This window comes from Apteryx mantelli, chromosome 1, assembly GCF_036417845.1.
Source record: "Apteryx mantelli isolate bAptMan1 chromosome 1, bAptMan1.hap1, whole genome shotgun sequence".
NCBI lineage: Eukaryota > Metazoa > Chordata > Aves > Apterygiformes > Apterygidae > Apteryx > Apteryx mantelli.
The window spans coordinates 173992291-174136469 of NC_089978.1; the positions used below are offsets into that span (position 1 = coordinate 173992291).

The 144179-nt window shown below is 38.8% G+C and overlaps 1 protein-coding gene and 1 long non-coding RNA gene across 5 annotated transcripts in view; both read left to right on the forward strand.

Moving 5' to 3' along the window:
* Positions 1-30984: 30984 nt before the first annotated feature.
* On the forward strand, positions 30985-85002 carry KITLG (KIT ligand). 4 transcript variants are annotated; one of them, XM_067312802.1, is made up of 10 exons: positions 30985-31083; positions 56211-56324; positions 65521-65583; positions 70364-70543; positions 72519-72681; positions 73547-73642; positions 80451-80560; positions 81074-81150; positions 82489-82572; positions 83844-85002. In XM_067312802.1, exons 1-9 carry the CDS (start codon positions 31069-31071, stop codon positions 82526-82528), a joined length of 858 nt encoding a protein of 285 aa, XP_067168903.1. In that variant the 5' UTR covers positions 30985-31068; the 3' UTR covers positions 82529-82572; positions 83844-85002. The 4 variants fall into 4 exon arrangements, with proteins under 4 accessions (XP_067168903.1, XP_067168911.1, XP_067168919.1 ...); XM_067312810.1 differs by having other exon boundaries at positions 83847-85002; XM_067312818.1 differs by lacking the exon at positions 81074-81150.
* A 28117-nt stretch (positions 85003-113119) lies between these two features.
* Positions 113120-144179, forward strand: part of LOC106488500 (uncharacterized) — a 33976-nt gene continuing 2916 nt past the window's right edge. Inside the window, exon 1 of the long non-coding RNA XR_001293200.1 lies at positions 113120-113265. This is a non-coding gene — a long non-coding RNA (uncharacterized lncRNA). The remainder of the gene's footprint in view (positions 113266-144179) is intronic.

The window sequence follows — 144179 nt, forward strand, 5'->3', positions numbered from 1 at the left end:
GGAGTCCAGGGAGAAAGACTATGCATGGCAGGCAGTTGTAAGGAAGAGATATATAGATGAGAAGAAAAACAGAAAGAAGGAAATGGAATTGTCTGTGTCACAAAAAATGGGACTGGGAAGAGAAATCAAGGGTGGGAAAGAAATAGGAATGGTCTTGGGATACAGTTAAAGAACACAGGAAAAATGAGATCGTGCTTTGGAAGATTTGGCAGAATAATTCATATTCACGAGAGACATCTCTTCTTAATGCCTGAACTGGAGCTGACATGTCCTCAGTCTCACTTGACTTAATCCTGGTAATGTTTAGAATTAGAATGTTTAGAATTAATCCTGAAATTTTCTCATGATCAGAATTTCTAAAAGTCACTAACAAAACAGATGCATAAATTCTCTGTTTGTTTTTAATAAATGAATGTATCGTGAAGGGTCCCTATTAAAAATCTATTTAATATGTTTATACAGAAACCCTAAAAACAGAATGCTGCACAATCTGCTTCACCATACTCTTGGCCAGGGTTTAAAAAAAATCTCATAATGTAGTGGCTTGAATCTCAGTTCAGTTCTAGCAGCACAGCTCTGGTGGCTATTCTATAAATGCTAGTATGTGTCTTAAAGATGCCCTTTAGTATTGCTATAAAATGAATGGCTCTATATAAACAGCATAGTAGCAGAGGTAAACTATACACTGTTTTAATCTTATAGGTGGTCAAAGGAGAGATGCACAGAGTCATAAGTACTTTTACAGTTTTCTATCCCTGAAGTCATTTCCAGGGAGGAAAAGCCAAGGATGATTATATTATTCTTCACACTACTAATACGTGTAACTTCCTCCTTCTCTGATATCTGGAGGTTATATATACTATTTTTGTCATTCTTCTCTTAGGAGGAAGGAACTGAAGTAATTCCCTACACTGACAACATCAGGAATCTTAGTTTCCCTTCCCCAAAAGAAAGTTAAGTACAGCAGCTGTTAAAATTCACCTCAGGTATTGTCATATATCTGAAAGGAAAGAATTATTTTCTTCCTATCTAAGTCTATTTAGAAAGATGGATCTTTAGTCTTTAAATTGTGTTTTTGTCCTTAAAAAATAAATTGTGGAACTGGCATTAGCCTTCTAATTTTTTGTCTTGTATTTGTTCAGTTTACGAATAATAAATGTTCTTGTAATTGTGCCAGTGTTACAAATTCATTCTGAGAGCTAGAAGTCACACTGTGTGCTTTTTCATGTGTATGCCAAAGAACTAGCTCAGAGATCATTTGAAGTTAGTGGAAATATATCTATGGAATATATTCAACAGGCTTAAGACCAGACCTAAAGATTCCAGTGATAAGATTTACACCCAGCTCCCATTGTTGTCAGTGGGGTTCACAAATTTAAGTAATCCCAGAATTTCCCAGTAGAATATGAACTTCAATTTCTTTTCATGATGCACAAGACAAATATTTAATATATGTATATGTATGTGTGTGTGTGTGTGTGTGTGTATGTGTGCATATCTCCTTAGGCTATACTTAGATCTCAGTAAGCTGTCCAAAATAAATACTGAAAAACAGTCTGAAGTACAATGCAGATGGGAATGTATTGCGGTGATACAGGAGCTACCTTTAAACAAGAATCAGAACCTACCTGGCCACAGTCACAGGATTCAGTGAAAGCACTGTACCTTACATGTCAGAGAGTTAACTATCCTGAGTGCCATGCTAGGTTGCTGCTGGTATTCTTTAGAGCTGTCTTGGTTGTCCTCACACAGCACTGCAGTCTGTGGTGTAATCACACCCATAACCTCTGTGTAGACATGCTTACAGCCTCAGGAAAACAATATGTGAAGGACAGAGGGAATGACAATGTTAATATATTACATGATTTTCAAATTTCGTCACTGAACTTACAAATTAGGTGCTTATTTTGCACAGTAATAGTTATAGAAACATGGAAAAAACTGTCTCTGACAATAAAGTGAATATTAATTCCCAATATCCAGAGATCAGATGCACTTTTACAGTCAAATACTACTTATAAATCCCTCCAACACCAGTCTCCAGGCCTCTTTATTTCCTTCTACAGACAGCTGGAAGTAGCCTCACGTTCACAAGCTCTGATCCTCATGGGGGACTTTAACCAGACTGATATCTGCTGGAGGGACAACACAGCAAGGCACAAGCAATCCAAGAAGTTCCTGGAAAGCATCGACGACAACTTCCTGATACAGGTGATAGAGGAGCCAATGAGTAGAGGTGCTCTGTTGGACCTCGTGCTTATGAACAAGGAAGGGCTGGTTGGAGATGTGAAGGCTGGGGCAACCTTAGCTGCAGTGACCATGAGATGGTGGAATTTAGGATCCTGCGTGGAGGGAACAGGGAAAAAAGCAGGATCAATCCCCTGGACTTCAGGAGAGCAGACTTTGGCCTCTTCAGAGACCTGCTTGGAAGAATCCCATGGGATAGGGCCCTAGAAGGAAGAGGGGTCCAAGAAAGTTGGTTAATATTCAAGGATCACCTCCTCCAAGCTCAAGAACAGTGCATTCCGATGAGCAAGAAGTCAAGCAAATGGCGCAGGAGACCTACATGGATGAATAAGGAGCTCCTGGCAAAGCTCAAACAGAAGAAGGAAGTACACAGAAGGTGGAAGCAGTGACAACTAACCTGGGGGGAATATAGGGATGTTGTCGGAGTATGCAGGGATGGGCTAGGAAGGCCAAGACCCATTGGGAGCTAATCTGGCAAGGGATGTCAAGGACAACAAGAAGGGCTTCTTTAAAGCATTACTAACAAAGGAAAGACTAAGAAAAATGTGAACCCGCTGCTGAATGGGGCAGGGGCCCTGGTGACAAAGGATACAGAAAAGGCAGAGATACTGAATGCCTTCTTTGCCTCAGTCTTTACTGGTAAGATTGGCCCTCAGGAATCCCAGGCCCTGGAGACAAGGGAGAAAGTCTGGAGAAAGGAAGACTTTCACTTGGTGGAGAAGGATCAGGTTAGGGATCACTTAAGCAACCTGACATCCACAAGTCCATGGGCTCTGATGGGATACACCCACAAGTGCTGAGGGAGCTGGCCAATGTCATTGCAAGGCCACTCTCCATCATCTTTGAAAGGTCATGGCGATCAGAAGAGGTGCCTGAGGATTGAAAGAAAAAAAAAGTCACTCCAGTGTTCAAAAGGGGCAAGAAGGAGGACCCAGGAAACTACAGGCCAGTCAGCCTCACCTGCATCCCTGGAAAGGTGAGGGAGCAGCTCATCCTGGAGGCCATCTCCAAGCATATGAAGTGTAAGAAGGTGATCGGGAGTAGTCAGCATGAATTCACAAAGGGGAATGCACCATGCTTAACCAATCTGTTAGCCTTCTATGATGGAATGACTGGCTGGGTAGATGAGGGGAGAGCAGTGGATGTTGTCTACCTTGACTTCAGCAAGGCTTTTTACAGTCTCCCATAACATCCTCATAAGCAAGCTCAGGAACTGCAGGATAGATGAGCAGACAGTGAGGTGGATTGAGAACTGGCTGAATGGCAGAGCTCAGAGGGTTGTGATCAGTCTAGTTGGAGGCCTGTAGCTAGCGGTGTTCCCCAGGGGTCAGTCCTGGGTCCAGTCTTGTTCAACTTCTTCATCAATGACCTGGATGAAGGCACAGAGTGCACCCTCAGCAAGTTTGCTGATGATACAAAACTGGGAGGAGTGGCTGATACACCAGAGGGCTGGGCTGCCATTCAGAGAGACCTGGACAGGCTGGAGAGGTGGGCAGAGAGGAACCTCATGAAGTTCACCAAAGGAAAGTACAGGGTCCTGCACCTGGGGAGGAATAACCCCATGCACCAGTACAGGTTGGGGGTTGACCTGCTGGAAAGCAGCTCTGCGGAGAAGGACCTGGGAGTGCTGGTGGACACCAAGTTGACCATGAGCCAGCAATGTGCCCTTGTGGCCAAGAAGGCCAATGGTATCCTGGGGTGCATCAGGAAGAGTGTTGCCAGCAGGTCGAGGGAGGTGATCCTCCCCCTCTACTCAGCCCTGCTGAGGCCACATCTGGAGTACTGCGTCCAGTTCTGGGCTCCCCAGTACAAGAGAGACATGGAAGTACTGGAGCGAGTCCAGCAAAGGGCTACTAAGATGATGAAGGGACTGGAGCATCTCTCATATGAGGAAAGGCTGAGAGAGCAGAGACTGTTCAGCCTGGAGAAGAGAAGACTGAGGGGGGATCTTATCAATGTGTATAAGTATCTGAAGGGAGGGTGTAGAGAGGATGGGGCCAGACTCTTTTCAGTGGTGCCTAGTGATAGGACGAGAGGCAATGGCCACAAACTGAAACACAGGAAGTTCCATCTGAACATGAGGAAAAGCTTCTTTACTGTGAGGGTGACTGAGCCCTGGAAGAGGTTGTCCAGAGATGTTGTGGAGCCTGCATCCATGAAGATATTTAAAAACTGTCTAGATAGGGTCCTGGGCAATGTGCCGTAGGTGATGCTACTTGAGCAGGGGAGTTGGACTAGATGATCTCTGGAGGTCTCTTCCAAACTCAACTGTTCTGTGATTCTGTGAAATCACCAGTCTGCCTCCCAGATTCCTGCTGCCCGCCACACAAATCTCACTCCCCTTAGCTAGGAAGGTCTTCTCTTGTCCTTACCTCCAGGACAGATTTGTCTTATAAGTCTCTGAAACCCAGTGTACAACTCCCAGCAGCAGAAGACAGGCAGGGTCTTCTTAGCAGACCACTGAGGACAGCAGCCATCTCCATCCCTTGATGATAGGCTGGGGAGCTGAGGGACAGCCTATTCCATCCTCCAAATAAAGATTGTTTTTTTTTGTCAGTCTTGCCCCATTTCTAAAATGAAACTGAATCAAATCATGTTAAGGGCTTTGAAATTTTTTAATGTATCTCCCCATTAACTTCCTTCATTTAACTACCCCAGACTCCTTTCACTGCAGCTGTTAAATAAATATCGAACTGCTAGCTGAAAACTAAAAATGTTTCATTTTTTGGCACCACATTGCAAACTAAAGTTGCAGAACATTACAATACATTTGGGGTAAGCAATCAAGCTAATCAAACTAAAATGTTTTAAATGTTTCTCACAGACATCTTGACAACAAATTGGTCTCTTCTGTGAATTTTAAATCCTAAAAATGAGAGGTTAAACCAAGCTGTTCTTATTATACAGAAAGAAGAAGAGAGAGAAGCAAAGGGTCTGTATTCTCTTTTCCCCACATGCAAAGATATAATCCAAATTGTTTGGGATTGGAAGCAGTCAAAACCAAATAGCAGTCATGCAGATACACATGTACAAACCAGTGGTTAATGAGATTGTACATAGGCTTATTATGTAACTGCTACATACTTCGAAAACAGCACCTACAGACTCTGTAGAGCCGACAGTATTTGGAATGTAATCAGGTTGTGTCCTTTTCTTCAGTTACTTGCAATGTTCTTTGGCTGAAGCCACCTTCACAAAGGAATTGTCCATTAAGAATAGGGGGAGCAGGCAACATTACTCCTTATGTGTTGACCCTCATGAGGGAATAGTGGTAAGAAGGAATTTTTGGTAAACTCTTCCCTCAAACACTGTTCCGTTGTGAGTAGCTGCAGCTGCGGTAGGCTCTGATCCAAAGCAGTCCAACCACTAAAAGTGGGAACATGAAGAATTTAATCTTGTTTTTTTTTTTTTTTTAAGAGGAGGGACAGATTCAATAGGCAATAAATTGAAGTAAAACTCAAAGACTTGTCATTTCTAATTATAATGATAGTACATAAAGGGAAATAACAGAGATTTGATATTTATTAGCTAGTAAATATCAGAGCTTCCCATCTCATCTAACAGGTTTTCTAGACCACAGAGTCCTGTTTTGGCTCCATTTTCTGAAGTAAGTTCTGGGATATTCTCTGTGGTAAATAGGGATTTAGCCTACAAAGAGACATTGGCTGCAGACTTGGCATGCTAGATATATCCTGGGCAAAAATGTGAAAATTTTGCAGTCACCAGAATTGCACAACCTCTGGTGGTTTTCTCATAGCTTGCCATTTCATTGAAAGAAAATGTTTTTATTTTTTCTCTCCTAAAAATATAATATGCAATGTAAACCACTGTAGTGCTGATCCCTTCACACAGATTTATCTAAAAATGTCTCCGGCCAACTGCAGCAACAGGGAAAGTAACTCTGATGCCTCAGTGAATATATCAGTTCTAGCAGAGCTGTAGGAAAATGTGGGAATTGGGGAAAACTCCAATTTTATTAAGCAGGTAGGGAAAACCATAACCGAAGGCAAGATACTTTTGAAAAAAATTGTTTATTTCTCTCCTTTTTTTGGAGAACAGCTCTTTCTTTATTCACTCATTAAAATACAATTTTCTACTACAGTCACTGCAGTAAAACATTTTTCCTACTCATCCCAGTTATTTTTTGCTATTTTGGGATCTCTTTCTTTATAGCAATTACCATTAAGAATGGATAAATGGTGCCCTGGAAGATGGCAGTAAGCAGTCTCAAAGTTTGTACTAATGTCCATTGTCACAAAGATCTAGCTAATGGTGGAGTCCTAGTCTATATATATCTGATATAGCTACAGAAACTTCTGCTTTTGTTGTTTCCTTCTCTGCCTTTACCACACCTTCCCATTCTTTTATGACCCCAGGGTGATCTGAGAACCAGTCCAGGAGAAAACTAACTCTATTAAAAAAACAAAAAAGTGAAATGTTGTTTTGTCAGCTTAGGTTTTTAAGATGACTCTTTTTCAGAGTCAGATGAGTGCAAGTGCTGACATAAGGGGTGCAGAGTACATAGCTGGAGAGGACAAATGGTAGGACCCCAGCAATGCCAATATAGGTTAGCTTAAAAGTGATGTTGCAGCCTTATGCTCCTGCTTTAAGTCCTCTGAATGAAATGTCTAAAACACCTTAAATTAGACTAAACATTCTATTCCCTTCTATTTCTGAGACTATATATTGATATCTAAGCAAGGGCTCCAGTTGGGCTGAAGAAGGCATGTTAAAAATGTTCAGTCATCTTTTGATTAGTAGAAGAAGAAAGTTTAGAGCAAGATGGTCCCGAAAGTATTAACATGCCTACATAGATTTATTTTTGTTGTGTTATGCTCTTGGAACATATTTGTGAAAAAGATGGAGCTGGGCAGTTTACCTTTTAAAGAAAAATAACAGAGATTATTAGTTCTATAAGAAACATCAAACAAATCAAGCCCATGTACTCTCTACCCTGAGTTCACCCACCAATGAATCACATCCCATATTAATAAAAATAAGTTAGGGGTAGTCATCACTATTAACACAATTATTCTCTGGTTAATTACAGCCCACAGTGAAAATTGCTATTTTGGTGGGTGTCACAGGGCTTCTTGGAGTGAATTCAGCATGTTACTTCACCAACTCAATTATGGGATATAAGAGAAGAATTAAGAAGAGAGGACAAAGGTAGATCTAATTAATCCATTAGGAAATGTATAACCTGTTTTATTTATTTTGAACATACTTTACTAATTAAATCAAAATAAAATGATTAGTCAGATTGAATGCAGTGAGACAAAAGGGATATAATTCTGTTTTGAAGAGTCATATGAAGAATCCTCTGGATTAGATGAATCCTTAGGGACCAAACAGCCTGCTTTATTCTGCTCTTCTGACATTTATTAGCACAGAATGGTGCCAAGACATAGGCAGTATGCTTCTGCAACAGAGTCTAACCAGATATACTAAAACATTTTTAAAATAATTGCCTGCATGCTTCACTCACACTCTTAAACAGATAGATGCTGTAGATTTCACTACGCAGCAGCACTTAGCTTCTCTCCAGCATGGACTTTAGAGGGAAACTTGATTCCAAAATAAAGAATTCTAGGAAAGCTTTCAGGGTAAATAGTGGTACTTTAGAAACTGGACAGAAATTTTGTGTGTTTTTCTCCTCTGGGAATATATTCTATTTTAATTCAGCTCAGCTGTCTTCTTCATGATTTACTGTTAAAGAACAACTCTGTTAAAATGCCCGCAATATGCTTAAATATCCTGGTAGCAGCAATGACGACAAGAACAAAAAACAGAAAAATAATTACAATTGTGCTCAAATACAAAAAGAAGAATTACCTAAGAATAATGAAGCCTGTTAAAAATATCCTAAAAGAGTGGCTAAAAGATGCTAAAAGGGATGACTAAAAGAGTTAAATCTCTGCCAGCAGCATGAGCACATTTTAAAGACTAAACTAAAGGTACAAAGGATATGCATACTTCCTGTCATGAAAGATTTGAGAAAAGCAAAAGGAAGCCAGCATGGCTAAACAACAGTGTAAGAAAGATTATTAAAGGCAAGAAGGCATGCTTGAAAATGTTGAAGTGGTGTCCAAATATGGAAAACAGAGGGGATCATACTTGGGCAGGTTAAATATAAAAACACATTAAGGCAAGCCAGACGATCACTTGAAGAAAGTTTGAAAAGACATAAAAATAACAATAAATATTTTTTCAAAGGTATCAGGCACAGGAAGCCTGTCAGGGAGTCCAAAGAGCCAAGAGATATTCAGAGTTACAAGGAGCACTCAAAGAAGATACGGCCATAGCAAAGAAACAAAATGAATCCTCTACTTTTGTGTTCACTGTGGGTGCATGTGAGAAGGTGCTCAGGCCAGAAAACTTCTGTATTGGGAACTCATTAGAGGAGCTGTTTCAAATTAAAGTATTGGTAGAAGAGACCGTGGAAGAAGTAGATAAAATGAACAATAACAAATAGCCAGGGCCAGACAGCATTCATCCAAGAGTTCTAAAGAAACTTAAGGATAAAATAGCTCACCTGCTAACTGTGATGTGTAACCTCTGGTTTACAGCTGCCTTGATGCTTGAGGACTGGAAGGGGGCAGGTGTGATGCCAGTTTTTGTCCTCTATTCATTTCTTAATGCTTTTTAACAGGAGAGATCCAGTGAGTTACAGGCTGGCAAGTCTATTGTCTGTACTTGACAAATTGGTGGCAATAATAAAGAACAGAATCACTGGACATACTGACAAATACGATATCCTAGGGAGGAGTTCAACACAGTTATGGGAAGGGGAAGTTCTGCCTCGCAGGCCTCCTGGAAATCTTTCAAGGAGGCAACAAGCTTGTTCATAGGGGAGATAAAGTTGCTGCAGTCTACTTGGATTTTCAAAAAGTATTCAAAGAAGTTCTTCACCAAAAGCTTTTGTAGGGACTTAGAATAAGAGAGAAGATTTTCTCATGAGTTAAAGAATCAGTTAAAAGACAGGAAATATTAGATAGGAGTAAATTTGATCAATTGAAGGTCTATAGGTATCCTTGCTGGGATTGTGCAGTTCAGAATTTTAGAAAATAGAAAGGTAACAGAGTTTTCTGCTATTACTGCATTATTGAAGGATAGTAAAAATGAGCATCAGCTATGATGCATAGAAGGAAATCACAAGACATAGTGATTGGATGCTGAAATGGCAGGTAAGATTCAATGAAGATAAATGTAAAGTGCTAACGGACTCTGACCAGTATCCCACAGGAATGAGTTCTAGGGATTACAATAGATGTTTCTATGCTCAGTACTCAGTAGCTATCAAAAAGCAAACAGAATGTTAAAAAGCATTAAGAAATGAATAGAGGACAAAACAAAGAGCATCATTTGCCACTGAAGAAATCCACAGTGCTTCCACTTCTTGATTATTTTGGGCATTTCTCATCCCTCTATCTCATAAATAGTAAAATAGAACTGGTATAGGTTCAGAGAAGGGCAAGAAGGATGATCAGACATGTGCAATGGCATTCTGTATGGGAATGACTAGGTAGGATGCTAAGGTAGGGTGCTTCAACCTAGGAAAGACCTCTGAGGGAATTAAGTTATAAATCTACCAAATCACAAACATCATGAAAGGATAGGCAGTGATAGACTGTATACTCTTTCTTCCAATAGAAGAAAAAGGAGTCACCAAATAAAACTAGCAGTTGGCTTGCTCAAAGCAAAAGGTGATATAGCTAAGCTATGGAACTACTTGCCACAAAATTTTTGAAGAGTTAATGAAAGATAAATTGATTATGGATTATTAAAAAAACATCATTCCTGGCTCAGAAATTTATTCTCAAAGTCACGAATTATTGAAAGTCAGGAAAGTATTCTGGGGAAGTAATACTGTAGACTCTCTCTACTTCTTTATTTGTTAGCCTGAAGAAGAAAAGGCTTAGGGGGGACCTAATAGCAGCCTTCCAATAACTAAGAAGACGCTACTGAGAAGATGGAGGTTGGACTAGAGATATCCTAAGGTCCCTTTCAATCTGAATTATTTTGTGATTCTATGATTCATTAGGCTCTGGCCACTGATGGAGACAAGACACTAGGCTAGCTGTGCTTTTGTCCAATCCAATATACCCATTCTCATCTTCTTATACACGTTTATGTTAGAACATGCTGTTAGAAATTCAAGGTCAAACTCAAGCTCATTTAACAGTTCACCAGCTCTGCAAACTGAATGAAGCCAAATGTCTCTTGTATTTGAAGTTTCAGGAAATAAAACTGGCTGAGTTTTACTTGCATGCTTTCAGAAAGAAAAATTATTGAAGTCTTGACATAAGGTATCAATTCAAATATAGTATCTGAACCCTTTAAGAGAAATGCAATATCTTCTAACAATGTAGCCTGAACATAGGAATGACATATTCAAAACATTTCGATCCCATTATTATTATTTATTAGAGAACAGATTTTCTAGAAAGCCCAATTGGGGAACAAGGCTCCACTGTTCTGGATGATACACAAATGTGTGAACAGATACAATTGCCTTTAAAGTCTCACCATATAATACACTGATTTTTTGTCTAATAGACTAAAAGATTTTCAAAAAAATATTCTATAATGCTTTGAGCAGTAGGAGAATAAACAGGAAGACTTGAATTATTGATAAGCAATTAAAATTGTAGTTTAATTGGCATTTTAGAAGCCAGTCAGAGAATTGACATACTTCTGAAGAAAATGTGACATGTTCAGGAAGAATAGGCAAGAAAAAACGGGAGAAGGCACTCTACTGTAAATGAAGACTGTATGATATATAGAGAGATGTATAAAATATATTCTCTGATATTCAGGGAGAGCTGAGATGCTGAATGGAAGAATGTCTGTAAATGAAAGTAAAACAGAAAAAGGAACTGGCATAATGTCATGATATGAGACTACTATAAACCACTTAGTTAGACAGAAGGTTTTTCTTTTTCCCACACTGTCCAGTAAGATATTGCAATACGCTAAGGATAACTTTTTATTTTAGAAGGTAGAGGAGACTATTAGGGGGCTATTGCTTTAGAGGAGACTAACAGATAGAGGAACTGGTTGAGTATATGAAAATGGAAGTTCATTTGTATGCAAGTAATCAGAAAATAACAAAGCACCTCTAAAAAGAGGAAGGAAGGAAAGGAGTGAAAGCAACAAAATAATGACAATGAACTTTAATATAAAATTTAACTCAGGGAATATGTAGTTTTGGTCTCTTGGGAAGATATAGGAAGGGGAAAAGTAGAAGAGCAGATAGTTACCGAAAGAAACCTTATCAAACGCACAATTAGCCTGAGACAGAAAAAAAGAGGAGCAACGGATTTAGCATTATAAGGTGCAATTTAAGTAGCAAAGAATCATACAAAAAGTGGAACATGACAAAAGGCACATGATAAATAATCAATATAAAGGAACTGCAGAAGCATACAGGGATAAATCAAATATTACTGTTAAGACATTGAGAAGTAACATGTGAAGGCAGTTGGATGAGAACAGAAAGGAATTACCAGGAGTGCTAAAATACAAAGCAGCAAGAAATTTAAGGACTGGTTCTATGTAAGCTTAGTATTTGCTGAAATCTTGGGTACCTTCTTGATATGTATGAAACTAGATATTAAAATGTTTCAGAGTGCAGAGCATTAACATATTATGTAAAGCCATTAACCTGTCTTACACCTCTCACTTAAATGTAAATTATATAGTATTGTAAACAGCTGCGATACATTTGTTTATGAAATGTAGAAACTTCTGGTCTTGTCAGCATCCCACAAACACAGCACTCTTTTCCTTGTCATTTTAAGCCATTGAAGGACATTTAAAAATGCAGGATTCAGTCTCTTATCAAAAATTTCGGTTAAAATTTAAATCCCATGTTTGTAGTTATTTCTCCTATTTCTCTATGCTAATTAGGATTAATTACCATGCTTAAATGCTTGTTGTTTTTTTTTAAAGAAACCTTCAAGAAATCTGAGCTCCTGTGAAAAAGTTCTGTACAAAAGAACTTTAGATGTAGTATTAAGCTATTCTACTTACAATTTAGAAGTAAAGCTGTAAAATCATTCTTCTAGAATGTGATTTCTCTACAGTCTTTCCATTTGACTAGCAATAATTTCAAAATTAAAAAAAATAATTGTCTCAACTTTCAGCTAGAACTCTGTCAAGAATGATAGTGTGAAACAGGTAGGACTCCAGAAATTTTAATGAAGCTCTAATGACTGTGTATTTAGTTTCAGGAGATTCTGGAACCACTCTTACTACGGTACGCATGTCACAACATCTGCTGAACTCGAAGTGAAGGGAAAGCATTCATCACAACCTAAAATGAACCCTTGCTTGTAAGGAGTTTGTATTTCACTCCTGCACTGGTCAAGGAACGCTACCAGTGAATCCATCAGCTTCTTCATAAACTGAAAAATTATATTACTTTGGATAAATAAACTCATATATTCTCCCTCAAAAATAGAATAATTTCACCTTTCAAACTGAATGAGCAAAAAAAGCAGGTGGTTTGAAGCATAGGGAACATTATTATGTGCAATCACATATAAAACCTGTATATTAAGCATACTTGTGGAAAAAAGAAATAGAATATAAGTTTGTTGAAAAAAATTACAAAAATCACATTTTATAGAAAACTCAAGGTGCTAAATCAAAGATTATGAAGAGCATGGAAGAGCAGTATCTCTTTACCCCAAATGACTGACTTACCCTCCACATTCAACACTCTCCTTCCACTATTACCACTTAATAAAAACAGAGATTGAAATATTTTGGTCCTAAAATTTATTGTAAGCTGACAGTAGAAATGAGCCTAAAACAAAATAAAAGACGTTTGACTTTTAGGATAAGTTCTAATGCAGATAACATGAATCATAGAATGCCACTTGGGAACACTGGCAAATAGGTTTGAACATTCATCCTTAAATTTAACCCAATCTGACTGTAAGGGTACTATCACTATAGTTCAAGGAAAAGATAGGGTAATACAAACTTGAACATGAATAAACTTGTCACAGACTGAGCCTCGCAGAATTAGTTTGTAACTAATAATTGACAATAATAACAACAAGATCCAATGGCTCAAAGAACAAGTTAACAAAATAACACCTGGGAACATAATGCAGTTGTTTTCATTGAAATAGACTACTAAAGACTTCTGATTTTTTTATTTTTAAATCAATACTAGTTGTTATCTAAAAGATCTGTTATAGAAGAAACACAATTTGCTGGACTATATGCATGTCACCAGTTGAAATTTTATGCCACATGGGATAAATGAGATTACAGTATGTGATTCTCTTCTCATCTGTGGGTATATTTTAGTGATGAAAATTATACTAAACACTGAAAAGATAAAACAAACCCAAAGGAGAAAAACTTTCAAATACAGCAAACAGCCTAATTAAATACATAACATAGTATGGGAAATAAGTGGGAAGACTGTGATGACATCTGGAGTTCATTCACTGGATACAACAGAAAATCAAAACAAACAAGAAAAATAAAAAAAAAGTGAAAAGGTTAAGAGTAAGTCCTGTCCGGATTTCTTTTTCCTGTCTATAAAATAGTTACATTAATACCAAAATTACATAAGGAAAAAGAAATTCATTTCTCTGTTCTGCATATGTATAGTGCAGGTCTATAATATTAAATATAATAGAATACCCTATAGAAGGGTAGAAAAATAGCATTATTCCTATATCTATTCAGGTGTGAAGCACCAAAGCTATTCAGGAGCCATACAGCAGAGCCTAACTACCCAGTCAGCAAAAACACCACCTTAGAATTCCCTGTCTTTTATATTTTGAGAAATGGATTTCTTCACTTTCATCACTCTGAGCTCAACCATTAAACAATATTTAAAAGGTACATAATGTCTCTGCCTCTGAGTTTCTTATGCCCACTGGCAAGTTCAAAAACTGATCAAAGTTAAGGTTCTGTTTGTCCAATGAAGGAAGAGTATCTAAAAAACTTCTCTGTTTTGTGGAGTACTTTTTGCTTCCCAGAAAATGATGGCATCAAGGTTGCATTTCCACTAAACACCTGTATAAAACATAAGCCTCTAGGTGTTCCCATAGACATTTTACCACAGACTATTCAGCCTTTCCTCCATCTAGCTCCAGGCTAGTTCCACGGAAAGTCTTAAGAGCCTATAAATATCCCTTCAGGCAGCTAAGGCTACATCTACATTAACAAGTAATTCAGCAAATAAAAGCATATTGGCTGAATGAAGCTGCCAGTGCCCCCACATCCACATTATATATGTTTCAGAGATCTTTCTTCAGACGAGATCTAGTGTTGATGGCTTGAACTAAACAACACCATCATGAATGTGATTCAAAGCTGCCCAAAGGTAGCCGAAGCGGTTAGAGCACATCTGCAAGTACCTGGAACAAAGCTTCTGGTTTAGTTTCCCTCAGGTGGAAACTAATCTGCATGTACAAAACCTGCTCTAGAAACCAAACCGATGTGCCGTAACTGGGGATGACTGAGGGCTTAGCTATTGCACTGAATCAACACACTCATGTTGTACACAAAGTGTACATCCAATACAAAAGTGGTGATGGCCTTTCCATCTGATTGTGAATTAACTAACATTTCTGTTGGTAAAAACCTCACTGATGATTTTGGCTGTGAAAGCAAAACTGAATTCTACCCTCATCTTCAAAGCAGCAAAATCTGACTTCATCTGAGCTGTGGACATAACCCTTTGAGGCGCAGAGGCAAACTCCTAGTGGAAGGGCCGACGTGGCTGCAACACAGCTGCCCAAAGGGGAGGCGAAGGGGATAGGCGGCTTTGGCCAGGAACCATGGGGCCTTCCATGCCTCCCACTGCTGGAGCTTCTGACTATTCGCTGTCCTGTCACACACTGTTATGACTGTCACACATGTATCACTGGCATGGCCGAGGGAGACAGGGGTGGGCATGAAAGGCCAGCTGTGTGAAGAAACGATTGCAACTGAGAGGAAGACTTGATGGAATGAAAACCAGGGGAGGGAAAACCAGCATGGCTGTACAGCAGTCTGCTTCTCAGGTTGAAATGATTAGATAAACTTACAACTTATCTGTGAGTCTTTTTTGCATATCAGCTGCCCTAATATTTCTTACTCATTGATTTATTTAGCCAGTTATAAGACAAACTTCCAAATTTCGTACACAGTATTTTACTTCATCTACTTCCAATTCAAATTAGCATAGCACCTAAAACCTAATCTTAGCTAAAATGAAATTGGAGAAGGGCACTGAAAAACATAGTGAGCATGCCGTTAATCCTGTCAAAGTGCTTAACATTGGTCTAAACTATTTTTAAAGCACTTGTTTAAATTTTAAAGCAGTAAGGGATCAAGAACAAGCGCAGGCATTTCTTGTCTCCTTGGGTGTAAGTAATTTTAAAGGTCAAGCACAGCTTTTTTGGTCCCTGAAAAAGCTCTTTGCATTTTTGAAAGTTAAAAAACATAGGCTAGATAATCAGCTAATGTAAATTAGCAGAGTTCTATCACAGCCAGTTCAGGAGGCCAGTTTACACTGGCTGAGGTACGGCCCCCAGTTTTGTAAAATTCCAGAAGGAGAAATAGATTACAGAGTTTTTAAGGAAATATATCTTGAAAGAGGAGATGCAGATTTCCTTGTTAGTCTCTGCCAGAAGGAATGACCTCATAAGTACCATAAATCAAGACGATGAAAACAGGCAGTTAAAGTCCAGTTCTTTTGCTGCTAGTTGCTCTATTTCTTTAGGTTTGCAATAGAAAGCCAGGCTGTGCATGAATCTGGGTAGAAGCTCTCTACTGAGGCAAAAAAAGCACCACAGGTTTAGGGTGCTATTCTGTTCATTCCAATAAAAGTTCTAATTTAACAATCACTAGAAAAAAATCACTCATGCTTCTGATATGATAGTTCTCTCAAATTATTTTAGAACTCCTATCGGTGTTTTTCGGACAGAAGAAGCAGCAAGTCAGCGGCTCTGAGTTCTCAGGAATTTAATCAGAACAATTTCCTAAAGCTGACTTTTTCAATTTCCTAAAGCTGACCACACTAACTTACACTACTTTCATCATAGACATGTACAGAGTGTTTCTTCTGGGATATCAGAGAGGAGGTTTGTGAGGTTCTTAAAAAGTTATAATTAACCTCTGAAATCTCTTTTTGCTAATTCTTGTGATAGGCAGCCATGATGATAAAAAAGAGCAGAGTAATATTTTGGATCTCTCCATCCAGATCTGCAGCAGTTGCAGATTTGAAAGGTACTTAAGACCTGATCCAAAGGTCAGTCAAATCAATGAAATATATACCTGATTACATGAGGAAACAAAATCAGTGTTATCAGCTTAATCCTGCTTCTAAGGAAGTCAAATTTCAATGGAAAAAGTATCCAACACTTAGGCTATCGGTTAGTCCTTCACTGAATAACTTTTGGGTGATTTCAGTAGGTGCTATTTAACTTAAAATTCCTCATGAATAAAGCATCTTGAAAGAATTAGTATGAACAAAATGAGTAGCACCTTATTAAAACTTTTTGCTATTAAAATCAGTCTCTTCATCATTCTCCCAGTGCTTCACAAGAAGACATTTGCAGATCTAGGAGAAGGATTTCTGAGTCTGCTTCTTCTTCTCTACTTTTGTGCTGTAATTATTGCAGAGCTTGAAAAGCATATTCATGTAAGAAAATCTTCTTTTCTAAATATGGGCTACTGGTATGTCAGGCTGATTATTTTTCAGAGTGAATTTCTGAAAAGACATGATCCTTATCAGAAGGTCAGGTGTTGTAAGGTTAAGTCACATGAAACATTTTTCTTCACCTTTAATTTCCTATTTCGGTGCATACAATTAATAGCTAGGTTGCACTAAAAGTAGATTGATTTTAACTTACTTCTATACCAGAACTGACCTGTAAACACAATTCAAGGATCCAACACAATAAACACTTATGTGACTAACTGAAGCATAGTTATACAAGGATTCCTCCTCCATGAATAAAAGTTGAAAAGTATAGGGATAAAGGCCTGAATTCCGAATCTGGTTGTCTGAGACATTTATAATTCAAAATTTAACTGCAAGCAGGGCCCAAAATTAAGATGGTCTATACCCCATATGTGACTAATCTTTTCTTCTAAGTAAGTATTCTGAAGCGTTAGACACAGTGGCTGTGTTGGAATATAGGCTACCTAAATATAAGCCCTAACAGAATTCTTAAAAACACCACCTTTTATTATTTTGCATTTTCTAAATTCGAGCCATTTCTACACCAGGATCAAAACATAGGCTTCAAACATAAAGGTGTATACAAATATCAGCATACAATCAAGACTTAAAATGCACTTTTATGACCTTTTGCAAAGAATGTATAGAACTCCCTTTGTGTTCAGGAGGTGTTTCAAAAACATGAACCATGCAAGGCTATTAATCCCTTTTGGTGCACTTACATTATGATGTTCTACTCTGTGACATGCAGTGTGATAAAAGCACTGCTTGTTTCAAAACTTATAAAATGGTGGGTGTTAGCTTTGCTTCCTGAGGAGTCTCATTCTGGCTATTCCCCTCTTCTGCTGTTTTTACTCTGTTTAAAAACACTAATAAATCTGTGTGATAACTAACAGGCTTTTACTTTTGTTTGTAGTGAGTGATACATACTTAGATATTGGATTAAATATTATAAATACACACACAGGGAGGGAGACTATGTCCTGGGCAAAGTATCTTTATTATCTCTGCTCCCCCAAGAACCACTTATAAAGTGGCACTATATAAGGAACCTCTAGAATTACCAAGGTTAAGCAATCTTTTCAAACTATTTGCAGAGATTTGAGTTGCTCTGACATGCATTTTCCAGCCTGTGTAATTCTAAAACCAAATACTATCCTGTTTTTATTAAAATATTTTTAGGATGCAAAAGTAAGCACTAAGAATCTGAGGAAATGCCAAATTAATGGTTAGTTGTGCATTGGTTATTCATGTCATTTTATCTCTTTATGCATCTATCCTTCACATTAAATGACAGGGGAAACAGTAGATGGACATGAAATCAGACGGTCTATACAATTAATTCACCAAAGACACATAAATGTGTTTTCACCAGACACAGTATATGTACCATTTTTTTCAGTTCTGGAGCATTCATATAATATGGTCCAGTGGCCTAATAATTCATGATTTTCTGTAGAGAATTTGCTAGCTTTTGTTTAAAAAATGAGAGATATTCTGATTTTTAAATTAAATGGCATGTCCAAGGAAAACCTCTTAACTCAATTCTTCATCATACATGCAGACTTGAGCTCGAGCTACAGGTCTCATTTGAATAACTAGCAGCTAAAGTCAGCTTCTATTCCATAGCAGAAAATGAACCACCACCACCATTCCAGAAAGCCAAGTCCATCCTGTTTCCTTTTCTTTCACATGGTTTAGAAGCTGGTGCTTCACCGAGACTAGAAAGCAGAGAGAATATGCCCATCTGTCTCTCTCATTTTCCATTTCGACTATCAGGGCTTTGGAAGCATTAGGGCATTCACAGTTCTGTACGTGCATCTACAGAGCAGAACAGATTTCCTCCAGGTTGTTCATGTTCAATTAGTATTTTAGCAGAGTGCCGAAGTTTTTCTGAGGAATTCAAGCCACAGAAATGAAGCTGCATTTTTAGCAGTTTCTATTTTAGCCAAATTTGAAGAATTTCATAAGAAAAAGGAAAACACATTTTTCTAGCCTAAACTGTTGATTTGTAACAGCCTTAGAGGACGTATTAGAACATTAATACAGATATAAGTATGAAAAATGCAAAATGAAAATGGAATGTATTAGGCAACCAGGCTGTTTCCAGCCCCCTGTATAATTATTATAAACCTGTTTCCACTCATCCTGTAGATGTTCCGTATGTCTGGAGACAGAGTGGAGCCTCCTTCTAGCATGCAAGTTCCCCTTGTATATAATTCCTTTTCTGTCAAGTAAGAAACCTAAAGACCTAAAGTGGTTACTAGAGGCTGGGCCCAGAATTCCTCAAGTGAATGCTGCCATTTGTCTCTCCTAATTACCATGAATTCTTTCTTTGTGCATTGAATGGAGATTGGATTAACACAGCTATTTTGTTTAAAAATCAGACCTCAGCATTGTCACTTGCAATGCTGTAGTAGCTAAATTTATAGTATCTTATCTAGCTGAAGAATCTTTGCTGTGTTCCAGAACCATCTGTTAATGTCAGCACAGCTATTGAAATAGCACAACTTCATTATATTGTTATTGTACACTCAGCATAACAAAAAACCTAAACAGAAGGTCAAAATCTGATCATGTGATTATGAATATAAATCAAGAATATTTCCATTGAGTAAAATGAAATTGCTGGATATTTGGTTAAAGACAGAATTTATTGCTTAGTGTAGCACCCACAGAAATAGTGATTATAAATAAATACACAGACACATATATGCATGATATAATAATAATATTGTATCTTTGTATAGTTAAATTTCTTTTAAAAAGTAAACTGGAAAAGAGTAAGAATTCAAAGGAATTTTTCCATTACATTACCATACAAGAAAATCCAATATGGAGCCTAAACTACGTGACATAAGAATTCAGTTTGCTAGGGGAATTTTTTATTAGGGAGAATATGTTTTGCTTTCAAGCCTTCTTTTGCAGCCTTTTTTCACCACTCCATTTACCTCAGGAAAACTGAGGACTGTGAAAACAGATTTCCAAAAATCTGAGTGAAGACTGTTTTAATCCCATGCTTTGCAAGTACAGTTAGTGCAGGTTCTGTAAAATGAACAGAGATAAGACCCATTACAAAATCTGTCCCATAACATTTTCCCGTGGATCGGAGATGGGATCAGTCTCCAATAGCATTCTTAGTTCTTCTGTTTCTAGTACCTTCCCACCCACTCAATGCACTGAAATGGGCAGAACTCTTTGGGGATATCTGCACATGTGTCTGAAGTATCCAAAGCCTGAAACACGCCATTTCTTCACAAGACAGAAGGAAAGCACAGAGAGAAAGGATTTTACACTGCTGAGGGTCTGGCTTACTTCCCAGTACCTGCAAAGGACCAGTTTCTGTTATAATAAATGTATGGACACATATTCACACAGATCTTGAAAGATCACTTGTTACAGGCATTATTTGTTCATTAAAGACCACTTTAAGGCATTCCTGACTGTTTGCAATATAATTTATGCAATTCATACTATGCAAGGATCAGGGTTTTTTGTTTTTTTTGTTTTTTTCCAATCCACAGAATGGTAACATGATTTACAATTTACCCACTGATCCTTATGCTAATGAAGAGATGTGCCACCAACTTGCATGGGCTAGGGAAAACTCTCTTTGCCATTATGCCCATTGTATCACCCACTACTCATATAAAAATCATGTCAGCCAGTTCTATTGTTGAAAGGAAAAACAGGAGATTATAACAGAGATTCATAACAATGCTGGAAAGGTGGGTTTTATTGCTATAGAGAGGCATCACGTACCTGTCTACAGGGGCATACTTGGACGTTCATTTGTTAGGAAATAGAGATATTAAAGAATCCTACGAGTTAAAATGCACTTGCATTCATCAGAAAGTTAGGATAATGGGGTTTCTTCCATTATGCTCCTTCTAGTAGGACAGCAAGAGACATCCTTGGCCACCAACTCTTGTCTCCTGCCATTCTCTTCTACAAGCACAAAATATCATCCCATTCGTATATGGATCAAACTCTATTTCGGTATGATTTTTTTCCCATTGGTCTTTTTAGAAGGCTGTTCCAGAATTTCAGTCCTGTGTAGTTTGCTTGTTTCTAACCTAAGCCAATTATTGGCCAATTTATATCTATATATTCTGGTGTAAATATCATTATCTTACTGCTTCTGCTTTTCCTGTTTAATTCCTTAACCTCTATAGAAGAAGAAAATATTTTAGCCTTTGGTTTACCCAGCCAAGCAATCCAAGATCTTCTTATACTTTTCCACAAAATAGACACTCTATTCTCCTAAATAAGCCCTCTTTAAGCATGTTCCAAATTGAATACCATTCTTCAAGCAAGAATTAACAGAAGTCTTCATTCATTATTAAAAGCAAGATCTTATGAAGGCCTCATGCCTCAATTCCCTATTGCTACAGGATGTATGGTGGACCATATCTGCCTTTTCCACAGCTACAACTACAAGTGTCTCTGAAACACAAAAATACAGATGACTTTGCTTTATTTTATTTACAAAGCTGCCTTTCACTGAACAAGTGTTATTTCAAACACTAAAGATAACCATTGTTTTCCAGATATGTGATTTCTGTCTTTTAAAAGTAAATTTAATATTTTAGATTGCAAAGAGAGTGAATGTGTTGAGAAAGTAAATGTTTTATAAAAGATGAAGTAGGCAGCTTGAAGCTGCCTATTTATCACTAGTTTTAGCATACAGTTCCAGTGTTCCAGGATCATGCTGCCAAAGGAATAGCAACCTATTTTAGGGGCAGGGCCAGAAGGCAAGAAGTTGGCAAGGACACACTCCTAAGCCTTCTCCTGCACATACAAATGCACATACAGTGAAGGGGAGACTTCTCTGTCTCTCAGTGAGGAGGAGGAAAGGCCAACCAAGTACAGACAGCAAAAGCTCCTGGAGAAAAAAATACCATTATGGGGAGCAGAACTTGTTGATGGCAATTTTTAGCAGCTGGCTCCTGTCAGATTTAACCAAATTGCTTCCAGTACGGGCCTGAAGTGTTCTGTCCTCCCCTCTGTATAAGCTCAGTTCCTGTCTCTCAGAATGCGTATGCCTTCTTCAGCCTCTTTTTAACAGGGCTTATCATCAAGCTATGATAAAAGATAGAGAATGGAATTTATCAGTCATGATATGATTTTCACATAAGAAGATATAAAAAAGGTTAGACTTAGTTTAGAGAAAAAATAAGCAGAAATGTGTTGTATGACAAATAATGAAGCACCAAAAAAAAATTAAATGCTCTTATTTAAATTCTGAAATAATTCAAGAGCACAAGGTAACTAAATGATATGGTAAGACAATTTGTTTAAAGTAAAAAAGTAATTATATTTCACAGGATATATAGTTAGCTCATGGAATTTGTCCCAATAAAGCATAGCGACTTAAGAACACTTAAAAAGACTAGAATTAAACTGATAGCAAAAATGTCCACATTACATTGTCATCCCCCCACACTCTCTTTTCTAAGGTTTTCTGAAATAACCCATTCACTAATCCTAGGACTGAGGGAGAAAATACGGCAAATCATTCTTCTGAAACAGCTGATAATGATGACTGTTAGGCAGTGTAGCATGATGCAGAGAGAAAGAAAGAAAAGGAAAATCATTAAGCACAGTATGCAACAGCTGGAAGCTCTGGGGAAGTAGTTGCCAAATTAGCCTGTCTTTTTAAAAACAGTACTTTAAGTTCATATTATTTCATAAAGGAAAGCAGATTGAATTATATTTCCTTTTTATAGCTAGTTTTTAAAATTACTGAATGACTTAATAGATGGAATACATTAGATGAAAATTGCTACTGTTTACAAAATCTTAAGGAAAAAAAGAACAGGAAAATACATCATCCTTTCACCATACAGGTGGCAATTTTTTCATGTCTAGTAGAAGAGCAATCTAGTTGTTAACCCCACATGAAACCGGATTGAGGAATGACTCAGACTTACGTATATGTCACTGTTCTCCATTTTGGATTGTTTCCAAAACTGTGTGGGAAAAAAGAAATCTCATCTTCACAGCTCTTGATTATCTATCCTGTCAGAGCTCAGAGCTTGTGAGTAGAACAGTACTACCATCTTAACGAAACTGAAAACCAAAACCAGCCAGTCTAATTCTGTATTTTCTTATGTGAGTAAACACATAGTCAAGTAAACAGTGAATTTGGGGGATTTAAACTATTGCACAAAACTAAATTCAAATATTTCTCATCATTCTAATTGGAATATCCAGTTCTGACATGGCCTCTCTCTCTACAGTTGTACTGAAAACACCCCATTCACACTGAGTCCTCTTAAACAGTGAAAATTCCATTAACCTTCTTCTTTTCCTTTCTCTAAATATGATCTTTAAAAGGATATTTAAAGCAAATTCTTGGTCTCCTGCAAAGGGTCTGGACTCACTGTCTGATCTTCCTGTTGTCTTTTCTACAGCAGTTTAAAAGCTTCAGCTGAGTGCTTCCCTGCAGGAATACATAGACATAAGAGTGCACAATTTGCCAATGTACCATAACCTCTCAGTACAGTAAAATCTCACTCTCTCTGTGAGCTCCAAAAGCAGATGACCTTCTAGTCAAGAAGGAAACACTAACATGAGGTAATTTCTGCATTGTTTTTATTTTATTTTATTTTATTTTTTTCACATTAATAGAATGCTTTGATTATAATTCCAAACCTCAAAAGAGGAAATTCTAGAATTAAGGTTGACTTTTACTGCACAGGTGCTGCAGTTAGGCATTTCCTGAACACCTGTTCTACAAAACACTTTTTTATTAATATAATTTGCAAATACCACTTTTAGTGAGTGCCTTACAAGAGGTAATCCAAACCACAGCTTTAGGCCTGGACCCATTCTCTGGCGTTAGGGTAAGTGGCATGGGATGGCTTGCATCCATGCAGCTAAACTCTCTATCTTCCCCAGAACAGGGTGTCACCCCTATTGCCTGCTGGAAACAGTTCCTGGCTTGTACTATTCCTCAGATGGAGCTCAGGTACTGTCTTGGAGAACACTAGTTGGCTGGACCAAAACTGTGCCAAATGGAGTGCTAAGAATTAAACAGCACAGACAAATGCATGCAAGTACTTGAGCCCATGTTTCGTCTCTGTTTTGTTTATTAGTGTACATATTGCCAGGAGGTTGGGCAGGAGGATCAAAAAGCAGTAAGGAGAGGAAAGATCTATTTCTGGTAAAGGATAAATTTGGCCCAAGAACAAACATGTATAAACTAACCATGAAGATGCTAGGCTTCAAATTAAAAGAAGGTTTCCAACCATGAGATGAGTCAAATTCGAAAACAACATTCCCATAGAATAGTATTTCATACATAGAATAGTAGAATAGTATCTCATTTCACACTGGAAATGGCTAAACCACGAAAAGGATTAAATGATAGCATTTCTCTTGATGGCAGGGGACTAGACTCAATCTAGGAAGTCCTTTTGGTCCTACTTCCTACATTCCTAATGCAATCTGACTTCATCAAACAAAAAGTGATGACATAATATGGCTTTGAAGTCACTGTACCTGATACTTTACATCTCTCTCTCCTCAGACTAAATGCACTATACAAAAAGTTTGATTTCATAATTTGTCATTGAACAGGAATAGTCTTACTCCATTTTCCCTGTAAACAGTGAATATTTATATCCAATCCCACTTACATGGCTTTTTGTTTTCAGATGAATCCATTTTACCATAAAACTCTCTAGAGCTGTAATTACTGTGACTAGAATGACATAGACTAATGCAAATTGAGAAAAGTAGGAAACAAATTTGGGAACAGATATATTTATTTCTCATACCTTATCACCTTTAAATTACTGGAATCAATATATGAATATAACAAGGAACTACTTAAGCACAGTACAAATAATAAACTATATTATTTTGTTTTGTTTGGAAACAGAATTGTACAAGCAAAATAACATGTTTTTTGGAGATTGTATAACTATAATTAATGCATTAGACTACACAAACTGATCTCATGACAGGCAAACAACTGGATTTTAGACATAATAAGGAGTGGTTGTCTTGTCCTGTAACAACCATCTAGTTGCACTGTAGATCTCCAAGATGATGTATCAGCTTGAGTCTGCCTACCTCAAACATTGCCTAGCTTGGTGATTGCAGTGCATAATTGTTTTCTTTTTCTCCCAAAGTGGAAAATGGGGAAAAATGTGAGGGAAGTAAAAAAGAAACAAAACCATATGCATATTGCAGAAAGAATTGTTATTTAATACAGGGACTATAGTGCTTTGTGATGTTGTAGGCAGTATAGACCGTACTGTCTGTGAATATGCTCTTTGGAAGCTCCAGTACTTTTGAATAGCCATGCTAGTGCCTCTTGTATTCCTGCATAAGTTCCTCTGTAAATGGAGGCCCGCAAATACTGAAAATGTCCCCCACTAGAAATGTGGGGATGGAATTTCACCCCTAAGAATCATAATAACTACAACATCTTTAAGAATTAGCATCTGTTGTATAAATAACCACTGTTAGTGGGCATTTCACAGTAGATGGCTGGCAAGCAGCATTCTCTTCAGAAAGACAGTATTTTCAGAATTAGGACTACTAACCGCATCGGTTGAACAGAGACTTGAGCACTACTCTCCAATTCTCCAACCAAACCTCTGCAAATAAAGAGTAAATTGTCCTTGCAGGTTGGGTACTCCATTGTTTTAGAAATGGAACAAAGATGTTGTTTGGACTCTGCTAGACTGAGCCTTGCCAAACTGTATTGAACACATATCCACAATCAACTATGCACAGCAACTATCACTCCAGGCTTGGGGAGCTGCTGGTTTGTCACTCCAGATGCATACTCTGGCCTCTTTCTGATTGAATGCCAAGATCAGAGCTGGATGAGCACCATTTATCCCTGCAATTTCCCTCACCAGAGAAGGAAAACCCAGGCATACAAGAAGAGGAGTCACAGTGTACTCCAGCTGATCTCCCTGATCTGGACAACTGGATAACTTTCAAGATCACACATGTAACTAATTCCTCAAAAGAAGATGTAGTGTTTTTGCTTGCTATCCCAGATGAATCAGACCCCTCTTGGCACAGATGTGAAACTTCTACTAACATCCTGAAGGCCATCAGAAGCCAACTGGGTGATGCCAAAGATAGTGGAACTCTGGCTGCAGCATCTTTCCCCAAGTACGTCCTCCTTGCACCAACTGAGAATTCCCTCATGCCAGTGAGATCTTCAGATGCTCATCTGAGACTGCTTTAAAACCTCTGTTTATTGAATAAATAGTAGAAAGAAGCTTTCACATAAGTCACGAAATAGCCATTTATTTTTCAGCAGCTGCAACCATATTTTTACTGGCTTTGACAGAGTTTTAACAGTCTCAGTGCAACTTCCTATTTTGGCCTTGTCTTCAGTGCCAAAAAACTTTCTTAGCAGCACAGCATATCTGTTATACACTAATTATCCTGCTGTAAAGTCCTAATGGAAATAGTTATGTAATTTTACTGCAAAGTAAATCAGCAAAGGCACCAATGGACAGAAGCAGTTTTAGGCTTGCCGTAAAAATGTGTCATTCCTTGTCTCCATCAGGATTTTAGAATAGGATGCTAGTCAGATGTACAAAACCTACTTTTTTTTCAATGAAAGCAATGTCTACTAGCTTAGTCTACCTGCTTATCTTCATCGCTTCTGCTGGGCAAGATAATCTCACACACAACACAACTCTAGCCTCCTTCACTAGCCTTTTTAGCAGATTTCAGATACTCTAAAGCTACCTGGCTCCATTCTTATGCTGCATGACTCACTGCTTCTTTTTCCTGCATCTAGATTTCAGAGTGCTTTTTTTTCAGAGAAGCGTCATAATGAGGACTGAACTCCTCATGCTGCCATTTCAAGAAATGATTGTGTTAACTTTTTTTTTTAATTTGGAGACATCTCTTTTCATCCAGAACACTGCATTTACCCCCAGTCAGGCTGCCAACCAAACTGGCCAATTAGTGAGTTTACCTTATAATAATGTCATTATCTCTAAAATACCAGTCTGTACTAATATATTATGGAGAATCAACTAGTTACAAGGAAACTGCTTTTCTCCAATTAATTTTTAGAACTAGATTGTGTGAATGAAAAAAAAAAAAAAAAGCAACTGGATTCTGTGTTCTTATGATGCTCATTGAAATAAAAGTGGCTCCTCAGTGGTGTAGATGTCCCCATGGATCTAAGTCTTGACTGAGTCATTCACTTACTTGCTAATTAGTAATACTGAATAACCACAAAACTTCTCCCTGTCATTTGTATAAAACACAAAGGATTTACGGTGCTTCAAAGAAACTGACAGTCACTTTGGTAATTCTTAAGCATAAGAAAGTTCAATTACAAATTCAAAATGAGTACTTTGATCCAAAATTAAAATATTAATATTCAGTTGTGGTTGTGCTCTGACATTAAAACATATGACTTCTCAATCACAGAACTGCACGTAAAGCAACTTCTGGTACCAAAAGATAGGGAAGATTTCTTAAGAAGTTAGTTATCTCAACATATGTCCTCAAGATCAATGTAATTCATGTAGTTTCTGTAAATCTTTCATGTTCTTAAGGGTTTTTTTCTTTAGAAAAGTGATTCCTCTACAATCAAATGCTTCTGTAGATAAAACCTAAGGATGTTTGAGGGCACTTTTTGTTTTTCTTGGCTCTATATACTTCAAATTTTACTCTTATTTTTTATTTCTATCTAGTCTGAAATAGGTTAATAAAGCTTGTATCTATTACTCTGCGTCTCTAAGAAGTGCTGCAGGGAGGAGTTAACTGAATTAACTCAGTACAGACCGAGGCCCTGTGCCAACCAAGGCCTCTGTGCACTCAGTTTGTTTATCAGTGTAACAGAATTGTGAATGGGAATAGTGCAGTACATATCCAATATGTACAAACTGTTTTTTGCCCTCACAATTTAGATGTTTTCATAGGAGGACTATTTCATCTTTTCCAAGCACTTGTAGAGGATCTTTTAGCTCTGCAGTGCCTGTTGCTGAAGCCAGATCTGATTCTGTATATTCCCAAATTCTGGCTGTTCCAGCCATAAACCAAGCCATTGACACACTAAGCAAGCTCGTCTTTCCTGTGGCTGGAGCTTTATACAGCACAGCAGATAATCCATTAAACTCTAGAATAAATAGCATTAGCAGCCATTTCTCAACTGCAGAAGATGGTGAGACTCTTACATTCACAGCAAACTGGAAAGACTTCATTCATGCTTCAGTTGTTGCTATTTCCATATATGCAGATTAATACTCCTGGTGAAGGACAATTCTGCTCAGTGAGTGGAATCAAATCCTATGAGGATGAGCAGCAGTATTTCTGTGGCTTCCCTGTGAAGAAATACATCTTCACAGAGCTGTGTGAGGAGCCTGTGTTCACCCTCAAGCACTTCAAAATGCAAACGAGGCAGACCATAAAAGACTGAATGTGGTTTGCAGTTGTGCTTTGGAAACCAACACGCTAACGGTCCATGGCTAACCAGTTCTCTTACTTGGTAAGTCAACAGTCAGCACTATGTTGGAAATGGCCAAAGCTAATAAAAACATGTTTTCTAATGTGTTACGGACATAAGTAATTAATGGGTTAAACTATTAAACACGGAATTTCAGAGAAAAGACTTCCCAAACTGCACCAAGGCCAGTGACAACAGTAATATACTCGCAAATTGCCAGCAAAAAGGAAGAGATGAAAAGGGCACTACTCCACTATAGGTAGACTTAATTAAACAGAAGGACAGGTTCAAGAACTCAAGTCAGGGACAGACAAAAAAGGTGCATGATGCCAGGATGGTAAAGAGACCTAATGAGGCTTAAGAGTCTCATTTCTCTGCATGACATGGTTATCAGTAAATACAGGGCATCCACTTACACTTTCCTGACATGACTAATGAAGCCCAAAGAACTTATCTTGAAACAGTCATATTCTCCAAGTCCTTTTACAGTAAAGAAAGAAGAAAAATTTGTTGGAGAAAGGAAGCTGATTGCGCAGGGCCTCTGATGAGTGTTTCCCATGGCTCTGTTTCTCACCAAGATGACTTTAATCTAAAACTTGTTGAATCTACTGGATATGCTCAAAAATTGTTTAAAAGGCTCACTTCTACCCTTTCCCTTTCTTTCCTCCCACTGATGATCCAATATGGTGGACTGTGCTGAAGCTCAAAATGCAGTCAGACCAGCAGCGTTTTCCATGAAGTAGGTAACTACTCTGACAGACTGCTCTTTCACACTTTCCACTGCTTCCCCTTAGGAGACTAAACCGGTCATCTGTTCTGAGGAGGAAGTGTGCCATAACATTTTAATTTCCTGGCCCTGTTTGCTAAATGCATATACGGGGGAAGCAGTATGGGCTGATCACCACTAGGTGATACACAAAATACCCTTTCAGTGAGTGCAGTCATTTATTTTTTTGTTACAGACTTCCTCCCTTTCACTGCCTGTCTACTTTATCTGCTTAAATTATAACCTTTTAAGGCAGAGACTACTATTATATATATAGTCTGGTGAAGCTCAGAAGGTAACACAAGAACTCCAAGGCATGGTAATGTTTGAGAAATATTCAGCATGGTAATAATTGAGAAATGCAAAAACTGCAATGAATTCATCAGCTGTCTGATGCTCTAAAAGAAAATTATTAACCCATTTTTCTGGATTGGATACAGAGGCACAAAGCAATTAGACGATCTGTCCTAAATCAAAACCGAGATATATAGTGGAGTTGGGGATGTGTTCAACAATTCATAAAATCTATTTCAGTGTCTGAGCAGCTCATCTTTACTTTGGCCAGAACCCTAATCTTGTGAAAATCTGGAAGTCTTTGAAACCAGCAAGTCTAGGTTAAAACTAGGCAACTTTTCTGATGAAGTATCTTATTGTGTCTCATAGGAAATGACCATTGATTTGGGCAGACTATTCTTTCTTCAGCCAGTGCTAATGTGATCTTTAATCATTGCTAAAGATTGCTGTCTCAGGAAACGCTAGTTCCATAAACCGCTCTCGGTTTATGCCCGATGGTGAGGGCAGAAGCGCCAGCAGGACACTGCACCGTCAGAAGCAATAGCATCGCTTTCCAAGCCCAGCGTAACTCTATTATTTCCACAGTACACAGATTTTAACAGCATGTTAAAACACCTGCAGGAGCACCTTTACATAAGCATTAGGAGGCACTGCTCCACAATTTTTCTGCAGCTGGAGCAGGTAAAAAGAGATTTTAAGCTTTCATTAAGACACTTACTACAGTGCCTACTTTCATTAGCTAGTTACAGAAAGGCACCACTGAAATGAGAATCACGAATTAGCAGCTTTCCACTGGGTGCTTCACGCATATATGTAGAATAGGTGCCCCTCTTAAAGTACTGGCCATTTGTCCCATGCCGGCACCCAAAGTGACTTCGAGTGACCTGACAGGCGAGGCGCCTCCACAAGGCACCACCACCCCGCCACGGGAAAGCCCAGCAGCGCGGCCCCGGCAGCGCCAACGGCCGCGGCGGGCCGTTGGGGTCGCCGGCCCCACGCGCCCAGCGCGGGAAAGAAGCCGCCGCCGCCGAGGCCGTCGCCGAGGCCGTCGCCGAGGCCGTCGCCGAGGCCGCCGCCGCCGAGGCCGCCGCCGCCGCGCCCCGCCGCGCGCGCCCAGGGCGGCAAAGCGCCGCCGCCCCGCCGTCAGGGGGCGGCGCGGGGCGGCCGCGGCGGGCGGGTGGCGCGGCGCGGCGGCGCTGCCCCGCGGCGGGCTTGGCCCCCTGCCGCCTTTCGCGTCCCTGAAGTTTGCTCGGGCCTCCCCCTCCCTGCGGGAGCTGCCTCGGCTCCCGGGCGCTCTAGGAGGAGACGGAGGGAGGCGGGAGGGAGGGAGGGGAAAGGCGTGTCCTGCCGGGGCTGCCGCCGCCGCTGCAGCCGTCGCCGCCGCCGCTGCGGGAGGCAGATCGGAGGTATAAAAGACCTGGCCGGGGGCCGGCGGCGGCTCCAGTCAGTGCGTGCGCTCGGGCCGTGGGGAGAGGGGCGGCGCGGCAGGCAGCGGGGCTCGCCGTGGGCAACGCCAATGCGTGGACTATCGGCTGCTGCATTATGCTGGAGCCACGGTTCCGCTGAAAGGAGTTTGCACGCGGCTGGCTGGGCTGGACTGCAGCGCTGCCGTTCCTTATGAAGAAGGCACAAGTGAGTGGGGGGCATCTCCGCGGGGGGGGGGGGGGGGGCACCTGCGCGGGTGCGGAGCCCCGAGTCCCGGCTCGGTGGCCCCGGCGGGGCTGCGCGGCGGGTGCTGCCCTGCCCCGGGGCCTGGGGCGCTGCGGGGGCAGCGGCTCTGCGGGTGGGCACCGCTGCCGCTGTTCCGACGGCGTGCTAGCGATTTGGAGCGGGAATAAAATAAAAATAAATAAAATTAAAATAAATAAAATAAAAAAATAAAATAAAAATCCGTCAGGTCTTCTCCTTGGCACCACGCCGCCGGTGGAAAAGTTCCAGCAAGCGGGCCGGATCGGCGGCTTGGCCATAGCCGCGCTCCGGAGGCACTTGGAAAAATTGCCGTGATAAATCAGCTGCCGGCGTGACACCGGCGGGCGCGCGCGGCGCGACTTGCGCGCAGACCGCGCGGGGCCGGGGGCAGCGGCGGGGGCGACCCCCCGCAAAAACCATCCCGTAAAAAAGAAAAAAGAAAAAAAAGGCGCACGGCAAGGCTAGAAAGTTGCAGGCTTGGCTTTGCGAGGTGCCGGCGCCCCCCGCCCGGGCCGCCCGCGGTGCCGTAGCCTGAGCTCCCCGGGGAAGAGCAGCGCATCGAGGACGCGCACTGCTCGTCCTGCTCCGGGGGCTTTTGCCTTCCCCTCCCCTTCTTGTTCAGAAGCGAAATAAGGTTATTTGCCTTCCCTCGTCTCTTGGTGATTGCTAGGTGTCTTCCCCCCCAAAAAACAAACAAACAAACAAACAACACTTCAGCATACAGAAAAGACTTAAAATACATTTTTAAAAGGGAAATAACTTACTAAAATCTATTGGACAATTAAATGGTCTTTGGAGAGAAGAGGGGAATTAGAAATACTTGCTTTCTGAGGTATTTAAAATGCGAGTGGCCAGAGCACTGGAGAACATACCCGTGCTTAAGGAGTTATAACTTGCTTGACTTTCATTTTTGTGATGCTGAAATGCAGTGAGGGACAATCTTAAATGAACAGTTCTGAAGTCTAATGGCATAAATTCCTTCCTGTTGTTCCCTTGACATGATAAAGATGCCTTGCACCTCAAAACTGTTGTTTTGGACCTTATATGCAGACTTGGTCACATGTGCTAAATAGATTATTAATTGGGAAGGGTCACTTAAACACTAAGAGCCATATTTGTGTACTCAGTTAAAGTTTATACATTCACTTAAAATTGGAGTGGATAAAAGTAGTATGATGTTATCCTAGCCCATGGCAGCATGCATGTCAGGCTGTTTCCTGGGAAGAAAAAACAGTTCAGCAGGCAGATGAGAGTTTACAAGTGCAAGTGATCAAACATTTCATTTCATGTGAACTGTAAACTTTTAAAACCCACAGAGAACTTTTTCCAAATTCAGAGCAAAGCAGGAATAATCCCTCTCTCCCAATAAACTGGGAAAGACAGGCAGTCCTGGCATTCAGTACCATATGGCTTGACTCAGGGGATCGCAAACCATAGCCTGTGGAACAGCTTCTTGTCATGGTGGTGAAGCATCTGTCAGCCTTCAAGCAGTTATGCTTCCTGCTTTTGGGAGACAGAGACAGATTCCCAGCTTTCCAAAGCATTTTTCCTTCATTTTAAGGATTAGCAAGCAAATGTGATACCAAACCATTAATCATTCCAAGGAGAGCAGAGCAGATGATATGTCAGGGGAGACTTTCCACTAAAACCATGAAGACCTTTGCACGAAGAGAGAGCAAATGACGGGGTTACAAGAAGGGGAACATAAGCACATTGTGGCACTTGGTGCATTAAAGTGAATTTTAATCTTTGTGCCCCCCTGTAGCTACTTTTCACATTGTCTAGACCAAGAACTGGCACAGAGAAAAGAATAGGATTGGAAAGCTAGGAAAGAAGTTAACATTTCTTAATAAGAATCCTGCATTAGACGTAGTATAGGAGGTGAGAACCACTACCTTGATAAGCCTTGAAAGTACTTAATAATACCTTGATCCTTAATACTTTAAACAATCAGGGGTTTTGATGTTTAAGGTAGTGTTACACAAGGATAATATATAACTAGTGCAGCTGAAGGAGTAGCTGAGTCATACTTAAGTGCGACTAAAGTGCTGAAAGAGAAGACAGAGTTGTGCTGAATGGTAGACTAGAAGTGAAAAGGATAGTCAGTTTATTTACATCAGTCTTAACCTGACAAACTGGGGGAGCTGCAGAAACGTGTTCCCCAACTGTGTCAGTCCTAGAAGGATTATTTCTGAAACTATGCAGTTTGATAAACATATAAACCCCTATTTTAAATGTGCCTACACCTTTTTCTTTAAGCAGTAGTGCCTTTAAAATTATGATTAAACATTAGGGTCCGGTCTTACAAATCCTTCTTCAATGGGACTATTTCCATGAATTAATCTTATTGAAGGATTACTTGTATGAGAGGATTTGCAGGCTTATATACCTAGTAATTAAAACTATTACTGGAAGTGAGTATATATTCTTTCGCATGCTATTACAACAAATAAAATATCACTGATGTCTGCACAGCCTTTTACATTTTGAGGAAAATATGATGAGTGATGGTAGTGTGATTTACCTTGCAAAAACATGTAGCAGGTCTCTGATTTCCTTGTTCTTTGTTCGATTTGAAGACAATCTAAATAGGATTAAGTTAGTCACTAGGAAATACGCTGCAAAGAGAAGTCACACATGGAGCTGACTCAGAAGACTGCCGATGGCATAGACTGTCAGATATGTGGTTCAGGCACTTGATCTTTAGCAATGATTAGAAAGGTCTTAGATCTGAGCTCAGCTTTTTACCCTTGAATGTGTATATTCATTGCTAGTAGCTAACTGACCTTTTTAGGTAGTCCTATCCACAGTATATTTGTGTGACTGAAGTCACACAGGAGGGGAGCCTCTGTATAAATTATTATGGATATTGCAGTTGTAAAAAAGAAGAGGACAAAAATAGTTCCCGGCTAAAACAGGAGTGTAAAATACACATCTGATACATTTGTGTTGAGCTTGCAGGGGCATTATTTTAAGGAAAATAGTAAGCTCTGATCTCTAATCTTTCTTGCCCAATTCTGTAAGAAAAAAACCACTAGGCACTAGAAGACATTTGGAGCTCATGGTAGGCATAGATTTGCTGCTCATCAGGAGAAGAGAATCTGTAGGCGCCAGAAAGATATCATGCTACACACATTGAGTAATGGACTAAGGTCTTTTTCCCTTTTTCTCTGGTTTTGATTCTGCTTATGGGAGACCAGTTTGTGAGTACTGCAACTGGAAAGAACATCTTGGAAGAAAGTGTAGCGTGAAAAATAAACAGCAGATAATCTAGAAGACTCTTGGGGGAGCGGGGAGGTTTTTTGTATGGTGCGTTTGGTGATTTTTTTTTCTTTGCCTGCTTGTACCGTGTGTCTGTAGGCTTTTATGTCTGGGATCTATGGCAGCTGACTTTGTAATGTAGACTGAGGCCTCTACCCAGTCTGGTTCTGACCTGGTTTGGCTGTCAAACTGAAACGTAGGTTCCCCTTTTGTGCAAAGCATTTCGGTTGTTAAGGTGCACGCAGCTCTGCAAGCTGACAGTGCCATTCTCCAAGTTTTGTTGTGCGACTTAATGGTATGCTAGCTCATGTAATCGCCATATTGTACAAAAGTTAAGAGTTGGCAAAACACAGCCCTTGGCCTGGGGTGGGCAATGCTCAGTATGCAGTATGTAAACACAACACCCATTTATTTGAAGCAAGGCAGGAAAAATCTCTCTACGCAATTCCATTTGAGTGGAGTGGGAGCTGACAGATGAAAATGAAAGCGTTTGTTCTCTCCCTGGTCTTTGGTATGCCAAACCTGAAGTTAGTCAGCCTTTTAAACACACGGCAAATCCGTTTTTTTTTTCCTGTGCGCTTGTGGAAAAAGGAGATGGTCCAGTATAAGGTGAGTGGTGAGGGGAAGTGCTCCTCTTAATTTTTTTTTGAACAGCAGTTATTTGGACTGTGTATTGAATCATATGTAAACCAGCAAAATTGACATTAACATATTATCGATGCTGAAATAGCTGACTGCTGGGAGTACATAAAATGTAGTTTGTTTCTGCTGAATGATTTTAATTATTGCCAAATATAAATAAAATTGGACATTTATTAGTGTGACAGTGAAAACTGAAAATACGTTACAGTTACAAACTGCCCAGAGAAAACAAAAATAGCGTTAAGTATTTTTTTTGATTAAAACTGGTAGTGTGCATAGTATCTGAGGTTAATGAAAGTAGATACATTAATGAAGACATTATTCCTACTATAAGTCTAAATAAATGCCAGTTTAGGAGTTCAGATTAATGAACACATTAGAGCACAATAATCCAGGAAATAAATTATCTTCTAATTTCCTATTGTTATCGAATAACCACCGGGTGAATGATTGCTTTTTGTTTAAACAATATTTAAATTATACAAGGTAGATAGATGGGATAACCATTTTAAATCTTATTAATAATTTTCTGCTTTATATATATTTTTGGTGCTATCTTTGCTTTGTGGAGCAGACTGCGGGTTAGACAAAAGGCTAAAATAGCAATATTGCCTTTTTCTAAGTGTCTCTGGCATCAGGTCAAAGATATCACTGCAAGTATTCCCTAAAGGAGGCCCTTGCAGTTCTCACTGCTTACACCATGCTTTGGATGCACACTGTTGGAGCACACTGTTTTGCAAAGTGGGTAAGTCTTGACCCTCCAGCTATTCCCTCAGCACTTGAAGCAACAGCAGAAGTGAGACAGGGTGGTGCAGGCTGAGCGGGCTGAGTGCAGGCTCCCTCCCGCAGGGCCAGTACCTCCCATGGAGAATGGTCAGGGGGTTGGGGAGCTCCTGGAAGGATCTCTCAAGCAGGTCCACTGTAGACCCAGCTTTCATCCCTACTAGCTCTTCACTGCTGTTAAAGAGTGCATGTAAGTATGCAGGAACTGCAGGATTCAGTTATTTTTCTTTTGCCCCACTTCTGTTGCAAAACCTATTGGTTGGAGAAGATCAGGTTCAGGAATGATCCTCAAGGTCACGATCATTTAGCCCAAGCCTCCTGAGCTACCACTTCTCCCCTCTGTGATGTGCATTACAGCCATTCACATGGTGTTTCTTAACGTTTCAGTGAAGAGTTTCTAATCAGGCTGGGTATCTTGGTATTCCCCCTGCCTTTCTTGGCTTCTCACTAATTTTGCGCAGCAGAGGCAGAAAGTCAGAGAGGGGTGTGTGCCAGCAGCCTTGGGGCTGGGGCAGGACTGCATTGCAGACCTCATCTCAGACTGGTGTTCTCCAGAGCTTGCGGGTTTAGGATGGGCTGTCACAAGAAGGTGAGTGTATGGTTTACAGTGATTATCTCTGGGTTTGCAAGCCACATTGATTCAATCCATCTAGAAAAGGCTAATCTCTAAGAATTCACCTGAGCCTGGGTGCCTAGTAGTTGAAACACTCCAGTCTGTTTTGCTGAAGCTGTTCTGCTCTGTGTACATAATTATTCATTGTGCCAGAGGAAAAAACATCAGTCCAGACTTTGAGTCTAAAGAGTCAAATCTGCACTGGGTCCACAAAAGTTGAGATTTTAACTGTTTGGGGTTAAGTCATACTTTAAGCTTGAATTAACTGAGCAGCTGGGCTTATTTGTTGAGTCTTGAGGGTGGTTGACACATGAAGTAGGAATGAGGGGGGTTTACTTACCAGCCACAAATCCCAATTCACAGCTTGTGAATTGTGCCAACTTCTGAACCTCCATTCAGAAAGATTTAGGAGTCTGCAACTCAAAGTTTGAACACATCAGTCTGCCAGTCCCATCTGTTTGTGTAACTTGATATTTCAAAGTGTGGCCATTCCATGTGACTAAAGCTAATTTCAGTGCGATAGCTTTAACTGTTCCAAACTTTAATCTAGTGACCTGTTCAGTTGCTGCCTTTCCTTCATTCTGCTGCCATCAGCTCCAGGGACATCAGCTCACTGACTGTTAAGGCCAAGTATAAGCTTAGCCTGGTCCTCTTTACCATCTCTAGAAGTAGCTTAAGAAGGTTTTAGAAGTACCTTCAGTATGGCTTTAGAAGTACCTTAGGTATAAGCAGCCCATGTAATGTGTGGTAGGACCTAAATTCTGCATTTGCTTTGACTGGAATCTGTCTACCTGATTCAGGCAGAGTTGCATGTGCTGATAGTCTTCCAGTGGCTTTCCTCCTAAACGAATAACACTTTTTTCCTTGCAAGTAATGAAAGTTGGGAAGGAATCCAAGTATCCAAGCCCAGTCTCCGGATACGTATGGAGGAACACACTTTGTGCAGAAACAGCTGTACGTATGAAGTGTTTATTTGGATGTCAGCCTATGCTTGTGCCCGGACCTACATGCAGTGAAGGTCCTAAGCATGGTCTGCAAGCCTTCTGCCACAGAGATTTGAAAATCTGTATGTAATGAGGGCACAGCTGAGCTGTGGGACTGTCCCGGTTGAAGCTAGAAGAACATGTGCTGAGAAGTATGTGCCAACTGCATGTATTTCCTTTATAGTAGAGACATAATCTGTGACAGAATTTACCTCATGTTTTATCATGAAGGAAGTAAGGCAAAGGGTAAATGAGTATTTTAGCACAGTAGAACTCCCTCAGTATAAAACTTTGAGTCCAATACAGGATAATCTTAAACTATTTTTGTTGACTTGATCTATAGCTTTTCTTTGGGTATTTTTGTTCTTTATTGTGAAACTGAAAATTCAGTGACAGGTAAAATTAATTCCTCATTTTCTGAGGAAGAGCTTGACAGTACTCGTCTATTTTACCCGAAAGGTAAATACATTTTATTTGACTGCAGAAGTATGAGAAACAGTATAATGGTGTTTGCTTGCTAGCAGCAACCAGGATATGCCTTTCATTCTGATTAGAGTATGATACATCGTCTGTGGGTGGATTCTTAGGTTTATTTAGTAACACGTGATCTCTAATAACTTAAAAGAAATCTTATTCTGGCAGTTATAAGTCAGACTATAAAACTAAACTGTGCATGTCCTGACAGTCTGTTTCCCTTTAAAACAGAAGATGAACCCTGTGTAAATCATGCAACAGTTTACTATGTAACAGTTCCTCCCAACTAAAGAATGAACTTAAGATGTATGTAACACCTACTGAAAACTCATAGTAATGCACTGACATACAAGGTTTGTTGTTCTAAAATGTGATTTTGAGAAGTGCCTGCAAGTGTGGAGGTTTTAGGGTGTGTAAGGAGGTATGGATGTTTGTTCCTCCATTTTATGTTGATTCAAAAAATTCTTCTCTGTTTAGGGAGTTTTCATAATTGTATATAAAATGGGAGTAGGATATCAAGATACTGATTTTTATGGTCTAACTGCCATAATGGACTGAAGTAAGGCAGTGAGGAATCAGACATGGTGCATTTAAATTAATAACATGTTACATAAATTCCAAATAATTCACTAAATGAAGTGCTTAGAAATTTAGGGAGGTTGAAATTTAGACATGCTAATGGTTTATCATAAAGAAGTCCTAAGTTCCAGCCTTATAATCTTCAGCCTCCATTTGCTAGTTGTTAACGGAACTCAGCAAAATTTGTGTGTTTTGCATTAAATGACAACCAGGGAGCATTGTGTATTATGTTTTTAAACTGTTATAGATCTGGATGTCAGTTCTTGCTTGAAATTAATCATGTTGGCTTTCTTGTTTTGTTTGGTTTTTGTTTGTTTTTTTTTTGTTTTTTACAACTTTGAGTCGTAGAGGAATAGGAACATTTGTCAGCCAAATGAATTTAGGAAGCTTGTATAATGCTGCTTGGCACCCTCTTTCGTTTGGATTAAAAAATATGTTCCTGAATAAACAGAACTTTCTGGTGATTATTTTAAAAAGGAAAAATATCTCCAATATTCATAGTTGCTGTCTTTTTCAAATAACTGTGGTTCTGCAATGTGTCGATTGCATTTCTATTCTAATAGCAAAAACTCTCACTACTGTATCTGAGACAAGTTTAAATGCTCCTGATGTGTGGTGTATTCTTATTTTCCAGGAAACACAAACCTTATTTTTAAACAGCAAGTTTAAATACTGTCACAGAAGCTGCTTTGATCTTGTGTATTATAATCCCTGACAAAGAATGTGTCCTAGATTTTACCTTCCAGTCACTAAATCTGTATCCTTTAAAAATTCTGGCCATAATCATAGTCTGACCCAATCTGTTTTGATGAATTTTTTCAGTACTTGTTCCTTTAATAGTGTAGAGCTGGACACTGAAAGCCCTCTTCTCACGCTACTAAAGTAAGTGAGATTCTTGCTATTTTTTTAAATTATAATAAGACTAGACTTTCCATTCCCAAGCAGGCTGGTGTCCATAATCCTCCATCATTTTTTTTTCTGACACAAATGCAGGAAGACTTTTTTCTTCCATGTATGTGACCAAAATTTCTGGATTTTTTTTTCTGTCTTCACATCCAAACACATATCTGAAGATAATTGTTCATTTTTCTAGTTTCTCTCTCTCCTCATTCAGACAGAAAAGTCATTACTTTTGTTCCAACAATAGTACCTTCATTTCCCTGTGCACCTTTCCTGGCATCTGTTGCGTTTAGGTCAGGATCCTCACCTTCAACAGTAAGACATCTGCATTTCTGACATCCAAAATACTTATATTCTTAAATACTTAAATTCTAAGCTTTATTTCTGTTTAATGTTTTCTACAGTTTTTGTAGTAATCTGTCCAGTGATTGTTTTTAATTCACATAACATTTCTGAGGCCCACTTCAAATATGAATGCTCTGAATATCATCTATTTACAGTATTTTGTCTTGTCCATAAAAATTAAAATCTCACAATTAGAATGAATCCACCATATTGTGGAATATGTTCTATGATTACACTCATACTAGTAACTTGTTATTTATGACAGTTGTGAAGTGCCCACTGAAATACTGGTCTGCCATTTCTAGAAGTGACACTACTTTTCCCTCAATAATAATTATTGAAGAATTTTCTTGCTATTTTTGAAGAGTCAGCTACTTGCTGAGATCAAAGGAAATTCTTTTAGCATTAATCATTATTGCTTTGTGATAGGTCTCTCAGGTTTATTACATGACCATTTTACCAATATCTGATTCAGTGTTTTCGTTTAGTCTTTAAGTCTACTAGAGTGAATTTCTTGTCTTTATAAACCTTGCTTTCATCTCTTTCTCCTTGGCACATTTTTTGAAATCTCCTCTCAAATAGGTTCTAGTGATCTACTGGACATTAGCCAGTAACAGCCAGATTATCTACAGTACTTTTGGTCATTTCACACTGTACCAGAATGCTGTTGACATTTACAAATGGCCTGAGACGTATGTAAAGTTAATCCGATTGTAACTTGTTTATTTCTGTTGAAACATCTTCTTGCTTTGCATCCAAGAACATTATTTTGGTTACTGTTGGATTTCTACCTGCTATGAAGTGCGAATGATTAAACTATGATGTGCTTTTTGGCTTTATTCACTATGGTATGTTCCTCTTCTTAACATGCACACTCTCAAAGCAGCAAGTCCATTTCTTATTTCAGAGTAAATTGCACAATTCATACATTTAAAACTAGAAGGATTTTTTTTTTCCTGTACAATTTGACAAATACCACTTTAGTAAACTTGCTAAGAAACTGTGTCATTCATGAAAATACCTAACTAAAGTTCTGTTGGAATTCTACAGTATATGCATTGAAAACTATATACTCTGAGGAGGTTTGTGCTGATCTTCTCTATGGTGGGGTACATTTTCTTTAAGACTAACTATGGAAGCCAAGGAAATTTCATGATAGGCCAGACAACCTCAAATGTCATCTTTAATAAGAGCAGTTCTAGGAAACTTATGAGAACTACGTGCATAAGCCATCTAGGAAGTCATATTATATCATGTAAATATTTCCATAATGAGTTTTCGTATCAGCACATCCGTAACAAGGATGCTGTAGTACATGTATCAAAGGGGTAGTTTCAGTACTGAAAACTGTGGTTCTTTCCAATTGTCATGAATACTTTTGACCAAATGCTCTATAAGAAGTAAACTCAGTACACACAATTTACAACTGTGTTTTTCATAAGTAGGCCCTGTGAAAACCACCATTAAAAATAAATAGCTGTTTTTCAAAGGGTTGTTTTGTTTTATCATTGCAAATATGTGAGGATACCTAACTTCTGTTATCAGGCGCTTACTAAATTTGAAGTACTGTATTGCTGGTATCTTTAAAATTATATTTTACAAACACCTATATTTCATGGACATTTATATTTCTCCAAAATGATACAGTCATAGTGGGGGATTTTCCTCAGATTTTTTTTTCTTTATGTTGTATCTGCATTTCCACAGCCATATTGAGCTGCAAATAGAGTGACTCGACCTTTTCATTCAGTATGTTTACCCCACAACTTTTGCAATTTTGAGGAAAGCTGAAAGTGTAGCTGCAGGTTTAAGTTTTGCAGTTCTTTCCAGTTAGCATAGCCTATACAACTCCTAATCAAAAAAAACCCCCAAAACCACAAAAACAAAACCCCCAAGCAACCAGGATACTAGAGCTACAGTTTTTATGGACAGGTCTAGAGTTTGGTGCAAGATATACATTATAACTCAGGCTACTTTTGCAGTAAGAACAAGGTGTTTATAAGATGGTGAAAACAGCTGATCAAGGTGTTCCCTTATATATTTTCTTAAATATACAATAACTCTTATATTAATTACATCTAATTTTTAGATATGTCCAGAGTTTAAAAAAGAATTTTTCCTAACACCTTCTCTTTATTGTTGTCTTGTAAATACAGCCTGGTGTATATAAATCAGTCAATAGAAGGAAGGTGGGAACTCTACAATAGAGTTCAATGAAAGGAATAATAAAAAAAAAAACTCCTGTAAAAGAAGTGATGCTTTTAATGTACTAAAATTCTTTGTGTGTCAAAATGGGTGAATAAAGAGAAACCATTGAAATTACTTATTTAGATTTTCCAAGGAAAAGGTCTAAGAAGAAAACTAAGTCCCCTACTGTATCTCCCATATAACAATTTGAGAAAAAAATTCTTAGGTACTGAAAGCAATACGTAGGAATAAGTGGTTAATTTATAATGTGGCAAAAACCTAAGAGGTAATGCGCTCTAAGTGTCAGCAGCCTCATGTAGTTCAATCTGGAAAGAGGGTTCACAGATTGATGGCAACATGTGCAGGCTACATAAATTACTCAGGTTAATTGAAACTAAAAGAGACTCTGAGGAACTTTGTAAAGGTTTAGTGAAGATAAGGGAACAGATGGCATGATGGCAAGTGAAGTTCATTATACTGAAGTGCAAGGAGATGCATTTTGGAAGGAATATTTTGAACTAATTGTAACTACATTAATAACAGTAGTTGTCATTATTAGTAAAAACTCCTTGCAAGCTCTTTTTTAATGTAACTATACTAAATCAAGAAAAATGGGAGAAAAATCTCTGTATTGTACCTCCAATAGAACAAATCAACCAACATATTGAGATGCAGCAGGAACGGAATGAAAATCTTTAAAAAGTGAAATGCTTTTATGATGGTGATAGTCAGCCATCTTGAACAAAGGTCTGGTTGCCTCATCTGAAGAACGTAACAGAAATAGTAGTCCTAAGATAAGCAACAATATTATAAGAAAACAATGAGCATATGAAGAGGGACTGAAAGCTGGGGGCAAGAAACTACTGGAAGGTGTAGGAAGAGAGATACACAAAAAGTAGTAGAGAGAATGGTTACTGGACATTACTGATCTTTTCTCAATACAAGAGAAAAGAAATATTTAACACAATTGCGAGTCAGAGGATGCAAAAGCAATGCTACCTCCAAACGCAGTGATCAGTCTGAAAACCCTTTTGACACTAAATATAACACAGCTTCAAACGCAGCTTGATAAATGGCAGAGGCAGTCGAAAAGGTTGCTGCCACCAAAAGGGGTAGTCCCAGTCGTCTCTTCCTTGTACATCTCTTTTCCTCCTCCCCTCATTCCTCAGGGATTAGTTTGCTTTCTCTGAATTGAACTGGCTAGTCACTGTCTGTGAATTTACTGACTTGCAGGGGGGTCGGATATTCCCGGAGCATGGGAAGCTGCAGAGAAGGAAGCACTGTGAGAGCCTTCTCTCAGCAGCACTGGTTAGATTGGTTCAAACCATCTCATTATCCTCAAATGAAGAAAAAAGGATTATACGCACATATAGGTGAAAAGCTATAGTTACTTTAGTTTACACTCTGACCATGAAAGCCTGCCTTTCTTTTAATTCATACAATTAGAAAGAAATTTCTCATATAAGCAGTATATTTGGTAACTGTGAAAGATCAGTTTTCTTTCATTTTTTTGTGTCCACCAAACTGATCTTGTATGAGTCTGGCACTTTTTGCTTTCCAAATCTTCATTGCCTTAATTGCATAAGTCAGATTTGGCCTAATTATAAACTCAGTTTCATATACAACCATCTGCCAAAATTACCATCTGTAACAATTCAGTATTTAATATTGAGACAAGGAAATGCCTTTGAAATGTATTGTAATTGAACTCCAATTACATATTAAAGTCATGACAAGTGAGACATTTATACTGAAAGATCTTTCTTTTAAAAAGGGGGTATGAATGGTTAGAACTCCCCAAATTTTATGAAGTGCTGACATGTTGCATAGGTCTACCCATTCAAAGATAGTGGAGTTTCCATGGAACAACATCCTTGAAAGACACTTGTATACAGCACTTCAACATTAGCAGGAAAAAGTACTTAAAAGTGTTCTCCCCTTTTAGGAATGCATAGGAATTCAAAATATATATATTTCTGCTGAGGTAATGCAGTAAGTGGCTTTTTATGTTGCAGGAAGCATTTTGAACTGTCGCCTCCCCTCCATTACCTTTTGTCATCTTCAACTTACATTGTTCTGGACTTTAGACAGTGCTTCAGATTCCGAAAATGACTGTTCTGGCAATTTGCTTTCTTTAAAAATAAATAATCAATATGTCTCAAGAAAGTAATTTCAGAAAGAACTTTTAAAATTAGCAATGGCATGATACATTTTAGTAAATTACTTCAAAAAAGAAGTTAGTCTTAATTTTCTGTGGTGAAAAGATATGCAAATGGAATAACAATCACTTAGATATTTTTGACCTGTGGAAGTGTTTTCAGTTTAGATTGAGAACTTTAAAAACTGTAATTGCTTTTCTTTTACTAACATGCCAAATTAGTTGCTTTAAGACAAGGCATAATGTATTGGTAATTCCAGCTAGCCAAGGTAAATGGCTTATTGCCTGCCCAGCACTTAATTGTCTTATGAGCGTACCTAAATGTTTTGAAGATTAGTTTCTAATCTGAAGTGTCAGTATCTGGATTTATCTTCAGTCACAGAAATTGTATCTTCAAGGCATCTGACATTAATCTCATCCATCAGTGTATTGCTTCAAATAAAAATTCTTTTCATACTTACTAAAGGCAAGCATTTGATCAAATACATATTTGCTCTTAATGTATTTATATTCTAGTAACAGTGTGATTGTAAGATTGTGTTATTCTTTCACAGATACTTACCTTAAAGCTGTATTGTTGGCTATGTTTTGACTATGTATAGGAATGTGTCTGATTTAAATTATGCAGGAAGTAAAATACTACCTAAGAACTTAGATTTTTTTTTGAAGTAAAATTATTTACTAGGTAGCTTTCAAATACAAATAGATGGGAACTGAGTTGAAATCAAGATCTGAAATTAAAAGAGGCTTTTCTCACCAGAAAACGTTTTTCAAATATGATTTTGCTTTACTCTGTTTTATTTGGGAACAGCAGAGATAAACATGCATGAATCTTACAAATATTTCCTGGTGCAGACCTAATACATACAGCTTAAGCTGTCATTTACAGTGATAGGAAGAAGTACAAAATCACGACCTACTGAAATATTGAAAATGAATGGTTTTAAACAGCTTTATGAGAATGTAAACCTGACAGTGTCATTTCTCATGGGCTTCATTTGATTTTTTGACTGTGGAATCATATGCTCCAAGTTTTTGAATGGTAAACAAATTCATGCATTTCCCAAGGTAATATTCTGACAGACTTTCTGATTTAGCTAACTACTAAATGTCTAAATGAACATACAACAGGATTTTTATTGTGAGAATGTCAACGTGCTCAAAGGCCTCAGAGTATTTCCTGCATCTTCTGAGAGTTTTCAACGCAAGCACCAAAGCCAAGTGATTTAGCTTTGATTTCTCACTTCTGTTGCTTTTTGGAAGGCTGGGTTTTAAATGCCTTTGCTGGTGGTCTGAAGCTTTTCCTCTGAAAACTTATCTTCCAAAAACCTATTGCAATTTTTGTAGAAATTGACTATAAATTATGGTTAAAACGTCCACAGAGACTGTTTATAGGGTTAGATAGCTAATTCATTGCTGGGCAACAAATGATTTGTTGCAAACAGAACATGGGGTGGAAGAGGTTATTTATTTGTTTTGAAACTCAAAGTGATTCTAACAAACTAGACATTGTAACGCTAAATTTTCCTTTTCATATTCATATATGGCAAACAGTAGATATTCTGTTAAAATACTACATTAATTCTGTAAAACATTTCTAAATCATGAGCAGCACAGGCACATCATAAAAAGACATTATGTCCAATACAGTAAATTCCTTGTTGAACTGAAAGACAGAAGCAGCAGGAACTAAAGTTTCACTATGGAATAACATGACCTTGCCCAGTTCCTGTTATTGAGTTTTGTAAAGACACTCTTTCATCCTACAGTGGAATATTGCCTGAAGAACACTTCAGCCCAAGATAATGCTCCAAGGTAATCATGTAGGTTTAGAGTTGTGTTTTTAAAAAAACATCTTTTGAATTTTGAAAGGATACGTTGAGACTTTTATTACTTACTCATGTTTAAAATTTTAGGTGTCACCACTGATAACAGGAAGGAACTTAAAATACCCCTCAAGTATTCCTCCAAAGAGCCAAGCTTTAAAATGCATGAAAATCAGAACAACCTCCTTTTATCAGTGTTACACTTGCTATTGAAAACTTTGCCTGCATCTTTGGTCAAACATCTGATTTTTATTTTTTTTAATGTCTTCTAAATGCAAGATCAGTTTTATTACCAGCATTTTACAAGAGAAGAACGGATGTTGCATAACAATCTGAAAAGTTATCAGCTGAGGCTTTGGGTGATCAAAGTGAAAACTTCTTGGTTCTGGTGCATAGAAATTTCCTGTCTCAAGCCTTTTTAAGTTGATGCAGGTGCTACTATCTGGAATATATCCAAAAAGTCAGCTTTTGTGTAAGTGAATTGTGAATACCTTTTATGTCAGCTGTTATTTATCAATGGGAGAAACTGCTCTGACTAGTGAGGAATAATCTCATTTAAAAGTTGCATGACATGAAGAGTTGATTTTAAGTTGTTAGCTCCTCTTCGCTTCATAAACAACCACCTGGTTGCATACTACATCCATTGAAATAGCAGCAACAATACTTAGTAAAAGGTGGGGTAATCCTCAATTTACATTCACTGGAAGAGAGCCTATGAAACTATGATACTATAGAGAGTAAATAAATAAAGTTTGTAATCTGGGAGAAGGTATGAGGAAGGGAATGATTCATTTATTTTCCATGAGCCTTTTTTTTTTATTGCTTCTTTGTCATGTAGTACTGGAAGTCATATGGGCTTGTTAGGCATAATGAGGACTCAGAGGTAGGAGGATTGATCTCCATAAATACCTCAAAGGAACAGACCACAAAAATGGAATCGAACAATGTAAGCAAAGAAGCAGTACTGGCATGAGAACAAGATGATATAAATTGTCATTGATACACTTACACACAACACTATAAGAAGGCTTTTAACCATCAGAACAGTGAAGATCTAGAACAACTTCCCAAGATAGTTTTATTAGCCCCTCCACTCCTACTTTGCTCTTCCAGTCTTTTTATTTGGTTATGCAGTCCTATTACAAAGATAAGCTGCCTGTAGTGTGAAAGGAGTGGGATACAGCAGTAATGTGCCTGGAGCTAACCTATCCCAGGAGTTACCTGGAGCCCACAGTGACTAAAACTGACACTTGCAGTGGGGTTGGGCAAATAAAGAAGGTCAAGAGACTTATGCTCTAGGAGCACAAGTTTTTTGATTGCCTGTTGAGGAGGACTGCCTAGACCTATTCCTGTTTTTTAATGTTGGAATTCAGGTTGCTAATAAATATCATTTGCCATGGTGGTAGATGATAGCAGAGCCTTTCTGGGTGCACCACAGATTACCCCTTTTGCCTGATGTTGCTCATGAGATCATCACCAGGGCAGAGAGACTGAAAAGAAGGCTGCTGGAGCTCAACACCATGATATTTAGCATGATGCAAATCTTATCATTTATGCAACCACTGTTTCTCACCTTGAAGACCACTAATGTAGGCAGTAGCTGTAAAAACTGCCAATCACCCAGGAAACTACTTATCTCATGATCCTATATACACAGTACAACGTTGATGTGACAGAATATCATTTTTCAGTGTTTTCAAAGCTTATCTTGGTGTTGGCAGATTTGAGGGATCCAAACCGTGTTCTTTAATCACAACTATAATACATCTATAATCACATCTATATACATCTGTAATTGTAAAGATGTAATACAATTTAGTTACATGATAAAATACAATCTCAGCTGCATTGGCTCACAGTTTTAGTCTGTGTTGAGCAATTACACTTTTGTAATGAGGTGTCTGCTTAAGATTTCTTATTGAGCAGGTCAGAGAAATCAGTTGGGAATGTATATCTCTACAAAGATATAGTACCTATCAGGGATGTAATAGAAGAAAATCAGAGTTCAGAAACAAAGTGGTTTCATTCTGAGGACATGTCTTTGGTTTAAGGCCAGGCTGACAGGTCTGTGATTTATGTATCAAAAATCATCCTCTACTTATACAAGAAAGTATAAAAGGAATGACAAAAAGAAAAAAAAAGTGTAAAACCTTGTAATTTTGTAATAATATTCTTCTTCCTGCTGTTCTCTTCCCGCAAGCTCAACCACGATCTGAAAACTGTTCAGATTTATAATACAATTTATATCTCACAAAACATGTGTAAGACATGAAAAAGATTAAGAATATACTTAACCTCTTTTAGTTTCATACTACTAAGGAAATAGTAGGGAGGATAGAGACATTTCATCATTTACATAAGTTTTACTGTATGCCGAGCATCAAAATAGGTGATGTTTCTGCTGATCTTAATATTTTTATTTTGTCAGTGCAATAGTTCTCACAACCCATATTCCGTCTACTTTCTGCCACATGGTAAAAATTAAAGATCCAATACTGAATTTCTTTAAGAACATTTTCTTTACTGGTACCTGAAGGTCTAAGATTAAAAAAGATGGCCCTGAATATATTTTCAAAGATGAAAAAAATCATAATTCAAAACAATGTTCAAGATAGTGGATTTTTTGCACAAACTTGGCAAACAAGCACAAACATCTGAAATCTTTTACTACGAATCGTACTTAAGAGAATATCTTTCATTCCCTGAGGAAGTCAGATCATCTGCTTCCTTATAGTGTGAGAATCTTGTCTTCCCTGTTAAGCTAATCTTGTATATTACTTTGACTTCCTCTTTAGATTACTTAAAAGTGCCTTTGGCTTCATGCTGGAAGAGTCTTTCTTAAGTTCCCCGGGGAAAAAAAAACCAAAAACAAAAACTTCCCCTTTGGAGTTTGTGGGAGGTTTTGTTGAGTCAGCTGAAGTCTGGTCTTCTGCCTATTCCTATTTAGATTTTGTAGGTATTTTGGGTCTCAGTGTCTCCCTTAATGAAACAAATAAATGACGGTCTTTATCAAATTTCAGTGGGATAGAAAAATGCAAAATTCATTCCTAGATGATTGTAATGGAACTTTATAAAGTCTAAAAAAAAAAAGTCCTCTTGCCAATACCTATAGCCTAGAAAGGCTGTGTTAGCTGCAGGACCTCTGAAGGATTCTGTAGCTCTTATGACTTAACAGGAAGATTTCTTTCAAAATATGTTTTTATCTTTAGCCTTTCTTCCAGTTTAAACTTTTCTTCTCCATAGAAATCCTAGTTCTTGACAGAACTAGAATGACATCTGATGGATGAACATCAGTAAATATTTAAGCGGGCACTGTTAACATGGGCTCCAGAGACAACATCCCTCTATAATTACCTGTCTCTTGGTAATTTCACTTCCTAGTGTTTGGGAACTAACTGGCTGTCATCCAGGATGGATTTAGGATGGAAGAAAACTGCCTGAATCCATGACTGTCAGGCAAGATTGAAGAGTGGACAAAATTTGTTATGGAACAAGTAATATTTTTTACATTAGTATCCTTACAGGGATGGCAAATAAATACATCAATTTACACATTAAAAACACTGTTTTGTAGTCTACTGAATGTAAGTATAAAATACCTGGATTGCCTTGATTTGCAAGGCAATTTCTATATCAAGCTACACTTCCTCTTGCTTATGGCGTTCGTCTTAGTTGCACTTGAGACACACAGACAGAGCACAGCAGGACAGTGCCTTGCTAAGTGCAGCAGTAACATGCTGGCTGGGAGCAGCCTGCTGCTTCTACATCTGTCAAGGAGCACTGGAAAGGAGGGAGTATCATGGCAATTCCACTCAGATGGCATGAAGTGAAGTTGGCATGAAGTCTAATGAGCTTCATAGTTTTCCTAGGAAGTGGGCAGTGGGGAAGAATAGTGTGATTCATTATTTTCTTCGCACAGTGAGACCATGTATCTTAAACACCTCTGTCTCAGGAAAAAGACGGGCATAACTATGCAGAAACAGAGAATGGTCTCTCCTTCCAGCTGAAGATACTACAGTGAAAAAAGTAGTTCTTTATTAACATTGTACAGGTTTGGGACTATTTTTATCCACTGACTTCAGTAGTTATTTCTGATTGATGAACAGTGTAAAGGAACAAGGTCTGTAACCATCAGGATACAGCAATGTTCTTTTCCCTGTTACATGTAGCAAGTGGGCTCCAGCAAGCTTCACTGCAGCTCCTGCTACCAAATGGATAATTACTTGAAAAGTACTGTTCCTGTCAGTTGCCATTAGGCATTCCAGAAGCCATCCACTGGAAAATAAGTGAACCTGGAAAGGCTGGGGAAAGAGGTTTTATGGTTGGCAAATTTATGAAAAATCAAAGAAAGTGTTACATAAAGCTAAAACAGCTATGAAAGCAGGTAGCCTATTAAACTCATATTTGAATGTAGGGCACAATGGTACCTTTTCCTGCTTACGTTTGCAACAATAACCCATTAAATTCCTTTCCCTTTACCCCATGAAGTATGTTGATGTTATGTGTTTTAGATATTATATACAGAATTAGATAAAAGAGTATTCTGCATTTTATAAATAACTAAATATGTGTTTAAATATTTCATGCCTAAAACACGCCAAGACTTAAACTGAAAAGAGTAACCAGTATTTTTGTAGTCTCTGTGTTTAAATCAGAATCCAAAAAAAGCACACTACATCCTGATGAATTGTGATTACTTTTATCATCATTTTCCCTACTACACATCATTGTTAAAAAAATCAGAAATAGTATCAGTCACTAGGAAAGCATGCATCTGCTTTTTGTAATCATAACAAAGCATTTAGGGTGTGATCCAGGGATGTTTAGCTTTCTCACCCCAGCTGAAGTTAGACTCTTTTTTGGTCAATGGACTGCCAAAAGGTTGTTCAAGAAAACCCACATGTCGTCTGGGGAGCTTCCCAAAAGTTAGGGTACCCAGATGGAGGAGCATGTGCAAGACTAGCATGCACATAACCGTTCTGATGCCTGTGTAATGAATGTTTATTTTTTCAATAATAGCTTACTAGTATAAAATGCATATGCATTTTTTAGAGTAAGAATCAGAATTTCCCCCATTTTGCCCCTTCTGACTAGGAAGCTGACATAGGTGGGGAATTACCTCCTAGCGTAATTATGAGATAATTACCATAGGAGCAGATCCCAGCTCCTATGAGCTGAAATTGCCTTGGTGAGAGGAAATTAACCTAGGTCTGGCACTTGTTAGTGAGCAGCCTGGGCAGTAGGCTGCTATATTGAAAGAGACTATTACCATGCTTTTGAAGGACAGTGATGAATGCACGGTGGACTTAATGCTTCAGCTATGCATTATTCAGAGTTCGTGCAGTGGTTCCTCTAACTACACTGAAGTTGTCTCCTGGGTGCCAGAAAACATGAAGGGAACTTTCCTGTTCAAAATGTAGCTGCCAAAATAATTCAGTGCCTCCAGAGCTACGCAGGCACAGGTGAGTGACTGTTTTTTCACTCCAACCACACTCTTGGGGTTTAAGCAATATTTAACATTTAAGCAATATTTAGGCACACCCATTTAGAATGCCAAAGTTAGTGCTATCACCTATTGGCATGGAGGAAGGTATTGCCAAATACCATGAGAATGGGAAGTGGATTACATGCTATATAAATGTTCATCTTTTACTTTAAGATTTTTCCAGGCTGACTGTAAATTTCTTAATTGGTTAAAGACAATTCTTCTGTGATTTTAATCATCTCTATCTTAGTTTAAATAGCTAAGTAGATTAGTAGGCACATGAAATAATTATTGTGCTTATATGCTTCTGGATGACAGCTGGTGGTAGAAAAAAGGCAAGAAAGATTTTTTCTTGCTATTTTCATTTTCTCTTGGGTTTTTATTACAGAATTATGCAAATTAAATTGGTTATCCATGGCTGACCAACCAATGTTGTCCATGGCAGAAGTTCACAAGCTGTTCCTCAGCAAAGCAGTATGCAAACATTGCCTGAGGAGCTAATATTGAGAGATGTTCCTGTCCCAGCATTAGGAGAAATAAAAACTCATTTTGGGAAGCCTGGCCCAGGGTGAATTCTGTTCCATGTTGTCAGCTAACCCTACTGCAGCTGTGGCTTATTTGTGTTTAACTGGATATGATTTGCTCAAGAAGCTGTAGTTAAAATGTCTGTGGCCAACATGATATGATTGCAAGAAATTGTATAATGAGGAGCCTGTTTATCTATGTAGCTGCTATCTCTCCCTGTGCTTGGATTTTATTGTTTGCATTTATTGTTAATGATTTCTCCATAGTTATGATTAGTGTTGTTATCAGTACAAACTAGAGGTTTGGAAATGTCCAGACTTTCCAACACTGTTTTTTCAGCAGTGTGGTATTCCCCTTGCTGCTTTCCACTTAAGGACTTAGCTGAACATTAACAAGCATAACTGTGTACCTTTCATATCACACTGTGAACAAGATGCTGGAGAAGTCTTTCACCAGCCTTTGTCAACATTCTGGATCATAAATGAACATCTCTTGATTTACAACTCCTAAAAGGATGGTCTTCAACACTTTGGATCTGTAGCTAAGCCTAGGAAAGCTCTTAGTTGAAATGATAGGTTGTTTGTGGCATATAGGCAATAATAGAAATGATTTGTAAAATGATCAGAAGTGATTAATTTAAATCGTTAATTCAAATTATTCCTTTTAGTATAATTGTTAAAATTTTTCCCTTTTCACAAAAGCAAATTAAATATTAAGAATTTAAGAGATTTCAAAATACAAAAACAATTGGGTGGTTCTAATTTTTGAGCCAAAATTAGGAAGAGGCCCTTTGGTATACAGGTGCCTCCTGTCTGCAATATATCTTAAATTTAATGTTAGTAGATGATGTGTGATTAAATCCTGTGGCCAGCTTTGAAAATCCCATTTTAGCTTAGAAGTAATTATATATGGAAATCTGTTATGAGTGCTGTGTGGATAACTTTCATTTATGCTTAGTAAAGTGCAAAACTGGAACCTCTATTTATAAAGTTGTCGTTTAAGCTTCCCTTTTATTCCATCCTTGATTTAATTCAGTCCATTCAAGTTTTGCTCAAACAGCAGGTTTGGTCATTAGTGAATAGCACAAAAATAGCTTAGCTCTTTGATCTATACAGTCCTTAAATACAATGTGGCGGTAGGCTTGTGCAATATAAATATTTTGTAAGTGCAAATAATTAAAAGACTTTGAATAATAGACCTGTTGAAACTAGCAGTATTTTGCATGTTTTCACTTCCGGTTGGATGACATAGGGAACAAATATGCAAAAAAACTCTCAAATCATCTCCAAATTTACAAAGCATTTGTTTTTAATAACAGTTATTAAAATAACTATGCTTTTAAATTCTGTTATTTACATAGGACAAAAAGTCTTGTATTCTGATTGATTTGCATATTTATAAAATGTGTAGTCATTTTAAACTTCATGTATGGGGGTGTATTTTTAGATCACTTTGAGAAGCATGAATACTGACAAGATGCATCAGAATTCTCATTTTATCTAGTATATGCTGCTGCTTTTATTGATATTACTCAGTTGATCTGGCAGAAAGTCTTTCCAATGAAAGTGTTCTGTTACTTTTTCGACTATTAGACGCGTTAGGTCAAATTTTGTCCTATGACACTGGAAAAAGTCGCTGAACAAATCCCCTCTTCTTTTACATGTTACAGAATGTTGAGGAACTGAATAAAGAAATCAGTGATTTAAGCCTCTTTCTCCAAATAACACGTAGGAAAAACAGCCCTGAACCTTAACAAGTGTAATGTTTAGTGTATTGTTTATCTCTGAAAGCAAAATTGTAGTTTTTTTACTAGGAAGCAATATAATTAGTCAATTTTTAAACTGGATGTCATGAATTTCCTGCCTTTTTTATAACAATTTTGTTCCAAATCCTACTTTCCAAACATCCTGATAGGGGAATACCATTTCTTAACTGAGGTCTCCTCCTTCAGCTTCCCCTTTGGTTCTGCAGTTTGTGTGAAGAGAGGGAGATTTTTTTTCTGACCAGTTAGAGCTAGTTTTGACACTAGCTTTGAGCTTTTATACACTAATTTTACCAGGAGCTCTCAAGGGTCTTTTCAGAGAAGACCAGCAGTCCCTGCTATATAGAAAACATGGAAGCAGAAGTACAAACAAACAGAGGTTGGCCAAATTGTCCAACAGGAGATACATTAAGAGATCTCAGGTCCCCACATGCTTGTTCTCTCTACTAACGTCTCTGTAGGAAAGCGGGGAACAGACCCTGGGCTGTTGCCTCTCATCTCTGCAGTGTGATTTTGAGCCTGCTGGCCTCATCGCGTCTCCTGAGAGCTTGCAATGTTTGTATATGTATAACTGCAAAACCTCGTATGGCGTAAGATACGGTTTGTTTTCATCATTAAGTACTTAACTTCAGGCTACTTCAAGTATATTCTGTCAATAATTATTTGTATAGACATTAGATTAAAAGTATTTCTAGATGCTAGTTATGTTGAAGCAAGAGGCATTCTCAAAAGACATGCTGCATACTGAATGTTTGTTTTGCTTAGAATATTTTCAATGTATTTGCATATAAGTCTGCCCACCGTCACGATTCTGTTTGGTCTGAAGGTGTAGTTTCATAAACAGTTTAGGCCAAGCTAAGTGCCAACTCCACTAAAAGGGGCTTTTGCCATCCTTAACTGGCCATTTCTCCTGTCTCCATGGATGGGTGCTAGTGCTTCTCCATTTTTGTAGTTCAGAGAGTGCATCTTCTGGAAAAATAGCACAGAAAAACAAAAATAAAAGTAGGTTGACTGACTGCCTGATACAGCTAGCTAAACCATCTCGCCAGGGTCAGTGTAAGAGAGGTGAGGAGCAGGAGGTTGGATGGTCTTTTTCAGCAGCAGGCCACACTGAAGTTTGGCCTAAATCAGTCAGGAAGACATATTCTAAAAAAAGCAAATGGCTAGCTTTACTTAAAATATAATATATATATATATAAAATACAAGAGATGTAAGATATAAAAAGAAGATTCAGGCATCTTTTAGAAGGTAAAATGCCTGTCACTGTTCTGTCATGTTTAGATATTCCCATCCTTATTATCATGCTTTCTTAGCACCTCTAGGTAAATAAACAGGTCTTCTTTTGAATCTGTGATTTTCTCCCTCCACTTTCCTAGTGAGCTTCATGTATGTTGTTTGATTTGGTTTGGTTTTAAATTGAAGAGTTATATACCATTTGAAGCCAAGGCCAAAGAAGTGAGCTTTCTCCTTGCCTCAGAAAACAGAATGGCTTGGGATGCATCTTAGTTCCTGCAAAAGCAAACTGTAATCCTAGGCCTGCCCTCACGAAGACTCAGGAGCCTGCACAGGCAAATTCCATGCTTCCAGTAAACATACACCATCATCATCTCTTGCTGACAACTTCATTCAGCTGGCGCAAGGAGCTTCAGAACCCGAGGCAACTCTTGATTATCCATAACTTAAATGTTTTAGCATTCTGGAAATAAAGATATACAGCTTAAATTTGGCCCAGGGCTCTTTGGGAAAGCAGCAGGGCTCAGGGAACAGATGGCTAGGAAGTTCAGGCAGCGTAGGGGAGGAGATGCTCAGGTGCATCTGAACGAGTTATCTGGTGTTTTTTCTGCTGAATCTCATAAGCCTATGTCAGTACATTGCATCGCTGTTCATAATAGGACTTAGGAAGGGAATGAAGTGTCAAAGCCAAGCTACTGCTTCTGATAGGCCAGGGCATGTCACTTAGAGAAAATGTATTATATTGATGCTTGAGATCTCAGTGTTTTGGCAGAGGCCAGTTGTGGTTCTGCTTAAAGTTGAAGTACCCAACTGTAATGGCTGTGATTATGAACTTTCTCCTTTCTTTCTTGCTGTGGTCTAGTATCACTTTGTTCCTTATCATCCATTATAACATCAGAAGCAGAGACTTATCAGCTACCTTACCAGGTGAGTGGCGAGCATTTAGTTAGCTGTGTGGTGATAATGAACAATACTGTGAAGTCTGATTCTTTCTCTTACTTGGTGCCTTTAAACTTGGAAGAAATGTACCTAGACAATTAATTGCAGCAGGATTCTGCACAAATGATCTGATGGTTCAATACCAGGTTTTTCATTATTACTCTAAAGATGCTTTCTTCCAGAAAAGATCAGTTAAGTGCATTTCTTTGGATGCCTGCCATGAAGAATATACTATGGCAGTAAAAGTGTGCTGATGAAAGAGTATTGTTACATCTAGACTTCATATATGAAAAACATTAATACAGTCTCTCGTACTTCTATTTCGGAGATTGCTTACTAGTTTTTGCTTGCTTGTTTGTTTTTTATAAATACAGACTTGGATTATCACTTGCTTTTGTCTTCAACTACTCCTACTTAATCCTCTTGTCAAAGCCCAGAGTTCCTGCGGGAATCCAGTGACAGATGATGTGAATGACATTGCAAAATTGGTAAGTAGCTTTTAATTCACATGTATTTTTTATGTTGAACAATGATCAGCGGCTAATGGCACTTACATTTTTAAGGAAAGTTAGCAAATATATGGTAGAACCAAGAGAATATTAAAAAAATCAAAATATGTAAAAAAAAATCAAAATATGTAAAAATCAAAACCTTTATTGCAGAGACTGGAGAATAACTTTCAGAGTTCTTTGAAGAGGTGACTTTCTTGACCCCAGTGGTGTGTGTGGACTTGTATGGTTCCCTCCCTCCATACTTCCCTGAAAATTGTCACAAGTCTTGATTTCCTCAAACGTTCTCTGGGAACAGAATACTGTTTCCCAACCAGATGACAGATTACTATTTTTGTGGTATTGGTGTGTGTGGAGCGGACTGGTGGCAAACACAACTAAAATGAACGATAAGTCCTTACCCAAGGTTTACAGGAAATTCATGCCATATGTAAAATTATTTTAATATTAGGCATCTTTGTTGGCAATCATGGCAGTAATGATTGAACAGCTCCTACAATCTTTAGATGTGAGTGGGTTACATAGAATATTCTGTATTTCTCTCTCTGCTTGTTTTGTTGTACCTAGAAGTTTAGTCTGAAAGACTGGCAGCTTTTTATAAGGACTAAATTAATGTAAGTATATTTGGAGTGTTACTTAGTTGAACATTACATTCATTTGAACAACTTCATCTCCTTGTCTGAGGTCACTTGGTGTTTAACTCCACTGAAGTGTCTGATTATGCTGGCTCGCAGCAGTGCAGGATCTAACACCAAAGGTTTTAAGAAATAATACATACTGAACACTTAACAAGCATACCTGCATCTATATATTCTCTTCAGCTGAAAATTATGGCTTTGTTATGGAGTTTGGTGACTGGTTTGATGTGTGTGCTGCTTAGCCTGAAAGAAAAACTTTGCTGACTGGCCAGCTTGCATTGCACTTCTGCTGCTGCCGAGATTGAGCAGAAGGGAGTAGGGCTGAGCTCATCCTGCCATTGCTTCAGTGAGGATGCTATTACGGTCTTTCTCCTGAAGGAAATTGCTGCAAAACTTACAGGAACACGTATACCTTACCGATCTCTCCACCCAATGCAAAATTTGAGTGAAATTAGCTAACAGGTTCGAAGATATTTTGATTTGGAGAAATGACACAGATTTACAGAATACAAAGACTAAAAACCAGACTCTTGGATTCTCTTTGTTTTGGATTGTGCATTTGAGAATGTTTTGCAGAGAGTCTGTTTCCCTGTTTTGTATATGTACGTTAATGTTTGCCTAGATTTTTCATCCACCTGAGAACAGAAAGGATAACATGGAAATAAGTGTAGTTTCTTAAAATACAAGAACTCTTGTTTTTAATTAAACTGACTGAATTACAAGTTGATCGTTCCCTTTTGAAAATGCTACACCATGGCAACTTGACACGGAGAATGAAAAAGCTATATATAATAAAGTACTGTAATTTTAAGACAAACTATCATTAAGTGACAGTTTGCCTGAAAGTAGGGAGAAATTCACTGTGAATACTGACTGTTCACATTACTTCACTAAAAAGTACAATTTTTTTACAATGCTATGAAAACTGTATTGATTCAGTAGGAATTTGCTTTCAAATTCCTGATGTAAGATCTTGGGTTCATTGTGAAAGTTTTGCTGCTGAAAGCAACTATTTCTACCTATATTTGTAAGTGATAGTTTTCTTCCCCCTCGCCCACATAAGCCTTTAGGAAATATCTACATAAACCAATGCAGCATGGTGTAGAGGTTCCTGAACTACTTAAAAAAGACCTCGCTCAGGTACTGGCTAGACATTATCAGCAGGGCTGTCTAGTTTTGGTATAGTTAAGTGCCTGTACCATACTTCTAATGCCTGTACCATACCATTCAAAGATAGCATCCGATTTCTGCATAGCATTGTATTTTAGCATATCAGTATATCTGGATTAATTAAAAGGAAACATTGTTTTCAAAATGGAGGGATACCAATATATTTGCAAACAGACTTTTAACTTCTAGTGGTTTTACATTTATAATTTGTCAGGATATATAGGGTATATCCTAAGGATATACAACATGGACTCCAACATGACATTGATTAAAAATTTTGGTCAGTCAAAGCCTAAAACTCTTACAAATTGCTATAAATATTTGTATACCACTTCTGCTTTTTGAAACAAATTATACTGACTGAAATAAGGAATGATATTCTGAAGATTTGAATCTTCAGAATTAGTCATTGCAGCCCATAGGTAGCTGGTTTCCTTATTGGTCTTACTGGCATTTATAGATCTTATTTCTCCACTGATCCAAAGAGCTTGTGCCAGTGGGTCACAGTGTCTTTAATAAATCTTCTCCTCTCTCACACTGAGAATAAATTGTAGTGCTGAGATTTTCACAGAAGCTAATGCTACGTTGTTGCCCGTAGTTATTGTGATGTTATTATACAAAGGCTTTCTGTAGACTTTTATCACACTTGCTGAGAGTGGTGTGACAGTTGTCTTAAAGACTTTATTCTTGGTCGCAGTGGCATGTTCTTTAGATACTTTATCCACAGCCATCAATATAATTCAAGATCTGAATATGATAAACTTTCCAGTTCAGCAGTAAATACACAAGTCCCATCATTTAGTTTGGGATCTTGGCCTCTCTTCCTCATATCTCATTACAAATGCTCAGATATCAGCTTAGATTCAGTGCAGCCTGAATCCTCAGCAAAGGAGAATTATGAGCTCTTCATCTTTCTCTGCCCAAAATGTTACTCTTCCCTGGCCCTCACTGTAAAGGAATATCATCATGTCTCCCCAGTCATCCAGGTCTGTAATAAAAGTGTCCATTTTGGCTCTTGCCGCTTCACAGACCCTCATTAAGTTCATTTCTGAAAGCTTGCCATTTGTTTTTCCTATCATAATAGGAAAAATAAATTATTTTTTTTTAGCTATCTGTCCAAACAATTTCAACTTTCTTCCAAATTCATAGTGGATTTAAATCCAGTCCACTGACATGTGTTTTTCTGGCCTCAATTTTGGTAATTCTGCCCTTCTGTTTATTCATTTTGCTGCTCTGACCCTATGAGCATCCACTTGCTTCCTTCAAGCTGCTCCTCCATTGTCTCTTTATCGATGACAAGCTTCTTGGTTTTGTCTTCAAAGGCCCTACTAACACTGCCTGTGAACTGTCTTAACACATTCCAACATTGCCTTCTTGTCCTAGCTTCTCCTAAATATTTCCTTGGTTTCTGTTACGCTGCTCCTGGGCCACAGGAGAGATACTCCCTGATAAACTCCAGACAGCTTCTCATCCTCTTTATATCTCATGCTGAGATTCTTACAGCATAAATTCATGTCCTTCTTTTTTCTTTTCTTACTCTGCTCTTCTCTACATCTACTGCATTTCACATACAGCTAAGAAAACAGTGCCACAATTCCCTACAAAACTGTTTTGTTTGTAATTTGATTCAACTTTGTCTTCATTTATTTGTTTCTGGGATTTTATTTTAATTATTGTAAGCTTTCTAGAACTGGGATTGACTCCATTAATGATTGTGTAGAGCCCAACACAAGGTGGCCTAGTCCTGAAGAAATACTAATATGATATAAATATTTAGGAGTAATAATAGTGATTTAGTTAACAAAAGAGTTGGTTCTGCAAAAAATAGACGTGTAGTTCACAGATAGAAAATGCCTTGAACATGGCTGCTGCTGTTAAAATATATCGTATTCTAGGAATTTGAGATGGACATGCTGCAACCAACGTTTTCTGTGAACATAAACCAGGCATATCTACTAAGCCTGTGCTAGTGCAGAATAAATAAGGCACTCTGTGCAATGTCTAAAGATGTGGGTCTTTTGCTTAATCAATGTTACATTGAGTAATAAACTGAGGACAGATGTAACTTGTTTTCAGTGGTGTTAATATGGATTTTCACTAGTGTCATTAGTGTCTAGTGACTCTTACCAGAAACTAGAGTCGGAAAGAGCAGATTCGATAAAACTGAGGTTACTAACCCCTAATCAACTTAAGACCAAAACAGACTGATATCTGTTCACACAAAAATGACTGGTATTATTTTCCATAAGATTAAATTTATTAGAAGTCCTTATAATCTAATTTTGCAACATGAAGAAAGCATCCTATATAAAATGCTTTTAAGAAGAAAAGAACAGTTCAACAATTAGTTTTCTTTTAACAGGGAGAACTTTAAAAGAGCATAATTTCATGCCTATAGAGAATGCAAGTATTTAGAGAGTATTCATTCTGCATTGCTAATCACTTGAACTCCTGCTTCTTTTTTTAATGAAGATGTCTGGAGGGAAACATGCTGCTTGATGAACAAATGTTCCATATTATGAAACTGTAATTGCAGCACCTGTCAGTAAAGCCTGTCCCCATTGTTCTTTTCAGCATAGTAAATCAGCAGAAAGCTATGGCACTTCAATCTACTTCAATCTACTTCTTTAAAACAATGTTTCTTTTGATTATTGGAAGTCCAAGCAATAGTCAGCATTTACCAACTAGGCCAATCATTTGAACATGTTGTTTTCAATGCCTTACCTTCACATTGCATCTTTGCTGTAAATGTGTACTTTACACTCGCCACAACATTTGATATTTATTTTTAAATGGGTCTAATTCTAATGTGTGAAGGGGTTATAAAAAATGATCCAGTGTTGTTATCCTGCAAATAAGCTGCCACTATGACTGTGAGAAGTGTGAACAAAACTCGTTAGCATGTTGTCTTAAGCCAAATGATGCAGATTTTATTAACTGCTTCATTATCAGATGAGATAGAGTAGTTTGTGGAGATGATGGACTTTTCCTGCAGCAAAAGAAAAGCCAAGGATGCAAGGAGAGGAGATGTAGAAGCATTCAAGAGGAGGAAAAGAGTGAGGAAGAAAGAAACAGGAGGTAGAAATGGTAGTCAAAAGGAAAGTACATTTTTCCCATCATATGACTCAGAATAAAAAAGAAATCACTGACAATGGTAAATGGTTAATTTTTACTTTAAAGACTTACTTTATTTTTGATCCATATATAAAAAATCTTGATATCTATGTTTGTAACCTTAAAATGTTCAAAACAGTAAAACAGTTCAAAATAAAGAGAATTTCCAAGATGGGTAGTCCGTCATATTAAAACACTTGACTGGAGAGATTGGTCGTGTCTTTTCTGTTCTGCTTTTGTGATGAAAGAGTAGTTTATAGAATCTACATCACTTACAACTATTTCTGTAGGAATTCATCCCTTTTTCATCTCTGCATCTATGTGATCATGAGCATATTTTTAAAAGTATATTTGGGTTATGCAGTGTTAGCAGAACTATATTAAATATTCAGACTTCTTTATGTCAGAAGGAATCTTGCATTCCACACACAGTCTGAGATTTTGTTACAATTGGGAATGTAGCCATTAATGTTGGTTTTATAAGAGTTTAAAGGCATAAGTCTAGATTCCTTGTTCTTCATCTCTTGCAAGAATAAGATGTTCTCAGAGCCTGTTAGGATTTCTACAACCACACACATGCACTAAATCAGATAATTTTTTATGGCATTTTAATTGCAATGCATGGTTCATTCTATAAATCCAAGATCATCAGCTGATGTTCTCTGTAAGGAAGGTCATGCAGGTGGGGGTTTTGTTGCCCCCAAATTTGTCACTGTACTTAAAAAGTTGAGTACAAGAACCAGAAAGCCCTTCCTGCACTCAGGAATTTTCAAGGAAAGTTCACTTTTAAGCCATCATTGCTCAGGCAGGTCAGAGTTTTCTTGTCCTCTGCCTCTTGCAGCTCCTTTTTGAGTTGCAGTCATCAGCCACCTCACACAAAGCTGTTAATATAGAATCTGTCTTTCCCTTTGTGTTCAACTGGAAAACTCAACACAGCCATGCTTGTCCATCTTTTTGGTCCCACTAACATTACTCCACGAGGATAATTCAGCATGAAAAAGGAAGCGGTTAGTTTTAGATTGTAGTCTTGGTGGTTAACCTTCAGCAAAATTTCAAAATTCCTTCCAGGGCAAGGAAGACAAAATGTACAGATGTAATACAAACATATTTCTCACTGGTACCTCAGAGACCTTGACAGGCTGGAGAGATGGGCAGAGGGGAACCTCATGAAGATCAACAAAGGGAAGTGCAGGGTTCTGCACCTAGGGAGGTGCACCAGTACAGGCTGGGGGTTGACCTGCTGGAAAGCAGCTCTGCAGAGAAGGACCTGGGAGTGCTGGTGGACACCAAGTTGACCATGAGCCAGCAATGTGCCCTTGTGGCCAAGAAGGCCAATGGTATCCTGGGGTGCATCAGGAAGAGTGTTGCCAGCAGGTCGAGGGAGGTGATCCTCCCCCTCTACTCAGCCCTGCTGAGGCCACATCTGGAGTACTGCGTCCAGTTCTGGGCTCCCCAGTACAAGAGAGACATGGAAGTACTGGAGCGAGTCCAGCAAAGGGCTACTAAGATGATGAAGGGACTGGAGCATCTCTCATATGAGGAAAGGCTGAGAGAGCAGAGACTGTTCAGCCTGGAGAAGAGAAGACTGAGGGGGGATCTTATCAATGTGTATAAGTATCTGAAGGGAGGGTGTAGAGAGGATGGGGCCAGACTCTTTTCAGTGGTGCCTAGTGATAGGACGAGAGGCAATGGCCACAAACTGAAACACAGGAAGTTCCATCTGAACATGAGGAAAAGCTTCTTTACTGTGAGGGTGACTGAGCCCTGGAAGAGGTTGTCCAGAGAGGTTGTGAAGTCTCCATCCTTGGAAATATTCAAAAGCCATCTGGACAGGGTCCTGGGCAATGTGCCGTAGGTGACACTACTTGAGCAGGGGAATTGGACTAGATGATCTCCAGAGGTCCATTCCAACCTCAACCGTTCTGTGATTTTTGTCATTCTGTGACTCAATCCTATTTTCTTTCAGTGAATTGGTAAGTCCTGCTGGGACACAAGTACAGCTTCATCACTCGGACGGAGCTACACCATTTACCATTAGCGGAACATCTGTCATGTGGAGTTTAATCAATAAAACTCTAACAAGTTGTTTCTTCATGAGGCAGGACAAATACTTTGGGTTTGACCACCCCAGTGATCTTCAATTTTAATAGTAAATTCAAGAATATCTTTTCTGATTCACAGGCTATCAAGGAGAAAAATATCTGAGACTGAGCTGTAATCTCCAGCTTTGTTATGAGAGCTGTAAGAGCTCTTAGGCACTTACATTTTTTTAACTGTGCATGAAAAGTGCTTGACAGGCAGTGATGCCAGTAAAGTAGATTGTATACATAATGTATCTCAATTCTTGTAGTGTTCATTGATTTGGAACAAATTTAGTCTTCCAGTGACCTTTCTTAAAGAAAGGTACTTTTGCTGACATTGCTAAGTACTGAATCCCTCTAGAGTAAGTATGGGAAACTTTGCACCTGCAGTAACATCTTCACTATCTTTGCTGCTTGAAGTGCTGCTAATCTTACCTCCCCAGGCACGCAAAGGGAGCTGGAAAAGAAACTGGATTACCTATTAATGTGCTGTGATGGCAGGGTGTTTTTTGAGAAAGGAAAAATTTACAAAAAAATGTAGATAGGGGTTCAGAATAAATCAGGCAGTTTCAAAAGGAAATAGAAGTACAACTTCAGGATGCTCTAAAGAAAGAACAAATGTATTGCAATAATTTTCAGTATTTATAATGTCTTGAATCAGAACCCCCAAAACCAGGTGCAGGCAAATAGAAATTGATACAGGAGATTTAGTGGCACTTTTGCAACCTCTGCCTGGGATATGTATAGGTATAAAAGTAAAAAAGAAAATTACATGATCTACAGAACAGAATTCATCAGGATCACTTGTATAAAACTTGTTTTTTAATGCTGTAAGGAGAAAGCTGAAGGTCGTTGAACTGAAAGATCATGGCTCAGCCTACATTGTCAATACAAAAATGTTTGGCATTCTCTAGTGACTTGCTGTGCATAAGTATTGTCCTTGAACAGTTATAGAACCTTAACATTTTGAAATTGCTGTTTTAATTTTTAGTTGAAACTGAATTTTAATTAACAAGTAAAACATTCTGTTGTGTAAAAGAAAATATTACCTAAAAACTGCACAGAAAAAAAAAATCACTGTGCTGCTTGCTATAGCAGCAGAATCAAAAGCACCCATAACAAAATGATCCTTAACCCAAAAAAGTAGAAATGCTTTGTTGGAAAAAGTGTAGATTCTAGTCCATGAAAAGAGTTAGGTATGTGCTCATCATCTTTCAACAAAATGGGTTTCAAACAAGGATGAGAAATATCAATCAAATCTTTCCTTTCATGGATACACAAAAAAGATTTGCTATATCACAAAGCATCATAGTATGAGTCAAACTTTCAAAAAAAGTATTTCAGGAGATTGTGGATCATGGTAGTGGTCTCTCTCCTCGTCCTCATCTGCCCTTGCAGCACATTCCCCAGTCACATCTCACTGGAGTGTTGGATCCCATCTGTAGGAGATTGCGTTGTGTAATTCAGTAAGGCCCCTTCCTCCACTCCTCATCCTCATTTCAGATCATCCCATACTCACTGACGTCTGCAGAGCCACACTGAGCTTACATGTTTGGTAGCTCTCCTTTGCTTCTGGACACGGCTGCGAGATAATTACGTTGCTCATCATTAGTCTGAAGCACAGCTTCAAAGTAAAAGTTGTGCTGAAGTGTTTTTCTGACCTGGTACATTAGTGAGCACTGGGCAGGTGCAGATTTATTTAGGTTCAAATGCTTACCTAAAAAAGTTATTTGAAGGAAAAATGCTTATTCAGGTAGGCCTGTTTGGAGAGGTACGGGTGACATAAAAATTGTCATGTAAACGTTCCAAACACTTCAAGACATTCCATTAAAAGATGGAAATGCAGTGACATTTCTGCAGTAATGAATAACCTCAGAGCATCAGTTCTCTTTCACCACTCTACTGACTTTAATTCTGCTGGAAGATGGTAGCTTTGAATAACTTCAGCTTGGTTCTGGGAATGTTAGTGAAATATAGAAAGATACTTAACTTTTGAGCAGATAAGATGCAGTACAAGTTCCACATGAAATTGAGTATATAAGCTTTTGCAACTGATAGCTTACCTAAAATCTATGTTGAATATTTGATAGATTATATGTTGAATACAGTGATGGAAATTAAGTCTTAATTTGAGTAGTCAGTAATAACATTTTTATTATCTATTTATTGTAGGTTGGAAATCTCCCAAATGATTATATTATAACCCTTAAATATGTCCCGAAGATGGATAGCCTGGTATGTACAACCACTTTAAGTTAATCCTGATAAAATAGCCCACTGGAGCCAGTGGTGGTCATAATATTTTGTACCTTGTTCTATGGCTTATTAACTTACAGTTAAAGAATAATTATTTTATTCTTATGATTATTATTTGTATGATTATATGAAATAGGCATTCCAATAATTAATTTAAATGATAGAAATATATAGAGATTCCTGCAGTCACTTAAAATCTTATTTATAGGATTCTTGGAAAAATATTCATATTTTTTAGCATTTTCTCTGGAAAAAGTCAAGCTACAGTATTGTTTCATCACGTCAGCTGAAAATTGTTGCTTACTTGAACAAATAATTTTTTTCTAATTGTACTTTAGATATACTGTAGAATGTCTTTGTAGTTAAAGCTTGTGGAAGTGACTTTAAATGACTATATATGTGCAATAGCCAATGAAGAGAAACCCAAGTTCAGCAACCGATAGTATTGATAACTAATCAAACTAGTAGAAAGTTGGGACATCATTATCTTATTTCATTCAAACAAGCTCTTTTTTAATTCTTTCTATGTAATCCCACAGTTCATTCGTAGTCATGCTTTTAAATGAGTGTCTTATGTTTTCTTTAAAATTTTCTAACAATTTATATTAAAAACTTCTTCATATTATCTTATTGCTTATTCTGCTAAATATCTTTGAAATTGTCCTTAATTTTTTTTAAATGTTTTTAAGAGTGATGTGTTGCAATGCTTTCTTGGTTGTTGTATATGCTGCAACAAAAAGAAAAGAGAAGAAAAAAAGTGAAAGTAGAAATTATGCTGAATACTATACTGGCATTGATCAAAGGAAAGAAAAAGTACTGGCTTATCAATACAAGTGAATGATGTTGTGCCTGGCTTAAGAATATAAACTGAATCATTGTACACATGTCAATAGTTAGAAATCATCCAGTAGATGTAAAAAAGTTGTGTTTGTATCTGTATAAAGTTGTCATTATGAAAATCAAAATTATATTAATATACATATAAAAATACAACCTGTCCTACAACATTCTAGCAATTCTAGCAATATCCCCCCTTGATATTGGAAAATCATGCCAGAAGCAACATTCTGTCAGTCCTGAATGGACATGAGGTTAGAAGATTGCTAGAGGAAAAGGAAGTTGTGGGATAGTGAAGGGTACTGAAATATGAGGTTTCGAGGTATTGTGGCAAATCTAATAGTGTTCTTTTGAGTTTTGTTGGAAGCTAGAAGCTTTTACTAAAACTTAGTGGAAGTTAGAGAATCCATTTTAAACTTGATTCCTTAGGCAGGCAAACTCAGAACCAATGCTGTGGAAGTCTGTATTAGATCTGTGCTCTAGTCTGTACTATAACATAAATAAAACTAATGAAAATTTTAAATCTCTAAAAATAGCCATTATCCAGAAAAAAGAAAGTAAAACAGGCTGCCTTTGCCTCCTGTCTACAGTGCTTTTTGAAATTCAGTGATTTTGAATCCCTCTGATTTCTCTGACAAGGAGAATCACGTCCATGGAGTACAGCTGTAGCCTGAATCGTGCTCCCTCAGCTTTCCCAATCAGTGAGGCAAGCTGGCAGGAGAGGGCAGGACTTTGTCAGGACCGATGTCTCTGCTGCTCTTTTGGGGAATGTTTACACTTCAAATAAAGAAGGCCAGGGAGCCTGCCTGAGCAATGGACTCATGATCATTCCCACTACTTAACTCTTACCTTGCTCCGCAGTTCAGTTTTGGCTTCCAGCGTAGTTTCGTTTTCTATAGTTTAAATGCCATGTCATCTTGCTGCATCATATCCAGAAACTTAGATCCAGTTTACATTTACAATGGGCAGCCAAGAATTAAATAGGAAGAAGAGAAGTTGAGAGCAGGGATTTCCAAATTTGCTTTGCTTGTACACCACATTCAATAGTGGTGATGAAAGGTGTAGCTCTTGGCCACATGCCTTCACAGGAGGAAGTATTCAGCAGTATTCATATCTCACTTTGCCAAATTCCTCTCTGGGGATTTCAGGTTGCATTATGTATACCACAGCAAAGGCTGGCTGAGTAAATAGGTTTTGCTCTGGGTTCTAAAAAACCCCCTACAAGCTAAGAAACTTGTGGCTTTGCATAAGGCAAATGCCCTTTGTTCAGTTCTAAAAGGATCAAAACAGTGCTCTGCAGATTTTTTCAAGAGATTTCAATCTTCAGGGTGTGCATAAAGTGGGAAATGTACCTAAGGTAGCAAGGCTCAATCTTAGGCGACTAAAGGTAGGAAGGCAGAGTGAATCCCAAGCAGATGGAAAGCCAGTGTAGTGCGTGTAACAGGACCAGACTGACCCAATCCATTAAACAGAAGGGTTGTTGCATTGTGCACTAGCTGGAGGCATCTGAGTGGCTTTAAAAGTAGATTTGGAGTGAACTGTGTAGGTTAACCTGCAGATTAAAAGGCACAGATGACAGCAGCATGGGCTGCACTGTAATGGGGAGATAAACTGTAAACTTTTAGATAGACATAGAAAGAAAAGGTTAAATGAGGATTACCTGGAAAGACAGGGAAGTCAGGTTTGTAAGCACCTGAGGATGTAAATCTCAGTCAAAACTTGCACAAAAATTTGCACAGAGCAGAGGTGAACTTTCATTTCTGCTTGGCAAACAATATCACATTTGCCAGTTTTAACATAATTTCTTCCCTATGTTTGGTAGGTATCGAGAAAGCAAGAAAGTGCACAGCTTGACATTGCTGAAAAGGAAACTTAAAGCTAATATGATCAGCTTTGTAGGTCAGAACAGTTCGGTCAGAGGAGACTCCCACACACATGCTAAATCGCAGGAGCAGCAAAACAGAATCCCTGCTGGAATCACCAAATGCTCCTATTGCACACTAGGCAGAGCAGCAAGCTTTTGCTAATCATCTGTGTCATAGTAGAATGCACACCCTCAAAACCTCGGAGAAAAAGGATTTCCAGGCTTGCAATTCAGAGAAGCACTGAGGCTCTGTGTTGGCGTTCTTACACCAAAGCAGAAGATTCACTGTCTGCCTTGTCAGGGCAATGCAACATGGTACAGCGCGTGTTGCTAGAATGGAGTACGTTTCAATAAGCTTTCCCTGATATATTTGCTTCTGCGTCTCCCCTCCTGTTGTTGTGCCTGAGGAAAAAAAAGGGAGCAGAGAATCAAGCCAAATGTCATCCATTTCACATTTGGTTTTATTCTTTTTTAAGTTGTTGTTGAAATAGTTAGTGAAGGAGGTGATACTAAATTTCCATTTGTTAGTGGGTGTGTGAGAGGGTTATACACAAAAGTGAAAGTTAAGGTGGAGCTAAACAATGTATTTACATTAAGTTCTCTAATACTGGAAGCCAAATAGTTTTGGGAAGTGTGAATGTTTCTTCTTCATCAAAGACATTTACACATCAGGGCAGAACAATGACTGTGTCACTGAGAAACTAATTCATCCCCAGGTGATGATACAGATAGTAGAGAATAAATTTTTTGAATAAAGAATTTATTGCATAAATTGAGTAAAATGAGATTAAGTCAATAAGTGGATACAATCCAAATATTTCCGGTGTTCTGTGGAATGAAGTTGATGGATTCCATGGATGCTGTTATTCTAAATGCTGTGAAACACTGAGGGTGCATCTTCCTCAGGGGTTGCTGAGCCAAGATCTTGAAAGGTGTGAGATTTTAATGATCCCAGGACAGTTGAAAACAGTTGAAAAAATAGCTTCATATTTGGAACAAATTCTAATGTTTCACTTAATATGCTATTACAATACTGATCTTCACTTGCTCTTTCATTTTTCCCATAGCATTTACTGTTAAAAATGCAGTATTTATTGGGAAGGGATTTCCATGTGCATGTTAGAATGGTATATAAAAAATGACTAACACACTACCTGTGGTGCTTACCATAATGAGTTAAGTTTTTCTGGGGAGAGTGGGGTTTGGTGGCCTTTTTATTTACATGACTACTGTTATGTAAATCTAATTAAAAGAAATTAATGACTTAAGGCAGCAAAATGAATGACCAGGTTTCAATCCCATGAACAGCTGTGCAAACTTTAAGTGCAGTATAGTTGTACAGGTGTCAATGAAAGGACTTGAACACTATTCCAATGGCACAGATGTAGCAGATAACATGACATGGTGTGTAGAATCCTTTTATCAGGGAAAAATCAGGAAAAGAAGAACTTTTAGACCTAGAGACTATGTTCAGAAATGGCATTTAGTGAAAATACCGAAGAGTTAACCAAACTAACTTGCTCCGAGATGGATAAAAGCACACATGGATTTCCGCAGCAATACATTTACAGAATCATTTTTCAGAACAGATTTAAATCAAGGATCTTTTGAGTTAATTGAGTTATATAAGGTAATAATAAAATGAAAATTGAGAGTGGTTTAAAGAAAATCTAGAGAACAATTGTTAAAGCACTAGTTATTTAAAAACAAACAAACCAACAAAGTTAATGAAAGCATGGAAGAGTGTTTATAGTGGTATATCCCAAGGCTCAAATGCTCAACAGATTGATGCTTAACATTCATTAACAGTTTAGTGAAGGGGTGGTGTTTAACAGACAAACATAAATATGTCAGTATCAGAGAGAACAGAGATTATACCAAAAGGACTGAAGAGAAAGTTGGCCACACTAGAGAGGATGAATTTTAATTTAGACAAATTCAAGATAATCCAAATTTGAAAGAACAGTCTAGTCTACTTTTGCACATTGAGTTGCTTAACCAGGTTTTGCATAAGTGTGATATTTAATCTACCTTTCTGTTATTTTTATCCCCTGACAGCCTAATCACTGTTGGTTGCATTTGATGGTGCCTGAATTTTCAAGGAGTCTACATAATCTTCTCCAGAAATTTTCAGATATTTCAGATATGTCTGATGTTTTAAGCAACTATTCAATCATCAATAATCTCACAAGGATAATTAATGATCTTATGGCATGTCTAGCTTTTGATAAAAATAAGGTAATTTCCTAATACAGAGTTTCTACTTTTATGCTGGATATTTGTTTTTGAACTTTCTCTAGCATAGCAGTCGGTATTAATCTAAAAATGTCCAAGGCTTCATTACAGCTGTTCTTCATTTCTGTCCTTGCATTTGAAATCCTACTTTGTTTAGAGATGCACTGAATACACTGTGATGATGTTAGCTACTATTTATCTCCTGTTTTAAAGGAAAATAGCTTACAAGGATTTACAGTACATACAGTGACCTGTATAGAGTGATTTCAGTAGTCAAAAATGTAACTGTCATCCTTAATCATTCATTGTCTGTCCTGTTTCAAACAGACAGAAATCTTCCTTGTGCATCCAGCTTAAGTTAGTAATCTTGCTAGTGATCCTAATGTAAATTTAAATATGATGTGGTTGAAGTTATTAATATACCTTAATATGTATCACCATGTGTGAGCTTCAGAAAACTTCACCATGGTTTAATGAACTTTTATATGTGAAGACACAGCATACGCTAGAGGATGTCATTCACCCCAGTTCCTTGTGTTTCCTAATGCCAACAGCAGCTGGAAGGATTCCGGAAATCTCACTTTAGAGAGGTCTGATTCTCTTGGGTGAAAATATGATGGAAAAAATTATCTTTCTAATCCCTTACCCAGCTCTAACCAATCTCTCAGTAATTAAATACCAGTTCTGTAGCTGAAGGTTTTGTCCCACTGAAAAAAAAGAAAAAAATCCACCATGTTCTATAGGGCTAAGATTTCATCCTCCATATACTTTTTTTTTTTTGCTCAGTCAGTTCTAGGTTGTTTAAAGAGCTGGTTTAATTGTTCCCTTTTTACTTGCAGAATGAAATAAATGTACAGAAAGATCCAACGTCATTTGGTGTGGCATAAGCCAGTAACCTTGGCATATATTAACATTATATTGCTGAGATATGATTCTTTAATGAGGTATTCCCTAGCTTTCCATTTCAAAATGAATCCTGTCCAATCTTCAGTTTATTTGTTTTTTTTTTATTCTTGTCCTGATGAGACAAGGCACTGACACTCGCTGGGTTGTCGTTGCAAAAGAGGGGTTTAATTTTTAAGACAGAGAATGAAGAAAGAAGCAAATATACTGTAATTCAGAGGAACAACTATCTATGTTTGTCCTCATAGAAGAATGAACTTAGATCTACTACTTGCAACATTAAAAAGAAAATAATTTTGGAACCAAACCCCAGGAAGTTTTTCTTGGTACACTTTTAACCCATGTGCTTACCAAAGTCTTCCTTACTAGGAGTAAAAACTAATGTCAGGCCAAATCTGAACAGCTGGCATAAGAAACAGCTATTATGAAAGTCACAGTCAGGTAAAAAGGAAACAGAAAAAAACTATCAATGATCTTAACATGGACCTCAATCTTTTTGTTTAGTTTGGCATAACATACTATCCATTAGACCTCACAGTGATTGATTGGGCTTCCTTGTTTATAGCCCTGCTCTTATTTTTAGGTACATTATCAGGGATCTCAGCCCACTTCTCTGTAGTACTATATCCTAGCTATTGTATTCTGTTCCCTGTACTCTTATGATAATAGTGCTGATTGTATTGTGTTCCTGTGTTCAAATCAAAAGGATCATGGATAACATTACAAAATAATATGAAATCAAGGCAATTTTTTTAATTAGGGAAATAAAATATCAAAATCTCTTCATTTTCAGCATAAGATGGGAGACCACATTTCATTTCTTAGCTGTGTATTTCTGTGGCAGTTTTACAATGATGGATTAATAACTCATTTTTATTTGCAAAGTTATTTCAAAATCCTCAGCTCAGAGTGTTTATGTGTTTTATTAAGATTGTATGCAGTAAAGTTGGTCTTCTGCAGGTTAAAATTTTGAACTTATTTGTGTCATCTTTGGATATTTTTATCATCTGTTGATATGCTGAAATGAGCACATCTCTTGATCTTCTTTCAAGTTGAATTCTATATTTTACCCTAGGATTTTATAAAAGAAAATGGTCATCTTTATAAAGAAGGTCGCTTCATTCCTGAGGATTTTTTTAGTCACTTTAATAGTACCATTGAGGTCTATAAGGAGTTTGCAGACACATTGGACCAGAATGACTGCATTCTGCCTTCAACAGTAGAAACACCAGAGAATGGTAAGATGGCTATTGTTTTTGTGAAGAGACCAAGTAGATATAAATGGATGATTTTCCTTTGATTTCAGAGATGCTAAGGATGCTATATCTCCTTTTTATTGCCAGTTAAAATGACAAACAACACCAAAACTTTTATTTCTTTTATAAGTAGAGTTTTATCTGACAGTAAAACTAGTACCATCATTCCTAGTGACATCATTCCTTAATATAATCCAAAATAACTTCACAATACTCTGCTCTGTTTCTTTTCATCCCAAATATATCCTGGATTGTCTTTTTACATTGCTCTTGTTCTTCATCTGATCTTCTGTTGATGGTTTATTTAATTTTTATAAGGCAGTAAAGGAGCCTAAGATTGCACTACCTAAAGGGTAAGGAACTAGGACAAGTTGTAAATTGAAGCAGTGTCAGGTCACCTCTGCATTTGTCCCACTTCTCCTGAAAAGGATAATGTTTACTTGATTTTAAAAATTTAACAAGCTCAGGTCAGGCTCCTGTGGTTCATTCTTATCCTTCTAGTGAATGGAGGTTTTGTGCTTTCTTTTACTCTTTCTAGGGACAACTACTAGCTGTTTTAATTAGGACAACGTATTCAGTTGCAGTTACACCAGTAATAACTAGAAGCAGATCGATGCCATAACCTAAGAACTTGTGTAAAGTAATTGCTCTTCCGGAATAGGTATTCAGTAGCAGCTCAGTGTGTGACACATCTGTCTATTAATCAGATTGCCTTTTTTGAATTTGGCTTAATCCTCTTTTAAAGCAGCCCAGTAGCCAGATCAGGATAGGCCTATAGCCCAGCATCTTATATAGAGGGAACTGTATTTTAAGTTACATAATGCTGACACACTCATTTTCTATTTAGATTCCAGAGTCGCTGTCACAAAAACATTTTTGTTTCCTCCTGTTGCTGCCAGCTCCCTTAGGAATGACAGCATTGGCAGTAACACTAGCAGTAACAGTAAGTACAAGTCGTTGAATTAATATATATGTCTCCATTTTGTTCTGGTAGCTGATTATTATGAGAGCTAAGAGGAAAAGAATGTCTTAATTGTGCAAATTAATGGGAAGTTACTTATGCCTTATGGTATACCTTGTATTTCTCAGCTGTTATACCAAAATGTAGTGAACTCATCTAATCAAAATTTAGAGATGCCGTATATTTACAATGGTATAATGGCTCTCTGCAAATCAAATCACTTCATTCTGCCTCACTGCCGTCATGAGGTCTCCCCAGTAATCTCAGCGAACTTGGCTATCCCAGACACTCATTTTAACTCTCCTAAGGGAAGCCATTGCAAACTAACACTATAGCTGTCCTGAGCTGGGCCCAGAATACTCACATGGGTGGATAGGTTGTCTGTACATTGTATTTTGAGACTAGTCTTGATCCCAAGCTTGACTCCAAACTTGAAGACTGTCGCTTGCTGTAGTAGCAGTAGGGCTAGCTCCACAGTCGGTGTGTTTTCAGTTGAGGTCAAGGACGTAGTTACTACCCTTTTGGCAGGCTATAATCTTCTGTTTGGCTTGGCCATCTCCATGTTTCTCATCTCTCTTGATCAGTGTATTACATGACTGACCACTGACAAATAAGACAGCCTGGAGTTCTTGCTATTAGAGCCACAGTGTTACCTGTCATGAGGTCAGAAGGGATATAGGAATCTGATTGAAGAGAAATAACAAAGTATCTGGGTCTTGTAGGCAAATATTCCCTGGAACTTTCCTTGTGAGTTAAAGAAGTGGCTTTCCCTTAGTGATTCCCAAATGGTGCTTAAAGCTTATAACACTGTTTCCCTTGTTCCATTTTCCCAGATGCATCAGGATGACAATGTACTTTTTTTTTCCCATTTCCTCCCTTCACTTCACAAACATCCTTATTACCTAAATGTGTGGTATTTAAGTGTGTGGTTGGTACTCCTTCTGCTTAAGAAAGCATAGGCACAGAGACAGGCTGTTGTACCTGACATAAGGGCGTGGCAGAGGCTCCTGACAGTGAGACAAGAGGTTTCTTCTTCTGCTCCTTCCCATGGGAAAGTATGATGTGATACCTGATATCCACTAGTTATTCTCTGGGTTTCTACCACCATGCACCCTCCCTGTTAGCTTGCTCACAACCATTGTCAGATTTGAAGCCCCTTCCTGACTGCTTTCTAATTAAGAGGTTTTAAGTCAAAATCCTCTGAGTATAAGTCTGGAATGAAACTCCTGGCTGTCAGCCTGCCTCTCTGGAAAAGACGAATCTCACTAGCATAAATTCCTAGCCAAGAGGTCACAGAATTGGCTGCGAATAACCTGATGAGCCCACAGCCAATTATGAGGCACCAGGAGGGGACTAAAGAGTGCGTGTGTGCCTGTCTCTCTCAGGTTTGAACATGCGATATTTTTTACTGCAGCTACTAGAGGAAGAATATTCAAGTGCAGCCTGAAGCTAAGGGAATGGATCAAGGAGCAAAAAGAAAGAGATAGCTAGATTACAGGAGTTCAGATGAAAGGAGTTTGACCCAGTATGGTAACTGGGAGGGATGCCAGGCAGTGCAGCGGAGGCAAGGGCTCCAACCTCTAAAATGGCACCTGTGCCAGTGCACTGGGAATGGGAGGATAGAAGCAGCTTTATTAATCTTGTCTTTTAACTACAACTGATAATCAATTAGGAAAAAAGCCTAATTAAAATAATGCAGTAAGTCAAAGAAATTGCTTGGCTGACCATATGCTGTACAGGTGTGTTTTAACTGATTATCATTCTCTTAAGCAATTTATTGGAAAATTGGATACCAATTAACAGCCTTATGTAGAAATGACATGAGGACTGAATGTCTGGGGCTGGGGACAGTTTGAACTCATAATCAGCTTAAAATGCATTAACTTGGACATTGGATGCTGACTGGTTACATTTTACTAGCTTAGTTGGAATTTTGGGGGATGGGACATGTGATATCTTTATCGGCATTTCTCTCTTACTCCCTGAGAATGGTCTTCAGTACTGGTTGCAGGTTTACCTTGTCTTTATTGATGAAAAAGTATTCTTTTGGTGTTAATCTGTGCCTTCTTGTGAAGGAACAACAATGAATAATCCTTATTGCTTTCTGCATGAAGAGTCCTCAGCATAGGGGGACCCTATGTGCCTGCTTTGGTACTGATCTCAGAACGGCACCACTACATTCAAATTTCAAAAGGAAAACATTTGGAAAAGAGGGGAAACCTGAAAATCAGAAAAAAGCATCTCAACACACAAACTACTGGAATAATTTTATTTAAAAAATATGACCATCTTTACTAGTAAGCAGTTTTAAAATAAGCTAGTAAGCAGTTTTAAAATAAGCTATGTAAAATTAATGGTTTCTAGACTGTTTAGAAGCATTCACTGTTTACAGCTGTATTCTTCCAGATGCATAATAAATATTGAATTCATTAATAAAGTCTCTGTAGAGTCAGATGATTTGAACTGCTCTTAATGCTAAATTGCACTCAGTAAAACCTGAGGTGTATCATCTAATAAAATCATTTGTGAAATAATAGCTATCATAGGAATTGTATATCATATAAATCAGCTATATTAAAATTTTTTCCTTTTGAAGCTACATTTATTTCAACAGCCATATCTCATGACTTCAGTGCATCATTATTACTCAGTGATAAAACTGAATTACTATAGTAGAGCAGAACTCTGACCAAATCTACATCAAAAATCTTTCCCAAACTACATGTAAAATTGAACAACTGATCTCGTTCTTTCTTTCTTTCTTTTTTTCTTTCTTTCTTTTTCTTTCTTTCTTTCTTTGGGGGGGCAGTAGTGCTGTTTTCATCCTTTTAATACTGATTGTAGATCTGTGGCATGTTCCCACTCCAACTTTGCCCCCATATAATTATTTCTCCACCAACCCTCCTAATTTCTTTAGTCTGTTTTTTTTTTTTTTTCCTTCTCTGTGCTGCATCAGTCTAGTCCAATTTAAATTCCAAGTAACTGTTTAGGTCCAAGTCCTGTTGATACTTCTCTGGAATCTTTACGCTTTGTCTCGTCTAGAGAATTCAAATGAGATGGTTCCTATGTAAAGAACAAGTGTCAGGATGAGAGGCGTTGAGTCGTGATGATCTCTTCTTTCTGTAGTTGAACCAAACTGAATAAATGGTAGTCTTTTTCTTCCTAATGAATGAATCTCATGTTGCCCTGCTTAAAACTTAAAAATACTAGCTATTACTAACACTTCTCACTCACTTTAGTGCAGTAGTATTTATATTTTCATAGAAAGTTCAGTGTTGCTTTCTCCATTTCTGTCTGTAATTTCCTCATAATAATGTGACTTTATTCTTCAGTACTGAACAGTGCAAGAATGTGTATGTTCTATAAACAGAGATCTCTATAAGTATTTTAGGAAGAACGTTGACTTTTATAATTAAGCAAAGAACACCTTAGTTTAATTCCATAATTGCACAACAATTTGAAAATATTAAGCCATGGCTTAATCCAATTGGTGTTGCATTCTGTGCCTTTGTTCCACCTTTATAGTTAATTGAAAACACTAACGAACAGGTGAGAGCTGTTCTGCATTTGTATAGATAAAATCTTGTGGTAATTGTACTGGAGCTGAGTGAGGAAAAGTGAAAATTCCTTTGAGACGTATATGGCAATAAAATCTAGCCAGTGATTTGAATCATAATTGCTTGCTAAACCTACACACATGGCTAAAGATGGAGATCAGCTCAATAACTTCATTGTGTAGCTGAGAGGCTTTCAGTGTAAATATATTGTATTCCCAGTTTAACATCCCAATGTCCATGAAGGTTATACATAAATCTACTGCAGATGAACTCACTTCCAAAGGGAATTCTTCCATAAGATGCAAAATGAGAGCTTTGTGCTGGCTTTTTCTGCTTCTCTCCCCTTTAGCACCATAAGATAGCGTCTATTTCAAATGAATAACGTTAACTGCAAAGCCAGCAGTTCCTGTGGCGTTGCCCAAGAAGTTCACAAACTTACCAATATATCTAGTTCCTCCTAGTCCTTCTACTCTGCCTTTACCACTGTTGGGAGAGGGAAACTGTGTGGAGCTCTAAAGTTTGCAGTATAGGACAGAGTCCCTATGGAATAAATAAACCGGCTTGCTTTTCTTAATTCCCTTTTCTTCAGTAGGACACAGATCCCTGGGAGGTTCTCCAGACGGAAAATTCTCCAACCTGTTCTGTTTTAGATGTTACCATAAATAAAAGGCGCATGATAAAACTTGCCATGACTCATTTAATTCTCTCCAGATCTTTCAAGACACTTAGTTCTGGACTTGAAACTAAATAATATGTTGTCGTTTGCTTTTTAAGGTAGTTTTGAATTGGTGTTTTTCTTTCAAAATGGCTTTCAAATTAACCCAAATGCAATCAGATTATAAAAAAAAAATCTATTGTCATTTGCTTTCTAAGGTAACTTTGGGTGGTGGGTTTTTTTCATTTTTTGACTGTATTTAGGTTCTGTCCCTGGTTTCCAGGTCCTGAAATGGAAAAATAATTGTGTTTTCCTTTCAGATTTCCATAGATGCTAAAGAAAGCATCTACAGTTGAAGATAGCAGAAATCAAATTTTTTTAGATACCTCATTGTAAAGGGAGCTCTTCAGTTGTCTGAGACTCTTTAGTTTGTTAGAAATTGTAAAAATGAGGGTTCCTGACTTTCACTGATCCCTCTGAATGCTTTGCATAACATTTTTCTGGAATTTCACATAAAAATGCTTGCCATTACATGCTGCATGGCACTGCAGAGTAGACTGAGGGTTTCTGAGGTTGCTCACTGTACCATAACACGTTATCAAATGATTTTTATGGCCTATGTGACCTGAAGAGTTTTTCTTTTTTATTTTTCCACTTTTCCTTTATTCCTGAAGTTTACAGGGCAGAATCCAGAAAAAAATGACCATCCTTATAGTTTAGAGGACTTACATAATTCAGTTGTATAACTGAGCAGGCTCACATTGGGAAACATGACCAATGTGATTAAGGCAAAACAGTTGCATTTTTCTTGACTGCAAGCGAGCAATATAGAAATTTTCTTCTGAGAATACGCTGCAAATATGATTCAGATAAAGTAATGATAGGCACTTTTTGTTTAAGATGTTCAGGCTGGTTCTGCTTCACTTTGGTTTGGCCCAGATTTCTTGAAGTTCAGTTCTGCAAACAAACCTTCCCTATGCCTAATCTCAGACAGGCAGTTCATTAAAGCATATGCCCCTCCAGTTAATTTCTGCTCTTGGTTTTAATGTCAGAGCAGACAAAAACAGACTAATCAATAGCCTCTATTCAGTTTATGTTCTCCTCTGTAAAACTTTGTCTGTTGTCTTCCCCTACTCAGTAGACAATCAGGTTTCTTTCACGGTAAACTAGCATCTGTTCTGCTTGACTGACGTCTCCTTGTAATCTGACAAGTGTGCCGGATGCAAGTAAAATTCAAGCCACTATAGTCAGAATCTAGAACTTGTAAGCAGTATATTATTTAAAATACAGAGTTTCGGGGGGGGGGGGGCGGTTAGTTCTGCCCGCACTGACTCTAGAAATACAGCTTAATTTTGGAGATAAAAAGAACTTTTGTGTGTAAACTGATAGCATGACAACCAGATAATCTCAGAGATAAAAATGAGTTGCTAGTTAAGAATGAGAAAGTTCTTCTTTACATGGAAGTGTTTTCTTAGTGGCTTTTTAATAATATACTATATATACATTGATTGACCCAGTTTATCATACCATACATGCTTTGTTGTTTCCTCTTTGCGTGAGTCACTTGCACAACAGTTTCCAGTGCTGTCAGAGTCCATTTTCTTATTCTGTATCCAATCACTTACATTTTTCCGATGCTTATAGTTTGAGGGTTTTTTCCTGTAATCTGGCAATACACCCACTATTTGAGCTGCAGTCACCAAATCTCGAAATGAACTGAAACTCAGTGGATAGTGCCTATACTAGCAGTTTCCTGTGGCTCACTTTGCATTTCAGAAGGTGGATCCTAGGGTGACTCCATGGGATTTTTCACATCCTTCCCTTGATTAAATAGCTGGAAGGCCAGATTTTACTCTCAGCATGCATACAGCTCCCTGTGAGGGGAATGGAATAGCTTGTGTACATAAAAGGGTAGGATTTGGGCCCTTCTGTATAAAATGTAAAAAGCTATCAAGAAATGATAGCAACAAAATAACACACAGCCAGACTTCAGTTTACAAGGGTTTGATCTCACTGAAGTCAGCAGGACCTTTCCAGGCAGACATTAGAAGTGGAGTCAGGCTTATTTTGTTAAATTAACCTCTCTTGAGGGGCCTTGTGTAGGTGGTTCACTAGCCTGAGTGTCAAGGCAAAGTGGCTGTTTAAAATCAGTAGTACGTGCCTTATGGATCTTAAACAAATCCATGAAGTGGCTATGTAGAAGTGACAGGTATATACTCTTCCGAAGAATTACTTTTTTTTACACAGTAAGACCTTTCAAAATTGATAAATCCAACACACTGAAGAGAGGGAAAGTGAAAATGATCTACAGATGACAAAGAATTAGTATTGACACTATGCAACACAGTTCATTCAGAAATGGGAAGAACATCCTTGTGGTGCAAAGGCCCCCAAAAAGTTCCCATGAGATTTTGTCATGAAATGCACCTCATGTATACAGCACTTTGAAGTATGTGTTCTGCTATTTAAGATGCTCTTATGTAGGTGGTGTATGAACATGCTCTTGCTAATAGTGTTGCCTGAAAACAGTTTTCTGCCATAAATCTGTCTTCACTAACAAGAACATCTGTAATTACAGAAGAAGCACTTGGCTTCATTAGGAGCTCCAGCCTGCAAGGGATCAGCATAGCACTGACATCACTGCTGTCTCTTCTTACTGGCTTTATTTTGGGAGCCATATACTGGAAGGTAAGAAATATTACATTTAATTGTTTACATAGTGATACATATTAAATTTCATACCTGTGGAGGCAGGGAGAACAGAACAGTTGGACATTTGGAAACAACAGACACCTCTTTTGATCTTCACTGAACTGTGTGACATGTAAATGTGAATCTCTAGCATCGTACTCTTGAATTCCACCACCAAACTGTAAATCCTGTCCTATCAGTATGCTAGCTATATGATTCCCAACTGGAAACTAAAAACACAGGATTATCCTAATTTCCCAGGTCTCCTATCATATCTTGAGAAGCAGATTCTGTTGCTTTTCCCCATTTTGGCTTTGTCTACAGTGCAAAGGCTTTAACTGTAAAATCTACCAGCAAGATACATGTACTAGAAGGCTGGATTTGGCCTATATTTTGCAAGGTGATTTTGATAATGAAATTTTGGGAAAAAAATGAAATATGCACCAGTTGTTTTTGGAGTTTTAAAAAGAAAGCTTCAGAATATTTATATTTAGTTCATTTTCTTCCTAGAAAACACATCCCAAATCCAGAGCAGAAAGTGATGAAACTACACAGTGTAATGACTGTCAAGAGGAAAATGAGATAAGGTATTTTGTTTCACTTTACACACATATATACAAATGTAAGTTTATCTTTGAGAGTTGCTTTCTGAAAGTCTCACTCTCATGCTCTCAAAAAGACAAACACAAAAAAAACCCAAATACATTATGCAGGATTTTGCCATAGAGACAGAATATATGCTTACAGCTTGTCCCTTAAAGAAGCTCCTATTCTAAATATAAGAGTTGGTGTGGAGGAGATTTCCATATACAGTGTTTTATTAAGGGGACATTACCCTTCCCTTATCTGTCCTCACTTCCACAAATCAGTGAAAGGAGTAGTGCTGATAAGCAGTAGTTTCAAAGGACTATCTTATAGCAGAGAAAAGAAGCCAACCCAGGATTGCTGAGGCCTATAGGGGAAGCAACAAAAAGAAGTGAATTTTGTCATTTGCCATGTGGTACAAAGCTGGGTTAATTTTACATGAATAAACAGAAATAAGCCTCTTGGCTGTGCTCCCAAGTCCTTTTAAATTTGTTTTACATGAACATTTTTGAGGTTCTTTCCCTTTTTGACATTTCCCTGGACCTGTAAATATAAGGATCTATTCTTTCCAGTTTATTTTAATATTCACAGAAAGTTGATGAGAATACATTCAAACCCTAGTAACTTCATAAAGTCATCCTAAAATGATTCACTGCTTTCTTTATATTTAAATGTTGTTTTGTCTGATTTTAAGCAGAAATAATTCTGTGTAACTCAGTTGATCAAATACACCTCAGAAATAATAGTTGAAGACATTCAACGTTGCATTAGGACATGAATTAGACCAAGAAGTTTGCAAAATTCAGAAAAGGACTTAGGAATATTCTAAGAACAGCTCATGCTAAAATGTTTTGGGAGTAATATTTCATCTAATTTTTCAGGGTCTTTCATCAATTTTTAACTATGAGGGATCGGGGAAGGTCTAATGCACATGGCAGAGATACAAACCTTATACTATAGGCTTGTCATATTTTTGTGTGAAGTGTCTCATGTCACCCACTGTTGAAGACAGGAATAGACTAGGTTGTGAACTAGCAATTTTGGATGTATGGGCTGAAATTTCCTGTGTTCAAACTTTCTAGAATAATACATTCATAAAATACGTCTTCTTCATGTGCAATTCATAAAAAGGAAGACTGCAAATAACTCATCCTGCTTTAGCTTTAAAACCTATGAAACTGAACATGCATCATCCTTCTAGCTTCAAAGGAAATACAAAACATTGCTTTATATGAGGAATGCTTTATATGTTTTTATTGTAACTAACTGCTAAAATATTCTGTTCTATTTCCTTGAAATGTTAGCATCATAGTAATAAAGTACCTATTTTTTTATTTCAGTATGTTGCAGCAAAAAGAAAAAGACCATCTACAAGTGTAGCTGTTGCTTTTTCTCCCTCAACACTGTTACTGTTTCATGTACTGGTAAGTTCTTATGCTTGAGAGTCCTACCATTGGCTTCATAACTTTTGTCTGCTGAAAAGTAAAGTGATTTGGAGTCCATTTGGGGAAAAAGGAAATAAAACTTGCTATCAGTAGACTTAGATTGCACCTAAGATCTTTAGCTACTAATGTAATTAATCCTGTGTCATGAATTTAGGCATTGTAATTTTAACCTGAATGTGACAAAGTGAAATATTCCAAAATGAAGGACAACTATTGCTTCTCCTTTTTGGTGTGACAGTCAATACTGAGAATTCTTCAGCTGTTGTCCTATAGCTGTTTCAAAGCAGTGTGACCTAAAAAAAAAGATTCTAAAAATAACAGGTGAGTGTAGGAGAACAGGCCAAGTAGAAAGCTTCCCACAGGACCGCAATATTTACAAAAGGATGAGCTGACCTTCTGTTAATTGTTGTTTATTCAGCACAGTTTACAGCGTTCACAGCCTTATCAGATTCATCTTTCTTGCTTTTGCATATGTGAGTGAGCCGCTAATGTGAGTGAGCTTTCTCATTTTCAGTGAGTCTGTACAGAAGGGTGCGCTTGCCTGGCAAGGGACTTCTTGCAACAGGAGTAATGCTGTATTTAATCTAGGGAATCTTTGATGAACATCTGGAAAATTAAGGCAGTGCTGGATGCTTCCTTTTATCTCAGGAGCCAGAAGAGAAAATGTAAGAGTATAACAGGAGGTCTAGGTTTTACAGTTTATCCTTCAGGGATCACTTTCAGGTGTCTTTCAAAGTGTTCATGGTGATTGTTTTGGCCATTATCAGTCTCCCAAATACTTTATTCTAACTGACAAGGCATCTGCTCACTAAGGAGGAAATCATCACTGTGTTGGACAAGCAGTTTCACTCTCAAAAAGACATAAACTGAATTTGTTGCTGGCTTGTCCAAATGACTGTAAAAGGAAGTTTATTGCCAAAGTTTGCCAGGTACCAAAAATGCACAAATGTAACAGTTCGGTAAAACCGCATGAGTATAGTCTCCTCACCATCAGCTAGATGACATCAGTGGGCTTCTGCAGGCAAGCGTATTTCAGACCAGGGTTGGGAAGTGGCGTGAAATTGAAAGGGGGTCTTATAATAATAATTTTTGTTTCTGAATAAAGGAATGTCTGTGCAAGTGATACTAAATATATTTATTTCCAAAATTCTAAGAAAAAAAAGTCTTTGTCTTTTTAAAAGCTGTACTGTTCAGTAATGAAGAGAGGAAAAATAATCAGCAGAATTACGATTTCCCTTTTTCTCTCCAAGCAGGTAACAGTTCCATGTTCGCTTCATAAATGAAGCAGCTTTAAGCACATTTGTATTCCTTCTGGAGTGACAGACTGAGTCTGCATCTGTTGTTGCTGCCCATGACTCCATAGACATGATATAGAAATGAGGACAATTTGTGTTTGTTACTGTGAAACCAACACTGAATTGAACAACATTAAGAAAAGTGTGCACTGAGCAGGACTCGATTTTATGTGAATATCTACCTTGTGTGGCATTTGGAGATTTTTATTTACATTAATACTTGCAGCTGATTCTGACAAAGTCCTGAACAAAAAGCATCTTTCAAATGCCTCCAACTAAGTATAATCATTGAAAGTCATAAATATGTTTGCATCCTTAATTTAAATTTTGTGTCCTCTGCCTTACCTTGGTGTCTTCAAATGGAGTTCTCTGAACTGACAGAAAATGCAGAAATGGATACAGATAACATACTCTTCAATTTTGTATATACAACTTGAAATTAAAGTCAAGCCATGGACCAGTGTACTAGCCTTTTACTTATAAGGAACTGGGTTTATGTCTGGCAAAGGTCTTGTGTACAACGACATGGTCTCTGTCGGGTGCCCAGCGGCTGTATGCCCACCCCAAAAAGCCTCAAGAATTCATCAGGGTTGATGGTCTCTGTTCAGGAGAAGCAATACTGGATAAAGAAAAAGTAAGCAGGAGGTGACAGTACAGCGTGGAGGTTTCAAGAATTAGGAGTAACTGCTGGATATGTGAACATTGGTGAAATCTCCAGCCACGGAAAAGGAAGGGAGAGCAAAGAGTCTGAATTGCGTTCAAACATCAGAATAAAGGCAAACCCATGAAATGCATTTTTAATTCTGAAGATGCATGCCATTGATATCTTGTCTTTACATATACAGCATAGAAAATTTGAAAGATCCAGAGGGTGTATTTAGCTTTTACTTACATCAGCTGTAATTAATGTTTGCATTGTGTTTTAAATGATTAATAAGCTTTAATATCCTGGCATTACCCACTCTTAAGGTTAATTCTCTTGAAACAGAAGAGAGCAGCTTTATTTCCCACTTGTCTTCTGCATCTATTGCTGTTATTGCATACATGGAATATGTACAGGACTGATGTACAGACATGCATTTTCAAGTAAACCCTAAATATACCATGCCAGAAATTGCAAGTGCACTTGTGCATCTTTTTGTCCTGTCTCTTTCCAGATAATAGATATGAATCATTTATCTATCTTAGCGGTTTGTACTTCAGAATGTGGAGTTTGCTCACCTCAAATGACAAACTATCTAACAGCCAGTAACTAGGTCAATAAGAGTTTTAATTTAAGTAACTTAAAATAAAAAACTCTTTTAATGTTTTTCATAAAGTTGAATTTATCTTTAAAGTATATAATTACTGAATTTTTTAAGAATTCTTGTGGATGTTTTAATCATCTGCAAAATTTTCTGGAAACCAAATGTCAAAAGAGTATGACATACATATATTTGTATGTGTATTACTGGTAAAACTGATCTGTCTTTCATGCTACCAAAAAGAAAACTCCTCAAAACCTTACTAAGTTTGATAGCAGAATTTATGTGTGAGAATAGCCACTTTGCATGGAATTTTAGCCCCACTGAAATCAATAGCAAAACTTCTTTTAACTTCACTGAGACCAGGATTTGATCATGTGGATCTAGTTTTCATTTATACTAAGGCCATTTTGAACTGCTTAAGTGTCATAAGAGAGTCCTCAAGTCCTGTTCAGACAGTGTAAATTAGCATAGTTCCATTAATGTTAGCAGAGCTCTGGGATTTGCAACATCTGAGGGGCTTCTCTTAGACTATATCAAAAGATGTGTAGTGTGAGAATTCGGCTTTCATTTTTATTCAGAAGACGCCGGGGCACTCACTGCTTAATGAGAAATAAAAAGGTTCTCAGCACTTCTAAAAAGCAAGTGCATTGCAAGTTTCAGCTCTGCAAAAAATTAAACAACAGGATTCTTCATCTGCAGCTCAGTCTTATAAAATAACGTGTAATTCTTTACTCATTAGGCCCGCAGACTCTATGTTTCAAACCTATTTAAGGGTTACCCTGAAGGAAATGTCAGCATGACCTAATATTTGATGGGAAATGTGCACCTTACTGGTAATGTGCAGAATAACTGCCTACAGGTTTTGACAGAGAGGAAATGTATCCACAATAAATGGAAGCAATTATCCTTACACATTTTACAAAAACATTAAATATTTCACGTTGCTATATGATATGTTCTCAAATAGGTTTTATGCATTTGAAATCTTACGACATTTTTCATAGATTCAGTTAAACAAAACATCTAGTATATATTAATATTCTTTGTTCATAAGAATGTTAGTTTTCCTAAATATGTATTTTCCAGAAAATCAAATACACAGTAGCATTGCACATTGGTATGCCTCAAATTATACATTGACATTCAAAATGCATGGTGTTTTAGACTCCTTAGTATGCAGTCTACTGTTTGATGGGAAAAGATACGATATTGTGTAAATTGAAATAGGCTAAACACAGATAGACTGCCACAAAATGTTCATATTCCAAGAGTAGCAGTCTAAAACTGTGACTCTATCGTTTTCAAATAATGTCATGTACTTTTACCTCTACCACAAAGCCAGGCAAATTTAAGGGTACAGGGTAACAGAAAGAAAACTCATGTATAAAAGCCTTCTGACCTCACATCACAAACATCGTTCTCATTTTGAATATACACCACATGAAGTAATACCACACATAATCAGCTTAGCAGAACTGTTGTGACAGTTCATGGTTTTCCTGTGTTCCCACCCCCTTTTGATTTGAACAAAATATTGCAAAGCAGAAGGACACTTTTAGACATTTCTGAATACGATAGTTTGCATGGCACTTGGAAATGTAGTTATGAAATTATTTGAAAGGTTTCTGCGCCCAATTTGTCTAGCCACTGCAGAGGCCCTTACTTCAGACATAGTGAAATTTTGAAAGACTACTGACTTGTGAGGGACCTTTGGAATCAATGGAAATAGAATAAGTTACTTTTTTGTGTGAGCAGTGGTGGCAGGAATAGTCCCTTAATTGCTTTTTTATCCAGTTTTAAGCTATTTGATTTCTGAAGAATGATCAGTTTTTAAACCTGCAGTTTGAGGAGACAAAGCCCATGCATCATCACGGTTCTCTTAAAATGAAATTGGGGAAAGCAACTGAGGCATTTTGTTTCTATGAAAGTCAACCAGATTTGGGGTTCAGATATCTGTGGTTTTGTGAGAAACTAACATTTTTAAGTTTCCTTTGGAGTAGTTGAACTTTGCATGCAATTAATAGTGGCCTTGTGAGAATAAAAAGCAGACAGTGATATACTGAGTAACTCAATATGCTATTTTAGATGTGTGTTTACTTGAATAAATTAATGGTACTTATTTCATCACAAGGTCATTTTATAAATAAGGTTATAAACAACTAATGTGCTATACTATGGAGTATGTGTACAACCTGCACATTTTTTTGGATTCTGATCTTCACCAGCTCTGTTTTCTCTGTTGCTGTCTCTTTGTAATATGCTGAAACAGTTCAGTACACACAAGTATTTAATTGAAAAGCTAACCATATATAAAATACAGAGATTTTGAGTTAGATTTACATTTAAGAATTAACCAACATTTTTCAATTCAGGAATTTGATTCAAATATCTATTAAAAACAGATCTACAGTAATGGTGGCATGTTACTATTATGTTATCAAATTGATGGAACGCGGAAACTTCAGACTCTTTAGTGATAGAGACACAGACTTTTGCTGGTTGCATCATGGGCAAATTCATATATTTCAATGTAAATGTCAGCACAGTCTTACATAGTTACATTCTGACTGAAGGTAATCAGCAAAGTTTATAAAATGTGATGTGTATGTATATATGTGTCCTCTTAAAGATAGATGTTTTCCCTGATCCTTTTTTATACCAGTTCAAATTTGGAATTTACATTATATACATATACTTTATTGTTCTAAATAAAGATATTATGCACTGCCAGATAATGAGTATGTTGCTTTATGTTAGTCCTGTTTATGACCTTTTTTAAGTCCTGTCATCTCCTTGAAGAGTCTTCTGACAATACATCCTTCTAGTTGCAGATTCCTTCATAATGTTTCATTTCTTAATCGTGCATTTTAAAGTTTTGTGCCATGAACTTATGTCTCCGTTATCAGGCACCAGTGCTGATCCAAAGTGTATTTGTGATTATGAGAATTATTCCAAATTCTGAATTACAAGTTTCTTGTAGCTCCTTAATGAGCTTAAACTTGTTTGGGCCATGCTTTAGGCAGCCTTTCTCATCCCGTTCTTGCTATCAGCCAAATGGTAGGATTTTATTTTGATTTACCACTAAAAAGTCTGAACGTTATCAATGCACTTCTTCTGCAGTAGGTGCCAGTTGTTGACTAAAAGATTTCTTTACAAATAATAAGGTTTCAGCTGAGACCAGAGCTTATCTTTAAGGAGGGCATCCTGCCTTCCACGTTTCAGCAGTTTACTTTGGCTTTTCAAGAAGCAGCTCCTGCTTTCCCTGCTTTCAGCCCACCTGGGAGGGAAGTGAAGACCCCTGGATGAAAGAACGATGAAGCTGTGGGAAGCAAGCGCAGTGGGCTTTGCAAATAGTACAGACTGATGAGGAACGGAGAGCCTGGGAGGCAAGGAAACAGGATTTGGGGAGGGCAGAACTGATGGCATGAACAAGACATAGACCCACTATTGCTGGTGTGGACAAGGTGTGAGGTCCAAAGCTGATGGGCCTGAAGGAGACATGCAGCAAGTGAAGGGCAGGAGTCACGAGCCCAGGCAGCACCGGTGGGGTGGCTGGGCTGGAGGCAAGCTGGGCACTTGGATCAACTAGGGCTGGGTGAGTGCGGAGTAGCTGCGAAGGTTGGAGATGAACATCATTCAACAGAAATCAGAACTGATGTAAGAACAGGGAAGCAGAGTTGACTTAGAAGTTAGGAAAGGCAAAAGTAATGGCAGGGTGTATGGGATTGAGATGTGAGAGCTCTCAGATAGCAAAACAGTCACAATCAGCTCTCAGTAAAGCTAGGAGTGTGCTAATTGTAATATACACAGAGAGGGGAGAGGGTAAGAGGTTTAAAAAATGAGAAGAGACCAGACTCCCTAGCTAAAGATACATCATCATAACATTTTTTTGTGGGCTTATAGTTTTTGACTTCATGCCTCAAGTAATGCTGAGTAACTCTTCCCACCTGCCAAATACTTAATCTGAACTCTGAAGCCTAAAACATGTTAAAGAATTGAGATAAGTATTTACCCTCAGTTTTCCAGTTTCAGTGTCTCCAAAACAATGAGTATAAACACTTTATTCAGTGGATGAAAACAAAGGAAAACTCTGTCCCAGACATGGAGAGCGTTGATAATGACATTTTCCTATTTCCATCAATCAGAAAAACAATGCTTATTTTTATAACCTAATGTTTCTTGATAGCAATACATTTGAACAGCTTAACACTTCTGTGAAATTACGGTAATTTAAATCAGCTAGATATGTGCCCAGTGACGCCAATGTAACTTTATTCCATGTTAACAAATGTGCATTACTAAATATATTTTTGCCCAAAGTTTCTGAATGGTAATATGTAAGATTTTTTGGGGGGTTTTAATGAGATGGATTGTTTCAGGATTTCACATTACATTAACAACTCGTAGATAGAGTTCCTTACTTCTTTCATGTAGCTGTTTGTGTTAAATGTTCTTCCAAAGTTCAAACTTTTCTAAAAGGGGTTAAGTTGCCCAATAACTACAGTGAGACACATGCTAAAACAACCAAGTTTCAGGTTGTTATATGCTTAAAAGGAGTTATTATGTTCTGCTGCATAGTAGAAAATTAGGCTAATTTAAAGTAGACTTCCAAAAATGTAGAGAGTCAGGGAATGGAAGTTTAGCCCTCTTTTTCCTCTGTCATATCCTGAATAAGGTTATTTCAACACATAACAGGAGAAATCCCAAACACAATTATAGTTCCCCTGACTTGTGGCCTTTTCTGCAAGATCCCACAATAAGGAAGCAGGAACTAAAAATACAGATTAGACTTTTTCCAGATAGATGTGAGACTTGGGCTTCTGGCCAGTCACAAAATACAGGGACAATTTTCTTTCTTTCTGGCAAAGAAGATATTTTCTTGAGCTCATGGAAAAATATTCCACTGAGATCACAAAAGCCTCTTTGTTTGTCACCAGTTCTTCTGTGCAGGATAATAGCATGATAGTAAAATTGGCCCAATTAGAGTAAAGAAGCTGCAGAGCAGAATGTATAGCTTTTGTCAGTTTAAGTGACTACCCCAAGTGACAAAATGTCATGTTAGAAATTTCACCTTGTCATCTCCTACATTGTGATTGATGATTATTAGGACCCTACAGGTTATTTAATCTGTCACGTTTTTAAAGTTAAATATTTTAGACCTTCCTTTTTCTCGGCAATGCTGTCATCATTAACAAAACACAGAACAGCCTTCACCTTTAGAAATGACAAAGTGGGGATGTGCCTCTAAACCAATTAATAGCATCAGTGAAGGGAGAGACATAGCATCTGAATCTTTCGAATCACATCCCTGAGAATAATGCAGTGACTTCTCTGGGGCAATTACTTCTTTGCCAGAAGCTGGGTAGAAAGTACCCCACAGAAATTGCTGTACTGCTTGGCAGTTTGTTGTTAATTCTTTCTTCATATTGCTCCCGGAGAATCTAATTGAAGGCAATCCTGCAAGACCTATGTTTTCTTGATTTTGTTCTAAGTGCTTTAACCTTCACATCAGACAGTTTTGCGAATAAATAATGCTATTACTTGCTATAATTGGGTACTTATTACATTTCAGATAGGATTGCTGATACACAACAAAGCTCAAACAAGCATATTAATTTTCCTGTAATGTAGTGCGTACGTGTGTGTGGGACAGGGGAGAAAGAAGGAGGAGGTGTTTGGATTTAGCAAACTTTAAAGATAACTGCTGTGAACTTCAGTCATATAGCCTAAAGGAATGACTGAATCTCTTCACAAATTTCCATGCTTGGCAAGAATGAGCCTCAAGATTGCCAGGTCCCATGTGCTGATTAAAAGGTTCACTTGGCTCCCCACCCTGTGCTGTGCTCCTCAGCCATCTGCAGTTCGGCATCACCACCTCGCCTGCTCAGTGACTCCCCATGCCAGCCACACGTGCACCTACCAGACCCTGGAGGCACCTAAAATGAATCTTTATCTCCATACAGGCCACCAAAGTTATTTCACTGGGCTTCAAAATCTGGCTCTGGGTAGTGTGACTCTTCGCATACTAGCCTGGACCACAGCTAGAGCTCCCCAGAGCCCCGGGTCTCCTGTCTTGCACCTCAGACCTCTTCATACATCTTTATGTCCTGCAACTATCCCATCCTTCCTGCAACCACCACTCCTTGCCTCCCCCTGCTTTCCTCTTGACTCATATTCTGCAGTTAAGCCTTGTGTGGCTCAGCTGAGCTTAGCAGCCTCACTATTAATAATTTTTATGTAGGCAGTAAATATTTGATTTAGTATTTAGGAAGGAAACTTTAAATTGCTTAGCTAAAGCCTGGACTTCTGAAATTGTCCCAGTTGGCTTAATTGCAAAATTGTTATATTTGTAACTTGAATGAAGGCTGAGATCACCAGAACAAACCCATCTTGGACATGTTACAGCTGTGCCTGGGCCACTCTTACTCTGATTGCATGGCATACTGCACCACTCTACACCCATGGGTTGTGAGCACACAAACATGCCGCAAGTGTTTCCCCAGAGAAAAAAAATTATGTTGTGCAAATATGTCAACCCAGCTTTCCCCTGAAAATGTCTGGCCTCCAGATTTAATATAGCAATAGCTGGTCAAGTTAATCAGGTGCTTGTCTGTGCGATCGCTTCTCATGTGGTGCTTGTTGACAAAACTGTCTAAAGGGGCTGACTGAAGTTTAACCTCTCCTAGCGGTGAACTTCTTGCTGGTGCTCAAGCTAAATATAGCCTGAACTCGTTTTGCTGGGTTTCTCCTTCCTGCCTCTCCTTGTCCTCCCATAGTCCATGCCTCTCCAACCGGTTCTTCTCTTCCCACCCCTCACCTCCATGTCCAACATCGAGGACAGACAGCTCTGAGGACAGACAGCATGAGCCTTTCTGAGCACCCCGGAGCGGCAGAGTTTCCCTGCAGGCATACAGCATTGGTGGCTTTGTTTTTTTTTCGCTCTGGCCTCCCAGAAGGCTTGCGCTTTATTTTGCACGGCGGTCCCAATTCAAAGGGAGCGTGGCCTTGCTCCCAGCTCGGCAAGCAGAGGTTTGAGAAGGGCTTTGAATTATGGTTTCCTCCTTTCTGAGCAGACAGTTTAACAATTAAGCTATTAACCAAAAGGAGGACTCTTTCTCATTCCCCCTCTGCATCAGGGTGGGAAGGTGGGTTTCTGGTTCCCGAGCAGATAAAGGCAGCAGCTCTGCAACACACAGCACCTTGCAGCACCCTGCCAAGACTTCCTGGCAGCCACCTACCTGCAGAGGCAGGAGTCCCTCAGCACCCTGATTCTTACTATATAGAGCCCTATAAACCTTTAAACCACCTGCCTCTCTTGATGGTTGAACTGTCCCCCTAAATTAATGTATATTTTGGGGCCACTGTAGCTCCTAAGAGGAAAAAACAGTCCGGAATATTTGTAGCCAGAGCAGGCAGAGGCATATTAAAAAATAATAATAATAATAATTTTTGAAGAAACTATATGGATAAGTGACAACACAGAAAGTCAGCCTGACTGAAATGCAGCCCAAGATTGTTTTCAAATTTCATGATGGTTTTGTAAATGCCATGTCTAAATATCGTGCATGCAGCTTAAAAATAAATTGCAAAAATTTGATCTTTCTGCATTTTTAAGATTAGAAGATAAGACTGAGAAACTGTAGATTAGTAAAAAGCTGGACAGGCTTCACAAAAGCTACAATTTTCTAAATTCTGTTAGATCTATCTAGCTCTGGAGATAGTGACAGTAAGCAACCCATGAATATAAGAATCACAGAATCACAGAATCACTGAGGTTGGAAGGGACCTCTGGAGATCATCTAGTCCAACCCCCCTGCTCAAGCAGGGTCACCTAGAGCACATTGCACAGGATTGCATCCAGGCGCATTTTGAATATCTCCAGAGAAGGAGACTCCACCACCTCTCGGGGCAACCTGTTCCAGTGCTCTGTCACCCTCACAGTGAAAAAGTTTTTCCTCATGTTAAGATGGAAGTGTCTGTGTTTCAGTTTGCGCCCATTGCCTCGCGTCCTGTCGCTCGGCACCACTGAAAAGAGTCTGGCCCCATCCTCTCGACACCCTCCCTTCAGATACTTGTACACATTGATAAGATCTCCTCTCAGCCTTCTCTTCTCCAAGCTAAACAGGCCAAGCTCTCTCAGTCTTTCCTCATAAGAGAGATGCTCCAGTCCCCTAATCATCTTTGTGGCCCTTCGCTGGACTTGCTCCAGTAGTGCCACATCCCTCTTGTACTGGGGAGCCCAGAACTGGACGCAGTACTCCAGATGTGGCCTCACCAGGGCTGAGTAGAGGGGGAGAATCACTTCCCTCGACCTGCTGGCAACACTCTTTCTGATGCACCCCAGGATACCATTGGCCTTCTTGGCCACAAGGGCACATTGATGCCTCATACTTAACTTGGTGTCCACCAGCACTCCCAGGTCCTTCTCAGCAGAGCTGCTTTCCAGCAGGTCAACCCCCAACCTGTACTGCTGCATGAGGTTATTCCTCCCCAGGTGCAGGACCCTGCACTTCCCTTTGTTGAATTTCATGAGGTTCCTCTCTGCCCACCTCTCCAGCCTGTCCAAGTCTCTTTGAATGGCAGCACAGCCCTCTGGCGTATCGGCCACTCCTCCCAGTTTTGTATCACCAGCAAACTTGCTGAGTGTGCACTCTGTGCCTTCATCCAGGTCATTGATGAAGAAGTTGAACAAGACTGGACCCAGGACTGACCCCTGGGGGACACCGCTAGCTACAGGCCTCCAACTAGACTCTGTACCACTGATCACAACTCTCTGAGCTCTGCCATTCAGCCAGTTCTCAATCCACCTCACTGTCCACTCATCTAACCCACACTTCCTGAGCTTGTCTATGAGGATGCTATGGGAGACAGTGTCAAAAGCCTTGCTGAAGTCTAGGTAGACAACATCCACTGCTCTCCCCTCATCTACCCAGCCAGTCATTCCATCATAGAAGGCTATCAGATTGGTTAGGCATGATTTCCCCTTGGTGAAGCCATGCTGACTACTCCTGATCACCTTCTTTTCCTCCACATGCGTGGAGATGGCTTCCAGGATGAGCTGCTCCATCACCTTTCCAGGGATGCAGGTGAGGCTGACTGGCCTGTAGTTCCCTGGGTCCTCCTTCTTGCCCTTTTTGAAGACTGGGGTGACATTGGCTTTCTTCCAGTCCTCAGGCACCTCTCCTGTTCTCCATGACCTTTCAAAGATGATGGAGAGTGGCTTAGTAATAACATCCGCCAACTCCCTCAGCACTCGTGGGTGCATCCCATCAGGGCCCATGGATTTGTGGGTGTCAAGTTTGCTTAAATGATCTCTAACCCACTCCTCCTCCACCAAGGGAAAGTCTTCCTCTCTCCAGACTTTCTCTCTTGCCTCCAGGGTCTGGGGCTCCTGAGGGCTGGCCTGAGCAGTAAAGACTGAAGCAAAGAAGGCATTCAGTAACTCTGCCTTCTCTGCATCCTTCGTCACCAGGGCACCCACTCCATTCAGCAAAGGGCCCACATTTTCCCTAGTCTTCCTCTTGCTGCTGATGTATTTGAAGAAGCCCTTCTTGTTGTCCTTGACATCTCTAGCCAGATTTAATTCCAAACGGGCCTTAGCCTTCCTTGTCGCATCCCTGCATACTCTGACAACATTCCTGTATTCCTCCCAAGTGGCCTGTCCCCCTTTCCACTTTCTGTATGCTTCCTTCTTCTGGTTGAGTTTTGCCAGGAGCTCCTTGCTCATCCATGCAGGTCTCCTACCTCCTTTGCTTGACTTCCTACTCATAGGGATGCACCGCTCTTGAGCCTGGAGGAGGTGATGTTTGAATATTAACCAACTCTCTTGAACACTCCTTCCTTCCAGGGCCCTCACCCATGGGATTCCTCCAAGTAGGTCCCTGAAGAGGACAAAGTTTGCTCTCCTGAAGTCCAGGGTTGCGATCCTACTCGGTGCCCTGCTGCCTCCTCGCAGGATCCTGAACTCCACCATCTCATGGTCACTGCAGCCAAGGCAGCCCCCAACCTTCACATCTTCCACCAGTCCTTCTTTGTTTGTTAGTACGAGGTCCAGCAGCACACCTCTCCTTGTTGGCTCCTCCACCACCTGGGTCAAGAAGTTGTCACCAATGCTCTGCAGGAATCTCCAGGACTGTTTGTGCCTAGCTGTGTTGTCTTTCCAGCAGATATCGGGGTGGTTGAAGTCCCCCATGAGAACCAGGGCCTGGGATTGTGAGGCTACTTCCAGCTGTCTGTAGAAGGCCTCATCCACTTCCTCATCCTGATCAGGTGGCCTGTAGTAAACACCCACAACAGTGTCACCCGTGCTAGCCTGCCCTTTAATCCTTACCCATAAGCTCTCGACTCGCTCTTCATCCACCCCTAGGCACAGCTCAATACATTCCAGTTGCTCTCTCACATAAAGAGCAACTCCACCACCTCGCTTTCCTGGCCTGTCTTTCCTAAAAAGTACGTAGCCATCCATGACAGCACTCCAGTCATGCGAGCTATCCCACCATGTCTCTGTAATGGCAATGAGATCATGGCCCTGCGACCGCACACAGATCTCTAGTTCTTCCTGTTTGTTTCCCAAGCTGCGTGCATTGGTGTACAGGCATTTCAGGGAGGTGATTGAGCATGCAGGTTTCCCAGGAGGGATACCAGAGGATCCTCCATAGCCACATCCCATGTGCACTTCCCTGGCTGCATTCACCTGCTGGAGGCATCCTGACTTGAGCAGTCTTTTGCCAACTACCCTGTCACTATAACTCTCCCCTTCCCCCATCTTTCCTAGTTTAAAGCCCTCCTTACCAGGTTGGCCAACCTGTTGGCAAAGACCCGCGTGCCCCGCCTCGTGAGGTGGATCCCATCTCTCGCCATCAGTTGTCGATCTTCAAACAGGGTCCCATGGTCGTAGAAACCAAAACCCTGTTGCCAACACCAGCGGCGCAGCCAGTCGTTAACCTGGAAAGTCCGTCTCCTCCTCCTCTCATCCATCCCCCTCACTGGCAGGATTGAGGGGAAGATGACCTGGGCTCCCAGACCCTTGACCACCATCCCCAGAGCTCTGAAATCCTGCTTGATGGTCTCCAGTTTGCCCTTGGTGTCATTGGCGCCCACATGGAAGAGCAGCAGTGGGTAATAGTCCGAAGAATGGACGAGCCTTGGCAGTCTTTCCATGACATCTCTCACACGAGCCCCTGGCAGGCCACAAACCTCTCTAGACAAGAGGTCAGGTCGGCAGATAGATGCCTCCGTCCCCTGTAGCAGGGAGTCCCCCACAACAATCACCCGCCGCTTTTTCCGGGTGTTCCGGTAGGGCACAGGGTCTGTTGTCCCGGTTACTTCCCTGGCAGCCATGCCCATCTCCTCCTCATCCTGGAGGGCACTAAACCTGTTCTTCAGCTTCAGGTCTTCAGGAGGAGTAGGAGCCTTTCTCCTCCCACGAGCAGTGACCAGTTTCCAGCCTTCTTCTATGATGTTATGATGTACCGTTTCACACGGCACAGAGCCCTCTGGCAACTCCACTGCTGCAGGGGGTTGGGACTCCTGGAGCTGTACAGTCTCCGAGAATACCCTGTCTATCTCTTGCTCCGCTTCCCGGATGCTGCGCAGCCTACTGACCTCCTCCCGTAACTCCCTTACCTGACGACACAACTCGTCAACAGCAGCACACCTCCTGCAGGAGAGCTGGCTGCCAGCCCAGGCCTCCTGGAGAGGCCCCAAGCACTCCCTGCAGCCTGAGACCTGTAGAGCTGCATCTACTGTCAGAGGGCCAGTCTGGGTCCAAGCCTCTGACACAGCAACTCCAGCAGCCACTGGGGAACGCGCTGTGCGGCGTGTCACGACCATGCTTGAGGAAGTGTACACCACAGGGAACAGAAATGAAGGCAAAAGAAAGCAATATCAAAGAAACAATGGAAGTCATGTTATACAGCAACTCTGCACTGAAGAGATCAGGTTTTGGAGGGCTTGGGTCATTTCTTTTTTAGACGCATGTAGTTTTCTGAATGAGGTAATTAAACAAGATTTATTTCCAGGTCCTGGAATTCTATAACTTCTTTGGAAGGATAAAATAAGCATAAAAGAAGAAAAGAAAGTAGCAATGGATTAATTCACATCAACTATTTAATTAGAAGAAATTCTTGCACGAAGTAAGCCACAAAATTTCACCCAAGGTTTCCTGAATTTAATTTGCCAATTTATGATGGACCTTGTGCATTGTAAAAAGGCATCTAATCTGAACTCAAAGACAAATGAAAGCAAATTTACTATGCAGAATGTTATTAATTATCATTATTTAAAAAAAAAAAAAGAATCTCCACTTCAAACTTTTCTGACTTCAGTTTCTTTTTATGTGGTTCTGCAAAGTGATAACAGTGCTCAAATAAGGACAGAGTTCAACTGCAGGAGACAGAGGCAGCCATCAGGTGATTCTGGCAACTAAATAAAGAATTTGAGATATCAGAACATGTCATCTACTTGCTAAGATGTTGCTTATTCTTGTAAACCAAGAAATATGTTTGAGGCGGGAGCAGCAAAACAAGAAAACACAAGTTTTTCTTTGAAGAGTACAGGATATCCTATATAACGACTTTGCACCTAATCTGATCACCACCATTTTTCTGGCCTTAAACTTTTCTCTGCTTTAGCAGTAAGATATTTAACTTGTTTTTAAAGCCACCAAGTATGTTTCTGAACTGAACTTCATCTATGACTGATTCTTCATGAATTATTTCCTGTCCTGTTAGAAGTCATATTCTTTCTGTTTCAACATATGTTTTGGAACTTAGCACTTCTGGAAATCAACCAAAGCTATGGTTCTAGTGAAAAAAATAACTGCAGAAAAGTCTCTAGAGGTTACAAGCATTACAGTTTCCCACAGTTTATCACAGCGCCTCTGCCTGAGGTTACTGCTCTCAGAGAAGAGGTAGCAGAACAGCTCGGGTGAGTATTCCTCAACCATTTCAGTGCAAAATTAACCAGACCAACTTGGAACACTAGAAAATTTTGCTATTTAATAAAAGAAGTTCAGGTGATACAGCACTACAAGGGATGAGGACCTCTTTCACCACACATTCTGCCCTCTCAGGACTGAAGGAGGCAACCTCAAGCAATGGGCTGTCAATGGACACCTGAATATGTGAAAAATCACATAAGAGCCTGTGGCAATCATCTAACCACAGTCTGTTATTAAGAGCAAACAAGCAAACATGCCAACAGGGAGAGCTGGCAAATCACCCATCCAAAGAGCAAGTATGTTGACTGGGACAACACCAAAGCTAATACTTGGTCTCTCCAGAAACATCAAAGCGTAAGTTCCAGTTTTTAAGTTATTCCCTAGAAACTGGATTTATGGTAATTGCTAAGATGGACCCTTCCCTTCTTGCCTAATTTCCAGTTACTTCAGGCACTATTTGTTTTTCTGTAATTCTAGGCATTCTTTTCCTAATAGCAGCCAAGACCTTAGAACACCAGTGGGGCAAATATAACCGAATTCACTGGCTGCTGCAGCTGGAAACAGATATGGAAGGGTAGTTTTGAAGTGCTTTTCCTAAGAAGTTACTCCTCTGCCTGAAAAAAGTTGGAGTCAGTTGGTCTGTTTGCTACAAAGCTGCTGTACCGCATTTACTGACCACTGTAACCCTGAGGACACAGATTCAAGTTTTTTGCCCTAGGAAAATAACATTACGTTTTATCCTGCTATTGGGAATATTTACTTTAACATATACTAAACTGATTAGTATCTACACAAATTTCCCATTAAGAGTTCAGCCAAACATAGTATCTACTTTGTTTATTCCAAGGAATATTGTACTTCGCTTTTTCTTTTCTAAGTTTGAAACCTCACGATCTTTTGCAATCCTTTTCTCTTAAATTTAAGCCATGAGACTTTTGCTTGTTTATCTCTGTATTTGGCCCTTTCTGCACACCTCTAGGAATAATAAGCTAGAATGTTTTTTTCAAACAGAAGCTTTACAAAGATACTTAAGAGTTTTCAGCAAAAACTGTTAACCAATTTTTGGAAAGACCTAGTTTTTAATGTTATGTGGATCTAATTCAGGTTTAACATGCTAAAAATGAGTCTAGATAAACCTCATTAACTAAGTAGGTAGTATAGCAAAGATAAAAAAGACAAATAAGTTTAGTTGTAATAAAAGACGGACATTTCAGCTTGTGAGGGATCACCTGTTTTCTTCCATCAAATTATAACTGTCTGTAGCATCTCCTCTGCCATGTCTCTAGAAGTACTATCTGAAATATTTTATAGGAAGTTTCTACAAGGCTGTAAGGCTTTAAAATTAAACAGTTTCTTATTTTAGTAACTTAGAAAAAACAGGCTAGAAAAATAGTCCATCCTTCTGCCCAGCAGAGTCAGTTGTGTTTTTGTCAGTGCTGAATTAAGTCTTTTTTATCTGCTAGTAACACAGAGCCCATGGTCTCCCTATGTCTATTCCAGTGAATATCTATCTCTAGTCTTAAAAACCTGTCATTTAATGTCTTACTTAGCGTTCCCTTACTGCATTCAGTGTTACTTATTTTCTTGAAAAAGTCCTGAACAGACTATTCCCTTCCTTTCTACAGAAGCCTTTTACATCCTTGAAAACTATTAACATGCCTCTTTTCAGCTTTTTCTAGACTAAACAACCCTACTTCCTCCAGTCTTTCTTCGCAGATCATGTTTACAGCAAGCTCCACTTGCTGCTGTCCTCTGGACTCGCCACCTTATTCACATGCATCCAAAGGTGTAGTCCATAAATTAGCAGTACATTCTCAAAGTGACTGCTGTTTGAAATAGGATGAAACTATTTCCTTACTTCTCCTGACTTAATCAATATGCATCAAACATTATATCAAACTCCCCCAAAGATTTCACTTTTCTCCAACACAACCCAGAGATGAGTAAGCTTTTGTTGCTTATATACTTCTGGGACAGAGTTCTCTCTGTGAACTGTATCATCTTTTGAAGTACACAGCAGCAGATGGTCCTGTTTATTTTTATGGCTTAAAGTACTGTTATCCAAAATATTGAAATAACTTTGTCCTAGAGCTAGTAGTGATCCAGAACAAAACAAGCTGGGGTCTTTGCAAACAAGAAAATCCTGAAACTAAGTCAACAAGCAAGTACAGCATACAGCAGCTACCATCAACAAAATTATGTTGTCTATTGAGGGGCTCTCTGCTTTGAGTGCATTTTGACAAAATTAGACAGAGCCATTTGAGATTTTTTTCCAGCTGGGAAGACACTGTGACCATCAGCAGCCATTCTGCAGCTTAACCAAACATTGACTATGTGACGTGCTACTGAAATTTTTTGTTGAGAACCCATCACACATATTGAACAAAAACATTCACAGCACTTCTTCCTTCTTAGATTTTTCTGAAAAGTGGTAACTGTGTCTGACTTCTAAAGCCTAGGCAGTTTTTTAAATAGTGCAGCATTTTCCTTAAGATGGAAATTTTGACTTTGCCTCTGAAGGAAGATAAAAGCTTACCTCTCTGAAGTTGTTCCAGAATAGCTATTCCTGATTAAATCCAGGAGTGGACCTTCTCCATCTGAAGTAATATTGTCTATTTCCAAATTTATTAACCCATTTTGAAAACGGATTACTTTCATTTGGTACAAACAGTCTCATTTTCAAGTAGGATGTCCAACAGTATGTACAAATTAACTGCATAATGGAGTTAATGAGGAATAATTTTCTGCTTTAATTTAAACCTTGTTTGTGTAGAAATTAATTTCCCTAGATAAACAGGTCACCACCAGCCCAACAGTATTTCTGGTGCAATGTAAATGCTAGCATTGGAAAAGTATCAAAACCCATTGGTCAAATGGGTTCCACAAAGCTGGAAAATGTACGTTGTCTGAGAAATAGTTATTCACTCAGCTTTTTAGTATCTTTGCATAATTTAAGGTTATTACCAGAGTTTCTCAAAATATTATTAGATATTATGACATCATCTTCAATAAATGCACATCATACAAGTTATATAGTAATTATGTCTCTAAATATCTGTTCATTTAAGTAAAAATGCTATTAAATTTTGGTCTCCAGTCATTAGAGTTATTTTAAGTCATCAAGTTTTATGTTTTAGGGCAAATACCAAAACATTGAAGAGCTCTCTGAGTCATCTTTGAATGAGTTGAGTAAGCATTTCAGCAGTAGAGAACTGCAATGAAATCTTTGTTTTTAAATATACTCAAAGGCTTTACATGCAGTTTCTCTAGTGCTTAGACCAAGATTAATTTGATATCAGTGATAGCTTCAGATTCAAACACGTTTTGGAACAGTAGCCTATTCAAACTATGTTAGAACTATCTTTAAAGATAGAGCTTATATTACTAGTAGTTGCATATGTTAAGATTTGCTTTTCAAAGCAAATCTCTCTAGCCAATCTCTATCACCAGCCAAAAGCACAAGAGAACCTCCTTTCGAGCAGCATTTAAATCACACCTAAGTATCATTGTATATTTGAATGTTCTTCTTTTCCCCAGAAAACCACTTAAGTTTGGGGTGGGGGGGAGGCTACAAAGTTTCAAACTGATTATTTTGTATTTGCTTATCTGCTTGCAAGTCTGAAACACTGGTTGTATCACCACCCCACACTGGTTCAAGACGGGGGCAGGAGCAGTGTGGCAATAGCAGACATGGCAGACAGGCAGGTGACCTCCATAGCCATATGAAGTTTTTCACTGCCAGCCACATGGGATAGACACCGCACTTCTTCAAAGGGTAAGCAGAAGTGTTTTCCAAGCCTGGGCATGGAGCAGATCTGCGGTTTCTGTGCTATTACTTCTCCGCAAGAATTTGGCTCACCTCTTTTTCCCACAGGTCTGTGTATGCTAGGAAAGGCTGAGAAACAAGCAAGCAGATCAGATGAAGGGAACTAGCGAAGCACAGATCCACACCTTCACTGTGAAGACCTACCTGTGCTGGACCTGTGTAACAGCATCCCCAGTGTGACTGAATTAGCCCATGTGCAGGAGTGGGCATTACCAGAGGAATATTTTATCCTTCCCACCACTGCGTTAAATGGAGCTTTCTCTGAATTCACTTGCAGCCTGCTCTCTCTCTTTCTTTTTCCTCTCTCACCTAGCAAGGAGCTGCTATCTGTAGCAGTGACATGAGAACAATACTTTATGTAAATAACCTCCAGTTGGAGGTACTCATTAATGCAGACAGTTTTGAAGGCAAATGAGACAGTATTTGGCAGCAAAAACCTTTAGTTTCTTAGGACTGCAGTCTGATTCAGTGCACACCTTACTGACTTCCTCATTTTTTCATTTTTTTTCCTGTGGCAAAAAAATTGTGCTCCCATGATTTTTGGAAAGCTGTTGTTAGCTCCTGTACAATAGAGCAGATACAGAGCAAGAAAATGCAGGGCTGACGTACAACACAGGAAGGAGGGCAGTGTTTATTGGTGTCCGTCATTAATCTGCAGCCTGTGGGGTGCCAACCTGTGCTGAAGTAAAACTTAATCTTAAAGCTCTACCCACATGTGCCTGCCTCCCAGTGTTCAAAATTCAGAACGTGTTCATTAAGTGCCAGCTTGCCCTTTGCAAGTGGCCTGCTCCTCTCCTCCTCCCCCAGCATGCACGCACACACCCAGACACACAAGCACAGCAGAGTGCACTGGAACATATCTCATCTGAACATGCACAGAGCCACAAGACATTCTTGTGCAGATGCCAGCTTGCAATGGCTGGACCCCATGGGCTGGTCTCAACTGAAGGCGAGAAAAAGCAGAGCTGAGTGTCTCATGGATGGGGTTTTCGGGAAGGAGGAAGGAACAAGTTCTCCATTGTTGGCAGATCCACTGCAGAATGGTTGGTGGATGTGGGTTATTTTGCTCTTGATTTTTTTCCTATAGTACATTAGGAAAGCAGAAGAAGAAAGTATTGGCAGGGATGCAAGTGAACACCTATTTTCTCAAGCATGTGTTACTACACGTTAAAAAAAAAAAAAAAAAAAAAAAGGTAGAGCCAGCAGCAAACCCATAAATGGTGCAGTTCAGCCCCCAAAGCAGGACAATTGGCAAGTATATGCTTCCTTCTCCAGGCTTAAATCACAGCATCAGAACCAAAACCACAGGATCAGAACATTAGGTTGGAAGGGATTCAGGGATGTCATCCAGTCCCACCCCAGCCAGCGTTTAGCAGCTCTAATGTCAAAGTTAGATCCTTCAAAGAAGGTTAGAATATTTTTTGGTGTGGAAAGTGGCAGTGTTAGGATTAACATCTGAGTTATACGGCCAGGATAAGAAGAAGGCACACCTAAGCGATGGGAAGAAGATCAAATGAAAAACATAATGCAGTAAGGCATTTGGAAATGGAATAAGATGTAGGAAAAATATAGGAAAGCAATGTTCACACTTCTTGAACAGTGCAATACCCACATTTTGTCATTTTTTTCAGAACCTGTTTCTCTGCCCCTTGCTTTGTGGTCCTGTGCCCTTCGTTAAATATAGGGTGCTGAAAAGCAGTCAGCAATTATATTCTACCAGTTAAATAGGAAATATATTGGAATATCATGCACTATATAAATACCATTGCTTCACCCTTCAGAAGAATGGCTGGAAGGCTCAGAGCCAACACACAATCTGTTTTACCCTGAAGTCAGTTTTCTGTGGGGTTTTTACTTTTGCATAGGCACTGAGACATAAAATAATTTTCTATAATTTACTGAGGAGACTGGAAAACAAAGGGTCTTAAATCTTTTAATAGGGTGACTTAACGTGGCTTTGTGGCAGTGTTTTGCTGCTTGTATGACCAGTGAGTGGACATGCCATGATTCAGAACCCTGAGCCTGGGGAGCCTGTGGGTTTTTCCAGATATTATATTCATTTTCTCAGAGCACAAGCATTCTTTTGTGACCCATTTCAGTGCGGAAATCAGAAAAGGTTAACCTTTCTTCTTTCCAAGAGAAATATATGTTCTGCCTCATTCTAAAACTACTCATATATTATTCATGCAATATTTGAGTTTAATCCCTGTGGAGCTGGATTTCCATTCCCCTGTTGGTGACTGGACAATGAAAAAAGAATACATGAAAATTGAAAGCAAATTGTATGATGGGAGACGTGGAAGGAAAAGAAGGAGCTAAGTGAAATAACATTGATTCTGAGTAACAAGATGGATTCAAACTGTATAAGCTGACTGATCTTTAAGGAAGGAAAAGAAAAAAAGAGAGAAAAACACATCTTATATAATGTAATTTTCCTAGAATAAAAATCGGATAATGATCTTTTATGTAACAGCAATTCCATATATTCCATATAGTTGTGATTCTCCTGCCTCCTCAATGGAAACTATTGGAGGATATTCTGGAAGAAAGTGTTTATACAGAAAGCCACTCTACAACTCTAGGACAGCTACCATGGTAGCTCATACCAAAATTTATGTTCTGATCTATTTTCCTATGTTAACAAGATTCAGAATAGCATTTCTAAATCTACATGTTTTTGCAACATGCCTTTTTGCAGAAGGGAGCAAACGGCTGCAATAAGACATGAGTCTTTAACCAAGATGAACGAGTCATACAGCCAGTGAGTTTCCCTGGCACACATCACCAGGCTCAACAAAAGGCCAGCTGAGAACTTTTAATAGTAAAACCACAGCTAATTTTGAAGGAAATACCAAAGTACTGAGATATTAGACACTAACACTCAGATGAGTATTTTCATAAGTCTCTATCTAATTTGGTATTCCATCATGACTGCACAGCTAGCCCAGAATAAAATAAGCTGCAGACAAAAGGGGCTACTGTTCAAGGACCTCATCTTGAAGTTTCCCTAAATCTAATCTATGAGCAAGCATAGGGTTGAGGATATCAGCACCAGCTGCAGGTTTTGGAGATGGTGTGTTTAGGCACGACTTTAGAAAGAGGAAGAAAAGAAGCCAGAGCTTTTTCTGCAAGGAGGTCTCAGGTGGCATACCTGAGGATTTCTGAGCAAGAAAACATGCTTGCTTGCTGGTTTTTATTTCTCTGATCCAGTGAGAAAGATACTGTGAATATTATACTGTGAATAAAGATTTTACTAAAAACATAGCTGTTTCATGTAAGCATTTTTTCATCCTAATTAAAAGAAAGTGGCAGAGTCCAAATTTGGGCTTTAATAATGTAAGCATATATAAAGACCACTAGCTAGTTATGAGGAATGGAATTTCAGTAAAATTTTCAGGTGCAATGTTATTTCACAAAAGATTTAATTAACCTGTTCTTCTTTGTACTGAAGTGAACTAGAAACGCATATATAGATACAGCATCTCTAGAGATACAGACACAGTAAATGACCACATCTGGGTTAAAGCGTGAGAAAATTGTCACAGCCCAACTGCCAAACTTGACTGCAAGAACCCATTGGATATTTCTTTAGATGTCTAAACCTACACTCAATTACTGAGCATTGTAAACACCCACAGAAAACCACAAATGCTGTTCCTCTCCATATGTTCTAAAAGCAGACAAGGCAGATACTAGAGATTTTGAGTACTTTAACTCCTTTTATTCATATTTCAATTTATTTGTAATTAAGTAAGTTAGGTGTCACTGAAGGGTTGAAATTTTTTGGGCTAGGAATCACTGTATTTTTTTTTTTTTAAAAAAGTATATATACATCACCTATTGCTAGAAGTCACAACAAGCAGTGAAGTAGGGCAGATAGGACAAACACTGGAATGACAGTACATTTCCAGGTGGGATAGGTCATAAACATCCTTGCTTGTTTCAAAATAATACACCAGGGAATCCACAAACTGGCAATGCAGTTAGTGAGATAACACTTAGGATATGTCTATCAAGACAAAAGCAAGGCCTTTTTGTAATCCTGTCCTAGTTCCTGCTTTCACTAAGCTTACAGGGCCATAACTGTATTTCAGGGCAGCTGACACTTTGCAGCCTTCAATCCATTCAGCCAGTCTCCAAGCTCTGACTTATCTCAGTGAAATTTGGGAGGAAATGAATCCTTCCCATGGGAAACAGGTCAGAGGAGTGGGGGAAGAGAGCACATGCAGCTCCTGGCCTGGCGGGGACAGGAGCACAAGCAATAAAAAAATAGTCTCTGAAAGTTTCCAGCAGGTTTTTCACCCACCATCCTCTGCCCTGTCCCGGCCAGCTGCTGGGCCAGCCCTTCCTCCTTACCATTTCTTCACATTCCCCGAACAGCTCTGCTCCTCCCTGTACCCTGCTCTCCTTCGCTGATTCTTCATCCCTGCCAAGCTGTTGCACGTCTCCACTATGTCCGTTCACGTAACCCTTTCCAGCACCTCAATAGTGGCCAGGACGACCTAGCAAGCCCCAGCAGCAGCAGCAGCAGGGCCGATGCAAGAAGGAGCCAGGGAGGAAGGCCAGCTAGGCACAAGCCGACCTCCCCTCTGGCAGGTTGTGAGGTCCTCTCAGCTGGTTGTGGAGGTACCGCTTCAACCTGGGGGGTTGCAGGCAGTGGGAAGCCATCATCAGGTCTTGGAGAGCAGGCGTTTGATGCACTTCCTAATACTACAAGAGCTGCGTAACATCAGCAGGTCAAGCAGAAAAAGAAAAAAAGTAGAGAAAAAGAGATATAGCAGGCTAGGTGGGAAAGGAAGGCTTAGATCCACCGACTGCGACAGTGACACTCGACTTTCTATTCAAAAACAAAGCAAAACTTTTTTGCAATGAAACTTTAATTGGATTAGTATAAGGTGTTAACATGAACAATGACACCTATTTGTAGAAGAAGAGCATTCACATATGGAGTTATTCAGTTATTCAGTTATTTATATACACTGTATATAAATGTTAAATCTCTATCCTCCCAGTGGAGAAATAATACAAAATAAATTCAAAAAAAAAAAAAATGAAAGGCAATTAAAAAGAACACTATAGTATTTATTCTTTAAAAGTTTTTGTGTCAAAAATTGATTTCACACTTTTTGTGATTCTGCCTAATTACATTTTTTCATATCTGAGATTGACAGTGTTCCTGTCATCTCTATTTCCTCCCTACTGTTGCCCCTAGAAAACTTACTTTTTCTCTCCTGGCAAACTTTAGCTCTCAGACCCTAGGGACCAATGGATTCTAATTACAACAGAAGATTCTCCATCTATTTTCATCCTTTTATTTTTTGTTTGCTCTTGAAAAACATATCAGATCTGCTTCCTTCCATATGAAACATTTCTGGAATATTGTGAGGAACAGCCAACAGTAGCCACTTTAGATATATTTAGCTTGTTAACTCTTTTTACTCTCTCTCAGCTCAAGGATTAGATATGTCAACACGGTAAATGTATTTTCCTTTATAGAAAGGATTGCATTTTTTCCAGTTTTCATAATCTGACCCTTTTTAAATTAACAAGTTTGTTCTATGAATACGTAATGCATTAAACTGATAACTACAGATAGATTACATAAATATCTAATTCAGTAGGAAAGGAAGCCCACAAAAGACTAAGGAATTACTACTAAACTGTTCCCACTCCCCCATCCCAACCTCACCTCAAAAAGGCCTTTAGGAACTTCTGTTGAATGAATGAGGCTGTATAAACTTAGATGAGAATATGGGCAGACTGAAAATAACTAGATAGTTTTTAAATATAAGTAACTTTTTCATTCAAACATTACTTCTTGTTAACAAACTAGATCATCACATCTTCATCAGAAAAAAATGCAAAGATTGTGTTGAAGCTCTTAGTTTGCACAGGATCATATATGATTTAAAAAAAAAAACCTCCACATCACACTAATCAAATATGACACTTACCCTCTTTCATGAAAAGAAACTTGGCATTGAAACACACAGAAGCAGCATTTTCCAAAGTTATGAACTCAGCCTATCAAGTTAGCAGTGTTTCAGGCATGGCTTGAGTAATTCTAAATTTGAAATGTAAAATATGCTTCCCATTAAAATATATTGGCTATTAATTTGAGGATGCCAAATAGAAATAATTTGCTTACAATCTTAGGAGAACTGAGAACTCCCGTCAGGTGTTTGCATACAGGTGGAGTTAAATCTAAGGAACAGACATGCAAAAGAAGTTTTATAAGATTAAATTTCACATCAGTGGTATTGCAAATGAGAGAGAAAAAAGAGAGAGGGAACAGGCTGGTCCAGATCCATTTCATTAATGCCTGGGGATGGGAGTGTTAAAAGTAATTATTCACCTTAGCCTATGGGATGTGTTTCACAGAGCCAAATTTTTTCTCTTATGTCTGTATTTAGTTCAGTCAGATTTAACTTTCCTTTCTCTGTCTGTCTGTCTCCCTTGTGTGGGGGCAAGTGATTCATCAGATCTGTAGGAAAATATGTTTTTCTTTGGAGAATTTGTGCTTTGCCTCAACTGATCCAGCACACACTTATTACTTTGTAGAGAGCTTTGTGCTTTCTGGAAATTAGGTAGTCACAAAAGTTAGCAAGCCGAGGCTCCATCCTCAAAGAACTGTGCCCATGTTTGAGGCATGGAGGTTGCCCTCAGTTGCAGCAACTGTCTTTCATGACCCGTAACTTTGCCATTTTGAGCTACGCTACACGGCGCATGTAGTCCCAAAGCATATTGTCCTAAACCCTGAAGCTGCCCACAGAAAAGCATCCAACTTGCTAAGTAGTAGTTGTCACTGAAAGCATGCATTACCCCACTAGATTATAAATTGGCTCCATCTACATTGCTGACGACATTGTCCCCAGCTAACATTCCCCGAAGTCTTGGCCAAGTTGCGCAGAGTGGGTCACGTTCTCACCGCAGATGACAAAGCTCTTTGAAGTACACAAGCTATGTGCACACTGAATAAACACTTGGCCCAAATCCCTCCTCTGAATCTCACATGGTACCAGTCTCATCCAAAGACTTAAGTACCATTTTGTTGTGATTTTTTCTGTCAAAAGTGCCTAAAATAGTAACAAGAATGTGGCAGAGCCCAAGAGTGATGTTTCTATAGTAGGATGTTGATGGCAGGCATTGCATACATTAAGGCATACAGCAATGGTGTGCAGAGAGAGCTGAGGACTCAAAACCTGCTGGGGTAGGGTCAAAGATGGTGCAGAGCAGGGAGAGCCAGACTTAGTGCGATCTTGTCCATAATGACTATGTGAAATAGTTCTCGGAGTAAAATATTTCCTGAGCTGCATCAGGTAGGGAGAAGCAACTAACATATTCATTATGTGCTAATGAAGAGCCAGGTCCTGAGCAGAAACCAGAGAGTGAAGTTAATGTTGGTTTCAGTTACGTGCTGGCTGTCTGCTTGGTCTGAGCTGCAGATGACACGTCCAATGCCAAATGGGATTTGAGAACCTGTTTCTCACCTAGCCAGAGCACAAGTATTGTGTAACACACTCTGCATTATCTGCCACAATTCCTGTTAATGTTTCCACTTTTAAATTTTGACTTATAAAAAAGCTTTCTAGAAATACTTCTGTTATCTACTGTTTCACTTTGTTTAGGGGAACTTTTCATAAAGAGTAGCCTTCTGAGACTGCCCAAAGATAATACAAAAGACAATCTTCCCTTTAAAGAGGAAAACTGTTTTTAACAAATCATTTTTCAACAGATCTAGATAATGAAAAAGATTGGGCTTTTTTTCAACTCAGTTTAGTCTTATTTAGCGATGGCATATTTTCCTTATAGATCCCTGACAAAATAAGAGAGTAAAAACCAGCCAAGAGGATTTGGGCAGAAAAAAGGATCTAAAAAGCCACCATCCTGCCTGCCACAGCTGTCTTGGTGTCTCGTGAAGGCTCCTGTCAGTGGGTCAAAGGCTTCCAAGCCAGCTGGTTTTCAGGAGGGCTCTGTCACCGCTTACAGCTTGGGTACCTAAATCATATTCCTAGACTTAGACTTCTTATCTCAATTCTTGCATAAAGCAGGGGCAAAGCTGTGCCCTAGCCCCCGAAATCCTCTGGAGTTCCTTTGATCTCAGGTCAGTCCTTCCTGTAACTGCTTTGATCGTCAGCACTTGAGGCTAGACAGAATCTTTCCTGCTCTCACAAATCCTTTGAGTATGTGGAAAAACAGATACCACCTCGGCTGCTGCTCAGCCTCCAGCGTTCTTCGTCATGTACTTTGTGTCCTCCTGCCCCACGGCCCATCTTCGCCACTCAACAGGGATGAACTGGTATTTGCGTCTAGGGCAGGGGATCAACCTTATGACTCCTTGCCTCTCTTAAAGCCATGTTTTCTGTGATTGTTTTCCCCAGTATAGATGGTTGCTTTGATGCCTTTTTAATAACCCATTTTTAAAAGAGGTTAAGAGCCTTGCTCCCAGTGAGGGTAGCCCTTCTGAAGAAGCAGCTTTAAGTATCTCTAGGTTTCGTAGCTGCTGGGGCTCTGGATGTGTTTCTACCCCATTTGCTAGAAAAATCATATAAAGAGAAACGTCTAAAAGATGTGGGCTGTGAAAAAAATTGAATATTTTTTCTTTTTATGATTATCTAGTAAATGATGCAATTTGAATTTTGAATGTATTCTGTATGTATTCTGAAATAATTTGCAGCATGAATTTCTTATTACCTGTCCTAATAATCATGAACAGAAGTTACAGATAGAGATGAGCTGGAAAATCTCTTTTAATGTTCCTTTTTCTATACTTCCATCTACATCTATTTAACATATAATCTCTCACTCTGCTTTTAAGAGTAGATGCAAGCTGATTCAAAATCCTGACATGAAAAATTCTACTGCTATACAAAATATCATTAATGTTGAATGATGTGTTATTAAGTGGGCATCTTGCATTAGAACTGCTTTTTCAAAGAAAGTTGAAAATAAAAGAAGTAATAGAAGGTCATTCAAAAAGATTTTTAAAGGGATGGGGACTTTAGCCTTTTCACAATGAATTGAGACAGTGTTGTGTCATTTCAGAGCTTCTGTTTGGAGAAAGCAATCTCATTTTTGGCCATGCCATAACTGCTTGTGGTGAGATTTGATTTTTTTTCATTCATATGCTACTTGTAATGTACAGAGATTAAACAGCCGTATTATAATGATACATGTTTCTTTAAATAGAAAGGAAGAGACTTAGTTGTTTGCTGTTTTGGGGTTTTTTTTGGTCTGCTGGACAATACAATGGTGGGAGCCAGTTTACTACAACTTTTCCCACAGGCCTGCCCTTGGGAATAGTTTTCTATAAAATCCTGTCCTTGTGGCCCTACAAAAATAGAATGTGGTGCCTTTTTAACTTGAAAATTATTGCATCAGGCACCTTATTTCAATTGAACTAGAACAAAGCTGTGTCCTGTAGTTTGATACTAATTTCACTGAATACATCCATACACTTTCATAATGGAATATTTAGGGAAAATGGCACAGCCTCAAAATGTATAAACAAAGAATAAGTAGATGTGGCATTCTCAGCATTTTTTTTTTTTTTAGTGTGCTAAATGGAAGTGAATTTTAAAATATAAGCAGTCATTTTGTTTTGGCCTTTCTGATAAGGGCTCTCACAGTCACTCTAGCTGAGCCGTAGAATACCCATTCTCCACCTGCAATGTTTAATATAATGTAAAAAAGTAGGAAAATATTTATACAGCGTCACAAAACATCCATCAGCACGCTGGCATGAAGAGTATACAGTCCACAGAGCAGCCTGCGAGGAGCACAAAACGCAGCCAAACCCCGGAGATGCTAATGTAGATTCCTTGGGATTCTGTAGATCGTCTCCCGAAGCTGCAGAAATGCTAGTGGCTTTAGATAATATCAAGAGCTTGCCAGAATTTAATGGGGGGAGGGGAGAGAGAGAAAATCTTTTCACACAGGAAGGTTAGATGATATATTCAAAGTGACTCCTCTCAGCATAAGGTTTTACAGCCTCCTAAAATGTTCTGAGTAATCCCCACAGATCACAGATTTTCTCAGCATTTAACTAACAAAGATAATCGAATTGTAGCCCTCTCTCTCCAGTGTCTTTCTGTTTGCACTTGCATATGCAAATTGCTTTCTGCCTAAAGTTCGGCAGAATCTGTGAGGACCTTGTGAGGATGGGAAAAGACACAAAATAGAAGCAAAGCAGATGGAAAAGTAGATGCAAATTTTGCACAGGTTGCCACTTCTCATTTCTATGCAACATATTTATGCATAAGCTGCTAAACCCAGGGCTGTAGCCAAGTATTCAGGTGCACTGTGAGGGATGTAGAGATCAATTGTCAGTGACGGCAGAAAGGGCTCTAACCGAAGCCGATACTTTTCAGTTAAACAAATTATGTCACATTTTTTACATAACAAAAATGTTTACAAATATTACCTGCTCGTATGTCACAGTCCTTATTTGTTCAGAGAGGCATCTTCTAAGCTAGGGTAATGTCGTTTGCTATTTTTTATTTGCTACTAAAAGCCAGGGCTCTAATCCACATAATTTATTGTGGATTGTCTTTCAAAAATACACTCACTGACAATGTCATGGAAAGCGTGTCCCATAGACTGCAAGGCCATATGGAATAACTTAAAAAATTTCCACATAAATAACCAGAAATTAATAACTAGGCACAGAACACTTCTTAGTAGAAACTGTCTTTATTTACATATCCTGTCATTCTGTATAATTTATTCTAATATCACAGTATCGCACTAAGAAGTCCATTCCAAATCCATAATCATCCAAAGTGATCAGTTAATGTCATATCTGTTTAAACTGTCCTTCAGTCAAAAGCCAGTAAAAAGCTGTAGTATTAGCACAATGCATGTGTCAGTATAAAATATGGTTGTCAAGTTATATATTTCTAGGAAACGTAAGAGTCAATGCATGAAGAGATATCGTTCATTGACTCAGCAAGTAGGAAATGTTTTTCTCCCTACAGTGAATGACTTAGCTACTGGCTTAGCTAACCATGAAAATGATCCTTAATTCACTGTATGGAAAAATAAGATTAGCTCTGGATCGTATCCAAGAGACATTAACTTTTCCAGGTTAGATAGAGCAGACACTATTCTGATGGCAGGAAAGTTGAAATTTTGCCTGAAATCCAGAGTCATGCAAAGGGAATTTTCAATCTGTTAAACCTCAACAAGAGAACTATGACATTTTTGAAGGAGAAACAGCAAATGCAGGATCCACCTCCATGAATGCAATTGGGGAAAGCAGGATTGTGCGGAAAGCAAGCTTCAGACGGGAAGGCTGTGAAGCATCTGCCAGCTTCCTAGTCGACTTCTGCAGGGTGAAGTGGACCTTTAAAGCTAAAATGCTAGGTATGTTGTTTCTTTTTCCTTCTGAACAACCTTTGCAAACAGCACTGTGTATTTTGGTTTGGTAAATAAATACTTCTTTTGTTTGTTTTTATGTAACTCGGATTGAGATAGAAGGCGATTTAAGTGCATTGCCGGACCTTGCAGCGTTCTGTGCTTACTGGTACAGAGAGCTCAAAGGCAGCCACTGGGCCACTCTGGCAGCATCCAGGTCCCCAGTGCATTTCTCCAAAGGATCCAAGAGCAGTGAGAGCGCCCATCCATTTAAGCTCAGCAAGCTAATTTGGAAACTGTCAATGCAGAGGTCTCTAAATGAGGAGAAAGAGAAACTTATGGTGAGGTCCTAATATGAATTGATTCCTACCAGAAGATAATTTCTTCTCCAAATCTATTTGCATTTCAGCTTCACTGTGGTGAGCATGAATATTCTTGGGCCCAGCATTAGTCTTGATTCTGTCAATGCTACTTGTATTATATTCGATTGTAATTTCCCTCGATCACAGACTCTCATCCTTCACTACGCCATATTTATTACTATAAATAGAATTAATAAGAAACATACAACGACTTCCATTATATATGGCTGAAGAAAGCCCAGGCTTGTGTCACTGGAATCCTCACCATCAAAAACAACCTGTTAGTTTTCATTCTGGAGATATATGGCCAAGATAAGACAGTATGTTTAAGGAAAAGTCGCTTTCTGAATTAATACCTTTTACTGCAAGACCACTGTGGGATTTCTCTTCAATGACAATGTTCCTGCAAAAGGGATTCTAGTTATCATCCCTGCTGCCCAGTTAATACAGGGATAAAAACAGTGTATCAGAGAATGTGTTTAAAAAGCTTGTAAGAATGGGAAACACATGACCACCCCATGTATATTTTAAATATATACATTTTTTCATTTGGCTCAAACAGGAAAGACAGTCAAAGATTGGCACAAATTCCCTGGCCAGCACTGAAACAGTCATGCACCAATCTCTATTCTTAAGAAGTCTGGCCCAGTTAAAAAAATTTTAAAGACTCATAAAGTATTGTGACTAGAAAAGCAAATGTCACTTGAGGGTTACAGAAATTAGCTACTTACTTTTAGAGTCAATCCAACATGTAAACTTAGACACACATGTGCAAAATAATGTCCTCGAAGTTAATTATTAAAAGTTGCTTTAAAAGTATTAACAGGCAATTTTTATATTGGCCTTTCTGTAAAGCTCAAGCAATGTGGTAATGATCCTAGGTGCGGATAGTGCTGAAGCAAACAGCAGCTCCCCCCAAACATTAAAATGCTTCCAGTGCTGGTGTAAGACAGTGTCTGTATTCATGAAATAACATAGCTTTCCTGTGACATATTTCCTCTCTCAGCTGAGTGATCAAAAGCATACCAAAAAAGAAATTTAAAATAAGGTTCTGCACTTTCTCCAGCGTGCCGAGCTGTGTGCACCTCTGCCCCAGGCCAGGCGCCCCAGCACTGCTCTGCCCCCCTGCTCTCGTGGCAGCTGCCGAGGGTGCCCGGCAGCCTGCCCTGCCAGGGTGCTCCTGCACCCTGCGCACCCCGCCATCCTCCACATCCCTCCCCCAAAACTCCCCTCACGCATTCTGAAGCGGTTTTCCCTTTTCCGCCTCGTTCGGCTACGGAGGCTTTCCCTCCATTGCCTTCACAGTGTTTTAAGGCTGCTCAGCCCACGCAGGTCTCCCCTTTTCTCTTTTATCAGAAACCCTCACTTGTTAGTAAGTAAGTGAATAAATAAATATAACATCCCACCTACTGTCTTCTGTATTTTTTACTATTTGGTTTCCATGGTACTGAAGACTGGCGGAGGCTGGCTAGCCTTCTGTCCCACAGTGCTCGCTGCCCAGAAGCACAGCTACCACAGGAGTCCCTTGTCCTCCTTAGCGCGTGACTTGAGGGGCATATGAAGCGCCAACCCGCAGAGGGAGCCAACATCCCCTTGCCCAGAGCAAGGCATGGAATGACGGCTCTTGCGCTCCATCAGGAGTGGGGAGAAGAGGAGAAAGGTAGGAAGCTAAAAGCTCTCTTGAGTCAAGAGAACAGACACAATATTTCAAAGTGCAGAAATATTTTATTATTGTAAAATATGAAAATATTTTTCTTTTGGCAAGTACAAACTGTGTTGGCCCTGAAAACCTGTCCATACTTAACATCGCTTCAAGGACTGTCTGCCCTCTTGGAAAACTAAAAGAAAACAACAGAGACAATATTTACATATAGGCCAGGCCTTCTTATTGGGCCAGGACACATTAGTCAAAATGCAATGAGAATACATCAAGAAAAGCCACCCTTTCCTCCTGGGCCATCTGGACTCTTTCAAAGTCTTTGAGATTTATGTGTCCAGAGGCCCTCTTCAGGCTATGGTCTGGGCAGACTGTTTGGAGGAAGTCAAGGCACACACATACAGGCAATGCTCCTGCTTGGCCTTTCAAGGCAGCTGAGGAATCATTTCCACCTATAACAGTAACCTGTGGCCAAAGAGCAGTTAATAAAAATAAGGGCTGTTACTCCTTTCTGCTCTCATTGTAATGAATTATAATTATGAATTATAATAAGCAGGCTGTAGGTTCCCTATGAAAACAAATGTCCATTGGGACAGGACAGAAAAACCCTATGGGCCCCTACTGTAGGTCCAACCTGCTGGGTACCATTCCCAGATGCTTCCTTATTGTCAGCACTGTCACTTTAGATCAGAAAATCTCTCTGCCAGCCTTACTGCCTCATGGCTGCAGGCAAAGACACAGGCAGGTATGGGCATCTGTGGATGCACCCAGTTAGTGGATCTGTGAGGATGCTTCCTGCATGTTCAGAATAGGCAGGAGGTCTGCTGTGACCTGGTTGGCTTGTCAGAGGAGGGGAACCTGTGTAATCCTGAATCCTTCTAAATCCCAGCCCTTGACCTGGATTCTTTAGAGACAATGTGAGACAAGGATGTCATTTGTTTGCTGAGTTGGGTGGCATGCTTTTGTCATGCCCTAGTGATAAGTGCTTCTGGGAGGATGCCAAGTCATGTGCCTTTGGAAGGAGGCATCTTACTGTATTGGGTGGTGATCCTAGTCAGGCCAGTGGAAGTGCCAGTTCATCTGGTGTTGCAAAGAGATGAGCCCTGTGTATTTTGTCTTTTTTCATGTCAGAGTCAGAAGCTTAAGTGTTGTCCTCTTCCCCTATCCTTTCTTCTTTGCACTGGGACTGAATTTTGTTTTTCTTCCCAAACTTCTCAGGAGCATTCATGATTAGCTCCAGTCCTCATTCTGAGGATCTTTTACTTTCAGGAGTCCTGCTATGGGCCTATTGGACCATGTCCTGTTTGAGATAGAAGAGTTTTCTTTTCTCTGTTCTTTCTGTCTCTGCTGTCTCTGACCTCCAAGTAGTTGTTCTCATCATTGATCTAGCTGCAGAGATGTCCACTGATCTCCTGTCCTCATACAATACAGCCCACTTTCTGATCAGAGATCTCAATAGTTGTAAACAGCCTTCTGGACCTTTGTATCCTTCTCCTTTCATGAAAAGAAATATATGTGCCTCCTGGAGGACTTAGAATATGCAATGTGGACAATGTGGACAATAGCTTTATGTGAGGTCATTCAAAACTGTGTATCCATCATCCAAACTGTTACTGACGATACCCTGGAGGGTACAATAGCTAAGTGGTCCAAATATTTTCCCCTTGGTGAAATTTTAGCCCTCAAGATATTATGAGTGGGAATGGTCAAGGAATTTAGCCTTTAGGATGACCATGGGGGTCACTGTAAAAAACACTATAGCAAAAGCCACTTGTGTCTGGCTTATTTTGCAAAATGTAGCACACAAATAGGTGATAATGTCAGAGGTTTAGGAGTCTGCAGCCTCCCCGTTTGTACTACCTATCAACCTGACAATGTTGACACTGTGGTCCTATTCTCACTTGGCAGCATCTCTCTCTTACATTTGCAGCTACTCCCTCACTTCCATGAGCCAGACACAGTTTGCCCGTCTGGTCTGCAGGACTCTGAAATGCAGGAGAGATCAAGGCCCTGCACTTCAACTGAGGAGTGTGTCACACAGTGAATTTCTGAGCTCATAGCAGCCCTGGTAGAAGGGACCTTTGCAAAGCTCAGCGTTGGATTGCTCCTGCATCACACAAGCGGATGCAGCCCATATTCCTGATCACACAGCGGAGGAGTGGCGATTTCCTATTTATGTTGCAACACTATCTGGCACTGCAATACACACTGTAGCTAATGGCAGACTTCTTGAATAATACATTACAAAAAAATGCGTATAGATTGTGTGTGCAATCCAGTGCTCTCTGTCTAACTTCACTGAAATCAAGGGAGATAAATAAGAAGACTGTGTTATTTTATTTTGAAGATTAAAGAAATTATTTATAGATAAGATCAATCCTTATGCTTTTATTAGGGTGAGACATTGTGAAGAAAAGTTGAAAGACCCAAGTTTGTTTCAAAGCATCAGGAGCACTGTTTATACTGAAGGGCTACATCTATGATGTTATCAGATGCATAGAAGCCAGGATTTAAGAGACTGACTTAGTAATAAGCTTAGCTCCAAATGAATATGGCTAATCTTTTAAAATACCAATAAAGTATGTTCCTACCAAAATGTGTTAGAAAAAAAAAAAAAAACAAACCATCTACTTTGCTTCCGTATAGAGCAGCAGAGTCACGAATATATCATATTGCATTTTACCCCCCAGTAGACTGGTTATGCAAATAATCTTAGGGATGACTGACAGCTTGAACACTTGAAGTCATATTCAAAGCAACAAACAATACAACTATTGCATGTCCTGTTGAGGAAGACCACTTAGAATGGGAAATAACATAGCTGTGTTGCTAATATTTACAAAGGCTCTCCTAAATAGTAAAATACTTACAGTCCATGGTAAAATGTTGTCTAAATGTATTTTGAGATTTTCTGGTGTCTGATTACCTAGGTTAGAAGAGAATTTCTTACATTTCCAATGGTGTTACCTACAAACTGGAGTTGCCAAAGGTAGTTATGAAGAATGTATCCGTGTACGTGTGAAATTCACAACAGGTGGACTGATAACTGAACACTTGGTCAGAAAAGTGAGAAAAAATTCCAGTGATTTAAATAGAAACTGGAGCTAAGAGTGAGGGAAATGTTGGGTCAAAGGTGTTTAACTGAGAATGATGAGGCTGATAATTCATTTTCTTTAATAGGCTTCTTAGAGTAAAGAAGCTAACAGCAGGGCTTTTAATCTGATTAGAATAAGACTCTTGTTAAGAATCTTGTCTGATTACTGCAGTTAGTTATAAACGAAAGAGTTTTATAACTTTGACTAGAAATGTTGATAAGATTATCTCCTTGTAGTGCACATGACTCACCTAGAAAGAAAATTCTCTGCAGAAAACCAGAAATAATCATCTAAATTCCCCATTAAATGTGTGCTGGTTTTTAAGCACAGACTCGTGACTAGATCTAACAATGAGCTTAGGCTTAGAGAGTGGAGGAAGATGCTTCTCTTGGAAGCTGAGAGAAGTGAATTCCCTCAGCCAGAAAAGATAATTAAACTTTGGCTACTCACTTCCTGTGCGAGTATTTTAATCACATCGGAAAGTCATTACTCTCACTGTATCTGTGTTTCTGGGTCACCAAAAAAAAACCCAACAAAAAAAAAACCTATAAGCTCATTTTGAGAAGAATCCAGAACTAGCAAAGCATGTTAGTTGTGCGCGCCTACCAGGCTGGCCCATCACCATGCTCATTCTGACCTGTTTTTTGAAACGTATTCGAGGAGACAACTGTTCATTCGCCTTGATCAAGACAATACAATATGTTCACAGTACAGTACTGATAAATATGCCTACAGTCAGGTCAAGATAGGAGACAGCACCTATTTAGGTACTTCTACAGTTATGTAGCTGCTGATTATTTCAGATGATAATTTGGGATTTGGGTAACTATGGCCTTTTGCTGATTTCTACCATGGTTTTGCAAATTTTTGAACAATCTTGAAAGGGTGTGTCAGTATACTGGGTAATTTTAAAGTATAACAGCAAAGCTGCACATTTTACAACATGGGGAATAAACTTGATGGGACAGGGGTGAATGTCTTTTCCACTTGAGAAGAAGCAGGAGGGAGGAAAACACCTCTAGCTGTGAGAGAAAAGCCAAACAGCCTTTGTGTTTGGGGATTCCTTTGGCACACTCACTTAACTGGACAGTGAATCAGAGTAATACCAGACAGGGTAAGTTGTTACATTTCTGCCAAATCCGGCGGGGAATTCTCAGAATCCTAAGATGCCTTGTTTTTAACAAATGAGTTTTGTAAATGTGTCTATGAAGTGAAGGGTCTGATTCTTTGTTGCTGTAGTTCCACTGATTTCATAAGAGTATAGCTGCTTTACACCAGATGAGAGTGGGTTCAAGGAACAATGCCATAAGTACAAGATCACCTTAAAAAACACAGGCTTGAGTCCACAACCAGGAAAGCCATTATTCCCATTATTTCTTTGAAAAGCCTGCACTCAAGGCCTCTACAGTATTTTGAAAGACTACAGAATGCATGAAGTCTTCTTGCTATTTTGAGTCCTGAGAGGGGTAGTTCCCAGGAGGTCACAAAGAAGATGAGTATTGATGCCAAGACTGTAAAATTGGGAGCACCTATGTTTTAGACTCAACCCGGCACTGAGAACTAGCACTGACATTGGAGGCTGTGTCAAAGGTCTAACTGATGCATCAGGTCAACCAATTGCAAATCACAACAGCCTACTTATGGCTGAGACTACCGAGACATGGTAGAAGGGGTGTGCTGCTGGACTTCAGCTTTAAACAACAGGAGGAGGTTTGGCTACTCGGTTATATTCTGTTTTCTCAGAGACTGCTAGATAGACCTGCCAGGCTTTCAAAGGAGTATTCTTCCTGAGTTAAGAGGAGAAGGTAATAGCAGGACACCAGCGATGACCCCACTCATCCCCATCAGATGACAAGGAATAAATACTACGTTACACAATGCTATCAGGGATGCTATATTTCCATCACACTCCTTTGATAAATCTGTGCTTGTGTTTTCTGGCTGTCTAGGTGAAAATATTAAACAAAAGAACCCATCCTTTCATTTCAGCAGCTGGGAGCTGGGAGCCAATCCCAGAAGGAAGAGCAATGCTGGAGGGAGATGATGCGAAACAGTGCATGTTTCCCACATGGGATCCCATAGCAGGCTGGGACTGCACTTGCATTTTTGCAATCTGTGAGCAAGTCTGATTATATTTTGGAATGGCAATATTATTTGAAGGAAAGTCTGAGAATTCCTGTAGAATGCAATCTTTTTTTTTTCTGTTCTTTTTGGCCTAGAAAGTAAATATAAAGTAAATCCTGCCCTCTCTCTATAAAACTTATATCATTTTGAATGTGTGATGGGTTCCAGAAGTCATAAAAGCTGCGTACAAATGTATGTATTACTACACAATATGGCAGCACTGAAAGACTGTACATAAAGGTTCAATTCGGACAAATCTCACAACATTCTTCCTATAGTTAATGGAAAGAGATGAGCTATTCCAAGGGGTAATTCAGAACAAGAGCTTTGAGTTTCTGAATTGTCATTTGAATGAGCCTCTTTCCATTAACTGTAGGGAGAATCCACAAAAATAAAATTAGTCTTTGGGCCTATTCCCTTTTTCTCTTGAAAAATCCCATCCACAGTGAGAGTGAACACGGCCCTGGTCACCCCTCTTAGGAAAAGAATCTCAGCTTGATTTACCAATTCATTCCTCTTCGAAGGCTGATGCCTGCGATACAAATTACCGTATAAGCATTTCTTTCTTCTTTCTTCCTTTGTTTTTCTTTTTTCTTTTGTGTTTTGGAGTCTCATGCAACTTTGCCCAAACTTGCATAAACATCCTTCAGTTTATTACCCTACAGATAATCAGGGACAGAATTTGAAACAGTACCAAGCACAGACGTATTTCATTTAGTCTACCAAACAAGTATCACATTAACAGTCTTAATCTATTATAACTTAAATTGATACACGAATTTTCCAGTGAAATAATTTCTGTTGAAAGATGCTGATTGACTGAAGCCAAAATTTTTATGAAGTTACTCAATTCTAGAATGAGATTGCTGATAACAGCTAGTCCTACTAGGATGGATCAGGCCTATAGCAGCCCTATACACACTATAGCAGATCCTGTAGTTATGAAACTATATGGACTATAGCAGCTCGTAGTTTAAGTTCTTTGTTCTATCTGCTCATTTTACAAATTAAAACTGGTAATTGGATATGTCCCATTTCCATGACTGGTTATGTTTCTTATGCACACAATAAAAAGATTCATTAACTAGTGGCAAGGCTAGTCCTTCAGTCTGTGGAAATTCAGCTTTAGGTTCTACCTCTAAATTAGATGGAGCCGGGACTTAAACTTGGCCTTTGCACAGTTTACATAAATGCTTTGGCTATTCGCTGTTTCCCTTCTTGCGGAGGTGTAAGAAATTTCGGAAACATCAGTTTCAGCTTTAGAGAATACAACCAAAATTCCCTTAAGCCAGAGCTAAACATGACACAGCCTGACTTTCACCAAGCAACTTAAAACTGTAGGGTCTGATGCTCCAAAACCTCTACTGTGTTTTCTTTCATGCAAAACCAGGATCAGATGTACTTCCAGTCCTTACTGGCCCATTTCCCAAAGTAGGTGATGAGAGGCAGGCCTGGAAGGAAAGAAAGGTTTGGGCAAATTATTCCACATTATTCCCATTTCTGAACTGTTATAAGTGAAAATTTTTGCCAGCTGGCCCTCAGGTTAATAAGAAACTTTTGTATCTTTATATTTTTTCTTGTGTTTTTAGTTTATAATAGAAGAATTTGGCAGGGGGGAGATTTTTAAGAGTAATGATGTGTGTCTCATTAAAGCTACATAAAATATTATGGTAGTTAATAACACTCGGTATGATCTCAGAAAGTAACTGTGTCAAAGCAAGTGATGTTCCCTGTTTTGGTGTAACAATAATGTTATTTGAAAGATTTTCAGGTTTCTGAAATTGGTACCCCATAAATAAAGTAACAAATAATTTTATAATAAATGATATTTTTCTTGTTTTCCCTGTACTTTTGCTTCACAAGCAGTTTAATTAAATGCCATTTGTCAAAAACCCTTACAAGTAGGGTGTTTCAAAGAAGTTCACATTTGGTGCTCCTCTTGAAACTATATTACAGGCATACAGACAGATCTGTTGGTTCTCATGGGCTAGAGCAAAGGAAAATACACTTAAACAAGAACCCCAGGATTGTATCCACAAAAGATGTAAATTCTAAAAATGGGAAGTAAGCACCTAGATCCAAAACTTCTAAATCACTTTACAGTTACTGCCCAGTTCTCAAAACACTAAAGTATGGAGGAGACTTACTTTTTTCCAGGAAGAAACCTGAAGTTCGGCCTTTGGATATGACCAGAAGTGATGTATCCCACACCACCTTCGGACAAACATGCCTAAGCCCAGTTAGAATTTGCAAACCGATCATTCATCTTCCTTTCTCCCTTGCACATCCTATAGGCAGTCTCTGCACCCTAAGATATTCAGCTGGAAAAAGTGCACCCAGTAACTTCTCTATTGCTTGAGATACAAGACATTAGAGGTCAGCCCTTTCCTCTCCATGAAATGCCAGTCACAGTCTCCCAGATAGTTTTCTGATCACCAGACAAGTAATTCTCAAGCCTTTTGTAACCAAGCATCACATGAGAAAACTGCTATTGCTCTATCCTCTCTGAGCAGCCAGCTCCGCTTCCTTGCTTTCCTCCATCTGCCCAGGGCTGCTTCTGTTTCCTACTCCTCTTCCTCACTGTTCCTTAGACTGAGCAATTAAAATTTACATTAGTACTTTCAAAACACCCGTTTCTGGGAGAACTGGTTTACCTAGATTTTATCTGCCATGTTGGGTGAAAATCATAGCTATTACATGTTCAGGAATTAGGTTTCTTATTCTCACCCATTTAAGCTGCTCCACTTTGCGTGGTAGAATTAAATATTCATGGGACAAGAGAATGTAAGAAAGAGTGGGACCCTGAGGGCATTCACCTGGGAAGGAGAAGAACTGGACTCCAAAGCCTGCTCCAATTAATATTCTAATATTTTTTTCTTAAATTTTCTCTGGTTCAACAAATATTTCCCAGCAAAACTGAGTAGCTCCCTCCGATGTGTTTGAGAAAATCAGAGGCAAAGGTACTTCATATCAGTGATGAGAAACCATTCAGCCAAGGTAGGCCACGTCACTTCTTACATAGTAGGTGCAAAGTTGTTTCTATTAGATTACTCCTCTTCCCTTCTGTGAGAGTGAGCGTACGTGCCACATGGCTAAAAATCACCTTCCAGTAAAAGGGACTACAGAGAGCTCCAGAGAGAAAGGGGATTGACCTCAGGTCAGATGAGTTGTCTCTCAATGAGACAATTGTCTCATTGTCTCAATGGTCTCACACTATCGTCTCCAAGGTGTCCTGGTTTCCTAGGATACTGTCAAATAAGATCCCCAAATATTTCTCTTTTCAAGAAGCAGAATAGGAATTGATCAAAAATAATAGCACAAAAATAACATAAAGAGAAGTAACAGAACACATAAGTAAGTTATGAGACTTCATGAAGCTGTTTATGTTAGTGATTTTGACTAGTCTCAGCAAAACAGCTCAGGAATGCTGCGCTTCCCCATCTGACTGAAGGGTAGTGCAAAAGCTGCTAATACTCTTCCTAACTTTTGCTGCAAACTGAATTACTCCAAAATTATATCCGACATGGGAACATAACTAAGGAATAGGATTCATCTCCATAAAGAATAATTTGCTTTCTGATGGAAACAAAAGGGTAATTGTCTCTACTGGGACTCCAGTATGACGAATGTCTAATAATATATTATTAACAATCCCCATGAGAGTTTTTAAGTAGAAGAATGGTATATAGCTCACTTGGTAAGCAATGTTCTTTTATTGCTTCCCTGGTGTCACAAGAAGTTGTTTTATAAAATTTACGTTAAATTTCATTTTTTATGTTCTCATTGCACACTAGAGATGCTAAAGTTTAATCATTAATACATAGGAAATTTGAAGAATGAAAATAAATCATTGCTTTTAGGAAGAGACAAGTTTAAAAGATATTCACTAGAGACATATATGTTACAATTAGCAAAAAATAATGACACTTATGCCATATTGACTTAATTAACAATATTCATCAGTAAAATTATCTGTAGGATAAATATTCATAACAAATTAATAGGCTGTGAAGGGCTTCAGTATGAAATTATAAAAAGGAAATCTTGCTGGAATATGGGTCACTGCTCAACAGGCAGCACAATGTCTTTTATTACAAAGAAAAAGTACTTATTAGCATGGCCAATACTCATAAAAGGAAGGTTTCCTAAGACAGCAGAACCGGGCTTGTATGTATCACTACTAGCAATACATCCCTGATTCCATTCGTCATGTTAAAAACATTGTTTTCTAAAATCCGATCTTCTTCCTGTGCTTTCTTTTTTATTTTCCCCGTAAAATTTCTTCTTTATGACTAGATATTTTTGTTCAGTTTTAACTGGCTTACAGAACATAAAATTTTGAAGCAAGTCAGAAACAGTAACTTGCATTTTTTGGTTGACCAGTCCCAGCTGACATAACTATTTGGAAATCTAACTGCTTGTCAGATTAACTTAATTAACTGCTCGAAATGTATGTTAAAGGACAACTAGGATCATAACAGCCAAAAAAGTTAGATGTTCCAGAAACTATCTGGAATTTAAAATTATTACAAAATGCCTGTTTGCTCAGCATTACTCTTTGCTAGCATGACTTAGCTGGAGCATGGTGACATGAGAAAGTCTTTTCTGAGACAGACTTCCCATTGGCTATGTTCATCTGGAAACAGCTTTTAAGTAACTAAACTACAGCTCTGAGATCAAGTATTATAAATTTGTAACTAGACTTTACAGTCTCTTGTGTATTTAAACTGTTCCAGATAGTAGATGATACTCTTAAAAGAACTTAAGAGAATTGCTTCCCCTTTCAATCATCAAAACAATTGTATACAGAGTGTTTCAAAATAAGCCCTTAAGGGGAAAAAAAAGGACCTGCAATATTATTGTACAACATGGACTCAATTAGTGAAAAATTGTGATATTTACAAACACTCTTTCTGAGCCAACTTTTCCAACTTTCTCTTGACAAAGTGGGTGGGAAAAGAGAATTATAATTTATTAACTATGTAGTTTTCTGTCTAATTACTACTCACCTTCATGTAAGTTCTCTTCCCTAGCCGTAGATAAAATCAGCTATGCCAAACACTTGTCCAAACTTTTCTTCATTTCTTCAAGCTACGGAAAATCTAAAACCCTAGGTGAATTATTTCTCCACCTCAGTCTTTTTTTATTAGAGTCTTTCTTGGTGTCTAATCTTACTGTGGTTTATATACTCTTTTTTTTTAATTGCTTCCTTCTACATATTTGAAGACTATTATGTCTACCTTCAGTCTTTTTTCCTCTGGATTCAATAGATCAAGTTCTTTCAGCAATTCCCTGCAGATCATTTTTCTGAACTTCTGCCCATACAGCACCAGATAGCACAAAACTACTTTTTACATTTCATGGAAAATATTTCTATTTACTTATTACTGTATGGTATTTGCTTTGTTCATAACAGCATGACAGTGTTACCTTGTGTTCATCTGTGATTTACGGTAACTGTACAGCCTGCTTTGAAGTATTTGTGCTCCTCCCCCATGATATATTTGCACAGCCAGGTATTTCTACCTGAAGGCAGAATTAGGCATTTATCCTATTGAGTTGTAACACATTTTTTCGAGACCATTTATTTGATTTGTCAAGATGATTTTGAATTCTAAAACTGCCTCAAAAAGGCATGCACCTCTTCAATTAAGTCACTGAAGAAAATATTGAACACTCATAGATGCAAGACAGATTCCCATAGATGCCTACCTTATTTAGGTCCTAGTCTGACAATGAACCATGAATGAATGTTCTAGACACATTTTTCCAATCAGCTGTGCAACTGTTTCATCTAGTCCTCATTTTCCTTCCTCATAACAATGCCATGCAATTAGTGTCAAACAAGATGAATGACCTCTCCTGATTCTCACCTCCAAAAAAAATTGCTACCTCGTCAAAGAGGACTATTTTTTTAAAAAAATATTATATTTGGAGATGTCCATTTTAACTGCTACTTATCTCCTTGTTATTTTCTAAGTATATGCTTAGAAATTGTTAATTTATTTGTTTCAGCAGTTTTTGCTGGAATTGAAATTAAATTGAATAGCCTAGAGATCACTAGTTCCTTGTTTTTATTAGGCACACCTGGATGAATTTTTTAACTTATGTAGCTATTCTTTAATCCTTGTTTCCCTTATTGAAGCAGAGAAAACAGTCTTTCACTACTGCAGCTGTACTAATTGTCTGATTACAACTGACTTCTTTAGCAAAAAAAAAAAAAAGAGGAAATCAAACACATGGTAGCATCAACTAACAGCTCTCTGCCCTGCCCCATAAGCAATGTTTCTTCTCTGAGTCACTGTTATGCCTTATGTCTCTTGTTAGCTTCATCTCACTTTCTGCCTTGGACTATTTGACTGTGTCCTTTTATGTCTGTGCTATCATTTGATCCTCATCCTTAGTAGTACCCATTATCACGTACTTTCTATGCTCTTCCTTCTTGTTTTTAGGGTGATTGAAACTTGATTCAACCAAGATAATCTTTCAGTGTGTGTGTGACAACTGATATAACCTTGTCTGGTATAAATGTAAATTGTATGTTTTGTTACAAGACCATAGTTGGGTAACAGCAAGAGAAGCTCCCTGACCTGGCTGCCATCCTTCTGACAAATTTGCACCTCTTCTGGAAAGGAAGAGGGAAGGAGAGTTTGTTCCTCCCCAGGAGCAGCTGAGCTGCGGAGAAGCCCTTGGGAGGCAGCACAGGGCAAGCAGGCAAGCATGGAGAGCAAAGGGAGCATAAGGCATCGAGGAAACCAAGAGTTTCCTGAAAGGAGCAAGGGGCCTGTCTGAAGCAGGATGTAAGTCCAAAGTTAAGACTCAAGTGAAAGAAAGAAGGAACTGTGTGAAGTTTGTGGAAACCCAGGAAGCTATTGAAAGTTGCTGGAATAGGCAGCAAGGCTGAAGGAAAGGACGCACCTTGAAAAGACACAACTGGTAGGGTACTGGTTTGTTTCAAACTTTTATTCCAGTTTCCATTGCCTAGCAGACTTGAGGTTTCCCTTTGTAAATTACTACCTTGTTGAGGTTCCATATTTTGTGTTAAAATAAAACCAAACTTAAGACACTGGTTATACTTGTTCTTATGTAAAGAAAAAGGAGAGACAATTCTACCTCAGGATCCTGGTGAGTTTCAGATTTTCTCACGCCTTATATGGCGACCAAGCCCCAAAAAAGCATGAGGATTCATCATTTGCATTCTTGCAGATTCCTACAGCCGATTGAAGTCACGGCAAGTTCTCCTAAACAAGCACCAAAGAGGAAAGGTTAATCAAAGATTTGAGACATGTTTTGCTGCTCCATTTACAATAAAGGAAATTAGAAAACCTCCAGGAGGTTGACTTAGGAGTCAGAGAACCACACTAAAAGAAAACATTGGAGTCGAAGTGCCTTGACTCCCACAAATGAACTACTGTGCAAGAATCATAAGTGTCTCTAAACCAAATAAACTGCCAAGCAGACAAAGAACTGCAGAGAGAAAAACTGACTATCAAGAAAGTTCCTCCATTTATTGTCTGAGAGTACATTACTACATGATTTTCTGTGCATTAGGAGCAGTTAAAAATTCTGCAAAAACAAGGTGTGGTTTCACTGGTAGAAAGAAGTCAAGGCCAGATCAGGCAGCATTATGAAACCCTTGGCTAGTCTCCATTAATGATGACATACATTAGACTAAATACTATATGAAAGTATCCAAATATAAAAGGCAACTTGAAAGAGAGCTGAAGAAAAAGTCAATAAAATCTTTCTGGAGTTCCCCCTACTGTCTTCAGCAGACAAAAAGGAAAAGGTAGAAAACACTGGAGGTGAGCCAGCAGTTTCATGATGGGTGAGAAAGAAGATTTCTATTAAGTGATGACCATATTTCGATGGGATGGGATGGGATGGGATGCTACATAAACAGCATTGCCTACATTTCACAGGTTCTGAGGAGGAACCTGCGGGATGGGAGAGAGAGATGAGTTCCTGCAGGCTGATACAGCCTGGGCCAGACTTAGGCTTAGAAAATGTTACATATTCCAGCAATCTTTCCTTTGCCTTGAAAATTTGATTCAAATAACTACTGGATCTTTTGTAACAAACCCTGCCAGAGCTGTTCTAAGGTACCCTCCCATCTGTTACAGTCTCAAGTGTATCTCATATTTCTTGGAAATGCAGTATTCTGCAAACCTGTAAATCACATTTTCAACATTTTTGTTCTCACTCATGGTTTCAGATCCTTCAGCAATCAAGACAATTGTTGTCCTTTGAGAGGCCCCTTTCCCCTCTTCTTTAAATGTAGCCAATTCCATCTAGACATCAAAGCCTTATTTATTTTTTTCCTCAGAGTTCTGCAATATTACCAATAAATTAAAGCTCTGTAGAGACTCTTGTTATTCTGTTTGTCTCAGTCCCAACAATGATCTTCTCTGGTCTTTGCTTCTTTCTCCAAACACCACTTTTCGTATCATATATCATTTAGGTTACTTAAGCTGGTCTTTAAGGTCTGTAATGATTGTATCACAGAAAACAGGTGGAGCCCACGTAACAAAAGTGATTTTTGTGCCAAGTCTTCCTGTGTATCAGACAAGCTTTGACTCTGGCTGCTCAGCTCTGAGAGATACTGTTATATCCATTACCCTGTTATGAACTCATGATGGGTAAAGAGTAATCCTTGAACTGAAGCTTGTGCTGTAAGAAGGTCATCATGAATTGATGACCTTTGATGCAGAAAACACAGAAGTCTTAATAAGTAATGTATACACTTAGCACTTCAAAAAGGTTAATTTCCCAAAGGTAAGAGAACTTGCAGATTACATTAGCTTGAAGAAAAATTAAGCAGCAAGTTGTGAGTTCTTCAAGGGTAGGTTGGTAGTGGATAAACCCAGAATTAACATGATATCAGCAGTGCACCAGGATATCTCAGCACTGTTATTGGATTCAAATGATAATTACATTCTGCCCTCTAATTCTTAAATATCTTTCAGCATACTTGAATGGAAATGTCTTTAAGATGCAATCCCCCAATTTCTAAGAGTAAATCGTCATCCAGTGAGACTATTTCTAGTAGGTTCTCATATGGGTCTATATGTGGCCCCAGGCTAGAAATAAGAGCATATTTTACATCTGTATATAGTGTTAATGAGGTGCTGAGACACTCTTTCTAAGTGTAAAAGTATAATGGTAAGGGTAATAAAAAGCTCAGCCTGTCCAGTTTACCAAAAGAAAGACTTTTCTGCTCTCCAGGCACTTTACCAACACTTTCCTAACATCTACTAACAGAACCTACTTTGATTATTTGGCAGTGATAATACTGTAAGTTTGTTAATTGGTCATTCATTACAAGATTATTTAATATTTTTTTCTTTGAGTGCGCTGAACCACAAAAGCCATTAATCATGTTATTTATAGTTATAAGATTCCAACAGAAACAAGCTGTCTGCTGTTGGTATCATTCAAGTATTTGCATATTGCTCAAACCACCAATTAGTCCTTCACAAAAGTACTGCTATCGTTATATTTTTCCCTGTATCTTTTTTTAGTGTTTATCATCCAATGAGAGTCATACTACAACTTCCTTGCTTCTTTTTTAAGTGAAAAGGTGAATCTCTCCTCTACATGTCACTGGTCTGGCTGCAACTTCCTGTTGTGCTCCAGACCTTATCCTTAACTACTTATAGGTGTTCCAGTATACAGGATATTAGTATCTCATTTTATTTTATGAAGCATATATAGGTATGCTTCATATATATACATATATGTATGTACATGTACATATACAGGCATACCTCAGAGATATTGCAGGTTTGGTTCCAGACCACCACAATAAAGCATGTACCACAATAAAGCGAGTCACACGAATTTTTTGGTTTCCCAAAAAATGTTTACACTATACTGTAGTCTATTAAGTGTGCAATAACATCATGTCTAAAAAAACCCTAAAATACATATCTTAATTAAAAAATACTTTATTGCTAAAAAATGCTAACCATCATCTGAGCCTTCAGCGAGTCGTAACCTTTTTGCTGATGGAGGGTCTCGCCTCAATGTTGATGGCTGCTGACTGATCAGGGTGGTGGTTGCTGAAGGTTGGGGTGGCTGTGGCAATTTCTTAAAACAAGACAGCAGTGAAGTTTGCCGCCTCGATTGACTCTTCCTTTCACAAAGGATTTCTCTGTAGCATGTGATGCTGTTTGATAGCATTTTACCCACAAGAGAACTTCTTTCAAAATTGCAGTCAGTCCTCTCAAACCCTGCTGCTGCTTTATCAACTAAGTTTATGTAATATTCTAAATCCTTTGTTGTCATTTCAACAATGGTCAAGGCATCTTCACCAGGAGCAGATTCCATCTCAAGAAACCACTTTCTTTGCTCATCGTAAGAAGCAACTCCTCATCCGTTCAAGTTTTATCATGAGATTGCAGCAATTCAGTCACATCTTCAGGTTCCACTTCTAATTCTAGTTCTCTTGCTATTTCCACCTCCTCTGCAGTTGCTTCCTCCACTGGAGTCTTGAACCCCTCCAAGTCATCCATGAGTGTTGGAATCAACTTCTTCCAAACCTTTGTTAATGTTGATATTTTGACCTCTTCCCATGAATCACGAATGTTCTTAATGGCATCTAGAATGGTGAATCCTTTCCAGAAGGTTTTCAATTTACTTTGCCCAGATCCATCAGAAGAATCACTATCTGTGGCAGCTATAGCCTTACGAAATGTATTTCTTAAATAATAAGATTTGAAAGTTGAAATTACTCCTTGATCCATGGGCTGCAGAATGGATGTTGTGTTAGCAGGCATGAAAACAACATTAATCTCGTTGTACATCTCCATCAGAGTTCTTGGGTGACCAGGTGCATTGTCAATGAGCAGTAATATTTTGAAAGAAATCTTTTTTTCTGAGCAGTAGGTCTCAACAGTGGGTTTAAAACATTCAGTAAACCATGTTGTAAACAGGTGTGCTGTCATCCAGGCTTTGCTGTTGCATTTATAGAGCACAGGCAGAGTAGATTGAGCATAACTCTTAAGGGCCCTAGGATTTTTGGAACGGTGAATGGGCAGTGGCTTCAACTTAAAGTCACCAGCTGCATTAGCCCCTAACAAGAGAGTCAGCCTGTCCTTTGAAGTCAGGCACTTTCTCCTCTCTAGCTATCAAAGTCCTAGATGGCATCTTCTTCCAATATAAAGCTGCTTCATCTACATTGAAAATCTGTTGTTTAGTGTAGCCACCTTCATCCATTACCTTAGCTAGATCTTCTGGATAACTTGCTGCAGCTTCTACATCAGCACTTGCTGCTTCACCTTGCACTTTTATGTTATGGAGACGGCTTCTTTCCTTAAACCTCATGAACCAACCTCTGCTAGCTTCAAACTTTTCTTCTGCAGCTTCCTCACCTCTCTCAGCCTTCACAGAATTGAAGAGAGTTTGGGCCTTGCTCTGGATGAGGCTTTGGCTTAAGCGAATGTTGTGGCTGGTTTGATCTATCCAGACCACTAAAACTTTCTCCATATCAGCAATAAGGCTGTTTGGCTTTCCTATCATTCGTGTGTTCACTGGAGTAGCACTTTGAATTTCCTTCAAGAACTTTTCCTTTGCCTTCACAACTTGGCTAACTGCTTGGCGCAAGAGGCCAAGCTTTCAGCCTGTCTTGGTTTTTGACATGCCTTCCTCACTAAGCTTCATCATTTCTAGCTTTTGATTTAAAGTGAGAGATGTGTGACTCTTCCTTTCACTTGAACACTTAGAGGCCATTGTAGGGTTATTAACTGCCCTAACTTCAATGTTGTTGTGTCTCAGGGAATAGGGAGGCCTGAGGAGAGGGAGAGAGACAGGGGAACAGCTGGTTGGTGGAGCAATCAGAACACACATAACATTTATCGATTAAGTTTGCCGTCTTATATGGGCACGGGTCGTGGCGCCCCAAAACAATTACAATAGTAACATCACTGATCACTGATCACAGATCACCATAACAGATATAATAATAATGAAAAAGTTTGTGATATTGCAAGAATTACCAAAATGTGACACAGAGACATGAAGTGAGCACATGCTTTTGGAAAAATGGTGCCAATAGATTTGCTCAACGCAGGGTTGCCGCAAACCTTCAATTTATAAAAAACCACAATATTTGCGAAGTGCAATAAAGTGAGGTATGCCTGTATAGAAAAACAGGTATATATGAGTAGACTTCATTTTTGAAGTCTGTACCTGAATTCACTATATATCCAGAGAACCTGCTCTTAAATGATTTGGAAAAATATTGTGCATATTCAAAATATTTATAGTAGAAATCGAACAAACACTTCCTGCAGAACAGTAAATCATAAGCAACTTTAGATAAAGATATATGCATAGCTTTAGTCTTTAAAACCTATTCATACAGTCCTAACAGATGCATTTTAATATTTTTTTTCAGTATTCTTATAAGTGCACTTGGCACAAAAGAAATCATATAATCTTTCAATTTTGCAAACTATTGCAGTCTAAACAGACTGAATTGAAATCTCTTGTCTCCCAAGCTAGCAATTATAGAGAAAGGGAGAAAATAAACAAAATATTAGCTAGTATAAACAAGCATATGAAGGTTGCTGCCAGAGCAACATTTTTTTCTGTTTTAAACTTCCTCCCACACCAGTCATAATGCCAGAAGACATTTTCCAAAGAATATTAAACACTGTTGAAAATAACTCAAAGGATGAGATGGTTTTGATACATAGAATCACAGAATGGTTGAGGTTGGCAGGGATCTCTGAAGATCATGTAGTCCAGCCTCCTCAAACCAGGGCCAGCTACAGCAGGTTGCTCACAGTTGTGTCCAGTCAGACTTTGAATGCCTCTGAAGACAGGAACTCCATGACCCCTCTGGGCAAGTTGTCGCAGTGTTTGATCACTCTCACCATAAAAAAGTTTCTTCTGCTGTTAAAGTGGAATTTCCTGTATTTCAATTTGTCCCCATTGCCCCTTGTCTGATCACTGGACACCACTGAGAAAAGTCTGGCTCTATCTTCTTTACTTCCCCCATAAGGTATTTAAACACTTTGACAAGATCCCCCTGAGCCTTCTCTTCTCCAGACTGAACAGTTCCAGCTCAGCCTCTCCCTGTATGTCAAGTGCTCCAGTTTCGTCATTATCTTTGTGGCCCTTTGCTGGACTCGCTCCAGTAACTCCATGTCTCTCTCGTACTGGGGAGGTCAGCACTGAACCCAGCACTCCAGCTGTGTCCTCACCAGTGCTGAGTAGAGGGGAAGGATCACCGCCCTCGACCTGCTGGCAATGTTCTTCCTCGTGCAGCCCAAGAGGCTGTTGGCCCTCTTTACCGCAAGGGCACATTGCTGGCTGATGGTCACCTTGTCCACCAGGAAGACCAGCATGCTCAGCATTGTCAAGAAACTGAGGCAGAAATCAGCATGGAAGTTGCTTTTTATCTTTCTTATATTTTTATATCTACCTAGAGAGACAGAGATACAGAGATAGATAGACTTTTATATGCTGCTTAAAGTAAGGCATAAATTTCATTTAAAATATTTTTCAAACTCCGAATCAATTTTTATTAACATTCACATGTCTTTGTAGGCTAAACTTGTGATCCTCAAGTTTGCTCAGAGGAGGCCTAGAAAAAGTGTGGTTAACCTAGCACTGTCCTATAGAGTCCCATTTTTGAGAAGGTGTATCAGGCAGAGTACCTTGGGAGTACACTGGAGATGTTTGCTGGAATCTAGCAAGTGACCCCTAAGAGTCCAAATACACAGAGCCAGGGGATACACTTGAGTGAAAGAGTGCCATTCCTGATCATTGCAATGGCTTGTTCTTTGTCCTTGACAAAAATAGTCTTGTGTTGCTCAGAATGACAGAAAAAAAATACCAGTTCAAAAATAATTTCCCCAGTCTGTTTCTCTGTCCTTGTCACATCTCTGTTTGTATGCTTCTACCAACTATTCCTTCCTTTTTTCTCTTGAAAGTAGCTATTTATGTAGCAGTAGAAAAGCTTAAGTCTTCATTTTCAAGACAATGATGGTCTATTCCCCTCTTCTCATTCAATCTTAAAAGATCAGTTCTTACCTTCATTCAGCACAGTAAGGCCAGTTTAGAACCTCTGTAAATATACACAAAACTACTTTCTTTTTCCCCTTTAAATTTCTCCTTTAAAGTCTCCATTGCATTGATGTCCACAACACCACTGATTTGTCAGGATTGATCTCGTCTATCTGCTCCAGTGCTTAGAGAGTCACTACCTTCAAAAGTGCCAATATTTTTACTCTGTATTTGTGCATTATTTAAAGTCAATCCTGATCTGTCACTAGTTTGCCTAAGCTGTAGACCATTAAAATCATGATTAATAACTTTGTTAGTCTGCTTGCAGAATTTAGCTGAATGCCCAAACTCATGGAGCACTTCAGCAGTGATGGTGCATGGCTGAGAAAAGACCACCTTAAGATTGATGTATTATAATATCCAGCAGAAGAAAAAGCACATATAACAGAAAAAGTTGGTGACAAACAGAATTGCTACAAAGTAGTTATTTCCTTTCCATTTCTAGTCTATTATTTCTGTTATTTATGAGAGTTATTGTCAAAAACAGTAAGGGTCAGAGCCTGCCAAGATTTATACCCATAAGTAGAGCAAGCAGTCCCACGAACATCAAATATCTTAATTGCTTATAGTTAGAATATACCAAAACTGAACAGGACAATAATTAGTTCATGTAATCTAAATGTCCCTTTCATATGCACTTAGAATTGTTTTATGTCTTAATTATTAGAAAATAAAATAGAAATGACAGCAACTTATTTATAGGTTAGTCTGTGGTTTTAGGCTGATGGGAAAAGCCTCATATTATGCTCCAGATGGGTTTTATCTTAAATGAGGACTCAGAAGCTAAACATAAAAAAGTATTTTAACACAAAGAGTATTTATCTGTGGCAGACGATATGACCCACAGCATTTGAACTGCTGTTCAAGGATCAGATAGTCATAAAGTTTTTTTCTCTACCTAATTCATTTTTGATGACAATCAGTGTGTTCTTTTGAAGACAAAGTCTTGATGTACTAATAAACAGCAGACGACTCTAACAAAATGCTTCATTTTTCTCATCAGAGCTACTTAGGTTGGGCAGAGTCTCACACTGGTGTGTCCAAACAGTTTTGAACTGCACGCCACTGCTGTGCAACATCTGTTTGCACTTGACCGTGTGAGACGAGCAGGCATGTTGTGGTCAGGCTAGCTGTGGAATCTGCAGCCCATGTCAGACCCTTCAGGATGCCATAAGCAGCTGGTTATTCTAGTTGCTAAGAAATGCAGATCATTCATGCTTGAAATAGCCAAAACTCACAACTTATTTGGGGTTCACAGTTGTCTAAAAAAATTAAACCAAACCCAGATTACTTCTGCCTTAGGTTGGTTGTTCTTGTGGCTCAGCACTGCACAATTTTACACGTCTTTTAAGTGTTATTTGCCTGTGATCAGCACACTAAAACATGGGTTTTTTTCCCTAATGAATTCCCTTTCTGTCAAAAAATCCTTCCTCCAAGCTTGATAATATCTAGTGCAGGTGATTATCCATCCTTTTCTCCAAGACATATTGTTGTCTGTGTCTGTCCAAGACAGAATATGCCCATATCCTGATAGATAAACATTTTAAGGCAGGCAAGAAATAAAAATAAATCAATTTTAAAATTGTTCCTAGGAGATACTTGTTCCAGGAGATCTTAATTATCATATTGCCTATTTACCATTTAACTATTTACCATTATTCCGAATATCACAATAGACCAATTTCTCTCCACTAATCAAATAATTTAGTTATAATTAACTTCAGGAATTCAAATTAATCTACCTATTCTTTTGGACACAAATTTTCTACATGACCAGCAGGTGATTTGGGCATGTTCAAAGAAAGGAACAACTGTTTAAACCAAGTCTGTCAGTGCAGAAAGTATTTTTGATGCATTGTGAAGGATTTTTGGCCAGAATATCCCAGCTGACAACTAGCCTCAAGTAATCAATTTAGGGACATCTGCTAAAGGAAAGAAAAGAATCCATTTTTGTTGACATTGTTATCATTCAAAAAATGAATATCTGCTTACCACAAGAAGTGAACAAATGATAGTCAGAACACTTTTCAAAGGGCATAAAGCTTCGGTTCAGGATTCATTTTACACAACTTGTTATATATTTTAAAAAGGACAGAAAAGCAGGCATTTTATATATATGTATATATATAAAAATATATGTGCATATCTGTATATATACATATTCTGAACATTTATCTTGCTGCTTCAACAAATACTCGTGATCTCTAAATTCTATGTGTATATTTGAGAGGACCCTCCAATGCTACTGAGTGAGCCACTCAAAACACAGAGAACAGAAGATGCGATAAAACCTGAAAATCTCAAAGCACTTTATTTTGAATTTTCTTACTGGCAATTACTAAAGGAGGTTGCATACATTTAATGGTAATTTTGGAATGAAATCTGAAATGAAAAAAGGGAAAAGGGAATGTTACTGGATTTACCTTCATTTTCTGGTGGATGTTTGAAGAGACAAACAATTTAGAGTGGTTATATATACTTTAGCTTTGGAAGGTGTCCTTCCTTCAGGGTAAGAAAAGTCTGACCACTATCTGATCAATTTCCCAATTTTTTTAATGAAATAATGCTAAGTCTGTAAGTGAATAGCAGTATCTCTTGTGCTCACCCACTTGTAGCACCAAGATGAATATTAACTAAGAAAAGATTGTGCAGATTTATATATTTTACCCTCTTACATACTCTGATAAACTCTTAAACGCAAATATTTAAAGGATCTTACTGCTTGCTGAATGTTCTTAAACGGAAATAAACAGAGCAGCTTTTACACCACTTGGTCGCGTTTGCCCGCAGCAGTAAGTGCTCAGTCTTCATGTCTAGAAAGCAAGGGGACTTTCTGAGAACATTTAATGCCACTGCCTGACCGTGTGTGGGGGGTGCTGGCATACGTCAGGACAGGAGGGGTGGAACCGCCTCCACAAGGGTTGTTGCCTCAATCCCTGCGCATCATAAAAGGGGAAAAGCTACCTGGACATCAGAAAGAAGGGGAAAGGGCTTCTAAGCCTCTGCTTACACACAGATTGGCTATTTTGCCCTCACAATTTCAAGAAGCAGGTATCCACCCATCCACCTGTAAAAGCGAAGTCACCAGGAGAGATTTTAGTCCATCAACAGCATTTGGTTACAGGTAATTATACAAATCAAAAAAGAAATTGCCTGGGAGAAGCAAAATTAGCCAAGAACCAGTCTTACTTTTGTCTTTATATCAACAGGCAGGACACCAACACTAAAGATAAAGTTTGCATGGATGTTTGTTGAAACTAAGAGGCATACCGGTGTGGTAGGATGGCTAAGGTTCACCCTTGAAAGTAACAGAGGTGGCAGCAGTTTGCGGTAAGCTGAGCCATAGGAAAGAGACAGTTTAGGCCTGGAAAACTTGGAAAGCTTTTCTTGAGGATGAGCTGGGGAGGAAAGTTGAACTTTAAAGAAAAGAAAAAAGTATAGCCAAGAGATTAGATCTGTTTAGGGATCCCCATATGGTTACAGCAATGGGTGCCATAGCATGCCGTGTACAAGACATACTAAATATCCAGGGTGTTAGACATGTGAAATGCACAAATGCTCTTGCGCTCTGTTTGTGTTGCATCATCATTTCTTGTAGTGAGATCCAAGATGTCACTGCCATGATGCAATAGCCTTAGTGTGTGAAATGCGTGCTTTAGGAAGCATTGAATTAGACATGTTGAATCAACACAAAAGAGTGTACAGTACAAGCAAAACTTTGCCTCCTTTTCACATCCATATTCGACAACCTCTGCTTGCAGAGACAGGATGTTAGATGTTGGTTTTAATCTAACATCCCCAAGAAATTTATTTTCAAATCAATGTGACTTGTGCTCCTGAAATCTGTTAGGTGAATAGCTTCAGAAAAAGTTATTTTTCTCTCAGTGGAGCAGGCATCCTATAAATCTTATCTCATATCTAATTCTTAAAAAAATTCTGGCAATATAAACCATAAGATCTCTTTTAATGTATTCTGACTTTTACCTAGCACAGAGAAGTTGCGTATTTCTAAATGATGCCTTTGCATATAAATACAGATCTACTTTACTAAATAGGTCTCTTTTTTAGAAATGTTCCTTCTTTTTACAGTAGAATATTTTGGACTATCTTTTTGCATTTATAAATTTTAAATACACTGGAAAATGTGAACTCTTAGAGAGACAATCTACTGAATAGCTCACTAGCAAATTTGTGTGATAGATGCCTGATGTTTTATTAGAAAAGAGCAATATTATTCCTATTTTCTGAAAAATACACCCATGCCTTGGGCAGACCACCATTTTTGTGTCATAAAGATTTAGGCCCTTACTGGAAGCATGTGATTTGTTAAGTTAGAGTTTTCTCTGACCACTCTGGTTATTCTCATTCTCTAAACACAACAGCTTCCCTGTATAAACACTAAAATGTACATTTAATTTATGACTACTTGGAGACTCAGAATTTACTGGATTTATGGAAGGGAAGAATAAAAACTGTTGTCATCTGTGTGGATCAAAGCATTTCTTTGTTAGTAGGATGTGTGCAAAGAACAGTAACAGTGACAAAATTGTATGTTCAGAGCAAGTCCTATAGAGATTTCAAGCTGCAGAGGTATTTGGAGGTGAGGAAAAAGGACATGACAGAAAGAAAAACTGTAAGCTGATTTAACTTTTTAAATATAGACTAAAAATTACGCAGAAGATAAGAGATTCTTTTTGTTTTCCTCTATAGGATTTTCACACTGACAGCTGTACTTGTTTTCTAGGTCCTGAATATACATTCCATGTTGCCAAGAGCTCCATAGCATCCAAAATATATTAAAGATGAGATATTTCTGCATTATATTTTTCTCAAATAAGACATGAGTATGGTTAACTAATATATACACCTGATCTGAATTTTCATTTCTTTCAAGGGGATTTGCATCAGGACCTCAGTGAAATGAGTTCCTTAATATCTGCTTCTGATTTTCCATATGCAATGCAATTCACTACAAAATAGCTAGTGGAGTCTTTAAAATATCATTGATATGCAACATGTAAATATGAACTACTAAAAGACTAGTTTTATAATGCAACCCATAATATAGTTTGGCTATGCCTTCAGCATGGGACGTGGAAGAGTTTCCCAGGTGCAGGGTCTTGGTGCATGTCCCAGGTGCATCCTTCCCACTGCACATGGAGAAGGATTTAGATTTGCAACATTTCCCCCATTTCCACAGAAAGGAAACCCATGGTGCAGTAGCCCCTCGCACATTCAAACAGAATAAGCAAAGCACTAGAGCTGCATGACATGCTATGAAATACATCTGTCCTAGAAGGCATACTTTTTGTGCAAGTTATAGTTGCAACCTATAGTTGCACAGCATGTCAGTTAATGTCAAAAGAGGGAGGCAGTTGCTACTAGCAGAAGGCACAGAATTTATTAGTTCTTTTAATTCATGGAAATCAGTAAAAAACCTGATATCTTACTGACGCTATGGCTTATTTTTTTCAGCATCTCTGAAAAATAAGGCTAACTGCTTAGGTTCTTAGATACTGCACCATGGACTAGATCCACAAAAGAATTTCCTTTTAGTCCCTTTGGTTTCCTACTTGCAGAGGAAACTGCTGGTTAAAGAAAGAGATTCACATAAGTGAGCAAACTGAGCAGGGAGAAAAACAGCATAGACAAAAGTCCTGTCTCTTGAAGGTTGTTGGTTATCTTAGCACCAGGCTGGAAGATGATATCCACTTCCCCTCAGGAAGGCAATAATCCTGCCTGGAGTCATTCATCTTACTCTTTATCATGTGGGAAAGAGAAAGGAAAGCATTGTGTTTTATCCAACAGCTCAGTGGAAAGAAAGTCAACAACGAAGAGCTGGGGAGAGAATTTTTAAATTCTCTCTCTCCCCAATTTGCAAGAGTTATTTTACTCCTGGCCTTGATGCTATCATATTCCTGGTGAATGCTATAAGCAGGGCAGTAAGGACTCATTTTCCACTCTTTTTACTAATATCCAGTTTCTTCAACAAAATAGAACAAGTCTCAATGGGAGAAAATTGATCTGTTATGTCCAATAATCTATGAGCTAAGTTCACTTTCCTGGATATGGGAACTCAGGTTCATGTTCTCCAAATTAGGCACAGTGAAGATTTAAAATCAAATGTCTGACTTACTAAGTAATATGCAAACCAGAAGATACTGGGTAAGCTGTCTTTCACTATACATTCCTGTCTTCTGTATGTGACCCAGCCCTGGAGCCTGAACAGAATAAAACAACCAGCTACTAGTAATATGCCATAATTTGATAAATATTACTAACAACAAGTTAGAAAGTTATACACATTCAGACACACACTCATGCATACACCATTTTATATAAGGATTATACTATCTATATATTCTCTTACTATTGTTCTGAAATTTGAATTTCAATGGTCCAGAGAAATATGGAAACCTTAAAGTAGGATTGTCTGCATGACCAAGTCAAGAATGTATTAAAGCTATCTTGAACCACACTTGGAAAAGCATTGGTAAGATACCATGTCTTCAAAGAGCACTAATCTGTATCTGAAGAAAAAATATACTTTGCCACAGATAAACAGCTTGTTTGAGAAAATATATGATGCACAGATGAACAGGTTGTCTGAAAATGTATGGTTCACAGACAAGCAGGTTATCTCAGAAAGTATTTATTGATGAATGGTCCCCAGAATGAGTGTGTTATAAAAGCAAAGAAAACAGGAGTCTTCTGTGGGAAAACCAATTAACCTTAGGGATCACATAACTTACGATGAATCATCCAAGGTGAACACAGCTAACAGGAAAGGTGGAGCTGCCCCTACAGTGTGCGCATAAGATGGTAACAAACACCACCGAAGTATCCCTTCAGAAGCTTCACATCACGCTGACTTCCTGCACAGTAGCACCATGCATGTAAGGACTGTCTAATCGTTACAGAGAAGAAATGCACTGTTGTTGTTCGTGTTTGGTCTGGCATCCCGCTCTTGAGACATGGCTGTAATTTGGATGCAACAGGCTTATGGGACCAGGCACTTGATGTTAAAGATGAGACCCAAGTTTAGGAATCCCACTGTATCACAGATATTATCCCAGCCAGCTGCTGGTGCTCCTTGTGGCAGCTGAAGTTCTCTGAGCACTTTACATGCAGACACTTGGGAATTCTAGATGCTGCAATATATATTAAATTTTGCACATAGGTACTTAAGGTAGAAGCTAAGCACTTAAGCCGCTCTGTGGCTCCAGCCTAGAGGACTAACTCTGGTGGCATGCTCTGAAAAATCTTGTGTTACATTTTCAAAGGAATAACTGACAATCACAAGAACATCATGAAAACTGCTGCAGGTTTCATCTCCTCAGGAAAACCACACTACAGCATGTTCACTGTATACTTATGTAAACCCCACAGCTGTCCATGTTTTATAATATAGGGATGTTTTTAGACAGTCCTCCATCCAAGCTAGCTCTGAATACATGGTCGTACACAGGAAATGGCATAGTCCTACTACTGTGATATTCTGCCTGGGCCATAGTACATTATTTCTCAGCCAAACTATTTTCCTTGGATGAAAAGAAACACTAGACTGCTTTGCTATGTAGACCAACACATAGACCCTCCCTAGACATCAGAGTACTACAGTACAGTAGTACAGTACAAAGCATCCTTCGGAGGGAGAAGGGCCCTTATTTAAAACAAAACCCCAATACACCAACCACTTGGTAAGGATTAGCATTTGTCACCCACCTTTGAATTGTGTAAGCACATGATTTCTCCTCTGTTCGAGTGCTGTTAGACCAGTTAGAGAAAATAAACCTTTCATTTTGTTTTTCAGCTTGCAATATTAATCATCAGTTAATCTCGTGATAGAGGTTCTCAAACTTGCATTATCATGTCCTGTGAAAAGTCAAACAGTGGTCCAGATCTCCAAAACTTGGCCTATGTGTTCATCTACACAGCAAAGCAGAACACCACAGAGATATCCAGGCTAGCTCAGAGTGGTCTTATGCAAGCACTGCTAGAGAGTTGCACACATCTCTATGGCGTTTCATCCAAGGAAAATAGTCTTGGATGTCTTCAGATGGTGCTGTGTTGCAGTACTTAAAGATAGCCCCTATTAAACAACTTCACAAATAATCTCTTTGGTTTGTGTAACTATTTTTCAGGTGCTAACATGTGCCATCTTTTGGATATCCTACAACTTAGTGGTTGCATCTGCAAAGCCCTGAAGGCAACTGAGATTGTGAATGTAAATATTAACACTTGTGATGATTCAGGTATTAGGTTTCTTAGAGGTTGCATGCAAGTGATAGCCTGTATAGATCTACTTTATGCAGTAAGGCATGGATGGAGGACTGTCTAAAAACATCCCTATATTATAAAACATGGACAGCTGTGGGGTTTACATAAGTATACAGTGAACATGCTGTAGTGTGGTTTTCCTGGGGAGATGAAACCTGCAGCAGTTTTCATGATGTTCTTGTGATTGTCAGTTATTCCTTTGAAAATGTAACACAAGATTTTTCAGAGCATGCCACCAGAGTTAGTCCTCTAGGCTGGAGCCACAGAGCGGCTTAAGTGCTTAGCTTCTACCTTAGGCCTAAATGATTACAAGGATAAATTTTTGCATGAGGCTTGTGGTAGGCTTAGAAAAATCACCTCTGTTTTCATTATTGACTAGAAGTATACTAATGCAAAACCAGATAAGTGATAATTTATAACAGCTTTTAAAACCCAAGTTTACTTAGGGATATGGCTTAATATCAGTCACATTTCTTCTTAACAGTAATTTAAAGAACTTGAAAAGGCACAAGAGATGTAGTAGCCCTAAAGAACGGCAGAGACTGAGGTGGAAGGTGGAGAAAGATTGAGGTGGATAAGAACATACCACAAGAAAATCTAGGAGATAGTCTCCAGGGAGAAGTTCATTTATCCTATCCAACTAAACTGCTAAAAGAGAAAAGGCATTTTGGCCTGGGATCCTGTCTTGGGGGTAGGGAGGGGAAGAGGCATGTTTTAGGAAATAGTTTTGGCTAGTAGGTAACTTTAAAAATGTAAGGTTCTGTTGTCTGTTGTCTTCCAGAAGGAAATAAGGAGTTTTCTGGGGCCAAGAAAGGAAAGGAATGGCTTCTTTCCAGTTCACTTTCTCTAATATCTTGGTTGTGTTAAGAAGTTAAAGACATCACTTTCTCTCTTTCAGCCTGCGCCTAATGTCCTTTGCCCCTGAATAGTTTGAAGGGCATTCATAAATCACTTTTGGAGGCCATCTTAACAGGTATAGGAGATAGGAAAAAAGAAGATAGAAGCAGACTTTTGTATCATCTGATATGAAAGAGCTTTCACTCTTGTCCTAATAACCTTGTAATTAAAAAAAGCAACATGCTGTCATCTTTTATTTAGGAGGGTGCTGGGCTGTCTGTCTAGCTCTGAGAAATATTTTTTTGAAGGTTGTTTGTCTGGATGGAAAACCGAATCTGAAATGGTTCAAATTCGACAGAAAAAAAACCTACCTACTTTATTTTGTAATAGATCTCTGATTTCTTTAAAGGGCTGTAATAGCTGGTTTCCATGCATGGGAACCAATATATGTGTCCACAGCCATTTTCAAGCAACTAAGAAAGAGCACAGAATGAA

Bases quoted from the DNA above. Each gene is read 5' to 3' on its own strand.
- KITLG (XM_067312802.1), top strand. The intron at 70,544-72,518 runs GTAATTTCCTAA...ATTTTACCCTAG, and splicing joins TAGCTTTTGATAAAAATAAG to GATTTTATAAAAGAAAATGG. The intron at 73,643-80,450 runs GTAAGTACAAGT...CTGTAATTACAG, and splicing joins CAGTAACACTAGCAGTAACA to AAGAAGCACTTGGCTTCATT.